The sequence below is a fragment of the Mauremys reevesii genome, linkage group 3 (genome assembly GCF_016161935.1).
Source record: "Mauremys reevesii isolate NIE-2019 linkage group 3, ASM1616193v1, whole genome shotgun sequence".
Taxonomy (NCBI): domain Eukaryota; kingdom Metazoa; phylum Chordata; order Testudines; family Geoemydidae; genus Mauremys; species Mauremys reevesii.
The window spans coordinates 65,041,572-65,152,470 of NC_052625.1; the positions used below are offsets into that span (position 1 = coordinate 65,041,572).

General features: G+C 47.7%; 3 protein-coding genes across 9 annotated transcripts; 2 read left to right on the top strand and 1 right to left on the bottom strand.

The window, feature by feature from the left end:
* The first annotated feature begins 9,580 nt into the window (after nucleotides 1-9,580).
* DLK2 (delta like non-canonical Notch ligand 2) lies at nucleotides 9,581-31,451 on the top strand. Of its 3 annotated transcripts, none has more exons than XM_039532061.1 (6): nucleotides 9,581-9,700; nucleotides 17,636-17,737; nucleotides 19,935-19,998; nucleotides 25,554-25,684; nucleotides 26,869-27,013; nucleotides 28,008-31,451. In XM_039532061.1, the coding sequence occupies exons 1-6, from the start codon at nucleotides 9,619-9,621 to the stop codon at nucleotides 28,783-28,785; spliced, it is 1,302 nt and encodes a 433-aa protein (XP_039387995.1). In that variant the 5' UTR covers nucleotides 9,581-9,618; the 3' UTR covers nucleotides 28,786-31,451. The 3 variants fall into 3 exon arrangements, with proteins under 3 accessions (XP_039387995.1, XP_039387994.1, XP_039387996.1); XM_039532060.1 differs by lacking the exon at nucleotides 9,581-9,700 and adding an exon at nucleotides 13,373-13,494; XM_039532062.1 differs by lacking the exon at nucleotides 9,581-9,700 and adding an exon at nucleotides 14,336-14,485 and having other exon boundaries at nucleotides 25,554-25,741.
* Nucleotides 31,452-31,652: 201 nt separating this feature from the next.
* Nucleotides 31,653-55,129, bottom strand: ABCC10 (ATP binding cassette subfamily C member 10). The gene is made up of 22 exons (XM_039532059.1): nucleotides 54,954-55,129; nucleotides 50,770-50,966; nucleotides 46,788-48,168; nucleotides 45,733-45,960; nucleotides 45,200-45,356; nucleotides 44,203-44,342; nucleotides 44,027-44,106; nucleotides 43,691-43,862; nucleotides 42,562-42,660; nucleotides 42,115-42,304; nucleotides 41,576-41,653; nucleotides 40,647-40,838; nucleotides 39,958-40,093; nucleotides 39,287-39,482; nucleotides 38,427-38,770; nucleotides 38,080-38,249; nucleotides 36,970-37,130; nucleotides 36,272-36,525; nucleotides 35,758-35,903; nucleotides 35,160-35,257; nucleotides 34,772-34,884; nucleotides 31,653-32,158 (listed from the first exon to the last, which is right to left on the bottom strand). The coding sequence occupies exons 2-22, from the start codon at nucleotides 50,928-50,930 to the stop codon at nucleotides 32,023-32,025; spliced, it is 4,632 nt and encodes a 1,543-aa protein (XP_039387993.1). The 5' UTR covers nucleotides 50,931-50,966; nucleotides 54,954-55,129; the 3' UTR covers nucleotides 31,653-32,022.
* A 125-nt stretch (nucleotides 55,130-55,254) lies between these two features.
* ZNF318 (zinc finger protein 318) lies at nucleotides 55,255-95,896 on the top strand. 5 transcript variants are annotated; one of them, XM_039532056.1, is made up of 12 exons: nucleotides 55,255-55,557; nucleotides 60,155-60,215; nucleotides 60,556-60,718; nucleotides 69,099-69,250; nucleotides 77,329-77,956; nucleotides 79,851-81,263; nucleotides 84,902-85,001; nucleotides 86,200-86,486; nucleotides 88,875-89,075; nucleotides 89,519-89,618; nucleotides 90,755-90,873; nucleotides 91,333-95,896. In XM_039532056.1, the coding sequence occupies exons 3-12, from the start codon at nucleotides 60,587-60,589 to the stop codon at nucleotides 94,888-94,890; spliced, it is 6,690 nt and encodes a 2,229-aa protein (XP_039387990.1). In that variant the 5' UTR covers nucleotides 55,255-55,557; nucleotides 60,155-60,215; nucleotides 60,556-60,586; the 3' UTR covers nucleotides 94,891-95,896. The 5 variants fall into 5 exon arrangements, with proteins under 5 accessions (XP_039387990.1, XP_039387989.1, XP_039387992.1 ...); XM_039532055.1 differs by lacking the exon at nucleotides 55,255-55,557 and adding an exon at nucleotides 59,942-60,071; XM_039532058.1 differs by lacking the exons at nucleotides 55,255-55,557; nucleotides 60,556-60,718 and having other exon boundaries at nucleotides 60,076-60,215.
* The last annotated feature ends 15,003 nt before the right edge of the window (nucleotides 95,897-110,899 follow it).

A 110,899-nucleotide genomic window follows, 5' to 3' on the forward strand; every position in this document is an offset into this window, starting at 1 on the left:
GAATGCCTCTGTAAATAATCAATTATAAATGACTGCTACAGGCAGAGACACAAGCTGACTTGAATCATTTTACTAAAAGAGGGGTTTCCATTTGTGCTTGATTGCTTCTGCGTGTACAAGTAGGGAAGGATATCTGGGTACAGTGGTGTAAAAAAGTAATAATTGGAGCAACGTAAGGGGTATTGAGCAAAAATGTTTACAAGAAATACAGATACACTTGTGTAATTATGCAAAGTTTTAAATTCCTTGCTTGTCAAACCCTGTTTTGTACATGTTAAATGAATGGGCTTTTAAAAGATTTCACTACAAATCCCTTTGAATCTTTCATTCAAAGTTGCAAAACGGACACTTATCACCAAACACAGGTAGCTGGTGTTATTTGGCTTTGTTATTTAGCATTTAACCCTTTGGGTACCTCAGTGCTTTTATAAAGTTCAAGCTCTTTCTAAATAAGGACTAGAGGACATGGTCATGACTGTGGCACAGGTGGCCAGAACCAGAATAGCGGGGAGAGACCCTGATCCATTTTCAGTAATAAAACATCAGCTAAAATACCTGCAGGAAAAGAATGAAAAATCATAGGACACGGTGCACTTCGAGCAGCGGGGTGGGGGTGGCACAAGAGAAGCAATGTTAGGAACACTGAGTCTTAAGGAGGCTCTGAGTAATCAGACAGTTACTTTGATAGAGGTAACTCTGTAAGAACACAACCCACAGTTCCACTTCATATGAAAAGTGATATGGCTAATATGACTTTATGGCAAATAAAGGATGGGGGTCAAAATATGGAAGGAATGTGCCTTCCTACAGAATATGCTGCATATACCGGAAAAGGTGTAAAAGAAATGTAAATATGACACGTTATTTAATTAAAATAATATAAAAGCTCCAAAGGGGAGCCAGAGTCTGTTGTGTTTTCTTTTTCAGAGGGCTGTATGCTTTGACAGCAGAAACCAAGGAACATCAGTGGAACATCGGTGAATATAAGAAATTGAGCTTAACCATTAAAAATCCTATCCTATCCAGTTTTTTTTCATCTGTGATGTAAAGTAAATGTTATGAATGGAGTGAAAAACATGTGTGGTGGTGTTTTGTGAATGGAAAAAGAATAATTGTATTAAAACAAAAAAATAATATTTTTGGTCAATTGTATTAGAAAATGTAAAAAGAGAAATGTCCTAGATTGGAAACAGGTCCGAATAATGTCTTAGGGTTAAATCTATTAAAGAAATATCATATAAAAATGTTCAGTTTATTAATGTAGCAGTGTTATTGAAGTTCACTAATTTGCATTCACTGGAGTTTGGTCAAAAATGGTTTAAAAACTATTAAAAGGACTTTTAAAATTAATAAACCTGCCAAGGTGGGCAGCAATGAAACCAGAGGGGACTTAATAGAAATGCATGGAAGCTGAACTGTTTGGGACTGGTCTGTTGCTCTGAACCCAAGCTGACATATAGAGGCACTGTGGGAACATGACCAAGCATTTTAACAGAAACTAACAGCAGAAGTACTGGATTTATTACATAAGCAAGTGTTTTAGCAAGAATTAGCATCTAGAGAATTGCATTGCATTTTTAAAAATCAACAAAGCAAAGCACTGATTGAGAAAGAGATTAAGTGTTTTATATGCATGATATTGTAAATGATTTTTTTTAAAATGTGTCAGATAAAATTAATTTGCTATCATGAAAGGTAAAAAGCAAAAGTACTGTAATGACACATCTAGTATATGGTACATATATGCTGTGAAATCAGCCTTAAGTGTCAGAGAAAAGTTAAAAATTTGGTACAAGGGAATACTAATTGGTACAGGGTAAGAAATTAACACGCCTTGGTCAGAGCGTTACCAGTGAAATACTGGAAAGTGCTGCAACCCATATGGTGTAGAAGGAATTTGTTTTCCTTTCTCACATACTGTTGCAGACAATGACAAGGTCTGGACAGCCCCAGACTTGTACCGCTGTTTGCACCTGGGGGGCACTTACACGTGCAAGTGTAATGTCTTACAAACAGAGTTGCCAGCATGTAGGTTCGCTATCAGGGAACACTCTCCAAATTCCACAGTATGGTTGAGACACTGGGAAGCTGATGAAGTAAGAACTCCCTATGCTGGGAATTAAAGAGACAAGGGGGTGAGGTAATATCTGGGACTATGCTTGGAGAATGGCAAATAATGTGTGATGACTGGAAACGACCACTTCCTGTATGGAACCAGAGAACATTATTTTAATTGGCCTAAGTTCTGTTTCACACCTGAACTTCCCATGGCAATAAATGGAAATCAAATATTTTGTACTAGTTTTTCATAATGTAATTGAAATAAAAGCAAAGTTAAAATTGCTGAAAGGTGCTTTAAAGGCAGAGCAATCTTATAATGTGGGATTATATCCATGGTGAAGATTATCGTGGGGAATGTAGGAATATAGGCCCCCATTAGGTTTGGGTGAACTATAGTTTTAAATTGAGTGGATATTAGCTTGCAAAATAGGCCCAAATCATGGAGCCAGAAAGAATGAAATCATGAGAAAGAAGAGTTGTTGTGTTAAACTTTTAGTAACCCTTCAGCATACCAGTATTTTCTTATTTAAGGTTTGGGCTAAAGTAATAAAAATCAAACACAGTTAATTGAGTATAAGGTGCAGTAAATAATTGGCTATATAAGAAATTACTTCATCTGGCCTTAGCTAAAATCCGATAATTGGCAATGGCGTCACTTGTTTGTTAAAGGGTATAAAAAGGTAAACTCTTAACAAGTGCATTGCTAATACTAGCCTGACCAAGCTGGAGCTGACCAATCTAGGTCTGAACATCCCTGGCTTTAAACTATTTGTAAGTATCTTGATCAAATGTTTTGTTACTGTTTGGATGTAATAAATTGCTTATTATTTAGACTTTTTAGGCATGTTTAGAGCACTTATCTAAATAGCATTTAGCCTTTGGATTGAATAAAGGAACTTATGGATAACAGTGTGGTGGTGATTCCCTGCATAAATAATCTCTGCAAGAGAGTGAGTGCAAAACCTTATCAGATCCAAAGAGTTGCCTTTTACACCTATTCTGCGCTGGTGTGCATCACTCCACAAGGTGTGGGGTAACAGAAAACAAGGCCTTTGGTAACCATGTGAGCTGGTTACCATCCCCCTCATCCTACCTCCCCCACTCCCTTTGCTTGCTGGTTACACTCACTTGTTCTATCTTGCCTTTAATGAGGCTGGGATCTTGCAATGAGTTCTGCATAGTTGGACCCCTCCACCTCCACAGATCTCCCTTGGAGACAATAGGACACAGTGGTCTACCCCCAGAAGTCCAGTTGCAGTACTTGTTAGTTCTTCAGTGAAGGGATTGTGTCTTACTATATGTTTGTACAGTCCCAGCACAACAGGGCTCTGATTTCAGATGGGGTTCTGGGTGCTACTACAATACAAACAGTAAACATTAAAATAAGAACTATATGTGGCAACCTGCCACTGAATAAAGAACACAGGGCACTGACAAATGGTTCCAGGGTATTAAACTTCAACTACAGGGTGAAGCCCTGTCCTGGGCAGAGGCTGGAGGGATTGTGTCTGCCTCAGACAGAGCCTCCAGGGGTTCTGAATCTGTAACTTTTTGTGAAAACTTGTTTTGCTTGTCCTGCTAATAAAGTGTTTAAATGAGTTCAAAGTACACAGGGGTTCTCCTGGGGTTGCCAACCCATCAGGACTGTCCTGCAGTCTTTGGGAATTAAATATTAGTCTTTAATTAACAGTCATGTGATGAAATCTCCAGGAATACATCCAACCAAAATCGGCAACCCTAGTTCTCACCTGTGTGTACAGGGAGGTGGCTGAGGTCTAGGTATGATGATGGGACTTGCCTGTCTGCATACCCAAAGGGGGCTTCACCTATAGATGGGGCAGAGCAGTCACTGTGGGTGTGCAAAGGTAGGGGAGGCTGTCTCCTGTGTATGTTTGTGTAGAAGGGGGATGTCTCACCTAGCTGTGTGAATGGGGAACAGAGGCAGCCTCACCTGTGTGTGCAGGAAGACTGGGTGCTTTCCCTGAATGTACAGGGAGAGGGAGGTCTTGTGTGTGGTGGGAGGAGTGCTGTTTACCTTTTGTAATTTTTATTCTGTAATGTGGGCCATCCATACCCTCAGCCCTGCACAGACTCAGGGGTTGCCCTGATCCTTGTCTGTTAGACAAGGGTATCTGGCTACTGAGGCTCTTGAGCAGGGGTTCTCAAACTGGGGGTTGGGACCCCTCAAGGGGTTGTGAGCTGTCACCCTCCACCTCAAACCCTGCTTTGTCTCCAGCATTTATAATGGTGTTAAATACATAAAAATATTTTTAATTTATAAGGGGGGTTGCACTCAGAGGCTTGCTATGTGAAAGGGGTCACCAGTATGAAAGTTTGAGAGCCACTGCTCTTGAGGAACCAGCGCTTGTGTGAATTTTTCTCCATGCCCAGCTCACTCGCTCCTCCAGCTTGGAAGAGATGTTTCTTATGAAATCTGTAATGCTGCTTTCCCTGTGGAGCCCTGGTTGTTTATAGGGACAGGTCCAGGCAGGCCAAGAAGGAATTACCTTTCCTTAGGACACACTTGGCGTGTGGCTGAGTGTGCTGCTTCCCTATTCCTCAAGAGTTCTTGAGGCTAAGGAGCCAGTCAGTCTGGAATCAGCTTCCTGCCTTACCATCCTGCCCCCAGAGGCCTGGGCACCCCTAGAGCTTTGGCTGGAAATGATGGGCTCCTCCTTATTGCTCACAGTGTCTGTTCTGAGCCCTTCTAAGGAGAGACTGCAGTTGGAGGAAGAGAGCTTGTCAGCTAACAAATGTAAATGGAGATATACCTATCTCATAGAACTGGAAGGGATCCTTTTGTCCAGCCCCCTGCCTTCACTAGTAGGATCAAGTACTGATTTTGTCCCAGATCCCTAAGTGGCCCCCTTAAAGCTTGAACTCACAACCCTGGGTTTAGCAGGTCAATGCTCAAACCACTGAGCTATCCCTCTCCCCCCAAAAAAATTAAAAGGAAGCATACCAGTATCTTGTGCTCTTTAGAATATCAGGGTTGGAAGGTACCATCTAGTCCAACCCCCTGCTCAAAGCAGGATCAATCCCCAGACAGATTTTTGACCCAGATCCCTAAATGGGCCCCCTCAAGGATTAAGCTCACAACCCAATGCTCAAACCACTGAGCTATCCTTCCCCCTGACACTACGGGGGGTGGGGGGGGAGGTGCACTTAGGGTAGCCAGGTGCCTGTTTTTTTGACTGGAAAATCTACTGACCAGACAGCAAAATTCTGGTTCCTGTGGGCAGGGGAGGCACCAGGTCATCACTCATACCAGCCTCTACTTAGTCAGGGCTGCCTCCTACCTCTATCAGCTGCAGCTCCCAGCCCCTGCTCCACAGATGAGTCCCTCCTGAGCCAGGCAGTGGGGTGGGGAAGAGGAGCAAATGGGGGCAGGGCCTTGGGGGAAAGGGGCGGGCGATCAGAGGAAAAAGGCAAGGTGGGGTGTGGGAGGTTCTGGCACTCCTACTGGAGTGTGTGTTTTTTAAATATTACAAAGTTGGCAACCCTAGGTACACCAGCCCTTGTAGAAGATAGCTGGAAGCATACTCTGTGTACCACAAGCTCAGACGCCATAAACACTAGACTTGGAGGAGGATTAATTGCTAGGGCCTCTGGCAGGAAGAAGAGTGTGCAAATACCCTGGGTACCAGCCTAGAAATTACAATAAATGTGAGACTCCTCCTTCCTGGCATGACCTGAGTAGTCCATCCCTTGAGGGCAGCTAACCCCTCTCCCTAGTGGTGTCAGTAGGGCTTCTTACACACTGTTGCCCACCCACAGTGATTGCCTCCTGTCTCCTGCTGGCGGGCTGCTCCCTACTGCTACCAACTCTCCTGAGTTCAACCTGAGTAACACAATGTAGGGCCCTTGCTGGAGCCAACCTTACCAGGTGAAAGCCCCCTCCGGTCAGTCAGCTGTCTTCTCCACTTGACCCTCTCCTGGGGAAGAGCAGCAGGTCAGGGCTGCTGCAGGAAGCAAGCAAAACTCTACCCCAGCAAGGCGGGAGCAGAAATAGCCCAGCAGTTCAGGGGGGCTCCGCTCCCTCCTCCTTCCCAGGCCTGGCATTGCTGAGGTGGAGAGGGGAGCATCAGACTGACCCTTTATTCACAGGATGGAGAATGAAGAGCCCACAGTGCTGTCCCCTGCCCCAGGCATGAGAATGGGGAGTGGGGACCAGGAGAGGCAGGGCTGCCCAGAGGATTCAGGGGGCTGGGGCAAAGCGGGGGAGCTGCGGCGCTTGTACTCAGCCAGCAGCAGTCCGGGTCTTCGGCAGCATTTTGGCAGCGGGGGCCCTTCAGTCGCTCCGTGTCTTCGGCAGCACTGAAGGGCTCCCTGCTGCCAAAATGCTGCTAAAGACCCGGCACAACTGAAGGGGGCCCCCTGCCACTGAAATGCCACCAAAGACCTGGACCACTGCCGGGCCAGGGCTCACAGGGCTCCTGTGGAGGCTGAGGCAAATTGCCCCACTTACCCCCCCCCCGCCCCCTCTGGGCAGCCCTGGAGAAAGGGGAGGAAGAGCCCTGGAGCTACAGGAGGAGCCAAGGTGGGACTGGGGGGATAAACTTTGGGCTGGGGAATGGGCAGAAGTGGGGTGAGGGAAATGTTGGGGTTTGGGGGGAAGCTGGAAGCCCTGCACCACCAGGCAGCCTGCAGCCAGGGCCCAAATCACCATAGTCTGTATCTTTGGGAGAGTGGCAACATGAACCGTGTCTCTCACACACAGTGGGGGTGGGCAGGGGAAGCTCAGAAATCAAAAGACAGAGTAAAAACCCACAGTATAATCTTTAGAACAATTTCATGATTTTTTGCAGTTGGATTTGTGATTTTTGAACATTTGGGGTGAGCAATACCACTTCCCTTCCCAGTAAGCTCCCAGGCTGCTGCCTATAAACCTCTGCCTTGCACCTGGAGCCTAAGCCTCTGGGCCCACAAGATTCCCTTTTTTTTTTTTTTTTTTGTTCACTCTTCCCCCTCCTGGCTAGAGTGGATCTGGGGCCCTGTCCCTCCCCAAATGACCTATGACCCAATCCTTTCACTCCAGCTCATTCTAGCAAGGGTTGAGGCTACCCAGTATTGAGCACACAAGTTTGTTCATAGGAACTGCCATCTCGGGCCCAGTTAGTTGTCACCCTAGAGCCCCTTGTGCCAGCCAAGCTACAGCATGGAGTCCAGAGAGCAGACATAACCCCCCAGAAAGAATAACCCCAGTACAGGAGACCCCTATGTCTGGTGCAGGGCTGTCAAGAGGCAGGGTACAGTTAGGTCAAAGGAGGGAGGATTGGCTACAGCTTGAACAGATCTTCACTTTTGGTGATTCTACACCCCTGCAAAGCCCTGTGGGGTGCAACTTACTCACCATTGGCCCAAACAATTTCTGAATATAGGAATTGCATGTTGCCTCCCCTCCATTCAGATGCTGGCACCTATGTAACTGCATGGATTGATTTGCCCAAGTCCAGCATCCTGTCTCTGACTGTAGCCAGTACCTCATGTTTCCAGGGAAGGTACAAGAATCCCCCATGAAAGATTATGGAATAACTTGCTGTAACAGGGTTCACAACCCACCCCTCTGCCTGGGACCTGCTAGCTGCCCCCTATAGGGCTCAGAGGCACTTCAGAGTTGTGCAACACCCATCTATCTCTCTATCTCATCATTAATCTCCCCAGGGCAGCTCCAGTCCCTTCCCTGATTGATCAATTTCTCCCTAGCTGCCCCCCAGTGCCTGCTGGCTCCCTCCCAGCCTTTATAGCCCTTGGCTTGTCAGGCCAGCAGGTGTTGCCAATACTCAGGCCAGCATCAGGCCTTTTCCATCAGCCCCAGTCTGTTTCCCCCAATTGGAGCTGACTGGGCAGGGGGGGTAATTAGGTCCTTTTTGCACCAGCACCTTGCTACTCCTGCCTATATAGACTGCTTCTTCCTAATGACTCTGAGCTAGAGAGTGGCCTAAGAGCCCAGGAGCTGGAGGGTTTGTATCCCTCCTGGAACTATTTTTTTAAATTCTTATTACTCCAGTTGTTCTCATTATCCATGTAAATGTCCAATCCTTTTCTGAGTTCCACTGAGCTTATTGTCTTGATATCTTGTGGCAGTGAGTTCCAGGGGTTATAGACTCATAAGCTTTGCGGCCATAAGGGACCATCATGATCATCTAGTCTGACTTACGGCACGTTGGAGGCTACAGAACTTCACCCACTCACTCTTGTAATAGACCCCAATAGGTTATTTATGTTCTGTGTGAAAAAGGGTTAGCTAAGCTTTTATTAATGTTAAATGTACTGCCTTTCCATTTAATTGGAATGTCCCCGCCCTTGTTCTTGTATGGCACAAGAGAGTAAATAGAAGTGCCATTTGGCAGGGCCAAAAGTGATGTGAAGTCCCATGAACTAATGAGTCTGGTGCTGAGTCTAGGCAGTGGCAACAGGGACTTCAAGGTCAGAGAGAATCTGGCACTGGGTTTGAACAACATCCCCAAGGACTTTGGGATACAGAAAATGTAGCATTAGGTGGCCCGGGGGTGTTAGCACAGCAGAGAATGCAGAGCTAAGCCAGGGGGTGTCCCAGCCCAGTTCCTCTTATGCCAGTGTGCATCCCACAAACCCACCAGTGCTAATGGCATTAGTTGCCTCTTTGCTTGTCCTCAGTGGCAGCCTCAGCAGAGAGACCAAAGGACTGACAGGGCTTTGGAGACTGAACTCCATTTGTACCGACGGAGGACGACCACCAGAGCAGGCTGAGGAAGTGTGGGCAGCATGAGGGAGTTTAGGCCTTTCCCATTCTTCCTCTTCCCAGGATCTGCTCCAGGTCCCAACCACATTTGTCCAGTGTGTGCATAGTTGTATTTCAACACAGCCACTCTCCACAGGGTGACAGATCATTGAAATGGTGAAAATTACCCAGGAAGAGCCAGAAGCTGTTTCACCTTTGCCCTTAACCCTCTCTCTGCCACCCCCACCTCCCCGATACACACACACACACACGCACATATCCCTGCTGCCCATGGAAGCTATTTCTAAGCAATCCCGGGCATCTGGGGAATGAGGCTCTGAACAAATATTGGAGCGTGCGCGTGCACGCACACACACAGACACAGACACGTGCTGCTGCCGCTGCAGAGTCAAATATAGACCTTGGGGAAGGGGGAACAATGGCAGGGGGTTGAGTTACATTGCCGCAGGGCCAACAGGCTGCGGGTGTTTGTTGTGGGCCAGGGTGGAATGGGAAAAGCGAGGGGGAGGGAGAGAACATTTGTTTTAATATATAACCCCCCTCCCGGTGCTGTGCTATGCTGTGCAGCATGTGTGTGTGTGAGTGACCTGGAGTGAGAGCCAAGCTATGGGATGTTAAATTGAGTTGGCAGCTCAGTGGCTTTTACGGTCTCTCTCCAGCTGGTTTCCGCTGCTCCCCTGTCTCCTGGCCTGGAGGGATTAGAGGGGGCAGGAAGGGGTGATTTTCACTTGGCTTCTGCACAGAAAAGTGTTTCTCTCTTTGCTTTGGGGAAGGTTTCCCCAGTGGAGGGGAAGCCGCAGCATCACCTGTTCCCTCAGCCCAGCTTCCGCCTCATGCCCCTGATGTCCAGCTGCCTCCAAGGAACAGGCTCCAGACAGCAAAAGAAAGGGAAGCAGGTCCAGCTGGTTTTGACAGGTAATTTTTCTGGCTGTATGTGAGTGGTGACAGCACTTTGGAAAAGTGGCCTGGGAGGGGCTGTGTAGCTGGCGCGCACCCAGGAAGTGAAGCACAAATGCTTCACTTGGGGACAGGTCACCCCATTCCAACCCCAGGTTCCCACTTTGTGGGATTTCCTTGAACAGGGGAAAATCTCTGATCAGATTCTTATGTCTAGAAAAAAATCCTTCCTAATTCTGACCCAGCAGCTGTTCAACACGAGAAGCTGCTGGGGATGGTGTAGCAGTGATCAGAGGAGAGCAGAACAGGATCTAAGCCTGCAGTAGGGGGCAGGAATCCCAATTTCCAATCTCAGGGGCTGCAGAAAGAGTTGTCTTTCCTGATGAGGTCTCAAAGAGCTGGACATTGTTATAGCAAGTCCTAGACCTAGAATTCATCAGGGGCAGGTTGAGAGCCCTCCACTCCTAGGGAAGGTTCATTCTGAGCCCCTAGTGCTAGACAAGAAGCTGCAGGTGTTTCCCCACTCCTTTTCCCCCTCTGTCTCCTTCCCCCACTTTCTTTACCTCCCTTCTCCCCATCTCTTACTCTCTGTAAGAATCACATAAGGACCATGGTTAAAAAGTGAAAGGAAAAGTCACATTTGTTTAAATTCACCCATTTTGTCCTCTCTCAGATATTGAAATGATCTGTTCCCTACCCTACTGCTCATGAGTTTATATCTCCAGTGACCAAGTGTTACCTCATGTACTCAGGTGGCACTCACTCAGTGCCACAGCTCTCACCCTTGAGAGGAACAGAATGGAAAACCCTGGGTCCTGTGCTACTTACCTCAATCTAACCCCATCTCCCGCTCTTAAAACCCTGGTGAGTTGTATGTACATGCACACACTGATCTTAACATGGAGTGCTTCTCATTATAAGGGTACACACACATTCACTCTGTCACAGCAGACATACACAATAACTCCACCACGGCTACACAAATACACGGCACATACACTCAATCCACCAGCACACACAATGGCACCGGCACTCAGTGGTCCTTATCACTCAAACTAAGAAAAATACAGTATAATTGTATGGGACCCTGTTCCCTTAGCAGCCTTGCTATGCCCAGCAGTTAGTTCAAGGGCAATATCACAATAAGAACGTGTGAGAGCAGGTGAGGATGGGGAACAGGGAGAGATGTGAAGAGTGAGTAATAGCAAGCACCTGCTACATCAGGGGAGCGTCCGAGGAAGCTGGTTCAGGCAATACCGTTTGAAGGATGAGGAGTGAGGGAGGTGAGCAGCCTAAGCCCCATAACAAAGGTGCTAACAGTGCAAGGTGCTGCCTGGCTTGGCAGAGCAGAGGGAGCAAGTGGGGATATTGGGCAATGGTCAAAGAAGACTGGACACCAGGGGAGTTCTTCCTGTTCTTTTAGCAGCGCCAGCAAGGGAGGGGGAGCTCTCCTTCTGCTTTTAGCAGAGGAAGGGAAGATGTGCTCTCCTCCTCATTGCTCCCCTTTACTGTAACGCCTGGTATCAAGAGAGGTAGAGTCATAGTTGTAGACTGAGTCGGGACACGAAGGGCCTTGAAGAACAGTGCCTCCCGTGACTAGGTCTCCTACGCATTATGATAATACGACTACTACTACAAAGATGAGGCTAGTGACTTTGTAGAAGATGGAAAACCAGTGAAGGTCTCCCAGGATGGAGCTGGAGCAGTTCTGTTCCATGCACATCTGAGCAGAAGGCTGAAGCATCCTAAAGAGACTGAGGTTTGGATCTGAGGGGCCTCTGGAGACCATGGAAATGGGTGCTCATACACCTGACTTGTGAAGGGAGTGATTCAGCAAAGAAGGTCTAGAAGATAGACTGAGGTGCAAAGGTTTGCTCAGAGACTAGGGGAACTTAGGGCCAAGAGGAGAAAAGAGACTTGTGAAAAGGAAGGTGGTTGAATTGCGGCTACAGCTGAGAGTCCTTCTCCATCCAAGAGGGAGGGTGTCTGTCTTGTTGATGTTTGAGTGGAGCAAGTTAAGAGCCAGGGGTCACTGTGTGACAAAAGGGGAGGGAGGTGCAATAGTTGAGATAAGTGAAATGATATGCTCAAATTGGAAGGGGTGGACAGACACATGAGGCACAGTTATAGAGACAGGCAAGATCCCAGGTACGGAGGGAGCAGAGACACAAGCCTGAAGCCCAAGGGGGATGTGTAGCCCATGTCAAATGCTACACTGAGGTCAAGTGTGAGGGAGCCCTAGACGGCAGAGGGGAGGAGGAGAGTGCCTGAGGAGAGTGCTTTCAGTGCTCTGGAGTTCAAATTTAAATGGACCAAGGATGCTGTGGGCAGTGAGGGTGTTGCAGAGATGATTTTCGACAGTATTTTGCTTTGAAGAGTACATTTGATCTGGGGCCACCTTTGACAGCACTGGGGTCAAAAGTTAATTTCTTGAGGAGAGCTGCAGCTATGAGTGTTGTAGGGATAGAGCTGCCAAGAAATTAATGGATGATCATAGTGGGCAGGTGGTGGAGCAGACTGGTAATGCTGAAGAGTGAAACTTGCCAGGGCCTTTGGATGTTACCCAGTGATAGACAGGGAGGTGCCTTCCTGGGTGGGAGAGAAGCCTTGCAGAGGACTAACTGTTCTGTCTAGGTCTGGTCAGGGCCGCCCAGAGGATTCAGGGGGCCTGGGGCAAAGAGGGGGAACTGCAGCGCTTGTACTCACCCGGCGGCGGTCCAGGTCTTTGGCGGCATTTCGGTGGCAGGGGGCCCTTCAGTCGCTCTGCGTCTTCGGCAGCACTGAAGGGCCCCCAGCTGACGAAATGCCGCCGAAGATCCGGACCGCCACCGGGCCAGGGCTTGTGGGGCCCCTGTGGGGCCTGGGGCAAATTGCCCCCCCTCGGGCGGCCCTGGGTCTGGTGAAGACAGCTTTGGGGCACCATCACCACTCCAGGTGACCTCTTAAGGGCTTAGAGCTTATCCATGTAATGGAAGGTTCTGGAGGAGCAAGGAAACAGAGTTTTTAAAGAGGCAAGTTGGTTTGGAGATGCAGACAGAACAATCAGATGCTCCCCAGGGGTCCTTGTCACACATAAAGATCCTTGTTATACACGCACACACAGACACAAGCAATCAGCTGACTGAAGATGGGGCTGATGCACCAGTAAGCTTCCTGGAGATCCTTGCAGTCTTGAGTGGGCGGGGAAGAAGAAGGTGGTTACTGGAGATCAATCAGTGGCTTGTGGATGGTATGAAGAGGAGGGCTGGGATTCACAGAACATTCAGATTTCTTTTCTGATGGGAGGTGACTGTCAGAATTACTCCATCTATACTTTAAGCAATGGGCTATCCCTTGGGGTGAAAACTGGCAGAGCTTGTAGGGCGGCCTTTAAACTAGACAGGAAGGGGTTGAAGGAGGAGCTTTCACTTAACTCAGATAATTTAGTATGTACTTCCAATATAAACATCACAATAAAAATGGAGACATTTTTCAAGAGATAATTAATAATGGAAGGAATAAGCACTGATGTATGAAAATGTATGTAGAAAAAAGCAGCAAATGTGAGCAATAAGAATTGATCAAGGCAGGCCTAGATAATGCAGTGATTAAAATGTAGCATCTTTGTGTGATTGGTTCACACAAGGACTCCCAATGTTCCTCCCATTGCTGGAGCCACACTGGTGCTAGTGCCACTGGGAGAAGTTGGAGAGAAATGCTAGAGAAGCCAAGTCTCTGCTGTGTTATGGGAGTCTCTCGACCCATTCTCCATGTGGATCTGAAGCCACTTGCAGTCATTGGTTTTCATCCTCCATTCTCAGCAGGAAGCCTGGGTTGGTGTCTCTGCTGGTCAGAGTCTCCATGAAGCAGATTGAGGCTGGCTGCCAAGCAATATATGGGTAGTTAAAATCTCCATGACTACTGACCAGCATCCTGTAACATGGGGTAACCCAAGAGTTGGCCTAGGAGTTTCTCCTTGTTTCACATCTGTTTCTCCAGCCCTTGGAGCTGGTTCCTGGCACCCAGTGGTTTCTCCTTCCTTGGCTTTTCATTCCTTGTATCCTTCCCCACCAGATGTCATTCACCCGCTTGCTCTCCTCACTTCTTATGGGTCTGTAGCACCCCATCAGTGGGAAGGGGTTGTCTGTTCAACCCCCTACCCCCTTTCAGTGTTCCCTGGGCAGACCCTAGGGGGCTGCAGTGCCATTCCACATCACAGGGGGATCCTCCCCCCTGGATTGGGACAGAGCGAGAGGGCTCTGGCTCTGTAACAGGGCACTCTCCTTCCTCCTCCTCTCCCTTGCTCCTGCTTTGCAGGGGTGTGTAGCTGCCCCCCACCCCCTAGGTGAGCAAGCACAGGGACAAAAACCTTGGGGCAGATTCTGCGGGGGAGGCCGGAGGGGGAAGATCTCCTGGGAGGGGGCAGGGAGGCGTCAACCCAGCTCTCGGCTCAGGCAGAGGCGGCTTCCCCGCTGCCATCTGGGCTGGAGCAGGTGAGAGGTGAGTGGGGCAGGGCAGGGCAGGGGGCTGCCTGCGGCTGGGGGCTCTGGGTTTCCTGGCTCCCGCTCGCCGTCGGGCTGCGGGAGGCGGCATGTCCCGGCCCGGGGAGGGCGCAGGGATGTGCAGCCACACGCAGCCCCTGGCAGCCGGCCTGAGCGCACGGCAGCGGCGGGAGGAGCAGCCGGAGCGGGGAGCCTCGCAGCAGCTCCGCAGCCCTGCGCCTCCCGAACCCCCCGCAGCCGGGCCGGGCCGGGCATGGCAGCCCCCTTCCGCCGCTCTCCGCGTTAGACCCCGGGAGCCAAAGGAGCCGCTGCGATCGCCGAGGTGAGGAGGCGGGAGGCGGGCAGGACCGGCGGGGGGAGCTCAGGGGGCGGCCTGCGGGCTGGGGACGGAGTCGGGGGCGCTGGGCTGGGGGTGGCGCTGGGCTGGGGGGGGGGCGCGAGGGGAGGGAGGATCCGGCTGCCTGCGGGGGGCAGGAGCCGGCAGAGGTGCTGCCCCACCGCACAGCTGGAGTCCAGGCTCTCGGTGCCCAGCGGCCTTTGCTGGGGGGAGGCGCCCCCGGCAGGGCCGGGCGCCTGGGGAGGGGGATGTGGCTGAGGTGAGGCGGGGGCAGCACGTGTCTGCACTAAGCGAGCCCCCTGCGGCTGGCCCGGGGGCAGGAATGGAGCGGTCCCAGAGACCTGGCCCCCCAAGTTCCTATCTTCTCGGTCCCAACCCGCGGGGCAGGGCTGTTCTGGGCTGGGGGTCAGGCTGGATGCAGAGATCCCACGTGAGTGCACAGGAGTCAGGGCTGGCAGTGCCCCCCCCCCGAACACTGAACCTCGAGGGGTGCACCCCAAGAGACAGCACCCCCTGCACACACCATCCTGACAGGTGGAGATCGGGCTCTGGCCTCAAGGAGCCAGAATGTGGAGCTAGAACAGGGGTTCTCAGACTTTTGAACTGGTGACCCCTTTCACATAGCAAGCCTCTTATACATTACAAATACTTTTTGTATATATTTAACACTATTATAAATGCTGGAGGCAAAGCGGGGTTTAGGCTGGAGGCTGACAGCTAGTGACCTCCTGAGGGGTCATGACCCCCAGTTTGAGAACCCCTGAGCTAGAACAATATCAGGGTGTGCCAGAGAGGGATTCAGGGGCATCCCCTCCAACAGCATCTGGGGGCAGAGGATAATCCTCCCACTTTGCTCTGAGGTGGTTGCTTTTCTCAGCTGATCCACTTTGTACTCTGTCTTCATTTACAGCTAGTTTAGTTTAACTCCCTCTCCCAAAAAAGAGAGAGATGTAGGGAGTCATCGCCTCCCCCTCGTGTGACACTCACTTTGAGGGCAAACTGGTGTGTCCGTGAAGTCAATGCTAAGGAAGCAGAGAGGTCAGGAGGGCAGCTCTAGGTGAGGAGCAGAACTTAGAGGTGTGAACCATAGCACCTGGAAACCCTAGCCGTGGAGCTGTGATCCAGTAACCCTCAGCCACCAATTCACCCAGCACCCACTGATCTGGTAGCCCACAGAATCCCTACTCAGCAAGCCTAATCAATACATGAGTATTGAAAGGAGAAAGTGCCCTCAGTTCATGAGAGTGACCCAGGGCTTGAAATAAAGACCTAGCCCCAGTAAAAATACTGCTCATAGCACCTATGCATTGTCAGAACGCTTTATGTTTATTTAGAGCCTTTAATCCCAAAGGATCCCACAGTCTTTCCTGCTGCTTCCCCACTAGTGCTGGAAGGTGCTGCCTGAGTTGCAGGTACAGTGTTGGGAATAATGTCCACGATTTGATGGCATTATGTCTGAGGTGATGCGTCAAACTGGGAGACTTCATGAGAAATCTAAGGGAAAATGACCTTTTCAATGACATGTGGTATGAAGCTCAGCTCCTAACGGCCCCAGAGGAGCATGCTGCCAACTGTTCAACCATAATCCCTAAATTATTTTATAAGATTCACAGGAATCACTTCACCCTCGCCTGAAATGCAGCAGCTGTTCAACAGCTCACACCAACACTACACAGCACTTTAGGACAGGAAGTGAAGGAGAATCCTGTGCCCAAATGTAACTGCAGGGGGAATTCAGGGAGGTAGAATGTAATTATCTGTGGTGGAATTTGGTCAGGCTAATCAGAAGTGCCATGGGACTTGTAATGACCACAGGTGGTTAGAATCTTGGTTCTGCAACTCATTTGAATGATGCTTCTAGCAGCATCGTACCTCTAAGACAACAGGACAGGCCAGACTCAGACCAATCCCCTTCTGAGGTACCAGTGTCACTTCCTGAAGAGTCTGTCTGCTGCCTGAATCCTAGGAAGTCTCCCATCCAAGTGTTAGCTAAGCCCAGCACTGCATTGCTTGCAAGCCACCCTTAAGGTAGAACAGCCCCTGTCCTTCCCATCCACACGTTTGGGTAGAATCCCTCCCTATGCTTATCATTCTCCTAGGAAAATTGCCTGACTCTTCTGATCTGGTTATATTTCTGTCCCTATTGTGTCCCTACATTTGCCTGTCCATAACAGTCCCAATTTGCCCCAGAAAGCTATGAAGGAATAAGGCCTTTTTGGGAAGTAGTAGTGCTGCTCCAGGAAGGCAAGCAGTGGATGGAAAATAAATGGACTCAGAAACATTGGGGTTACCAGTGACTCCACAGGAAGGCAGGAGAAACAGGAAAGAAAGAATTATGGTTAATTAAGAAGGGAATCTTTGCTTTTGCTTCTTTAAGATTTAACCCCAAATCTAGGAGCCTTTACCCCACTCCCATGTCCTGCAGATGTTGCTTCTGGCAGTACTGATCACCTGCCAGAGTTGGAGGGATTTATTTTCCTCCCTCCCACTTTTGAGTCTGACAGAGACAGAAGCAATTTCCCCGCTTAGCCATCAGCTTTATTAGGTTTGCTAGCTGCAGCTCAGAGCCTAGTGAGAGGACATAAAGTCACCAGCTCTACATCTGAGTGCAATTGGCTGCACTGATTACAGAGGCAATGAGGACTGAGAAGCAACCTCTTCAGCACAGCCTGAGCTGCACCTCAGAGAGTGTCACCCATCCATTCAGACTGCAGTTAAGATGCATTGGTAGAGTCATGTGGGTGATCTCAGTATTGAATAAAAATGGAGATGGTTCCCCTATGCTGGGGAAGTGGGGTTGCTTGTGGGGAAGGCTGAGATATATGGATGGGCTCCAGTTTAATATCCTTAGTCATTATATACAGTACTCCAATATAATTCTGCTTTATACATTTAAAGGAGGCTGTTTGGACCATGGAGCTCTGGTTGTCCCTAGGAGAGGAGGGAGCCCAGAAGGACCTGGTGGAGAGATGTAGTGAGAATGTGACAAGTGGACAATCCTTCTAAAAATGCATGTGAACTCAGAACTCACAGAAATAGGACGATGGGGAGAAAGGGATGTGTGAAGCAAACCCAACAAGGCTGCAGGAGGGTGGGTGTAGGGTTTTTCTGACTGTGCTCTTTATGTCTCTGTAGGTGTTCATCTCGGTGGGGCCACATTGACCATGCTTAGAAGTTTCTGTCTTCAGCTCATGTCCTTGGTTTGGATTCTCTTGGCCCATCACCATCTTGCCCAAGGTGAGACTCAGTAGACATGTGTCTTTCTCCTGTGTCCATCCTTCCAAACCCACCTTGGTGCTGCTAAGTCTCCTCACATCACTGCTATCCAGCAAAAGGAAGCTGATCTGACAGATGAGGGCAGAGGTTCTGCTTAGCCAGTAGGCATACTGTGCATGACTGGCTGCAGCCAGAAAGGCTCATTGCTCTGCTTTCCAAGAGTGTCATATCAGTGCAGTGCTAGGCAATACCCAAGGGGACAGAGGGTAGGACTCCCTTGGGCTGCATATGGAGCTCACTCACTTTCTGTAAAAATGGCTGGATTATAGTAATGGACACAACAGTTCCAAGAGGCAGGGAAAGGCAGGAGGAGTGCAGAAGGCCAGCTTGGATCCTGAATTTGCCCCAGTTAAGTGGTGAAGCCACAAAGCACCCACCATTGCAGAGTGCTTATAGACATGAAATGAGATAGTACTCAGCCACAGGCTGAACTGGCCCCGCATGCTGCTCCAGATTAGCCATGGCACGTTATGGGAGTTTCTAGTCCCGGTCTGGGCCAGAGGGAGTCAGCCTCCCACTTGCAGTGAAGGCCGTTAAGATGCAGTGAGGAGAACACGCCATCCCCTGTGACTTCTCGTGTTCCGTGTGCTGTAGCTCAGAGAAAGTCTCTTTTGCTGGCAGCCTGATATAAGATCTGCTGATGGGATTCGAGATCCAGCACCGGCCAAGGGGAGATGGACTCAATCAGCTACCGGTCCTCAATCTCCAAGACAGGGCTGAAGGAGGCTCAGTCCCTGAGATAAAGAGGTCCAATTTCCTAACGTTTGCTTCTGCTCTCCCATTCCTACCCCATGCGGGTCTCTCCTCCTGCTCTTTGTCTGACTCCAGTCCATGTTTCAGGTGTGCAGTGACACCTGCTGGACAGGGGGCAGGATGAGAAGCTGTTTGCTTTGTTCGTGTCCCTGGCTCTCAAAGTCTAAGAGTAACCATGATGGGGAGTGGAGCTCCCCCAGCTTGTTCCAGCCCCAAAACGATGTGGGACTAAGAGCTCTGGACTCAGTCTAATGGCCACTCCTAAGCCCTGCAAAGCCACCATGTCTCAGTGATAATCAGTAAACAGGAAAGAGAGAGCAGGTGGCCCGAGGCAGAGAGCAAGGAACAGGAGGGAAGAGGGCTGGAGATGAGACACCTGACTGAAGAAAGGAGGCCAGTGGTGGGGAGGAGGAGCAGCAGGGCCAGGCCATAGCTCAGTTACAGCCTTTGGGGCCATTAAATAAATAAACAGAACTTGATACCTGTCAGGTTATAATGCGGCCCCATGCTCGCCTTCCTCTCTGCAGCAGAATGAGGGATTGTCACTTACAACTTGGCCTTGGCAGAGCCTCGCAGCATAGCACTCTGAAAGCATCTGCAACCCTAGGGATAGAGGCCAACTTCTTGGGGAAACTTGGCTTTTCCCGCACACAAATGTTTAGAATCTTTAGAATATAAGGAATCCTTCTCAAGGCCCTTAAGCCCCTCAGATTTCTGCTCGGAAGCTAGTCCTAGACTTTACTATCATTATTATTTATTTTATTATAGTATAGTAGCACCCAGAGGCCCCAATAGGATTGGGCCCTATTGGGCTGGGTGCTGTAAACCAACAAGTAATACACATTCCCTCCAGAATAGTCACAGTCTTAGGAAAGTGCCACAGGCAGAGTGAAGGACATGATCCCAATACATAATTTTCTAGCATATTGTTAGTTTTCTAAACAAAGACGCAGTGTCTCAGCCACCTGCCCTCGGTGTCTTGTCACAGCCCTAGATTGTGAGCTCTCTGGGGCAGGGATTGTCTTGTTTATACAGCCCCTGATTCTTGACTGGGGTCTCAAAATGCTGTTGTCATACAAGTACTAACTGTTTCTGTGCACCTGCTCCTCACTGTCTGATCCTTCCCTGTGCAGATGGTCTCTTGTAAAGCCCTCACACCCAGTGGGGTAGCTGTGACATAATGAGGGGCAGTCAGAGATAAATGGAGGAGGAGAAGTGAGCATTTGCAAGATAAAAGGGGTCTATGGCCCCAGGGCCCTCACTGTGGATAGATCTGACCTAATAGGGGCCCTTGGTATGAGCAGTTCTGGAACCCTGGGGCTTGCATGCACTGGTTTATGTTAGCAAGTGCTTGCTTTTCTGACCTCCTTGTGCACTAACTCCCACTCTCTGCCCTGTCCTGCAGGTGATGACTGCAGTGAGCGCTGTAACTTGGCCCACGGCTCCTGTGACCAGGATGGCAAGTGCAGGTATGGTGGTTGGAATTCTGGTGTGGGTGCATTTAAACTTTAACCATTCCTGGGACAGCTGATCTCTTGCTCCACGCACTGTTTCCCTGGGACACCCAAACCTACACCAGTCTTCTTCAGGTATAGTGAGGAGTTTTGGAATATCATACAACATCCCAAATAAACTGCTGTGTTCCTTGAGCCGCATGAAACGTTCATCAACTGACTGTATTGCACAATCTAGCACCTGGTTAAATAATTGAACTTTGAATTGTTGTTTGGGGTCTCTTATGGGATTATCCCGTGCCTCATAATCAAAATGTCTTCTTCTTCAGTGACTCTTGTATTCTTGAATGGGTGGGAAAATAGCTTCAGTGTGAAGTGCCTCTGCCAACTTCTGTGCACGCTTCAGAACGTTTTGAAATCCCTCATCTTACCAGTCTTACCTGTCCAGTTGTTCCATTGCTCCAGGTATATCAAGGTCAACACCTTGAAGTCTCTTGCTTACAACATTTATTTCAAACAGTATGTCATGCCACAATACTAAGCCACACAGAAATGTGAAATTATGTATGTTTCTGGTGATTCCATTTCCTTCTGCCACTGTTTTCCCACTAACAGCCCCTGTCATAGCATTATCCTCCATAATGGCAACTATGGCATCATCTATCTTCCCAATTCAGTGTTTGATAGGCTTTATCGCTTCCACTCAGGGCCGCCCAGAGGACTCAGGGGGCCTGGGGTCTTCGGCGGCGGGGGGCCCCTGCTTTGGCGGTAATTCGGCGACGGGGGGTCCTTCTGCTCCGGGATCCGCCACCGAAGTTCCCCGAAGACCCGCGGCAGGATCCCCCGCTGCCAAATTACCACCGAAGTGGGACCCACCGCCGAAGTGCAGACGGGTCTTCAGTGGTAATTCGGCGGCGGGGGATTCCTGCCGCGGGTCTTCGGGGCACTTTGGCGGCGGGTCCTGGAGCAGAAGGACCCCCCATCGCCGAATTACCACCAAAGACCTGGCTGCACTTCGGCGACGGGTCCCGCTTCAGCGGCGGGGGGTCCTTCCACCCTGGAGTGGAAGGACCCCCCGCTGCCGAAGACCCGGACTGGAAGAAGCTCCCGGGACCCAGGCCCTGTGAGAGTTTCCAGGGCCCTCAGAGTGAGTGAAGGACCCTGCTCCAGGGGCCCCGAAAAACTCTCGTGGGGGCCCCTGCGGGGCCTGGGGCAAATTGCCCCACTTGCCCCCCCCTCTGGGCGGCCCTGCCTCCACTTGACTTTCCCATTGTGTGGCATTCAGTGGATTCAGTGTCAGAGAGGATGTTCCCAGATGTTGCTTCAAAATTTTCCATTGATGAGTTGATGCAGAGAAAAATACATAGATGCTTTGAATTCCATTAAAAAATTCAGCAGCCTCACTAGAAGGTGATGCTGCATTACTGACCACCAAGTTCAATGAATGAGAACTGCATGGGACAAAAAAAGCTCGAGGGTTTAACTCTCGGATCCATGTCTGCACTCCTCTGTTCTTTCCTCTCATGTTGGCACCATTATCGTAGCCCTGACCTCTCATGTCAGCTTTCGCAATTCCCGTATCTTCCAGCTTTTTAAGAAGCACATTTGTCATACTAGCTCCTATAATATCATCAATGTCTATTCTAGAAAATGCTCTCTGACAGTCACCATTGCAGGGACATTTTCACTAGGTTCTGCTGTTGTTACAAAACACGCCATTAAAGTCATTTGTTCCATATGGCTGATGTCAGGTGTGCAGTCCAGAATAACAGAGTAATATCTTGCTGACTTCAGATCTGCCACAATCTTTTGTTTGACTTTTGTTGCCAGTAACTGTATGATCTCATTTTGAATTGTTTTTCCAAGGTAGTGGTGTGTGTACATTTTTTGGGTGGTGACTCTTCTTAGATGCTCCTGAAGTACAGCATCAAACTCAGCCATCAGCTCCACAATTTTAAGGAAGTTTCCATTGTTTGGCACATACAGCTGATCTGAAGTGCCACGCAGTGCTAGATTTTGGGTAGCAAGCATTCTCTCAATGGCAATTTCAGAACATTTTGCCAGTAAAGAGGCTCTGATGCAATCTTCTCTTGATGCTGATCATCTATGGTGGCCTTTAACCTTAGTCTCATCTCAAGCTCTTTCCAGCTATGGGATGCTCTCTGGTGATTTGCTGCTTCTCATGGCATGCCAGATTTCTAGCCAGATTTTTCCAGTCCTTTGTTCCTGTAGAACCCAATGTGGCTGGATCATTAAACTGGAAGAGTTTGCAACAAAAACAGTATGCAGCATTCTGGGTTTTTGAGTACATAAGCCATGGCCTCTCCACTTTGTCACCATTGGGGATTTCATGCCAGTAATGTGTTGGATGGAAATGTCTATTTTCATTGTCTTTGGGGAACATGAAGTTTTTCATTTGCTGTGGCCCATGCAGTACAGGGAAGTCTCTCAGGCTACTGCTCAACTCATCCAAATCTCAGTCCCCAGGCTCCAAGAGTCACATACTCCAGCCAGTTGGATGGACCACCCTCCTGGTGGGAAAGTGTGGTCCCCCTGTCCTTTCTCTGTTGTGGACTTTGCTTCAGTGCCTTTAGATCCCACCTGAAGCCAACAAACTTGCACAGTTCTGCAGAGGCAAAGTGGTCCCTATAATCTCAACAGCAGTCTGATAGGCAGTACAACAATGTGTGAGACACTAGGGATCCTCAGGGCTTAGATATTATGGTGATTGGTATCCTAGACAGAGAGAATAATAGCCACCCAGACAGCAGGAAAAGTTAACTGTAAGCTGCTTTAGACTCTGAGCTCTTTGGGGCAGGGACTGTCTTCCTGTGTATGTGCAATTTGGGTACTTGCAGAACACATAACTTACACGATAACAAAAGGCCACAGTAGCTTTGACACCCACAACAGAAAGAGCACCGTTGGCTAGAATCCTGGCATAGGGTTCAGTTATAACAGTGTCATCAGAGCCGTACTCTGTCTGGGCAATGAAAGTCCAGACAGTGATGTGGCTAGTTCGGGGTGCAAGGGGTGGCAAGGTCAAGTCAAGGGTCCTATGCTAGTCAGGATGGTGGTCTTGCTGCCTGTTATTGAGGTAGATACAGAGGTGTTAGCTACTGCTTCCCTTTTCAGGTCATCACTTGTTCTCTGAACCCTCCTGCAGCTTGGCAGTCTCTTCTCCCCATCATCTGGTCTCAGGGAGACTCTCTGGCTAGCCTGTGCTTCTCTGTCTGGACTTTCATTGCCCAGATGCGGAGAATCTCAGAGCTCCTGCCATCTTGCTGGAGTCTATTGGGATTGTAGGCGCTGCATTGAGTTTGTGAGGTTTAATTCTGTGATACATTTTGAGTCCGATTCGTATATCTTCCCTGCTCTGTCACCTCAGCTCAGTTCTACTTTCATCCAGTGCTCTCTTTGTCGGACACATAATCTCTTCTTTCCCCGCTGGGGAGTCGGGCACTGTCCAATCAGGGAACACTTACAATTAGTGTCCACTGTCCTGTTAGGTCTAGAATGCTGCTGTGTACTGCAGTGACTGGTTTCTCCATCACACTCTTATGGTGAGCTTGTAGAATAAGGTGATACTATACATGGAGCCCATCTGGAATACTGTGCATGGCTTCACATCTGGATTATTGTGCAGTGCTTTGAGTCCCACAATTCAGGAAGCGTGATGGGCTGTTCATCCCACATGTGCTGGGCAAGGGTTAATATGGGCCTGAGAGCCCAATTAACCTGCCTGCTCAGACCTGGAGGGTAGGCCGGGCCTAGTTAGCGATAAAGCCCAGCTTGAGGAAGAGCAGGGCTTGTTTCTATAAAGAGCTGGGTGAACCCAGTCAGGGAGGAGAGACCCCGAGGAGAGGAGGTAGAAAGTTTCCACTCTAGGAAACAGTTTGATAGGAGGCTGAGGAGCAGGGCAGGCAGGCTGGCTGGCTACTGCAGGAGGGAGCTGGAAGCCTGACTGGAGACAGGGACCCTGAGGAGTTATAGCCTTCCTGGACCCCTGAGGGAGGGAAGGAACATGCTGCCCACTGGACAGTGGGTTGTCCAAGGCACAGGAGCCTGACAAGGTATGGAGACAGTCTGTAGGTGATGAAGCACACTTGTGAGGAAGAGGCAGTCAGCTGAGGGCTGAAGATTTGGTTTTGTTGATCTTTCTTTTGTCCTTTGGGAAAGGACTCTCTGGCCCTGGGAAGGGCAGAAATTTGCAAATTGGTCTGGCCAGAGGGAAAGGACAATTTTATGGCTGGAGTAGGCCAAAGGACAGTAGGGGGAAACTGAGGCAAAGGTTGCTGCAGCACCAGAGCCAGAAAGGCGGGGGGGTGTTGAGCTGGCAGCTTTGTTGCAGGAAGGATATGGACAAATTAGATTAGTACAAAGAAGGCAACAAAATGTACAAAGCTACGAGGCCCTGGGGGGAATTCTGTGTCCCTGACGGTGCCTGCTACCTGCCCTGTAGCTTGGCTGAAAGGGTACAGGCATTTTCTTTCTGTCTAATTTGATACTTGGATACAGAGCAGATTACTGGGAGGAGGACAATGTGGACTAGCAATTGAAATTAAGGCTGTTAGTAAATGTCTGGGTTCTGTTACCCACTTTGCCACCCTATGTAGCCTTGTAGGGTAAATCCCTTTTCTTCTCTGACTCAATTCCCACATCTGTAAAGTGCAGATAATATTTATCTCCATCCCTTGGGAGGAATAAGGCATTAAATGTTGGGAAAGGGCTTTGATGCTGAAGAATGTGAAAGCGTGTGCTGAATGCTGCTATTCCAGCTTTATGGGAGAAGCTTTATGCAGTAGCAGCATTTGACGTGTACATACAAAATGCTACTGCAGCCATGTTACCAGACCAGGCATATGTTTACGCCACAGTCATGGGTGTGATTGCAGCTCAGTAGACATACTAGAGCTAGCTTGAGTCCTGGAGGAGAGTCGCTGCGGCATCATGGGCTAGCTGCAGAGGAATTACCCATGGTTCCAGGAATACTTATACTGCCTGCACAGCCCCAGCTTCACTGCTTCTGGTACCCAAGCTGGCTACAATAAAGCTTGCTTGGGTACCTCTACACCAGCTGCAGTTACACCTCATGATAGAGTGTGGACTATCAGGTTCTGTCATCTTTGCCTCCTCCCTTGGCCTTGATGCAGGGCCGGCTCTGGGCCGATTCCCCCAAATCAGGCCCTGTGCCTCAGAGGGCCCTTCACTCGCTCCGGGTCTTTGGTGGCGGGTCCTTCAGTGCCACTGAAGACCCGGAGAGAGTGAAGGACCCGCCGCCGAAGACTCAAAATGCCGCCCGGTTAGTACAAGCCCCACATCTTCGAATCGGGCCCCGCACTTCCTAAAGCCAGCCCTGCCTTGATGGGCTCCCCAGAAGCAGCAATTTTCTGCCTCCTGGGGCGCTTTGAGAGAAGACTTTCCAAGCACCACACACACTTATAGCAAGCGCAGGACGGTGTGTGAAGATAGGCTTATGTAAGCCATTACATAATCCAGTTCTTGTCTATATTGTGCTGCCATTGGGGAGGCTGCTGTGCTCGGACTGACCTTCCTGTATCCTCTTGCAGGTGTGACCCAGGCTGGGAAGGAAAGTACTGCGAGCAGTGTGTGCTGATGCCGGGCTGTCTCCATGGTACATGCCATCAGCCTTGGCAATGCATCTGTCACAATGGCTGGGCTGGCAAGTTCTGTGACAAAGGTAGGTTTCACCAGCTGGACAGGAATCAGTTTGCTTCAGCAAAGGGTTCAGTGACAGGTAACTTGTTTACAATAAAGATCTCCGGGTTGGGAAAATGTGGTGTGGGGAGGGTCCAACTGCCCTGCAAAGAGAGGGAGGGGAATGTGGAGGGCACAGGGATTAGAGGCATCAGGTGTCAATCCAGCTGCCTGAGTGTGTATCCCCATGAGATTGAATTTTTCACTCTTTCATGATTAGGGCAGCAGCCCAGCACGCATCCCCTAAATTAAAGGATGATGCAGCTGTTTAGGTGACCAGCTGTTTCTCATTATGATGCTTGCATTGGGGGCTGGGGTTTTCTTTCTATCAGAGATTTGGCCCATCCCTTTTCCTTTCTACAGAAGGTGGTCAGGCTGCTGGGCTCTGATCCCTGTTTGCAGGGCCTGTGATGCTGTGATATCGATGGGCCTGAGGCAGTGGCATTAGTGATATTCACTGGCTTTCCCTCACTGTTGGGACTGCTGACAATGCTTTCTATTTCCCTCTGCACTTTTTGCCTTTGGCAACCAGCTGGGTGGGATCCACTCACTCTGTCAACTTCAAATGGAAGTGAGTGACGAAGCAGCTTCATGGCATAGCTAATCTGCCCTCCAGCGAGGGGTCTCGGAGGTCTGCTTTTCAGGCTGGAGGGTGTTCAGAATGCAGCATGTGGTTATTCTATGGCACTCAGAGCCACAGGGCAGCTAAGGGCCTTCCCTTCTCTGCAGCTTGCTTTCCCTGCCATATAGAACAATGTAAAAGTGCTTTGAGAGCTGCAGCTGAAGAGTTCTAGACTTTAAGGCCAGATGGGACCACCAGCTCATCTAAACTGACTGATCCCTCTATAGCACAGGCCATTAAACCCTACTCAGCCACTCCCACTCCAAGCCCATCCATCAGAACTAGACCAAAGTTTTACAGCCCTCAGAAGGCTAAACTACTGTGTGCCACAGGCAGAGAAGAGGAGGGACCGAGGTGCTCCAAAGCCTGAGGCAATGGCAGGGAACTGATTGAGTTGTACCCCAGTGAGTTCTGTGTAAAAGCCATGCTGCTGGGGCTGAGGGAAGCTGCAGCTCATGATTCATCTTTTCCCTTTGGGGTGGGGTTGACAGTTCTTGCTGGCACCAGCTCAGCTCACCAAATGCCTCCTCTTTCTCTCTCCTCAGATGTACACATCTGTGAACATGAGCTCCCCTGCCAGAACGGGGCCGAGTGTGTCTACGACGGGGACGGGGAGTATTCCTGCCTGTGTCCTGAGGGCTTCCACGGGAAGGACTGTGAGCGGAAGACAGGGCCATGTGAGAAGGCAGGGTGAGAGTGAGCGGCAGGGCAGACAGAGATTACATAAGGCATTAGCTCAACTCCTACTCTACCAATCAATAGCCCAGCTTGGATCATTAGCTGTGGATTTCCATGTTTATGGCATCAAGCCAAAACCTTCCTAGTCTTTAGGGGAACTTTGGTTTAGCTGACTGTAATGGCAGCTCCCTCGGCAGATGGAGTCTGAGCTGTAATCAGAGCAGATTCTAGTCACTCATGGTTAACGCAGTGATCCTGCCTCTGCTTTGCACTCAGGGAAACTTACTGGGAGTCAACCTTCCTCTTTGTAAGGTTTGGCTTTAGGCTTTTCCTGATGTGGGATTGGCCCGTGACTCAGCCACACTCTCTAGAAGGGTGGGAGGCAGGGGCGGCTCTAGACCCCAGCGCGCCAAGCAGGCGCGTGGGGCGGCCGTTTCCCGGGGGGGCCGCATTTGGCTCCGGTGGAGCTCCCGCCGACATGCCTGCGGCAGGTCCACCGGAGCCCGGGATGAGCGGACCTGCCGCAGGCAAGACTGCAGCGGGTCCCCTCTTCCCGCGGCTCCGGTTGAGCTCCCGCAGGCATGACTGCGGCAGGTCCGCTCGTCCCGGGCTCCGGTGGACCTGCCGCAGGAGCTCAACCTGAGCCGCGGGAAGAGGGGACCCGCCGCGGGACCGGGGAAAGGCGGCGCAGCGCTCCGCGCTGCTTGGGGCAGCCTACTTTCTAGAGCCGCCCCTGGTGGGAGGTAGCTGTGCTCCAGGTGTGTCTGTGCATGTCCATAGGGACAACTTTGGGGGCCTTTCTCCCCTCTGTGCAGCAGGGACCCAAACACCTGCTCTGTCCTCTCCCCTGCTTGTGGGTGGAATTCCCCCTTGTGCAGAGAGCAAGCACAGGGCCTATGCACCACTTAAGCCCATGAGTGCATTTCACCCTGAGAATGCAAGTCTATCTGTGCCCAGAGCCATGTCCTATCCAGGCCTGTGATCAGTCCCTGCTTTCTGCCTGCAGGTTTCCATGCAGGAATGGTGGCCAGTGCCAGGACGAGAATGGCTTTGCTAGGAACTTCACCTGCAGGTGCCTGGCTGGCTTTGTTGGTGCCCTCTGTGAGAATGATGTAGATGACTGCCTGATGCGTCCCTGTGCCAACGGTGCCACCTGCCATGATGGTATCAACCGCTTTTCCTGCCAGTGCCAGGTGGGCTTCGAAGGCCGTTTCTGCACCATCAACATTGACGACTGTGCCAGCCGCCCGTGCAAAAATGGGGCAAAGTGTTATGATCGCATCAATGATTTTGACTGCTTGTGTCCCGACGGTTTTACTGGCAAAATGTGTGAGGTCTCCACTCCGGAACCGACCTGGGTCACCTTCTACCTTCCTGCTAACAGGGAGAACAACGGTGCTGTGAAAAGCACAACCAGCGAGAATCTCCGGGTTACGCAGCCCGAGCCAGTCAGGACTGTGGTTACTGGGAGGCGAGTTGCCAACCACAGTGAGAAAGCCAGTGGGGGAGGGCTATTGAAAATTTCTGTGAAAGAGGTGGTGACCCAGCGGGACGCTGGGCTGAGTGAGTCCCAGCTGGTGACCGTGCTGGTGTTTGGGATACTCACAGCTGCGCTGGTCCTGGTGACCATACTGTTAATGCTGCGGAACCGGCAGAGAGGGCGTCGGAGGTCAAACTGGTGCCAAAGCCCCTCACAGGCTGCAAGGAAGCTCCAGGAACAAGAATGTCAAGTGGGCATGTTAAATACAGTCATGGTAGAGCCCAGGAAGACAACAGAACTGTGAGGACTCTGGCACTCTCAGAGTGGGGCCCTGCCAGGCAGTCATGCCAATGAACCCTTCAAACTGTGCCCTGGGAGTCATTCTGGTTGGGTATCTCGAAAGTACTAAAGGTCTTTGGTGCAACCTGGTCTGTGATTCAGTGGGGAGGGGGTTTCCACAGGGCAGCGAATTCGTATTTGAAAACAGAACTCTCAAACAGGGTGTGACCAGCCTGTCCTGGATCTAATCCATCTCCATCAACCAGGTGTACCTAGGAGTCCAAAGCAAGGGCTGAGTCAGAACAGCTCACTACTGGAAGTGGCAGCACACTGACTTTTTCAGCTAGCACCAGAAGACATTGGTATCATCTTGTACTAAGCCATGCTAGATCGTGCCAGAGCAGAAGAGGGCACAACCCTCTGAGAAACTCAAACTTTGCCCGGCCCCTGGATGCTGGGTAATTCCTAGTGCTGCCACTAATGCCATCTTTGGCCTGTTGTTCACACTGGGGCTAGGGCTGCTGGAGCTGTTGTGCTGTGGGGTTCCCAGCTCTCTCTGGTGGCTATGGTTTGTCTGTTTCAAACTGCACAGCCGCAAGGAGTGAGCAAACAGGCTCCCTCCGTAGCCTTGTGGTGCTGTGAGCGGTTGGGAGAGACTCCAGAAGTGGCTCAAGAGCCCATCTTGCCCTTTTCTACCTGATATCATGTCCCTTCTTCTTGTGAGAATGTTTTGTACCTTGCTGCTGCTGATCCATGTGTCTTTTCCCCCTTTACCAAACCATTTGAGCTGGTTTGGGTGTGTTCTAATAGTCATTCAAAAAGCTCCTTCCCCACCCCAGCACATGCTTCCACTTCCCCGCTCGCTGTGGGGGACAGCCAGAGCCAGATGTGTTATAAACACAAAGCCAGCTCCCCTCCAGTGTTGTGGAGGACTGGGCTGGCCCCTACCACAGCCCCCTGCAGGTGGAATTGAATATGGAGGAGGCTGGAAGTGAGCTCTGGTTGGTTTGGTAGTAGTCCAGGTCCCAGTTCCTGACTGCCTCCCCCAGGCACAGAGCTGGGAGTAACCTAAAACCAGCCACTGTAGCACTTTTCAGTACAAAATGGGGGCGAAGCTCTCTCTAGGTCTAGGGGATGCAGGGGCAGATTAAAGTTTCGGATAGCCCTGGGGAACAGAAAGGTGGCCCTACCTGCTCAGCAGCCATGGTGCACCTTTCAGTAGCAAACACACCCATCCTCATCCCTAAGACACAGTAGAGGGAATGGGACATTTAACCATGAATCTAGGTCATCTCCTGGCTGGTCCAGTCCAATCACTGTTGACAGAGCATTCACCCCCTCCCGGCCAGGGACAGCACAGGGCTAGACACCATGCCACTAACAAGGGTGAGAAAGTTTCCCTCTTTCTCACCACTGCCCCACAGCCTTGCTATGTTGTATTCAGGCAGGGTCTGCAGAGGCCATGCCACAGCCAAGGTAAAGGAGCTAGAGCCCCAGGTGCAAGGGAGGGCTCCTGCCTGGGAATGAGGCAGAACAGGCAAAGGGGCTGGAGGGAGAGGAGATTAGGGCTTTACCAGGAAGATTATTTTTTTTAATACACTGATGGATGATGTAACTTTATCAAATAAAATACCAGAACCAGCATGGAGCCTAACAAGCCCACGAGCAGAGCCCTTTGCCGGTGGTGGTCTTTCTTCTGCCCTGGTCCAAGTCCACCCTAAATCTTTGCCAGAGGAGCTGCCCCATAACCCCTCTAATACCTGATTCTCGTGCTGTACCCCAGAGAGACCTCTAACCCATGGGGCCTGCTAGGGGCTCCTCAATCCTATCACCCCAAAGACAAAAAGGCAGTGTTACAATTTGGGCTACAGCTCAGTGAGCAGAGAGCGACCAGGGCACCCTGCAGGGATGCAGCTGGGTCCTGCAGCATCAGCCTGCCTGTGTCTCAGGTCAGCCTGGAGGAGGGTTTGCTTCTGCTACAGGCATCCTCAGTGCTAGAGAGAGGGGCTGGGCTGTGTGGTAATGGCAGAGTCCCCAAACTGCACACTAGGAGGGAGCGAGATGGGTCATGAATGTGTCTAGCCTGACTGTAGGCAGTGGGCGGGGAAATGGGGAGAGATCCTAAGCCAAAGGATGGAGGAAAACCCCTACCCATGGGGAGGTAGGAAGGGGAGGTTCAGCTTAAATAGGCCAATGTGATGGTGTGGGAGACATGGATTCAAAACCCAGCTCTGCTGCTCCCTCATTCCATGCCCCAGATCCCCAGGCTGGCAGGCTCCACCCTGCAATGTGAGATACCCAGGCTTCAGGCTTCATTACAGGGGCCTCTCTCTATGGCCAAGCTGGAATCAGAGCAGTGCTGAGGAGCTCTGAGGAAAAGATTTCTCCAGCCTCCTGAACCAGAAGGTTGTGAAACTGAGGGAGGAGGGATGAGCTCTCCTTTGGAATAGTGCCACCTAGATTAACTTCGGAGGCCTTTAAACACCTGAAGGATGTATTGTCCCCCAGCAGCCATAACAAGTAGAACATGCAACACTGACACCATCTCTGGGCACTAGCGTATTTGTACATACAAGGGGCCAGATCCTGTCCCTAACCCAATGCCCACTATTCAGTCCAGTGAGGCTGTGCCATAAGGAAACCACAGCTCAAGGGAAGCGGTATCTGCAACCTGTGCTGGGCTCCCAGCATGCAGACGGGCTTATTCCAGCAGGAGATGTAGTGACAGAGAAACCATGACGTGTGTGTGTCAGAGAGAGAGAGAGAAAGTCTTCTGACTGGGAGAGGGTCTGTGAGGAGGCCTGATTCTGGGGAAAGGGGAGCAGTGATGAGGGCCAGGGCCAGAGGAGAAACAGAGCTTAACAAGGACATTTGCTCTTTATTTTAAATTACAAGTCCTTGAATGGGAGTCACCTGACAGTAGAGAATAAACCCTCATTACACCAAAGGGGATGCTGCCCCAAGCCAGGAGCATGTTTCTTCATTCTAGGACTCTTGATCCAGACCTATAAGTTTTGGTCCAACCCCATCATGGCTCAGGGGACTGCACCTGAAACAAGGTCCAGGCTGAGCAGGACCCAAACCAAGAACCAGTGTCACCCTTTTGTCCTTTGTGCAGGCTAGTGCATCCCCTATGGCAGCTCCTGGCCCAGCAGGAAGTAGGTGCCTGCACCCTCGAGCTGTTGGGGTCCAGTGGAGATGGGGATTGCAGGTGTGCAGCCAGGAGGTGCTCGTCACTGGTCTCAGTCTCTTAGCAGGGAAGTCATTGCTGCCCACTGGTCAAGAGTCGCTGAAACAAGGAGTCTTCCCTCTTGCTGAGGACAGCAGGTGAATCCAGCTCTGCCACTTTCCCTGCATGCATCACTAGCACACGGTCTGAGTCCAGGATGGTGTTCAGCCTGGTGAGAGCAAACACAGCAACATGTATATGTGTGTGTGGGGGGGGGGTATGTGTCTTGGTCTGTGCAGGGAGAGAGACACCAAATATCACTCCCCCATTCATTAGCATAGAAGCCTGAGACGCCCCCATAGGCACCAATTTCTACAGAGCCCTTCATCACAGTTGCTGGGGGAGCACTTATATCCACAGGGATCACTCCTTCAGCACTAAAATGCAGCCATCTCTGGGGAGGAATCTGGGAGCTGTTTAACAGGAACGCTACACAACAACTTTCAAGACAGAGTGAGAACCCAGGAAGACAGCATTTCTAATAGGTGAGAGCAAGGAGGCTGGGAGTCAGAACACCTGGGTCACCTGACTGGCTTTTCCACCAACTAGCTTTGTGAACTTGGGTGAGTTATTTTGCCAGTCTGAGCCTCAGTTTCCCTATTTGTAAAATGGAGATAATGATACCCATTGCCTCCCGGGGGGCTGGGAGCCTAAATTCATTCCTGTCTAAAGCACACAGAGATACAGTGGGAGGATGTAGTATTATTAATGGTATTATAATAAACTGCATGGGACTGTGTGATGTCACTGCACTGGAATTGGATCAGAACTGACATTAATAACCCAACTCTTACAGAAAGTACTAGTGGATCTTCATATGGACCCCAGGTGGTCAGGATCTCGGTTTCCCATCTCCCCCAAAAGACAGAACCAGAGCAGCCCATGGTGCCAGGCTGGGGCACAAGAGTCAGTCCTGATGGAGTGAAAAGTACCAACTACCGATTCTCTTGCAGAACCTGGATTTCCCTAAAGGTCTCCCATCCAAGTAATGACTCAACCACATAAATAAGAACAAACATACTTGGCCAGAGCAATGGTCCATCTAGCCCAAAATCCTGCCCTCAAATAGTGATCAATGTCAGGTACTTCAGAGGGAATGTCCAGAACAGGGCAATTATCAAGTGATCCATCCCGTCGTCCACTCCCAGCTTCTGGCAGTCAGAGGTTTAGGAACACCCAGAGAATGGGGATGCATCTCTGACCATCTTGGCTAATAGCCACTGATGGACCTATCATCCATGAACTTCCCTAATTCTTTTTTGAACGCAGTTATAATTTTGGCCTTCACAATATCCCCTGGCAAGGAGTTCCACAAGCTTGACTGTGCCTTGTGTGAGGAAGTACTTCCTTTTATTTGTTTTAAACCTGCTGCCTATTAATTTCATTGGGTGACGCCTGACTCTTGTGTTACGTGAAGGGGTTAAATAACGCTTCCTTATTCACTTTCTCCACCCCATTCCTGATTTTATGAACTTCTGTCATAACCCCCCCTTGTTGTCTCTTTTCCAAGTTGAACAGTCCCCATCTTTTTTAATCTCTCCTCAGATGGAAGCTGCTTAATACCCTTAATTATTTTTGTTGCCCTTTTCAGTACCTGTTCCAATTCTAATGTATCTTTTCTGAGATGAGATGACCAGAACTGAACACAGTATTCAAGATGATATTAGTCTACAGCCTGAGGTGGCCTGGCTGGAGGATGCTCTTCCTATCCACCAGTCGCTTCTTTCCCTTGGAGCTTTTTAACCTCGTGGTACTGGCCCACATCAGGGGAGCGAGGGCATCCCTGGCCAGAGGTGGCAGTGCAGTCTCTCATCCTCTGGCTGTCCTGCAGTGCCCTCTACTGGGCAAGACCAGCTGTATTTCATGTTCCGCACCCTCTCCACTTCTCCATGATGGCAGGGAGCTTTCAGGCTCTCAGTTTTCTATATTCTCAACCCCTTTTCACCCTCTCAGGCTGCAATACCCCTGTTCCACTTGGCAGGAAAGTCAGGGGCTCCCTAAGTCCCTATCAGACAGCTTCTGATACATAGAATGTGCTGGGTTTCCACCTGGCACCTACCAAAGAGAAGACTTTGCTATTGGGCAGTATCTGGATGCTCCTGGAGACTGGCAGCAGTCAGGTGGACTAGGGCCCAGGGGCAGGGGCTGAAGGGGGATGGTAAATACCTGCTTCACTCCAGAGCAACAAAAGGAAACAGACAAGTTTGCACTTGAAAAATCTTGTCATGCTGATTTCACGGCTCAACTCACATATGGGGCTGAATATCAAGGTGGGGGCAAACACGATGCTGAGACTGTGGGCGTGGCGAGTGGGTAATGATGGCACTGTGGGCGTGGCCAGTGAGTAATGCTGGGGCTGTATGTGTGGCTAGTGGGGGAAGACTGGTGCTGTGGTGAGGTGAGTTTAAGAGCAGAGGTCTGTCCCTTTCTCCATAAGGCTTTTAGAAGGCTCACAGGGTATGTTTACACTGCCTCTGGCAGCCAGCCTCCCAGCCAAGGTCCAGAGACTTGTACTAGCAGGGCTCATGTTAGCGCTCTAAAAATAGCTGTGCAGATGGTGCTTCAATGTTACGGTTTGGGCTGGAGCTCAGGGTCTCACACGACCCCACCTGCCTCCTCCCAGCTCTAAAACCTGAGCTCTAGACCAAGCTGCAACAGCTACACAGCTATTTTGAGAGCACTAGTGTGAGCCCCTCTAGCACAAATCTGTGGACAGGGCTGGAAGGCTCACTCCCCAATGCAGAGGAGACATGCACTTGGTGTGAGAGGAAGCCGGCTGTACCTGTGAGCAATCGTGAGCACAGTTTTGTCAGCAAAGCGCTGGCGGATGGTCTGCTGTAGCAGCTGATCGGTCTTCTGATCCACACTGGCTGTGGCCTCATCGATGCACAGCACCTGCCAGTGACACAGTGACAAAGTAAAGGGTATCCCAACACCATGGGAGGAGATCTCTGTTCCCGGCCCAGAGATACACCTAAGAGGGTAGCATAACTCAGCTCACAGCCCTGATTCCATACACATCAGACTGTCCATTTACTCACTAGGGCTTCCTGACACAGACTCCCTTCCTGCCCTTCCACCCCCACAATCAGGAACAGGCACCCCCTCTCCGAACAAGTAACTTCCCTGCTTTGAGCAGGGAGAATCCAGGTGGAGTTAGCAGCACTCACCTTGGCCTGGGTCAGGAGGGCTCTTGCCAGACACATGAGCTGCCTCTGTCCCACCGACAGACTCTTCCCTCTCTCCCCCAGCTCACAGTCCAGTCCACCTGCAAGGAAGCAAGAACAGCACTCACCCAGCAAGGCTTTGGTTAGAGCCCCTGCACAGCATGCCTGGGCCAGGAGCTTCCAGCTGGTACTCAAGACCTCATCTTTGCTCAGCCCCAGTCCAAAGCCTTGGGATTTTAGACTCGGACAGAAGCAAGATTTGTCACTAACAGTGTGTGTGTGTCCTCTGCTACGATCACAGAGGCTGCTGTGTGAGACTTGTAAGCCCCTATCCCTCCCCCACACTGGATCCCATTGGGGCTTGGCCTCCCTTAGCCAGAGCCTTGCCTACCACCCCCACCAGATACCTCACCTGCTCATGTCCTTCCACTGGACCTTACAGGATTCTGCTTGGGCATCACATGACAATCCCATTGGACCCGACTGGGGTCTTGCCTCCCCATACCAGACCTTGCTGCACCTAGGCCCTTGACTACCACCTCCACCCACTGGCTCTGTCCACTGCCAGAGCCTCCTCATCTCCTGCAGGCATTGGACTCACCCATCTGAGTAATCACCGCCTGTAGGTGGCACTGCTCCAGCACCTGGTACAGGTCAGAGGCTGTATGTCGCCCCAGGGGGTCCAAGTTCTCCCGGATTGTCCCACTGAACAAAAATGGGTCCTGGGGGATTATGGCCAGTTTGGATCTGCAGGGAGAGGAGAGATGAAGGCTTAGCAGGTGGGAACCAGGCTGGCCCTGACTCTCCTTGGCCGGTCTCAGCCATGGGCACTGTAAACAGGGCATGTCTGAGACGCATCAGGGACCAGGCAGGGCTCTTCTCAGCCTGAGAGTCTCAGCACACACAACCAGGGCAGGAGGGGCTCAGGAACATTTCAGCAACTGACAGGAAACTGCCACAAGCAGCCAAAAGTGGCCAGAAAGGATCTCCACTAACCAGCCCCCTCAGTATCTCTTTGCTGACAGCCATTAGAACCAGAGTCTTGTCTCTGGTGTAAGGGCTCTTGGCTGGACCCTAAATGCCATTTGCTCCTCCTTCTGCTCTGCCCACCCTACCTCAGACTCTCCAGGCCCACCGATCGGCTGTCGACATTGTCCAGGAGGATCCGTCCCCCCCTCAGCTCCACCATGCGGAAGAGTGCCAAGAAGATGGTAGATTTGCCAGATCCAGTGCGCCCCACAATCCCCACTTTCTCTCCAGGGTAGATGATGAAGGTCACCCCATCCAGAGCATTGGGCAGTCCTGGCCGATATGTCAGAACCACCTGCTGGAACTCCACGTGGCCCCGGCTCGGCCAGTCAGGGGCAACCTCAAAGGAAGAAGATGATGAGACCAAAGTGTGACCAGGATCAACTACCAGCCCTGCCCCACTTGCCACCTGTCCCTTTACCTGGCTTCTCAGTTCCTGACCATCCCTGACTCTAAGCCTCTTCTGCATCTCTCAATCGCACACCAGCCCTGCTCCACCCACCCTGCCCTTCTCCCTCTGCACGAGAAGACCTTGGGGGTGGGGAAAATGGGGGGCTGGTATTAGGAAAGGGCAATTGCTCTGGGCAGTTCCTGTAGATCAGGCCAGCAGTCCACAGCGCCCACTCATTAGATCGCTGTAATCATCTCCAGCCACTGGCACATCAGGGCCCTGTGGGATACCTGAGCAGATGGGAAGAACACACAGACAGGAGAGACTGTGCAAAGCACAGATCCATGAGATGGGATGCAGGCCAGAACTGGAGAGCTAAGTGAGAAGTTTTACCTGCACCAGCTGCTCCTGGGGCTCTATGGGGATGTCTGTGGAGTACTCCTCTGCTCGCTCCACACTCACCATCATGGTCTCTGTCTGTGTGAAGCTGGAGATGAGGCCTGACAGCAGGTTTGTGACAGACAGGGCATACGAGAGGGCCAGGCCTACAAGACCTGAGATGATAAGAGAGCACAGCAGGCATGTGAAGGAGTGGCAAAAGCTGGGGACGCAGCTCCAGCCAGGGTGGACTGAGGGGGACAAGGAAGGAGCCAAAGCTCCAGGGGAAGGTTATAAGATGGCAACCCAGCTCTGGGGTAGGGAGACTGAGGGGGAGGAGAAGAGGCTGAGGATCTACCTCCTGGGCAGGTGGACGGACCTGCAGCTCTGGGACAGGGAACAGGATGGCCTGAAACCAAGTGTTTTGGGCTCTGTATTGGATCCTGGCTAAGGACTGGCCAGATATGCTGGAAGAATGACTGTGGTGAGAAAACTACTTTGAACAAGAAACTCAAGTTTGTTGAGTTAGGTTTTAGTCTTAGAAGCATATTTTTACTTTTGTTTGTTTGTAACCATTTCTATCCCAATTCCTTCTACTTAGTTTCATACTGGGGGCCATGAATCAGTGTTCATGTCACACTCCCCATCAGTACCCGGCCCGGGCAAGCTAATGATCTGACCTGTGGACCAAATTCGGTGATGAATCCAGGTCACGTGCCACCTGAGGCACGTTGCGCATACACTAGGAAGGCTTAAATACCTGTTCTTTGTTAATAAACCTAATCTTGTTTTATTACACAACCCTTTCAGTGCAGTGTTTCTAACTCACGAGTAAAATCCTCAGTCAACCGAACAGGCTGGTGCTGTCTCTTTAAAGAAGCAGAAAACTCAGTCAGGTTTTGAGAGTGCTACACTGAGAGGGGCTGAGCACTGCAGAGGAGATGGCTTTGGGGAGACTCGGGACTGCAAGGAGTAACCAGGCTGAGGTCACTGTGCTGCGAGCAGGCTGGTGGTATCAGGATTCTGAGCCAAAGCTGCACAGCACAGAAGCACCCAGGGTTACTGGGCAGGCAGTGACACAACCCCTTACTGGTCTGGGTGACCGTCCAAAGTTCCAGAGCACACCTGGATTTCCCAGTTGCCTCTGGTGCTGGATGATGGCGATTCCTGCTATAGCTGTAACCACAGCAACTCCAATCATCTGTAGGCGGATGTCCAGCCACTGCATGGCGGTGTTACTGGCAAAGAGGCAGCGCTGGTTCTGCTCCAGTCGCAGCTGATTCTCTGTCTCAAATCTGGGCCGGGCACAATGCAGTGGTTAATATCAAGATCAGCCCCAGGCCCACTGCCATTCATCTGTCACCCCAGCCAGCCCCAGGGCCAGATTCTCTAGGTAACTTCTCCCTTACAAGAGTGAAAGCCCCAAGTTCTCCAGGTGCTGGCACCCTCCCCATCCGAGGAGCAGCCCTCACCTGTCTGTGGCCCGGGTGGCTCGGATAATGCTCAGCCCTGTCAGGGTCTCTGAGAAGTGGGTGTAGATGGGGGACAGGGTGAGGCTGTAGAGGCGCTTGAGCTCACGGGAGGTGCGCCGGTAATAGCGCTGGATGGAGAAGTAGAGGGCAGCCAGCGGCAGCAAGATCAGGCCAATCCAGGGCAGCCCATAGGTTATCATCACCAGCATGCCCAGCAGCCCAAAAACATTGGCCAGGAAGATGTTGAGGATGAAGGGCAGGCTGTCGTCCACACAGTACAGGTCCGAAGAGAAGCGGTTCAGGATCCGGCCCGTCGGCGTAATGTCAAAAAAGGTCACCGTGGCCTGGCAACATGGGAACCAGAGTGGTAAGAGCCACACTGGGCTGGGACAGCCTTGGAGAGGGAGCAGTGCCCCTGGAGCTATAGCTTGGCTGGCGGGTGGCCCAGCAAGCAGCCATCATTCAGAATGCCTGGAGAGAGGCAGGACTGAACATGGAGCAGGAAGGAATTTCCAGCCTGCAGTGGCCCGGCAGACCCAGACTCCAAATCCCTCTCCTCCCCAGTGTGGAGGTGCTCTGCTGAAATGGGCATCCCCAATCCCCAGCAGCAGCACACATCTCACAAGGCACAGCCAGTCACCTTCACAATGGGGTGGCTTCAAGGTACCTCTGGCTGTGGAGAGTTGAGAGGCAGGCATAATGATTGCAGCCAAGGGGTGGGCAATCTGTTCACCTCCCTGGTTGAGCAGGTCAGCACTCCAGTGAGACGGTTTGTGACTATCTCTGTTCCCCCTGCCCACATTTCTCTCCTCGAGCTGAGCTCCTGGGACCTCTCCCTACCACACCCTTACGACTGTTACCTTCATCACTCTCTGGAGCAGCCGGCTGTGAATGACAGTGGCAGCGCGGATGGTGCCGTAGGCAAAGAGGAAGGCCCGCAGGATGGTGAAGACTGAGTTGGCCCCAGCAATGCCGCCATACACCATCAGGTAGAAGTTCACATCCAGTGTGCTATTGGGATGGACTGGAGCTGTGCCCAACACCTGGACGCGGGAGCTGGGAGAGAGAAGGAGACAGAACGTGTTTCAGCCACAGTGTGCACTATGCCAAGGCTGACACCTAGAGCCCCTGAGAAAGCAAACACAAGGGCCAGGGTGGGGGAGAAGCCAAGGGTCCTTATTCCCGAGATGGGCTACCAGCTTCTTCCTGCTTTTCACCAGCCATGGCAAGCTGTGGCAGACTGATCTCTACAATTCCAAATGCAGGCTCTCTCCACCCTCAAGAGCCTTGTGCCGCCAGGGGGTCTCCCATCTGCCTCAGACAGCAAATCAAGCAGCACCTCTTCACTACCCCTTTTTGTCCCTATCTAGCTCTCACAACCATACTGGTTCTGTGCCATGAGGGCGTTTAGCCAGATTCTATTCACAGCAAGAGGCCTTTGCAAAAGGGGCACTAAGGAGCAACTTTGGAGATCATTGCTCCCCCCACAGCCAGACCACGCCAGCTCCTGAGCCAACCTATACCCACTTACACAAGCCCCGCAAAGGAGAAGAGCAGCAGCTGTGGGGAAGGGACAGAAGCTGACAGGGGCCTCATGGAGATGTTTGCCGTCTGGGGCAGGTTGGAGATCCAGTGTGACAGCCACCAAACTGAGATGTTCCTGGATGCTGCAGAGATACACAAGAGTCAGTGCAGGGTGGGGGTTAGACTCTGCTTCGGCCAACATGGGGGAGAAGAGCAGGAAGTGGAGCTGAGCTGGGGCTGCCCTGAGGAACTGTCCTTACCACCTCACTACCCATCCTAATCTATACCCTGCTGTCAATACATGCGCCACTGTGGTTACTTGAGCAGTAGAGATGACAGACAGCATCCATAGGAGCCAGGTACAGCAGGCCCCTGGGGAAAAAGAGTCTTCTTTGGAGACACCAACCCACACCGCAGTGTCCCCCAGGGTAGCAGGGGAACAAATTAGGACACAATGTTTTGCCCTCACTCTGGCTAAGGGCTCTGGACAAACCCTTCAACTTGACGGACAGGAAAGTGCTGAAGGGGCCCCGGCTGGAAGGTTAGGAGGATTGAGCCTTCCCCCTGCAGGGGCTATGGAGAGAGAGTAAACCCAGTCTGCCACACCCAGGGGACCCTCACATATCCGGGGAGCATAGCAAGGGAGCAAAAATGGAGAATGGCCCAAACAGAGAGTGGAGCGAGCTGCTGCCTTACCTTGCATCAGGAGCAGGGAGAAGAGGATGGACAATGCTAGGCAGCTGCCCACTGCCAGCCAATATGCCCTATACACCTGAAAAGCTACTGCCCCTTCTTTCTTTTCTTCCTCCCGCTGGAGGAGGCAGGTGGCTTGGCCCAGTTCCTCTGCCTCTATCTCCATGTCTTCCTTCTGGCCTTGCTCAGCAGGGACTGGGGGGAAAAGGCACAGGTCAGTGCAGCACCAGTAGGACCAGCTCCTCACTGTAAACAGGGCAGGCCTATGCCAAGGGGAAGGCTTTGCCATATTCTTAGGAGGCTTTCTAAGGTTTGTCCCCTCTTCCTTCCCTGTGCAACAGAGTTCATGCCAGCTGCACCCAGTTCTACAGGCATCTGTCAGGAAGTTCTGCAGCAGGTGGGAGTGCAGATCAGCATACTGCTTCCTGGCCAGTATCCGATGGCCCCATTACCCCAAGCATAGAAAATAGCCCTGGCCCGCTGTGCGAGGTGTGGGAATGGGGCTTTTCCAAGCCCCACAGCTATCAATTTAATTACCCCCATTTCAGCTCATAACTGCAGATGTGATTGCTGCTAAGGAGCCAGGAGGACTCAGAGAAACCTGTGGATTCAGACCTTTCCCACATATATTATATGCTCTATGTCTGCCACGAAAAGGAGGCAAGGCCTAGTCAGCAGATCAAGCACAGGGCTGTGAACCAGGAGTCTACTAATCCCAACTCAGTCTGTGATGTTAGGCAAGTCACTTCCTCTGTCTCCCTCAGTTTCCCTTGGCAGCTTTCCTGCTCGACCCTGTCCCATTAGTGCAGTTTTCTTGAACTCCTGCTTGGAGATCAAATAGTGGCAGTAGGCAGTTCCGCATGGATGTTTATCCTGAGCCACAGTGACCCCACCCACCCTCACCAATGCCCCTCAAACTGCCATATATTGACCTTTATTCTGCCTCCTCTTATTCTTCTCATTGACCTTGGGGGTGGCTTCCACTAGTGGCAGGATTTCAGATGGGGTACCTAGAAAGAGAGAAACCGTGAGTGCTTTATACACTGCAGAGATCCTAGGGACCGTGTGCCAGCTGTGGAAGTTCAGCTAGCTATTTGGTACAAGATGGCCCAATTTACTTCTGCCTCTGCCCTCCTATTCCTTCATTCAGCACCCACAACCCTACAACCACTGCTCCACAGCTTCCTGTCCCTGCATTGTGTCTTACTCCAAGGCCCCTCTCGTCAGAGTCAGTCTGCTTTATCCATACTCCTGTATATTCACCATGTCCCAGTTCTCCCAGCTTATCCAGTGTTCCTCTTCCCCAGGGCTCCCACTAATTTACCCCAGCCTCTTTGCAGCTGTCTTCTTTGATCCTCTATGGCCATTTTCCATCTGAACTCACAGCCCATCTGTCTGTCTGATAAGGCTGGGGCAGAGTTCTTAGCCCTCTGGTACACAGACTGAAACAAAAGCAGGTGTGCCACTGTACCTATCTTGACTATTCTGCCATTGTCCATGAGCAGCAAGGTGTCAGCCTTCTCTAAAAACTCCGTCCTGTGTGTGCAGAGAATCCTGGTCTTGTGTTTGAGAACTCCCAGAATACATTTCTGCATAAGGTGATTGGCTACATCAGCATCAACAGCTGCCAGTGGATCATCAAGAAGATAAATCTCCTTCTCCTGAGGAAGAAGAGACAGTGATACATTTCCCAGTTCCAGCTTTCCCCAGTAGGTGGTGTTGTAGAGAATGGTGCAAGGGCATTGGCTTGGGGCAGCTCCCAGCTCATTTAGCCCCAGCCTGCATGAACAGGAAGAGCTGGAGGATGTGCAGCAGGAGCTCTGGCTGTTGGGTGCTTCCAGCTTCTCTAGCCCAGCCTTGGCTCTTGGACAACGCACCTGCAGCAACTGGCCCTCTGTAGGGTCACTCACCTACTTACCTGATAAACGGCTCTAGCAAGAGCGATTCGAGCCTTCTGTCCCCCACTAAGGGTCACTCCATTCTCACCCACCTCCGTCTGGTCACCTGCTGGTAAGATCTAGAAGTGAAACACACAAGATAATCCATTAAAAAAGTTGCTTCACAGAGGCAGCATAACATAGGGGATGCAGAACCAGGACTCCTGAGTTCTATTCCTGGCTCTGACACTAACTCACTATGAGACTTTGGCCAAGACACAAGTGGCCTGATTTTCAGAAACTCTGAGCACCCACAACTCCCACTAAAATCAAAGGAAGCTGCCAGTGCTCAGCATCATGGAACAAATCAGACCATACGCTTCCTTGAGTTTCTGCTTCCCTGTCTGTGCAATGGAAGGACAATAATCCCTCCCTCCCGGGTATAGTAGGAGGGTTCATCAGCTAATGTGTCTAATGTGCTTCCTGAATGGGATGTGGGGATTACTGACTGGAGAAGGGTGAGGGCTTGAATCAACCTAGATGAGCAATTCTTTCCTTACAGCTCTCTTTAGGGTTGAGGTGTGGAGCATCATCAGACCTGCTGAGAGATTTGTTACTGCCTCCTCTCCCAAAAGGAGTCTGCCCTGCAGTTCCTTGGGACATCTGGGGCTGCTGCCTCGATACTACCAGCAGTTCCACATGGAGGACACAAATTCAGGCCTCTTCTCATCCTGCATGGCCCCACCAGATCCTGGGGAAGGGCTTTCTGCTCCAACAAAGCATTGGCTTCTGATAGTTTCCCTGTAGCCAGAACCTGACTACTTATTAATGGGAGTACTCAGGCAGCCTCGAACAACCTCTCCCTTCCCTGGGATTCAGAGCCTTCTGCTCCTCAGGACAAGTCTTAGAGGAAACAGTACAAAGTGTTGCCAAACCAACCTCACACATGCGCCTCAGCCCAAGGGAAGGGAAGTGACTCAATGACAGGTACCAGTAATGAAAATGAACGAACAGTTAGGTTGCGTGAGACACACGGCACATTTGGCTTAGGAAGGAGGGAGAGGCTGGGGAAATAGGTTCTGTGCCCTGATGGAGAAGTTAAGGTTCAGCCTGAGATTCAGGGCAGGGCACAGGGAAGCTGGTGGGATGTTTTCATCATAGGGCACTCACATTCAGATCGTCGGAAAGTGCACAGGCCTCAAGCACCTCCTGGTAGAGCCTGGCTTCGTAGTCCCTCCCAAAGAGGATATTCTCACGGACAGTGGTAAACTGGATCCAAGGCTCCTGGGTGGCCAGGCCGAATCCTCGCTCCAGATCCCAGACATACACTTGCCCACCAAGTCTGCAAACACCCCAGAGCCAGGTAGGGGAGAGAGGCAGAAAAGGAAAGGAGAAGAAATAACATGGGGAGAGTGTGCCTGGTAAATGGGTCTAGCCCATGGAAAATCCCTGGTAGCAGAGATGCTGGGAGGTGGGACAAGGGGAGAGGTGTCTTTGGCTATTTACCTGTTGAGTTCTCCAGTGATTGCTGCAAGCAGAGAGCTCTTCCCACAGCCAACCTTCCCAACAACTCCCACCAGCGCCCCCTGCAGAGGGAAACAAGCAGCAGCAGATTCATTGCATTAACACTTGGCCCCTCTGGTGACGGCTCCCTCTTCCATATTCCCTGCACCCCCACTCACCTTGGCCACTGCCAGGTCCTGAATGAAGATCTGCAGAGTCCCTCCAGACAGGTGCTGCCTGGTGCTCTCCTCCCTGGGCGGTGACCAGGAGAAGGTGGAGTGATGCATTTCCAGTGCAGAGGATGGGTCTGTGGGGCCATCTGGCAAAAGAAAAGCAGCACAGCCACTGCATTAATCCTCAAGGGTCAGAAAGTGCAGGGGAGACACTAAGCTGTGCTCAGCCACTCCTGCAGTAGGTTTCCGAGAGAAGACAGCCCAGACAATCTCAGATGCTGGTAGCACCATCAGCTCCACTCCCAAACAGAGTAGGCAAGGATAAGAAACAGTTCTGACACACTCCCCACAGCTGTACAAGGCCACTGTGTGACACTGAGACACTTCCCTGTTGTAACCTCACCTTAAAATCCTTCCTTCTTTCTCTCTTCCACCTGTCTCTGAATCCCTGTAGAAAGCAAGTGGAGACCCATGGAGTCATTCCAAGAACAAACTGGACTCCCTATGTCTGAAGGTGGAAGGAACAGCAGGGAGCTGGCAACAGGGATGGGGGGAAGAAGGGAAATATGGAGAAGAGAGTGCAGAGGTTTCACCCAGTTTGCCAACCAAAGCCAACGGGGCTGATGGCTTCAGTGTCAAGGGAGATTTTGGAGAAATCAGCAGGCATAGGCATGGTCTGTTTGGTGCTGGTGGAGAGTAATGCTATTGCCGTGTTCTCTACTGGTGACATTTCCACAGGTCCATGGTGTGCGCTCACCTCAGACTGACTGAAGGGGAGCACAGCTCACTGCCCAGCATCCTAGGGAGTTCAGAGGAGGTGAAGCAGTTACCTAACTGAACTAGGGCCAGTGGGCCCATTTCCTATAGACTTGTTCCCTGTGCACCCCAAGCACCTTCTGTGTTCAGACTTCTCCGTTCTTCTCTTCCCATCCCACACATGGAAATTTCACCCAAAAGCCTACAGCACCCATTCCTGCTTGTGTCCCATCTCCTGTCTCCATACCAGTGGTGTAATAAGCATGCAGGTCCTGGTCAGAGAGCTCAAGGAAACGCTGGATGCGATCCAGGGACACTTTGGCATCCAAGATTCCATTCAACACCCAGGGGAAGTTATTGAGGGGAAGAATCAGCATCCCAACAAGCGCCAAGGCTGTAAATACCTGTGCCAGAGAGGGAGACAACAAAGAATTGGGGGATAGTGACCCTTTGGCACCCCCCCACACACACACAGAAGAGTTTCACAGATTAGAGACCATCATGGGGAGGGGGAAGACAGAATGGACAGATGTCCTTGCATCTGAGGGAAGGTCATGGCTCACAGAAGGGTACTGAGCTCTATTCTCAGGGTGGCTACAGCTGCACTCAGCATGGTGGGCTGAGCTCTGTCCCCAGGGGAGATTCCAGAGGAATGCAACCCCGTGCAGGAGAGGTGTCCCACTGTCATTCTGCTTAGGATGGTTCTGAAAACTCTCTTCCCACCTCACACATCAGTCTGAGCAGAGCAATGGGGTTGCACAGGTCTCCCCTGTCATTCACCTTGGTGGCAGTGAGTTGGTGCCCCAGCAGGACATAGGTAATGAAGATGACAATGGAGACGACTACTGGCAGTGCTGCCCACAGGTACACGCACACAGCATCCAGGTACTTGATGGCTCGCAGCTTCTGCAGCTCCTTGGCTCGGCAGGCATTTATCCGGGCACCGAAGTGCCTCTCCCAGGTGTAAAACTTGATCACTCGCATGCCACACAGGAACTCTGTCATTAACTGTGGGCAGAGAGGCAAGCAGAACAGAACAGTCCCAGAGCCATATCACACTAGACGCTAGCCACACAGATCTGACAGAGAGGAGACAAATGATGGAGAAACAAGGGGCCAGGACTAGGACATGTCTACATGTGGCAGGGGCAGCAGTCAGGAGCTCTGACCCCTCTTCCCTGATGCTACGCCTTCCCATTTGAGCTCTGTGGTGTTCAGTAAAAAACTAAACACTCAGTATTTAATGTCTGAACAAAACAATTGGCTCCCCACAGAAGAGTCATCCCGCAAAACAGTCCTGACTTATCTAGAGAAGACCACTGGGCATACTGGGGGAAATATACAATTAGATACAACTTCCTTCAGGAACATATTGTAAAAGCTCCTACAGATTTGCTGTGTGTCTGGGAGTGAGACTTAAGTTTCTATGCTTCCAAAATATGGGTTGAGAGTTGCCAAAAGGATTGGAGGGGCTGGAGAGAGCTCTGTCACCAGAGATGGTAAGTTAAAACATTACCATAAAATCCTATCACACTGGAGCCCAGGACACTTTGATAGTAATCCCCCGAGGGAAGAGACAGTGCTGGAGATGCTCACATGGCAGAAGTGAGAAAGTGGATGACACTGACTCTGAGCGTGCCAAATCAGAAAGGCACAAAACCACCATACAAAGGTGGATGCATGCACTTTGAACCAGCAGTGGGCAGGGGTCTGAGGATTAAAAGGCATCAGCAGGAAGATGTGATGGGAGTGTCTCAAGGGAACAGACCATGGGTTTCACAATTCTAAGAATGATCAGGAAGAAAATGCAGCAATGAACCCAAAGGCTGCCTCACCTTAACTCGTGTGTCTTTGTGCTTCAGCATCTCCTTGTTGTTCTCCATGATACGGTTTGCTATGACCTTGTTGACAGGCACAAGCAGCAGGGCCAGGGCCAGGCCTCCCAGGAAGGCCACCCCCACCTGCTGGTAGAGGAGGTAGAGGGTGATGGCAAACTGGAAAGGGAGACTCCACACCTCATGGAAGCTGACGCAGAAGTTGACCAGCCGATCGGTGTCTGTGCTCATGAAGTTGACAATCTCGCCCATGGTGAAGCCAGCCAGACTGCTGCCACTAACCCGCAGGGCCTTGCGATAGATGGCAGAGATGACTGCCGCACGCACCGTCAGCATCACCTTGTTCACCTCATAGCTGAACTGGTTCCGCAAGAGAGCACCCAGGAAGGAGCCAGCAAAGAGGCCGAGGGCATACAGCACCCCATGGCTCAGAGGCTCCTGGTGTGACTCCATGAAGCTAACCAGCAGGTTCAGGAGCAGGGGACCTGAGAAGCCCAACAGGCTGCCAGCCAGTCTGAGGAGCCCTAGGGAGTAGTAGCGGAGTCCAAAGGCTGCATGCAGCACTGCGAGGAGTTGCACAGCCTTCTGGGCATCACAGGGGCTCCCTGTAGATGAGGAGGCATCTCCACTCCCATCACTTTTGGTGACAATTGGGCTAGTGGAAGACATTGTATCTTCCTCCTCTTGGCTGAGAGCTGCCTTTTCCTGCCAGCAGGAGTAGAAATGATCACGGACCCTGGCAGCCTGGAGCCGTCGAGGTAGCAGATAGACGTCCTGTGGCCGATTCAGCATCCACTGATAGCCACGCTTCATAAGAGGGTTCATCCAAGCATAAGAGAAGCGTGAGAGCCAGCTTTCACCATCCTCTGCCACTCCCTGCCAGTTAGGCACTGGGATCCCTGGCTCCGTGATGAGAGGTTCACGCTGCCAGGAGTCATTGATGGAGCAAAAAACTTGCCTGCTGGCAACAGGAGTAATATACCCAATCACATAGATAAGTAGAGAGGCCAACTGCAGGCAGAGGATGGAGAGTCTGAAGATGTGAGCAGAGTGGAGGTGGGGCCTGGCCACCCCCTTCTGGCAGTACCATACCAGTGTGATGATAAGGGCAGGGACAGGGAAGAGGGCTAGGAGCACCATGGCTGCAGGGCCACGGGAGGAGCCGTACGTGGACCTGTAAAGCATGAGGAGTGCCAGGCTATGAGTGAGCCATGCCAGCAGGGCAATGCCACTTGCCAGCACTACCAGATACAAAGTACCCAACTCCTGCTGAGTGATGGCTGCTGAGATTATATCAAGGATGGAGAGGCCAGTGAGTATGAAGGAGGCAGCAATTCTGCATTTCCAGCCAGGTCTGTGGGAAGCCCCTGGGACAGGAGATCTAGTGGAGAGAAAAGTGGTGAAAGCTTCAGAGTGGAGCCAGCTACGATTCCATCACCTGTGACTCACTCCTCCCCTTCCTCCCACTTCTCTTCCCACCACTACCCAGTCACGCCTAGTTCTCACTCATATAGAGGATGACAGGCTCTGTGTCCCATTAAGAGCTTTTTCGGAAGATAAAAATTACCACACCTGATCAGATCATGTGTCAATATACTCTAGTATCTTGTCTCTGACAGGGGCCAATAGCACATACCTCAAAGAAAGATGCAAGAAATCCCACAGTTGACAATTATGGAATAATCTTCCCATGAGGAAATTTCTTTGTAACCTGTGATACTTGGTGGTTGAATTAGGTCCTGAACCAGGACTGTTTAAATCCCTGCTAAAAATATATTTTTATCCTCTCTAATATAACTCTGGATGTTCATATTCTTCATATGAATGTCTGATTCTTTTTTGATTCCTCCTAAACTTTTGACCTTAGTGATGTCTTGTGGCAAAGAGTTCCACTGGCTAATTACCCAATGCATAACAATTTCCTTATCGGTAATATATTTATGGCCTGTCAATTTCATTGACCATTCTCTTGTTTGTGAATTATGAGAAGGAGTAAATAGGAAACCCTGATATAATTTCTGTACACCATTTATTACTTTGTATATTCTCTCAATGCCACCTTGTATTTATATCCTCTCTAACCGAAATAATTTCAATCTTTTCAATCTCTTTTCATACAGAAGTTTTTTTAGGTCTCTAATCATTCTGATCACTAGTCTCTGAACTCCCTTTCTACTAAATCTTTTTTGAGATATAGCGACCCCAGCTATATACAGTACTTCCAGGTGAGGAAACTGATTGGTGTAATGACATTATAATATTTTTCTCTACTCAGTCCCTTATATAGAACTAAGTATGTGTTTAACTATCTGTCACTGCAAATTGAGCAGATGTTTTTACTGAGCTGTCCACAATGATTAACAGGTCTTTCTCGAGAGGTTACAGTTAATTTAGAACCCAGCAGCATGTAGGACTTTTCTTGTTTTAAAAAAGAATACCACCCAAAGGGCTGGAGGGAGGGAGATACAGAGAATATATGTTCTTGGCTAAGAAATGATTCAGGAGGGATATGATAATCACCTTCAATTATGAAAGGAGCATGAGGAATTGTTTAGGGTGGTACGTAAGGTATAACTACTAGGAGGAAGGAGAAACGAAGTACAATAGGCTAGCTATGGTGTATAATATAACAAAACACAACCACGGGATAAATATAACTTTTTCAAAAGGGAATATGTCAGCTGAATATCAGGAAATATTAGGGACGATTAGGCTTGGGCATCATCTCCCCAAGGGAAATGGTGGTCTCCATTGGTTGGAATATCTGAAACTGAGCTGGACAAAACCCTGGGGAATAAACTATAGGCTAGATTCTACACTGGACCTGGGGGATAGGGATGGACTAAACCAGGGATCTCAAACTCAAATCACCACAAGGGCCACATGAGGACTAGTACATTGGCCAGAGGCCTGCATCACTGAAATCTTTTCATACAACAATACAAAAGTATAGTCAAAAATGAAAAAAATGAAGAGTAAAATAGTATGCTATTAAATGTCAATGTATTAACTTTTTAAAAACTCTAATGCAAAGCGGGGTTTTAATAAAATATAAACACCTGTAACTATTCCTTATGTGGTCAGTAACACTGATGATGATCTACACCAGGGGTCTCAAACACGCAGCCCACGGGCCATTTCCTGCGGCCCGCCATAGGTGCCAACTCTCTCCTGCACTGTGTAACCCTTTCCATCCCCCCCCGGTCACTGTGCAAATTCGAGAGGGAAACTGAGGCTCACCTAGGAATTATAAAAATGTTACAGAAAATTTCCACTTTGTCACAGACACTGTCCAGTATCCCAACAGAGAGACCCCTGGGCAATGGGGGACGACGACCTCTAGGTGCCCAGCACCCCTAACAGAGAGACCCCGGGCGATGAGGGATGGTGCCCAGTGCCCCTAACAAGTCTATCACAGGGGTTTCAAACATGGGGCCCCGCCCCTACCTTGCCTCTTCCCATCCCTTCTCGCCCCCATTCCAACCCCTTCCCCAAAGTCACCGCCCCAACTCCATCCCCCTGCCCCTATTCCAACCCCTTCCCCAAATCCCCTCCTCTGCCCCACCTCTTCTCTGCCTCCTCTCCTGAGCGTGCGGCTTCCCCACTCCCTTCTGGAAAGTCCTAAGCGCTGGGAGTCCTAAGGTGGGAAGCACTGGGAGGTGGAGGAGTGGGGACGCAGCACGCTGGAGGTGGGGGGTAAAGGGGAGCTTGGCTGCCAGCGAAGTCAGCACCTATGGCAGGCCGCAGGACTAACTCAGCCCGCAGGCCACGTGTTTGAGACCCCTGGACTAAACAGGACCTAATAGTGCTTTTCACTCTGCATATGCTCCAGCACGCCTCCCAAAAGGGAGTAAACACGAGACTGTGAATGTTTCCTGCAGGCAGCTGCTATGTGGCACAGAGAGAAATGATTTCCACCATTCAGGAGCCTTTTCCCACATTCTTCTTTACAATGAAGAGGAGACACAGATGGCTACCGTACCTTGGAGTGCCGAGGTAGCAGGCGCTTACTAATGCAAGGATTGTGTGAGGGACAACATTCAAAATCAGCTGGTTGAAGCAGTGACCAACACTACCATGGACCCACACAGGAAGTGGGTCTTCCGGACTGGTACCACACAGATCAGCCAGGATCTCTTCCATCTTCTCTTAGAAGCCAAGAGTAACAGCCAGGAGTTCCTAGGGAAGAAAACAGGAAAGAGAATGAGTTTGGTGTACAACTAAATCAAATACAGCTTGAGATAGGAAAGGAAGATTCCTCCTTTATTAATAATAAACTCCTTGCCACACTGCAGGTCTCTTGTTATCAGGATCTCAAACAATTTTACAACATTTATTACACTTTTCTGCCTTCCCCTTATCCCCGTGAAGTAGGTAAGCTACCCACAGGATTAACTCCAACCATGACTATAGCCAGATGAAATTTTTCATGTGAAACTTTTTTTTGCTGAAAATTGTGGATTCAGGTTGATGGAAATCTAGGGAGGTGGTGGAATCTCCATCCTTAGACGTTGTTAAGGCCCAGCTTGACAAAGCCCTGGCTGGGATGATTTAGTTGGGGTTGGTCTTGCTTTGAGCTGGGGGTTGGACTAGATGACCTCCTGAGGTCTCTTCCAACTCTATCTTCTATGATTCTTTGAAATATCTAATGAATTTGTGTCAAATTCTTTTGGTTGAAATCCTCCCCCTGCCAAATCCACAAAAGATCAAAACATTGTTGATGTTTTTTAAATAAAACATTTTGATGTTTCAATTCAAAACAACTTTTTGTTTCTAAATTCACTTCAATTTTATAAAAAATATTGAAAACAAAACATTTTGTTTGACCCGAAATGACATTTTTTCCCAACTTTTTGGTTCACTAAAAATTAGATGTTTTTGTTTTGGGTCAACCCACAACAATTCCCTCTCCTCTCGATTTTTTGGAACAGCCAATGAACTGAAAAGTCAGTTATTTGTACAACTCTCCCAATGACCGCTATGTGACTGTCTCTGGAGTGGAAAACAGCAGTTCTTTAACAGTGCACAGCAATATTATACAATACTTTAGAACTGGAAGCAGAAGAGAATCCTATTCCAATTGAAACTGCCAAGGGAATTTAAAGATTACTACAAAGGAAAAAAAGATTGAACTTGTGCTCGTTTTTTGCCTCTTAATGATATGTACAGGGGCCTGGAAATGTTTCATTATGAAAAGGGTTCTTTTACATTAGCAATTCAGGTCCTGTCCATCATGATACAGTTTACAACCCGAGAACTAGTGAAACACGACAACATGACATTACAACAGTTAAAACAGTGAAAGCTGCAGTAATTGAGAGGGAAAGGGCATTTTAGTCACTGTTTTAAACATTGGGTTTTTTGTTAGCGCCTATTTAAAAAGGTATGGATTGGATGAATGGACTGTGAGATGGATAGAAAGCTAGCTAGATTGTCAGTCTCAATGGGTAGTGATCAACAGCCCAATGTCTAGTTGGCAGCCAGTATCAAGTGGAGTGCCCCAGGGGTTGGTCCTGGGGCCAGTTTTGTTCAACATCTTTATTAATGATCTGGATCAGGAGTGGGCAAACTTTTTGGCCTGAGGGCCACATCAGGGTTTCGAAACTGTATGGAGGGCTGGGTAGGGAAGCCTGTGCCTCCCCAAACAGCCTGGCCCCTGCCCCCTATCTGCCCCCTCCCAATTCCCACCTCCTGACTGCCCCCTCAGAATCCCTGTCTCATCCAAACCCCCTGCTCCTTATCCTCAACTGCCCCATCCTGGGACACCCCGCCCCTAACTCCCCCCTCCCCCGGGACCCCATCCCCATCTCCCAGTCCCCTGACTGCCCCAACCCTATCTACAACCCCGTCCCCTAACAGGCCCCCTGGGACTCCCACGCCTATGCAACCCCCCCTGTTCCCCGTCCCCTGACTGCCGCCCCTAGAACCTCTGCCCCATCCAACCGCCCCCTGCTCCCTGACTGCTGCCCAGGACCCACTGCGCCTTATCCAACCACCCTGCTCCCCACCCCCTTACCAGGACTGGTGGACGCGCTGTCTGGCCGCAGCCAGCCACACCGCCGTGCTGCCTGGCAGGATCTCACAGGTCCGCCACCCAGAGCACTGGCGGTGCAGCAAGGTGAGGCTGCACGGGAGTGGGGACAGCAGGGGAGGGCCTGGGGGCTAGCCTCCCCGGCTGGGAGCTCAGGGGCCAGACAGGATGGTCCTGTGAGCCGTAGTTTGCTCACCTCTGATCTGGATGATGGGATGGATTGCACCCTCAGCAAGTTCGCAGATGACACTAAGCTGCGGGGGAGAGGTAGATACGCTGGAGGGTAGGGATATGGTCCATAGTGACCTAGACAAACTGGGAGATTGGGCCAAAAGAAATCTGATGTGGTTCAACAAGGATAAGTGCAGAGTCCTGCACCTAGGATGGAAAAATCCCACGCAACGCTACAGGCTGGGGAACAACTGCAGAAAAGGACCTGAGGATTATAGTGGATGAGAAGCTGGATATGAGTCAGCAGTGTGCCCTTATTGTCAAGAAGGCTTATGGGCATATTGGGCTGCATTAGTAGGAACATTGCCAGCAGATCAAGGGAAGTGATTATTCCCCTTTATCTGGCACTGGTGAGGCCACACCTGGAGTACTGCATCCAGTTTTGGCCCCCCCCACTATGGAAAGGATGTAGGCAAATTGGAGAGAGTCCAGCGGAGGGCAATGAAAATGATCAGGGGGCTGGGGCACATTACTTATGAGGAGATGCTGAGGGAACTGGGCTTATTTAGTCTGCAAAAGAGAAGAGTGAGGGGGAATTTGATAGAAGCCTTGAAATACCTGAAGGGGGGTTCCAAAGAGGATGGAGTTCGGCTGTTCTCAGTGATGGCAAATGACAGAACAAGGAGCAATGGTCTCAATTTGCAGTGGGGGAGGTCTAAGTTGGATATTAGGAAACACTGTTTCACTAGGAGAGTAGTGAAAGCACTGGAATGGGTTACCTAGGGAAATGGTGGAATCTCCATCCTTAGAGGTTTTTAAGGCCCGGCTTGACAAAGCCCTGGCTGGGATAATTTAGTTGGTGATTGGTCCTGCTTTGAGTTGGGGAGTTGGACTGGATGACCTCCTGAGGTCTCTTCCAACCCTAATGATCTATGATTCTATGATTTAACATCAATGACTAATTAAAATTTTGTAGACTTTGAGCCCTCCCCAGCAAACAAGGGAAAGCTAGACTAAGGTTATGTCTACACGACAGCCTAAGTCGGCAAAACTTTTGTCGCTCAGGGGTGTGAATATTCCATCCCCGAGTGACATAGGTTTTGCCGACATAGGCTGTATGTAGTGTGCACAGCGCTATGTCGTAGGGAGAGAAGCTCTCCTGATAACATAGTTTCTGCCACTTTTGGAGGTGGGGTTTTTATGCCACTAGGAGAGCTCTCTCTTGTTGGTATAGAGCAGGGGTCAGCAACCTTTCAGAAGTGGTGTGCCGAGTCTTCATTTATTCACTCTCATTTAAGGTTTCGCGTGCCAGTAATACACTTTAACGTTTTTAGAAGGTCTCTATCGATAATATATAACTAAACTATTGTTGTATGTAAAGGAAATAAGGTTTTTAAAATGTTTAAGAAGCTTCATTTAAAATTAAATTAAAATGCAGAGGCCCCTGGACCTGAGTGCCACTGAAAATCAGCTCGCGTGCCGCCTTTGGCATGCGTGCCATAGGTTGCCTACCCCAGTATAGAGCATCTTCACTACATGTACTGCCAGCTGCGCCACTGCAGCGCTGTAAGTGTAGACATGCCCTTAATGTGCCTGAAGATATGTCTGCACTACAAGCGCTGCAGTGGCAAAATAAGTGCTGCAGTAGTGTAAACACTTGCTATAGCGACAGAAAGGGTTTTTCCATTGTTGTAGTCAATTTGTCCCCTCGAGAGGCAGCAACTAGGCTGACAGAAGATTTCTTTCAGCAACCTAGTAGTGTCTACACCAAAACTTAGGCTGTCTTAACCACATCTCTCAGGGGTGTGAATTGTCTTATCCTATCTTCCCACACTTGCCAGTGCCCGATGCTTCAGAGGGAATGAAAAGAACAGGGCAATTACTGAGTGATCCATCCCCTGTTGTCCAGTCCCACTTTCTGGCAGCCAGAGGTTTCGGGACAGCTGGAGCACAGCGTTACATACCTGACCACTGGCTAACAGTCACTGGCGGCTCTAATCTAGTTATACTTTTGGCCTTCACAACACCCCCTGGCTGTTTGGGGCGGATGTGGCCAAGGCAGCGGGCCCAGCCCGGCTCTGGGAGCGGCCAAAGGGGGCCCGCGGCCCAGCGCCCGGCGGCGCCTCACACGGCCGCCCGGCCCGATGCCTGGAGAGAGCAGGGTCCCCCGACCCACCCGCCAGGGGCAGGCAGTGACGACAAGGCCGGGGCCGCCCACGCCACCCGCCAGGGCCTCGGGTGATGTCATTGGCTGCCTCCCCCTGAGCGGGCGGCCTTTGACCCCTGCCCCCGCGGTACCTGAGCGCGTCCTCGTCTCCGCTCCTTCACTGGGCTCGCGAGGACGAGCCCGCACCCATTTCCTCGTGGCCGCGCTCCCTGCCGCCGGGAGGCCGCACTGCTGCCGAGCCGGCCTGGCGACGGCGAGCCAAGAAGGACAAACCCGGGCCTGGGCTCAGCGTCAGCGTCAATCCCAAGCCGCTCTGGTGCCAGCCCTGCTTTACTCGGCCCGGAGCGCGCCTACCCGGGCTGGGCGGTGGCTCCGCCAGGAAACGGCCTGAAGGCTCCCAAGTGAGATGTTGTGACGGGGCCGGCCCGGGGGCCTCTGGGCTGAGCGAGCGGCAGCCCCGCGGCGGAGCGGGCAGGAGGGGAAAGCGCCCGTCCATGGGCCCTGCACAGGGGAATGTCAGACACCCCCCTTCCCTCCCCCGTCTCCGAGGGTGGGCAGGTGCCGATCACTGATCGTACAGCGGGGCTTGTCTCTCCTGGTTGCATGTGGGTGACCTTTTAAACCCCATGTTTTTTGTCAGCTCCTGTTTAAGTAAATGATAGAAGAGAAAAGGTCTAAATTGTTATGGGCAGGAGGGGAGAGGGTTAATGGTCATTTTCGAATTAGTCCTTTTTGAGACCAGGACGAACCTCGGCCCCAGCCCTGCAGTGAGATGGGTCAAGCAGATCCCTATGCTGGTGCAGAGACCTCTGGAGTTCAGCTGGTCTTTGTGCAGGTGTAAGGGTCCACCCACAGGGATCTGATTTCCCAATGGGTACCATAGCCAAGGGTGCCATTCAGAAGATAAACCTCCAGCATTGCAAAGTAATTGTGTATGTTATTCATCAGTTAAGTAAATCTATGCCTGCTACCATAAAGTTGATGGAGAGACACTACAGAGACAGTCAAATCAATAAGGCAAATAATGAACAATACAAAATAGAGAGTAATAGAATTTGGGACTCTTGACGCACAAAACAATAACCCCAAGGAATATACAGTTTGCAGATGACAGTAGAATGGAAGGAGTTGCAAACACTAGGTTAGAGAAATATAACACAGCAGGGGGAACAGAGATAAAAGAGAGGTAGAAAATACTTAAATAAATTGAGTTTTAAAACATGTAGCTAGTACATCGGGGAAGGGTAACACATGGGAATGAGAAACCTGGAAAGTAGGAATGGCTGAAAGAGATGTATGGGTGACTGAACAACAAATTAGGCAGGGCCTTGCAAAGTGACATAGCAACTAAGCAGTTTTGGGCTGCATGCAGAGTGTGGTATCCTGGAATAGAGAGTTCACAATCTTGCTCTAATTAGCTCCATTGCAACTGCTTCTGGAATATTGTGTGCCATTTTGGGTACCTCATTACCAGAAAAAAGACAAATTGGAGGGAGATCAGAGAAATGCAACAAAACACATTGTGGGCCGAGTTATGAGGAAAGAGTAAAATATGGGCAGCTTAATGAATCTGAATTCTTTAAATATGTGCCTAACTAGTACACTAAGTACATGTACAAATACTATGCAGCCTTCCTTCCCCTCCCACCCCCTAGAAAAAAACACCTAGAAATCAGACCAGTGTCCAGGAAGAACAATATTTTTTCCCAAATCCCATTAGTTCCCTCACAGGTTTCCCAGACATCCCTCCTGCTCCCCTCATCTTGGTTCTCAACATCTGGCTCTACAGGGTCATGTTCATACACAGTCACCTGTTGTCAGATTTGTAGATTTTAAGGCCAGAAGAGACCATGAGGATAATCTAATCTAACTAGGCCAGATAATTTATATCAATCACCACTATATTGAGCCCAGGGCCTAAATTCTCAGAAATTATTTCCTGGAGCCCCCCATACCCCTCCCCCCATTCGGGGCTCTGGATTTTAGCTGTAGGGTGGGGTTCTTGGGGCTTTAGCCCTGCTTAGGGGGGCACTGGGGCTTGGGGCTTCTTCCCTGCGGGATGCACTGGGGCTTGGGGCTTCCACTGTGTGGGATGCATTGGGGCTCAAGGCTTCAGCCCTGCGGGAGGTGCCCCAGGGCTTGGGGCTTCTGCACCATGGGGAAAAACAGGGCTCAGGCTTTCAGCCCTGCAGGAGGTGCTTGTATCACTTGTATTTGACTAAAGCATGTATAATGTGAGGCAACCAACATCATGAAATACAAGGTCACCCCCACAGTATGAGAACTCTGGCTGGTGGAGAAGAAGGGAACTGTGGTTTGCAGAACTGAAGTCACGAGCACACCCCTTTACCAAGGTCTCTCTGACCCCTGACTCTGCCAGAGTTAACTTCAGGGCCAGACAGGCTACCCCTTCCAATTCTGTTCAAAGTGGTAATTCTATCATCAGATGCAAGCAGCTCCTTGTAGATAGCAAGTGTCTTTTCAACTCCCAGCCAGTACAGACACACACAGTGAAGAGTCCTCTGTGCTTGTGAGAATAAGTCTCAATGTTATCAGTGGGGTACTGGGGAAACAAAATGCCAGCAGCATTCCTGTCTGGGAAAACAAAACAATCAGGCTGAGGGAGTGTGAGATAGAAGAGGCAGAAGTAAAAGCTGTGAGGCCAAAGCACCTTATCTTAGACTCCTTGAAAGAGAGAGGGGGAGAGAAAGGAGAGTCGAAGCAGCTGGCACTCACCAAAGGTCTTTTGCAGGCTTTAGGGGGATGGGGAATGACTGAAGCCCCAGGATGGCTACTGAGTGCCCCCAGATAGTCTGTGCTCACTGCCAAGACTCCTACTTGAGCCCGTTTGGTATTTGGAGTCCTTTCACTTTGCACTTTGTTCCTCTCTTATCTTGTTTTTGCCATGCTGTGCAAGATGAGAAGAAAATGTGTATAGGATCAAGGTTTCTCTATTAAGTTTCCATTAGGTACTCCTGCTGTCCCCTTCTCCAGAAGAGGTAGTACCTCTTACCCACCATTGGCGTCTTGTGTTATTCTCTTCATATCAGAACACTGGCTTTCAGCTGGAGTTACTGGTAGATTGAGTGAACTGGGTCCTGCCCTTCCTCAGACAGAGAGACCCAAAGGGCATGAATACTGTACTGTAAATAGGGACAAAGGGAAAGAACTGGCTCTGTGTAGGCCATGACTGTGAGCCTCTATTGCACTCACTAGCCCTCTATCAATGTTAAGTATTATTACTAAGGGGCAAGAAAAAGGTTTATTTGCTATTCCATTCTGGTCCGCCTGATTGCATAAAGCAATTATTGGTATATCTATATGCTTGTCCCATTCTTCTGCCCATGTATCCTGGCTCCTCCCAGTCCTAAATGTAAAACTTACCTGCATGTAGGAGTCAGAAGGTACCTGTATCATCCATGTATTGCCAGCCATTGATTCTCTACACAGTGTGTGTGTGTTTGGTGGGTTCTTTCTTGCCTCTACCATACTGTTTACAAGGCTATGAAGAAAGATTATCTTAACTTTAATAAGTAAGCCAGCTTCCATGTAGAAGACATGATGGGATTTCTGCTGTTGATTTATGTGCTCTATCATCAAGGTAGGTACAACTGAGGAAATGTTGTGATACAAAAGGTATCTCAAGCATACAAATATGAAACATCTGAGCTTGGATCTTCCCATGAATAAAACATTAGAGCTCTTCATTGTGCTGAAATCTTACTTAAGTTCAAATGCAGAAGCTTCTCATAGCTTTATAAGGCAACAAGAGAAGGTCTTAGATATCCAGAACAAAGCATGCCTTTATATTCCTCAAACTACTCTCCCCAGATTTTTTCAAACAGACCTTATAGCATCTCTTGTCTCCTTCTACTGCCCCTGTAATGCCCTTCATTCTGCCTACTCTTCTCTCCTGATCTCTCCTTTTGGACCTGCTTCCTCAGGAGTGAATAAGAAGCAGTTTTCAGGGACCACTGATCCTTCTTTATTCCAGCCAGTGTTGTCTACCCACTCACATGATATATATATATATATATATAAACTAACAAAGCAAACCAGGAAAAGAACCAAAAAAACACCAGAGTCCAACATAACTGATCTGAATGTATTGGTGTCCCAAGTCTGTACCCTCTGAAGTCAATGGCAAAACTCACATTGACTTAAATGGGAGCAGGGTCTCATTACTAAATAATGCTTTTTTTCCATCTGCTGGTAATATTATCATGGCTTGCTTTCATTTTCTGTTATGTTTCTGTCTGATTTAGGCTCTGAGCAACTTGGAGCAGGGGCTTATGCCATATTCACCTATAAAAAAACATGCACACCATTTATAAATAACACACCCTACATTTATCATAGAATCCTAATACTAGAAATGGAGAAAAAATTAGGACTAGTTTCTCCCCCACAGGGCTTAACGCAAGATTGTTCCCAACCGTCTATTCTCCAGGGCTTTGACCAATCAAGATTAAAATGTCCCAAATGATGACACTTCTCCTATTTTTGTTGAGAATTTATTTTTGGACTGATTACAGAGTGCCCACAGCAGGGCTTGTGCACTGGGAGGTGACAGATAGGTATTGAATTCGAACAGGAGGAGGCAGACCCAGATAAGGCTCAAACCCAGAAATATCAGCATTTTCACCATCATCCACAAATACTCTTACAATAACTATTTGGCTGCAGTTTTGTTCTCCCAGCTGAGGCTTTACTATCAGTTGAACTGTCCTAGAATTCTGTGATGTCACAATTGGGGGAGGTTTGAACATTCCCTCGCTGTCTCAGTCTGGAATATTTTCTTGACCTGTTTACTTCTGGATCTGAAGATACAGAATATACATTTCTCTCTGCTCTCCATGGAAAAAAATAATGCCAAATTTTGGAGACGGGATAACCTCAAACACACCTCATATGGGTGAATGCACACACAGCTGCAAACATTCAACTCTGCCTAGGAAGAAAGAAAAGAAATCACATTTGCTCTTATTAATATTCCAGGGATTAGAGATACTGGGGCCTGCTGTGTGCTGGACTCTTGTATTTTCTCAGACTTATGAAGGTAAAACAAATTTAAAAATAAAGATTTTACATGTTTCCTAGTCTTTATGCTTGTCACTTAACAGCTTCTCAGCCAAACCCTATTCCTGATGCCTGTTCTTATTTACTTTTTAAATTCTCTCTAATTTCTGCTAGCTAATTCCCTTTCATGTTACTCTCTCCCCTCCTCTTTCCTAAAAGTGCTTTCTTCTGCCACTTTCTCCCTTCTGTTTCTTCGTTCGAGGCTTCTTGTATCAGGCCCTGGGCATCTGGCTACGGTCTGGGAGAAATAAGAGTGAAAAGACCCCTTATTTCCAAACACTTCCATCTACATCTGATTGGTTAAAATCTCTTTCTTCAAGCATCAGCTAGTTGGAAGTTCCTCAGCCCAAAATGAGCCTCAGGGTTCCAAAGGACAGTTTCAAGTCCCAACTATTAGTACAGAAGACTGAGTGGCAGCCCTTTTGTCCTGTGAAAGCCTGGAGCATCAATGATGGGACTTGTTCAAAAACCTCTGCAAAGCAGGTAAGGAACTTGGTTGAATATTTCAGTCATATGACAAATTAGGGCCTTATCCTGTGAAGTGCTGAACATCCACATTTTGCTCTGCACCCAAAAGGACTGAACCCTGATGGCCTTATTTTTAGAACTGCTGAGCACCCACAAATCCCATTGAAGTTAAAGGATGTTCAGCTCCTTTGGAAAAAGGGTCAGTTGTGTGTGTTCTAGAGATGGAAATATAGTGCAGTACAGAATGAGTTTCTTAACTGAAAATGTAAAGAGCTGCCCAGTAGGATAATAGGACACTATAACATTAGATTGTAATGCTTCTTTAAGATGATTTTTTTTTTACTCTAGATTGTTTCAGACCCATGTAATCTCTAGTATCTGCATCATTTTTATTTGCCTTTGAGCAGTTCTGTCATCTGAACAAAGAAAGAAGTTTTTATCTTTATTCTTATTTTTCATTTGTATTTTTTTAACATATTTATTATTTTTATTATCATTATGTTGAGGAGCCCATGGATCAGGTCACTATTATGCAAGGCATTGTATACACACTAAACAAAAACATAATAGCAATGGCACCTGGATAGCTTCTGCTTCCAGGTGTCACTTACTACAAAATAGGAAATCACCAGGACTCGCTCTTCTGTCTAGAGGAACAGAGAGAGAAAACATTTTGGTGTTCTCTGTTTCTGTGCAGCATTTATAAGCCACAGTAATGAACGTTATTTAAAAGCCTGAGAGAGAAGGCTTTCCTAGGTTTTTTATATTGGTTGCTTTAATGTGACTATCTTAAGGGTAAAATGACTACAGGAAAAAAGAAACAAATTTGTCTTTTTTAAACCAAAGATTCGGGGATGGTCTGAGGAAAGCAAGGGGATGGAACAAATATTCAAGGAAGCTGGAAACCAAAAAGAAATTTTTCTCCATCACTGGAGTCTGTTTTTGAAGTTTGTGGCTCACATCTTTCCTTGATTTTCAGACATGAAAATGTTTTTCATTAAAATTAATAAATAAAGTATATTTGTACCTGTTACATTGTCCTGGTTGCATATGTTAAGTGCTGTAGCGGTTTCATAGTATTGTCGCAGAGCAGTACTCAGTGCATTGCTGAGTTTGAAAGATTCTGAGCTCTACAGAAATAATTAGTTAGAAATGATTTACCTGGTCATTTTCCTTATTAATTAGTTCTATTGTGTTGTATACTTAATTTCAGTTAGGATCAGAGTCCTGTTATGTTGGGCACTGTACAAATACATGCAATTTAATCAAAGAAAAGTCACAAGTGAATGGTAATAAACTTTGAGAGAGAAGTGGCTAGGGTGGAGAAGGGTAACAGAAATAAATTCACATGATTATTCAGGCTGCTGTGTGTTGGGCATGCTTTGATGGTTTATACATTTAAGCGTACTTCCTGAATTAGTATAGCAGTGCACTCATTCAGAAACAGTTTAAAGGTGTGGCAAGTTGGATGTAGTGTGCTATATTAAGACTCAGTTTACCCCCTCTGCACATGTGCCTTGTTAAGGTGCTAGGGGACCAATAAGCCTGAAAACCTTTCTACAGCTACTGTTGTCTGATTCAAGTGTGCTCTGGGGCATGCAATCCCAGAAGTGGGCAAAATTTGAGCTGAGCTTGTAAATACCTACAACCCTGCAAATCTGCAGATCATGTCTGCAGAGCAGATGTGAATACAAATTTTGTATCCACACAGGGCTCTACAAATACCATCCCTCAGAGCCCAACCTGTTAATAACCAAAGACTAAACCTATCTGAACTCCTAATCAACAAAGAAGGGCATGGATTTAGAAAGTGGGGATTTCCACTGCAACATTAACTTGTCTGCTTTGACACAGGAAAATATTATTTGTCACACTAGATCACGACAGCAGTCCCTCAGTCCAATGTCCTGTCTCTGAGAGTGACCAGTTTTTACCACATGCTTCCAAAGAAGCTGCAAAAAAGCCTGGACACGTATGGAATAATCTCCTCATAAAGGGAGTTTCTTCCTGACTCGGCTGTATAGTGATTGGCTTACACTTTGAGACAGGAGACTTGATATGCTTTCCAAAGATTTACAAAACTCTCTCTAAGGTAGCGGCCGGGAAGCATTCCCAATCCCCAACTAGCTTTGTTTGAATCCCGTTAATCTCTTGGCCTCAAAGCTAATGGGCCCGGCATTCCACGGGTTAATTACATGTCAACATATTTGCTTCCAGCACGTCTACATTTGCGGTCCTCCCCGGTTCTTGGCACGTGCCTCTGTTCCTGTAGCACGAGGGGGAGACGGAGCCAGCCGCCTCCTCTCGACTGGTCGTTGTTAGGGAAGCCAGCGGTCGCCTCTCTGCACGGGAGCTCCCCGGCCGGGCGCTGTTCGAGGAGGGGCAGCTCCAGCCCTCGCCCCGCTCTGTCCCGATTTCACTCCAACCGGCCCGCTGCCCCCGAGCCCCCTGTCCCGGCCGGCTGGCAGCCGCTGCCGCGCACGTGGGATTGCAGCTCCCGCGCGCAGGCCTGCAGGGGGCGCTGCAGGGCAGGATGCCGCCATTCCCGGCGGAGGCGCTACAAGCTGGGGTCACTCCCGGAGCGGGGAGACGCTCCGGCGGCTCCCGCCTGCATGAGGTCATGTGACCGGGGCTCTGCCGGCGCCATTTTGTTCGGGCGTCTGAGCGCGCCCCCTCTCTCCGCGTGACGGCGGTGGTGTCGGGAACGCGCACGCAAGGGGCCCAGGCGGGCCGAGGAGGAGGACAGCGCCGGGAAACTGAACTGCGAGGCCCCCCGCCCGGCCACCTGCACCGCCGCCGCCATGTACCGCTCGAGCAGCGGCCGCTCCGGCCCGCCGCCCTCCTCCCACCGCTCCAAGGAGAGCAGCTCGTCGGGGTCCCGCAGCTCCCGCTCGGGTACCTCGGGGTCCGGGCCGGGCCCAGGCCGCGGCCGCCCCCCCTCCTCAGCTTCGCCGCCTCCCCCGTCCCGCCGCCACCGCTCCCCGTCCGGCCACCGCGCAGCCTCTCGCCGCTCCCCGTCCCCGCACCGCAGCAAGAGGCTGCCCTCCCCGCCCGGGGGAGCGGGGCCCGGGAGGAGCCGGGGCCGACGCGGGGGCGAGCATGGAGACAGCAGCAGTAGCCGGGTAATTAGCCCCCAGGACACCCTCGGCCAGGCCCCGGGTAATTACCCGCTCCGACCCCTCCCCAGGCTGGGCGATTGCCCTGCGGATCGGACAGTCTGTGCTGTCCTAGCTCTGCCTGCCTCACGCTATGTATTTGTCCCCGCTCCTTGGCCATCACACCACTGCACCCTTCCCTCCTACTGGCGCAAGGACACCCCGTCCTGTATGTTTCTTACCTGTCCCACCGTGCAGAGACAGCCGCAGCCAAGAAACTACTCCGGAATGCCCCGTGTCCCTCATCTGATTTCTCCCAAATGATCCCGTTTGATTTCCCCTCAGCAATACTGATTGTTCTGCTCCCCTGAAGTCTTTCTGATTCTTCCATGAAATAATCCGTTCAGAATCTGATACCTCTTTCCACAGAACAATATTTTTCCTGACTGATGGAGTGTAAGAAAATATACCATGGGGATCAATCCTGTGTTTTTAGAGAAGTGGACAGGATGGTCTAGTCAGTGAGTTGGGACACTGGAATGGGTGTAGAGAACTGGCTCTTGTTTCAGATTCTGCCACTGACCCATAGTGTTACCATTGGCAAATCATGTAATTTCCTTGAGCCTCAGGTACTCCATCTGTATGTAGAGTAAGGATAATCAATCTTACCTACTTTTGAGAGCTACAAATGAAAAGCAGTTTGTGTTTTTTACTAGGGGTCTTTCATTTCTAATGTCTAATGATTTCTGCTTTCATCATTTATCCCTATCCCAAGTAATGCCCCTTTGATTTAGTCCCTTCAGGCTTTTATTCCTCTTCAGAGTTATAGCAGGCCAGAAACATTAGCCATTTCAGCTAAGAATCAAAGATCAACTGATCCTTTAGCTAAGCAAAGCCTTCTATGGGTAAAATAGAATATTTTACTAATGGGATTAGTTTGACCATTTAACAGAATCTTGTGCTTATAGATAATTTATATGTGCAGAATGCAGAGACCTTTCTAAATCAAATGTCTAATAAACATTAAGTTTAAATTCTTCATGTTGATATAGAGAGCCAGTTACAGATTCATCAGATTCATTCTCTGACAGTTGTTTAATATGTTTTTAAAACTTCTCATTTCAGCCTAAGCAAAATATTCAGATTTGTGCATGTAAAACCCTGTTTTTAAAATTCTATTTCAGATGTGACTATCTTTACTGTTTGGTACTGTGACTCTATAAGGAGTATTCTATATAGTAAATACTAGATTATCTGTGAATATTCGTTGTAGTAAGAAAGAGGTTTTGCCTTGAACTGTCTGAGAGTTTCTCAACATGGAGAATTATTCTAGAATAGCTATTCCTGATTAACTCCATGTGTGGATGCCCTTATTTGGGAATAAGTGCCTTTTTCCATATTAACTTTATCCACTGGATTGGACAGCAGTCCAGTGGATTAAGATAACTTGGAAAAAAGCACTGTTATTCCAAAATAAGAGCATCCACACATGTAGTTAATCAAGAATACTTAATCCATTTTAAATTCATACCCTACCTTACTCCAGATTTTCTTGTGTAGACAAGCACTTAGTTAATAATATACTTGCAGAAGAGATTCCCAAATGATTGTAGCCTAGCACCAGCTCTGCTAGTAAAGTTAATAATTGCTTTTGTTGTTCTGAGTGCTTTAAAATCCACATGCTTACTCAGTTTGTCTTTACACTTGCTATGTGGCATGAGGGTGCTGGGTAGTGTTAATGCTCCAATTTGGGGGTCATTAAGGGGTTCATGAGGTATAGCCTTCTCCCAACTGATCTTAGTTGCTCAGCATTTTGCTCATAGCGCCCACTGCCCTTTTGGAGAAACAATACTGAAAAAAGGTATTGACCTTAGATTTTTGGATCTAGAGATTGGCAAACTGCAAAACCAAAGGAATTGAAATGTGCATTTGCAGCTAGACTAGGGTTCTGTTGAAGTAAGAGGATTTCTAGGCAAGCTATTGCCACAGTAACTGAGTGGCTTAAGACAATATGCTGTGGTTACTGACCCAGAGCTACACCTGTGCACTGAGTTTGAGCCCTACGCTTGATAGTTTTCATAGAATTGTGCACATTCCTTGCTCTCTGCCTGCATTCTGCAGAGGATCATTTTGGAAGTTTTGCGTGAGACCAAAACTTCTGGTTTAAGAGTGATATTTTTTCAAAGTGCTCTAAAATTCACATGCATGCTCTCATTTAAATTTAGGAGTGTTCTCAAGAAAATTAGCATTGTTCAAACAGAGAAAAGATGAAAGACAGGATAATGTGATCATGCTTCCTGAACAATGGAACTTTGAGTGTGATCAGAGGAACGCAAGTCACTGGGTCATTTGGTCAAGGCTTTTTCCTAATACAGAGCCCCCCTAACATGAGCTGCTCATAAAGTTTTCAGATCCTTATAACTTGTTGGTGCAGACCAAGGAAATAAGGGGGGATTATAGCATTGAGGGGGAATGTGGGGAGGTTGTTGGAGCAGTGCGGGAATGTAGAGATTGAGAGGAGGTGTTAGGAGGGAGATGTGAGGATGGGTGAGAGGGGCTTGTGGCTGCAATGAGGAGAGGCTGGGTTATGGGGAGGGGGATAAATGGCGAAGGGAGAGGGGTTGGGGAGGCTGAGAGGGGAGCATTGGGATGAGTGGCAAGTGGAATTGGGGGATTAGGATAATGGAGCAGTTTGAGCCATTCTTCCTGTCTCCTCCCTTATCCCCCCCCATGTGTAAGCCAAGATCGGGGGCCCTTCCCCTTTGGGGGGTAAACCCCTCTCCCGCCCTCATGTGAGCTGCGATCTGGGGGCCTTCCCCTTGGGGGGTGGATCTGAGCCCCTCTCCCCTCTGTGAGCCTAAAGGCTGAGGAAGACAGGATGGGTAGTGATCGATCTATCGGGGATTGATTTATCATGTCCAGTGTAGATGCGATGAATCGGTCCCCGATTGCTCTGCCGTTGACTCCAGAACTCTGCCACTGCCAAGAGGCGGAAGCGGAGTCAATGGGGGAGCGGCTGCAGTCGACCCCATGCTGTGAGGATGCGAGGGAAGTCGATCTAAGATACGTCGACTTCAGCTACGCTATTCTTGTAGCTGAAGTTGCGTATCTCGGCTCGATCTCCCCCCCCCCCCCCGCATGTAGACCAGGGCTAAGTCTATTCCATACACCGCCCCCCTCCCCCCCCGCTTGCTAAATGTTGTCCCCCATCAACCTTGCCCTGAGGATTCCTCAGACATTGCCTTCGCTTACCCCTCGTTAAGCCCTGGAGACCACTATCATCTATGCTACCAGACCATTGAGAATCCCCATGCGTAGAAGATGCCCTTGTACATGTTTACTGACACCCTACAAAACTCATTGCTGAAATCAGGTGTGTTTCATCCTTCCAAGTATACAGCCACCTCTCATTGTATCACAGTAACAGCTCTGCTACACTGCTCCAACAAATCTCTCCATCATTCAGTACAACTACACATAATGCAGTGAAGGCAGTTGGAGTGCATGCATAAATGCTGGAATTCAAATGTGTGCTACATAACGGAAACAGTGGCATATTCTCTTAGAACTTCCTCGTATCTGCTTATTATGGCATCTCCCTTGAATGGTTCAATTCCCAGTGGGTGTTGCCAGCTCTCAGGGTCAGAGTTAAGGTAGTGTTGTGCAGATGGCATATGTCCTGATTTTCTGATGTTTAAGTTTAGTCATCACTCTCCATCTTCTGGAATGCCTCACTGGGCAGCCTTAACTCTGTGTTAATTAAGTTATTGGGTATTTAGTATTCTAGGGGGAAGTCTACAAAGATAGCTCACTCAGACCGTGTCTACTTAAATACACTGAGATTTTGATTTTTTTTTTTTTTTTAACTCTAGCACAACTGTCCTAGTGGTAACAATGTGGGGAATGCTAATGTACACGGGGCAGGTGTGGCCATTGGCACTTTTAACACTGTCGTGTTTATACCTGCTCTAAGTAGGGTTAGACAACAAGGAAGGTGTTGAAAATGCCAGTAGATAAAGAAGCTTTGTTTTCACTAAGGTTCACATTGGTACTGCTCTGATAGAGCTGCACTAGCAACATGTGGAAATTTCTGCTGAGAAACCTTACTGCAGGAGCTGCTCAGCCATGGGGATAGGAAGGTGGTTGTGCCCTTCAATAGCAATCCTTCAGCCATTCAATTTGTTGATGGGCTTTGGAAGATCTTCCTGCCCGCTCTTCAGATAGAATAGTGATTGCAATCCAGGGCTTTGTTTGGAATGTGGTCTTCAAGGCTCCATCAAAATAATAGGTGGCTTGTTGTGGAGATGGAAATAGTATTGTTTCTTACAAAACGATACAGAACGGGTACAGCGTTTGTGTCTGATTTCAGCCCCGGGCAGCAGAGCTCGGGCTTCAGTTTGAGCCGTGGACAGTGGGGCTTGGGCTTCAGCATGTCTCTTAGCTTTGCGGGGCCCCTGCTTGCTTCCCACTAATGCCGGCCCAGCACTTGTGACTCCGTAAACCCATCCTGTGACACACCCCTCCCCGGGGGGTTCCCACTCCTAGGTTGAGAAACACTGATATAGTATATAGAACAGTGTAAACAGGTCATTTTCTGTATGAAATTTTAAGTTTGTACTGACTTCACTAGTGCTTTTTATGTAGTCTGCTGTAAAGCTAGGCAAATATCTAGATGAGCTGATGTACCTCCAGGGGAATGCGTACCCCTGGTTGAGAAATACTGATGTAGCTCATTCATTTACTACTGAGTCAAATAGCAGAGCCCTTTTTGGAACACTTTCTAGTTTTGGTAATGGGCTTTGTCACTGTCATTGACCCAGGCTCTCGTTATGCCAAGAGGACCTGCCCAGTAAGTATATTGGCTATAGGTGCACAAAAATTCCTTGGCACTGCTGGGTACACAATTCATGCAGTTGGCTGTCCCCAACAAAGAGGGGAGCACAACAGCAACTTTGGGATTTCTTGAACAACTTCTTTTTCCTCTTCTTCCTCTCTGTTGTTCTACCTCCAGAAGTGCAGTTCTTTAAAGGTATTTTCAATTTTAAAAGTTCCTGTGGAGCTAGTGTAAATACAGAGTGCTTGTTAGTTGCATGTCGGATGAGAAGGAACTACACTCAGTCCCTTTCTTTTTTTTTTAAGTTGCATAGCAATTTTATATAAATGGAGAAGAGGTATGATTAATTTATTTCTTACGATCCCCGCCCCCAAGTCTAATATGATGAGGTGGACAGACTTAGCTGCCTGTCTTGTGGTTACGGGGACAGTCCTGTGCTGGGCTTTCATTCTCTCTTCAATTGCAGAGACGTTCTCCGAGCCTCCGTTCCGAGTCTTCACTGGAGCAGAGTTTGCGGATCACTGTTGGTAATGACCGGTATTGCATTGACACACCAGAGCGAAGGAGGCTGCCTGATCGACTGGGCTCACCAGTTGATAACCTCAGTGACATGGACAGGTATGGTTCTCTGCAGACTGGGATCCCATAGAGTGAGACAGTGGTTTGGCTCTAGTTTAAACCAAGACTTCTAAGGCTTAGCTCCCCAGGTTCTTTAAGCAATTTTTGTTGAATGCTCTACTTGCTTGAGCCATAGAAAGGCCCATATAACAGCCCTAGAGTAAAGTGGGTGTTCTATCTGGGGAAAAGCTGTTGCAGTGACTGGAAGCTGTATGGCGTGGGCATCAAGATGTAAAAGCAGCCTTTAGGAATTGGGCAAGAGGCCATGTTTTGTTGCTAGGACATTGAGAAGGAGAGTGTCTCACACAGGACAAAAATTCAGTGAAGTGCTAGGATTCCAAAAGTCCCACTGATGGGACTTGGAGACAAGTACACTTAGTTAAGAGGTTTCCTGGGTGTGACAGATACTACTGTGAGGATCATGGTATAAATGTAGATAGACATCTATAAAAAGTGTCTATTACAGAAAAGCAAGTGAAACTGGTTAGTGGAAATAAAGAACTAATATTCAAAGCTTGAATCCTCTTTTCCCCACTGAAATTGTTATCCGCTTTGACATAGGAACACAGTAGTCAGAGATGGGAAAAGACTTTATATAGAGTCTGTGTCCCTCATAATCATCATCACTGCAGCCAGTTGTGTCTTCAGGTGAGGGGTTAAGCAGCAGGTCCAGAGGAGGCACTGAAACATACTGTTTTCATGCAGATACCCCAACAGTAGTAGCCCAAAGGAGGGGAACTGAGCAGAATTATTTCATTATGTTTCCTATCTCTAGAAGCATATCAGCTCTTTAAGGTTAACTTCCAGCAGCTGCAGTAAATCAAATTAGGGTTTAGTTGGTAATACTACCACTTTTAAGCCTTCTGCTCAATGTTCTTGTAATCAGTGTTTCATCTGTAAATCCCCTTTGCAGGGTACTAGTTTTCCAGCCCAAACTGGTGCACATACACAGGGGATAGCAGCATGTACTGGAGGTGGAGGAAAATGATACAAAAGAGAATTATGAGCATAGCCCACAACTTTAAGGCTTGTCTTTATTTGTCTGTTGGGGATTCCCCACTGCTTCCTTTTCTCCAGTAGGTGTATATATATCATGTTTTGTGGTCATGCTGTAAGGTTAGAAGTGGCCTAGTTTATTTTAATGTAAAAGTGAAAATGCCCTGCTGGGAGGGACCGTTACCTCCCTCAGACAAATTAACAGCTTTCACTTTGACTCCCTGATAAAGCTTTGTTACTCATTTGAAATGGTAAAAAAAGTAATGAGGAACATGGGGCTAAAAAAGTATGAAAAGCAACAGCTAAACCAGACTCAGAAGAGTAGGAGAAAGGGAGATAATATAAACTTACATTCTTATTTGAATGCTTGCCCATATCTATCCACTATTGGCGTACATGCACCTCATGTACTCCAGTTCAGATTCTTTTGGTCAGCAGTCTCTGGGCTGCATCTGTGCCCTGAGGGTCCTCATGCCTCCCACATCCCAGCTGAGGGCATAAAGGGCACAGTGATCCCAGCTGTATCATAGATATCCTCCCCCCAGCTACGATTCAGTGTCAGAACTTGTAGTGTCCAAATTTCTTGGTTACTGTGTGGTCTACACATTGCATTGTAAATAGTTTGGTACTTAGCAGTTAGTTACTTGAATTAGCTTTAGGAGAAAATAAAGTCAGTAAAAGATACCATTATTCAAGACCTATTCATTAAGTGGGGTCATCCATAGACCTCTTTGCCACTAACGGAAAACAAGAAGTGCAACAAGATCTGCTCCAGAGATGGGCAGAGGCAGAGTCGGAGTCTGATGCATTCCTGATCCCTTGGCCCTCGGGCTTAATTAATGTTTACTCTAATATTTAATTGACTCCAAGAACTCTCAGAGAAACTCAGGCAGGACTCACACGTTGATCATGATAGCATCAGCATGGCTGAGGCAGCTCTGGCTCTCAGACATGATGAATCTCTCCATTCAACCTCCAGTCCAGTTGAACCTGATGTGATATCCCAAAGATGAGGATAGATTCTTCATCCAGATGCACCTTCCTGAATGCTGGCTGGTTAACATGAGTGGAAAGGATCTGTATCTCTTAAGTACAAAACATCCTTATCCATAGTAGAAAGGACTCCGACACTTACTTACACAGCCAAGTGGAAAAGATTCACTGTATGCTGAGCAGCATCAGTTGACTCCGTTTAGCACCTGCCATACTGGAATACCTTCCGTGCTTAAAGAACTCTGGGCTATCTGAGTTCTCTGAGGGGCCGGGCCACCTGGCAGCTATCTCAGCTTTCCACCATCCAATTCAGGGATAATTCCATATTTTTACATCCTACAGTAGCAAGGTTCCTGAAAGACCTTGTGGAAGTATATCTTCTAGTCTGAAAGCTTTCCCCTTGTTGGGATTTCAACATTGTACAGATAGGTTTAAAGGTTCACTTTCTGAACATTCTGCCTACATGTTCTGTGTTCAATTTATCCATCAAAACAGCCTTTTTGATATTAGTAACATCTGCCAGAAGTGTAGCGGAAATACAAGCTTTTATGGCAAAACCAAAATACATCTTTTTTTTCATAAAGACGGTAATTTTGAGACCTCACCCAAAATTCTTGCCAAAGGTACTCTGTAAATTCCATGTCAACCACATAATACATCTGCCTGTTTTCTTTTCAAAGCCAATTCCAGCAAAGGGAATGCTAAACTTTACACCCTAGATATTTGTAGAGCACTTTCCTATTGGAATAGAACTCAGAGCTGTGAAATTAACCTGCAGAGGAGTGGGTGGGAAGAGAGGGACAAAGAGAATCTGGGGCAGTTGGACCACACTCCCCGAGGGTGAGAAGCCCCGGGTGTCTTCTCCCGGGGAGGCAAGAGACGGGGGCAACACGCCAGGAGCCTGTGGGGCAGCTGAGCTCCCGGCAGGGAGCTGCTAGTGAAGCTGAGAGACCAGCTCCCAACAATGCCCCTCTTAGGTCAGTGGAGGCGCTCCTGGTGAGAGGACACACCACCAACCTAAGGAGGCTAGTGTGGACATGCACCACTGCAGTAATTACTGCGGTGGCTATAAGTCGACCTAATATAGGTCTACTTAAGTTTCTAGAGTAGACATACCCTAAATCATTTAGGGAATCCCCTTACCCTCAGATTATTTGTAGTTTAGGGAGATAGAGTAAAAGATCAGACCATATCCATACAGAGACTTTCTAGCTGGATTTCTTCAATCGTTAAGTTGTGCTATGAAGTAACCAACTTAGATCCACCATTGAGTGTTACAGCCCACTCCACTAGAGCTCAGGTAGCTTCTTTAGCTTCTTTGAGAAATGTTCAGTACAAGAGATACATAGGGGAGCTACCTGGGGTTCACCATTACTCTGTGGTAGAAGCATCAAGATCTGATCCCCATTTTGGTAGGGTTGTCTTATAATCATTGTTTAGGTAGGCTCCTAGCACCCACCTACTGTAATCTAGGTCAGGGGTTCTCAACCTTTTTCTTTCTGAGGCCCCCCAACATGCTATAAAAACTCCGCATCTGTGCCACGACAACTGTTTTCTGCATATAAAAGCCAGGGCCATCATTAGGGGGTAGCAAGCCGGGCAATTGCCTGAGGCCCCATGCCACAGGGGCCCCTGTGAAGCTCAGTTGCTTAGGCTTCTGCTTGTCAGACCCCCTGAAACCTGCTCACGGCCCCCCAGGGGGCCCCAGTCTCCTGGTTGAAAACCACAGATCTAGGTCACTGTTAGTGAGTCACCAACAGTGGACTATATATGGATAAACACTCAAACATAAGAATGGCCATACTGGGTCGGACCAATGGTCCATTTAGCCTAGTATCCTGTCTTCTGATAGTGGTTGGTGCCAGGTACTTCAAAGGGAATTAACAGAACAGGATAGTTATCGAATGATCCACCCCCTGTTGTCCAGTCCCAGCTTCTGGTGTCCCAGAAGCATGGGATTGTGTCTCTGACCATCTTGGCTAATAGCCATAGAGGAACCTAATTCTTTTTTGAAACCAGTTATACTTTTGACCTTCACAACATCCCCTGGTAATGAGTTCCACAGGTTGACTGTGCATTGTGTAAAGAAGTACTTCCTTACGTTTGTTTTAAAGGTGTTGCCTATTAATTTAATTGCATGACCCTTAGTTTTTGTGGTATGTGAAGGGATAAATAACACTTATTCACTTTTGTCACACTATTCATGATTTTATAGAAGCTGTTCCATACCCCTAGTCATTGTTGCCCTTCTCTGGACTTTTTCCACTTCTAATATATTTTTTTTTGAGATGGGTTGACCAGAGTTCCATACCGTACTCATAGTATGAGCATACCATAGATTTATATTGTGGCATTAAGATATTTTCTGTCTTATTATCTATCCGTTTCCTAATGGTTCCTAACTTTCTGTTAGCTTTTTTGACTACCATTGCACATTGAGCAGATGTTCTTGGAGAACTGTTCACAATGACTCCAAGATCTCTTTCATGAATGGTAACATCTAATTTAGACTCCATCACTTTATTTGTATCGTTGAGATTGTTTTCCAGCGTGCATTACTTCACATTTATCAACATTGATGTTCATCTGCAATTTTGGTTGCTGAGTCACCCAGTTTTTTTAGATCCCTTTGTAACTTTTCACATTCAGCTTTGAATTTAACTATCTTGAGTAATTTTGTATTGTTGGCAAACTTTTCCATTTAATTGTGAACCCCTTTTTCCAGATCATGTATGAATATGTTGAACAGCACAGGTCCCTAGGGTGCATTGCTATTTACCTATCTCCACTGTGAAAATTGACCATTTATTTCTGCCCTTTGTTTCCTATCTTTAAGCCAGTTACCAGTCCACGAGAAGACCTTTCCTTTTATCCCATGACTGCTTGCTTTGCTTAAGAACCTTTGGTGAGGGACCCTGTCAAAGACAAAGAAACTGTTACTTATCTTACAGTAGCTGTGGCTATTTGAGATGCATTGTCCACAAATATTCCATGAGCCGTCGTCGTCCTCACTATTGGGGAATCCTGTAATCCCTGGATTCTCTATTGGTGAAGGAACAGAGAGATGGTTGGGGTTGTCTCACCCTTTATGCCCTCCTGGTGAGAAGCTTGCGGACACTCAGGGCACAGGTGCAGTCCCAATGGAAACTGCTGGCCAAGTGTGTGGGGTGCAGGCACACCCACAATGGAATGTATATGGACAGCATATTTTGAAGAACCACAGTTACTGTAGGATAAGCAATCGTTTCATATGTCCCCAGCCCCTGTACACTGGTGTGTTATATCCTTTGCTGTCCCGTGTGACTGTCTTTTAAATCCATGTTTCTTTGCTGTCCAGAATGTGTTTTTGGTGCCTTTTCTGGTTATACTCATAACACAATTTCAACTCCTTCCCCTCTGAGATATCATTAAATGTTCCCCTTAAGTTGGCTGCTATAATCAGAGTTCATAAGGATTGTTGATTGCCACTTGGCTAGTGAGAGTGATATAGTTAATTGCAGAAAAAAATCAGCAGAAGGTGTTTGGTAATGCGCATCAGTTACTCCCCATGACGTTTTCATGCATTTTTTCTGGGTGTAGTCAGATCTCAGGAATAGGAGGGGGTGGTACTGAAAAGGTGTTTCCTGAAAGTGAAGGATTAGTTAGTCAGCTGTGCCCTGTAGTGGTGAAAGTACCAGCTTTTATGTGTGTGCAAGTTATTTTCAGTTACTGTGGTATAAATATTTTTGGTGCTTATTTTGTGTGTGTTGCCAGAAGCCAAAGCTAGAAACATCTGATCATGTAGTCACCTTGGGTGCTTTTTACTTTAGGATACAGTAGAACCTTGTTAATTCCTACTTCCACCTTAACTCTGATCCAAAGAAAGCACTAATGAACTTTTTCGGTATATATCCATCACTAAATTTGTATGTCTCTGACTATGTAAAGCATCCAATCAGTGACATATGAAGTGTGTTGAGAATTGTCTTGTGGCTCAGAGTTGAATTACTGGCATGAGGAAGACGAATTTTCACATATCAGTATTGTTATTAACAATGTATAAACTGTAAAAGGAACAGCATACTTATGCAGACTACATTATGTCATCATTTCCAGTCATTTTAATGCTTAGGATTTTTAATGGTAATTATTTGTTTGATATCTTTAGAGATGGGAATATATTTACTGCAATTCTGATTCTTTGAGGATGTCTTTTGGCAAGAATCACATGCATTCACCAATCCTTTCTCAGATTTCTGGAGTTTTTTAAATAGGAGATGATATGCTTGGGGTTTCATCCTCTAGACAATCATATATCCATTGTCCATCTCTTATGTGGCATGTTGATTATTTGAGGGATATTTTTCCCTATTCTTTTTGTTTCATTAGAGGCTTACAGGGCACTTTTGTTTCCTGCTGTTGAAAGGAACTAGCTAGAATGTTTGGGTACCTGAGGTTGAACCATGCTCAGTATGGCAGACCCCTCAAGCTACCCTACATGTGCTTCAGAGGGTCGAAAGTATTGAGAGACAGGGGAATTTCCCATGACTTCAGTGCATGTAATGTATGAGAATCCTACAAGATGAATTCTTCAGAGAAGCAAAATTACAGGGTAAGTAAATTCCCAAATAAGTTAGTTGCCTTTTAATATTTTTATTTAAAAACTACCCAATACATGAGACTTTTAGAGCTACCTCTCCTGAAAGTTTGAACTGTTAAGTCTTTTATAGGAGAGGGATCCAAAGCAGTTAGACACCAACCCTAAATTTCTCGGTAAGGGGTCACATATAAGACTTGCATAAAAAAAGTACTCTAGAACTTAGCCTAACATCAGTATTTGTTTTCATGCTCAAAAGGGATTAAAATAACAATTGAAACCTGAACACAACCTTAATGCCACTGAAGAAATAGTTTACTACTGACCCCTCCATATTATAGAAGACTATTCTTACATGCAGTTCTTGTGAGGAAGTTCTGGATTACCCAAACCCTTGTTCCAGTTTCATTTTGCTTCCAGCGTTCTTGCCAAAATATCATAATTTCACTGTGTCAAATACTGATCTATAAAGTAAGCTGTAATTAGCAGTGTTTTACAAGAAGTCTAGTACAGGCATCAGTTTTATGTACTGTGAAAATGTGCCATCTTCCCAGTAAGAAGAAAATGGGGAAATCAGGGGAAAGCTTAACAGGTACTTACTAGATGGAAGAGATGGAGATACATCCAGCAGTTGCTGGTTGCAAAATGGCCACTTCAGGACTGCAGCTGCTTGGCTCTGTTAAAGGCTGATCCCAGAATGGCATACTGGGGGAAAAACATTCTTAAAGAGGGCATCCCTGCACTGGGGAGTGTTAGTAGGGAGCAGTCACCAAAGAAGGTGCTGATTTGGTGTTGTACTAACCATCAGCATATCATACATAATATAGACTCTTTCCATCTAAACTGAGGCTAGAACAAAGGAGTGATTTTCTTACATGTACAGACTTCACTGCTTTGGTGTCCTCTTGAAGTTTGAAGAGGTTCCAAAGCATCTTTTCTGGTACACTAGAAATGTGTTCACTGATAACTCATGCACAAAAACTGGCTGGAATTCATGGCTCTCAGATCCTCTGCTAGTGTAAATCTGCCTAGCTGATTTTAAACCAGTTGAAGATCTGGCCACGTGTGCAATGCAAAGCTAAATAATCCTGAATAATTGCTATGTAACACAACCAGAGTACCTAGTAGAGCAGAGGGAGGAGTCTTTTGTGGCCTGAAACTTAGTAGTAATGCAATTGAGAAACCATGTATGTAGGCTTTGTCCCCCACAAATCTGAAGTATTCTATTGATCAGTTCCCTATATTAAATCTTGGCTGTCCTCCTGCAGTTTGTTTGTGTTTGTTTGGACTTCTGTATTTGAGAGTGATCCCATAGGAGGGGGTGAAGTACCATATGTATATAATACTGATGGACCTCTTCCCTGCTTCTGAGGTGCTGCTTTTCACTTATGCCATGAGTTCAATGCTGCCGTTTGAAAACAATATGAAGTCTTGCTACTGTAGAGTAAGAGATTGAAAAACTTTTCCTCTGACTCACTGACCTAGATTTAACTCCATGTGCCTCTCCTACCAGGGATGACATGGCTGATGGTCCAATATTTACCAGAGGCCTCCCTTGCCCTCGAGGCCTTGAACGATATCCCTCTCATGAAGATCCATCTTCCAGTCCCTATATAATGAGGCATGATGAGGACTACCGCAACAGAGATGTATTCCTCCACCGGTCAGACTACAGTCCACACTATGGTCATCGTGAAGAACTGCCAAGGGGGCCTGACAGAGATAGTGATAAACTCAGGAAATCCTCCTATCCACCAAGGCCAGAGGAGAGAGGGCGAGAAGCAAAGCGCCCTCGGTATGACAAGGATGAGAAGATACATGGCATGAGTGGGGATCATCATGGTTTCACATTAGGAACACGGAATTATCGCAGACGGAGCCGTGGCCGAAGCCAAAGCCCATCATATCTGGGTGAAGAGTTCCGGGAGCTTGATCGTGCCAGGAGGAAAAGAGAAGAGGAAGAACGGAGCAGAAACTTGAACCATGATCTGTCTGGCAGTGGATACATGATCCCTGGCTTGACTAGCACACTGCAGTCTTCTGAGACTCGGTACTTATACAGACCTGATGAAGCGCCATCTATGCCCAAAAAATCTATCCTGAAGAAACGAGTGGAGGTGGAAATGGAGTCCCCGATGCAGGTTTGACCCTAAACTATTTCTCTACTTCTCAGAACAGTCACTTTGCACTCCACTGTATTAATTTGATCTCTTGCTGCCTTTTCCTTTCTCTGATAGAACAAGTTCCTTAATTCAGTCTGTCCTATTGGTGCGTCTCTTGCAAGTTGCCCTCCCTGTCCTGGAGTTTGATCCAGTACAGTTAATTACAGAAGCTGCAATTGCTCTCTGTACCTTAGGACTACTTGTGGCCACTTCCCCTAGTTTCTTATGTCTCAGGGCATCAGACCTCTGTGTCCTCCTTTTAAACATCTTCATTTATGTGCAGGGTGGAACTCTACCAAGGATTTTCCAGAGAAGTGAGAGCTATGTGGGGAAATCTTGTGCTTTAGTGCCATCTAGTGGAGTCACTGTCATAGCCTGCATAGGTCCAGAATTAAGATATACTCCCTCCCCTACCCCTTAAACACGCACACATGAGCTGAAATTCTAAACAAGGTCCCCACAATTAAATAAGTGTTAAGTCAGGAGATGCGAAAGGCCAAGTAGTGGTAACATTAACTCAGCCAAGATGCATATATTATATATTTTATGGTACAGTATACATGTAATAACTTAAACAAATATACTAAACCTGTATATTTAGAGAGGAAAAGGAGGAATTAAAGATGGTACATGTGTTTAATGTGACTAGGTTAATGTGTCGGAACCTGAATCTTTGCATTGCCTGTTTTTTTGTGTGTTGAATTTTGCATTATGTTAAAGCTATGATAGCTGGGTGAATGGGTATACAATCAGGAATAAATGGTGCATCCGCATCTGGGTTGGAGGGTGAAACTTTGCAGATATTCAGCAGTTCATGGTAGTGCCACACAATAGTTAGGGCAGTTAAGAAGACTCTTGCACGCAAGTAGAATTTAGGGAGGCAGAATGAAATGCTCTGGCTGCAATTTAGCCAGGGCACTGGGATCAGTGCAAAGTTTTACAGAAAGTGCTATAGTATCTTTAGTAACAAAAGCAAGTCAGTATATTGGTTGAGTGGCACCTCCAGCTACAATGCCTAGAACTCTTCACTAAGTCATTTCCAATCAAACATTTTGACATGGATTGTTAGATTAGATTAGAAATGGCTCAGTGAAGAGAGCCACCTACTGAGTGTCAGTATTACTTTTTACAAAATCTTGCATTTTTAATTGGTCTCCCATTCAAGTACTGATCAGGCTCAACCATGTTTGTTATGAGAAATAAGATGACGTAGTTCAGTCACCAATTAAGGCTAGCAATACAAGCTCATTGGTATGCATTTAGCATTATTGTGATAAAAGGGACATTTGGCATTGCCTCAGGTTTCAGTACATCACTTCAATCAAAATCTCATATTGATCTGCTTTGGTTTTGTAGTGGTGGTGTTTGTAGTAGAGGATACTCTGAAAGTGAAGGGTCTCTGCTAGATATATTAGAGGAAGCCTTATTCAAGGGAGAATGAGTTACATGCATACCCTGTATATAAGTGATTGAAAATAGCCCCAATCCACACAGTCTTACCTGTATTTGAGATTGATCTATTTAGATACATGATTAAAACCTGTGGCATAGCTCTCTATCTCATAGAAGTTCACAGAAGAAAACTGCAATTTGTGAGGCTGCTGAGAACTTGTGATAAAATGCTAGAATGTGTGTTCTCTTAAGCACCCATGAAAACATTTTTGTGACTTCCCAAGTAACTACATGTTCTGTTTTATAATACTTTCTTTCTTTCCTTTGTTCCCTTTCCATGGTTTGTTGCTCTCATGTGTTGTATTTTCTAAACTTTTGATTGTAAACTCTTCAGGTGAAATGACCATGTCTTTTTTATTTGTACTTTGAGATGCTTATCCCCCTTTTGGGGTGCTGTAATAAACATTCTTTTCTTTTTCAGCTTGAGGGCTTTCCAAGCAGCTCTCCATCCAGCAAAGATCTCCCTCTTCTTTCAAGTCATTCATCTTTGTCCCAGAGCAGCAGCAGCACTCCTTTTGCCTCTGAAGTGGAGAACTTTCTCAAACGGTTTAACACAGACTCTGTGGAGTCGGTAAACAAGGAGTTACATGATGGTGTATATGAGTGGAGTTCACTTCCTGGGCTTCCCAATGACAACTTTACATTTGAAAAGAAGTTTGGAAACTTCTTAAGTCACAAGGAGAAGTTGGAACCAAAATCAGAGCCTGCAGACCGTCATACTGACTTCCTGCTCCCTCATGAGAGGGCCAGTCAGGATGGCAGTGGCTTCTCCCGCATTCTAGGCATGATGGCTGATTCTGCTAGTGCTCAAGAAAAGAGAAGGCGCAGCTTTCCTGACATTGAGGATGAAGAAAAATTTCTTTATGGTGATGAGGATGAAGACTCCAAAACAGAATCGTCCTCTGTTCAAAAGCCCACAGTGAGTTGTGGGAGTGAAGTTACAAACCAGAAAGTCAGTCCCCCTCCTTCTCCTGCTGTAAAACTAGATTCTCTGGAAGAGTCCAACACAGAATATGCAAAGATTCATGACTTGCTCAAAACCATTGGGCTTGACATTGGGGTGGCTGAAATCGGCAAACTGGCTGTCCGCACACAGGAACGCCTCCATGGCAAAAAGCTGGCATCTCATTCTCCTGATCGTCGCTCTTCAGATGCCCGCAGACTGGAATCCTGGGAGTTGCGCCGTAGCCGGAGTGACACTCGTTCTCCAGAGTCAAGCCAGCAGCGCTCTGCGTCACCTCCTGGCTCTTTCCAGCCATCCAAAGAGACATCCTCTCTCCAGAAATCAGAATACTCTCAGAGCAAAGCTGTGGGTCAGGAGATACCTGCTTGCCCACCAGAACAGTCTGTTCCTTCTGTGTCTCTAATCCCTTCTGCGCCGCCTGCTCCTGCCAGTTTGCCCCCTACCTCTGTTTCCCAATACCGGATTCCAAACTATCCACAATTCACTGCAGCTCAGATGCCGCAAAACTATCCACCTCCCACAATGGCCCCTCATGGCTATGATGCATATGGGCACTATATGGCTTATGCAGCCTCTGGCTGGCCCATGTATGCCCCTCCCCAGCAGCCTAACCCTACACTGGCAGAGGCTCATGGGCTTCTCACAATGGGAGTGCCAGCAAATCCCACACGCCCAAACCTACGGGTGATTGAGACAGTTTCCATGGGCAAAGATTCCCCGAATATCAAGAGAGGTGACTCTGTGCTCATGCAAATCCCCATCACCACTACCACTTACTCCAAAATGCCCCTTCGACTTGCCACACGCCCACTCAAAAGTACCACGGAAAAGATCTCTGATGAAAAAAATCGGGCAGCTCAAAAGCAGAAGGTGAGTGTATTATTTGGAATTATAAATATTTGGCTAAACCACTCAAATTTAGAATCATAACTTGTATCTGTGTGTGTTTTTCAATCCCTTTTGACGCAGCAAGGTTTCTTGGTTTGATTGCTAGTTGCTGCTGATGCTCTGATGAAATAATTGGCTTTTCATCTTCAGAGGCATGTTTTTCTGTGTGCTTGCAGTTTAATAATATTTACACTGAATTCACTTAAGCTGCAACAAGTCATATGCTCTTGGGCTGTTGCTGAGCAGTTTGGGAGGGAGATGCAAAGCTGATCATCTGCAGCCAGCTAAGAAATGGCTGAGGAATACATAAAGACCACTGTGTTATGCTTAAAACATTACAGGAGCTTGGAGTATTGACAGTAGTAGGTGGGTTTTTTTTTTTTTTTTAAAAACAGGTGAGTTTTTTATGTATCAGCAGGAAAGATAGTTGTTAGAGAGAAGACTTTTCTGGTGAGATAGGGAACTGTTGAGCCTTTGAAGGTAAACAAGCTTTTCTGATTGTATTTAAAAAAAATAAAATAAAAAATGTAGTGATACCACATGCTGGATCCATTAGAAATTCTTAAATAGGTATTAAAGGACCAGATTGAACATCACATTTTCAAAAAATTTTTTTTGCTACATTTGTTTCAAGTACACCTCTACCCCACTATAACGCGGTTGTGGGGAGCCAGAAATCCCTCCCACGTTGTAGCTGAAACCTCGTTATATCGGGGTAGGGGCGGCAGGGCTCAGGTGGTGATTTAAAGAGCTCTGGGCTCCAGCCGCTGTGGGGAGCCCCAGGCCCTTTAAATCGCCGGTGGAGCCCCGCTGTTGCAGCCCAGGATTTAAAGGGCCCAGGGCTCACCGCAGCAGCCGGAGCCCCGGACCCTTTAAAGTGCTGCCGGAGCCCCGCTGCTACCGCACTGTACACGAACCCGTGTTATATCGGGCCGCGTTATAGCGGGGTAGAGGTGTAACTCCAAAGGTTCTAAGAAGTAGAGGAGATTATAGGAAAAAATACTGTTCTTCACTTTTTAAATTTACTTAGTGCATTTGACAGCATTTTTTATGTAGTTAATTTCACAATATCTTTTCTATAGTCAGATTGCCTGTTTGTGTGGGCCTTTCACATAGGATCAAGGATTGAAATATGTTTTTAAAATAGCCGTACAATCATATTTTCCTGTGTTTATGCTATAGACTTCTGCCAGCATAGTTATATAGTGTAAAGAGGTGTGATCCCTGGCTGACATAGCTGTACTGGCAGAAGCCCCTATGTTGATGCAGTTATTGTGGCAAAACTATGCTTTTACCAGCTTGTTGGGACAGGGTCTTAGTGTACTGGAATAAAGCACAGCTTTGGTGGTATGGCTGCATCCACAGTAGGAGTTCTTTGCCGGCATAAAGTACCAATATTCCTACTGATAAAGCACTCCTAGAATAAAAGTAGCATACAACTTTGATTGTTAGAGGGACCTGAAAATACTTCACTCTTAAAATTTGACTGGTTCTCAAACTGATGATAACCTTTCAGCACTTTGTGGTTGCAACAAGGTTAAGACTTCTTAATGTTAACTTGTATCCCATTTTGTTTTTGTATGGGAGGGACCAGTGATGAACTCTTGGAGAGTCCTTGGATGCTGCCAGATTCTCCTAGGTAACAAAACCTAGTGGGTCTGTTAAAAAAACAAAGCTGGAGGGGATGAGGGGAAGCTGAAACAAAACTTACAATTTCATTGTAAATGTTTTCCATAGAGCAGGAACATTGGAAATAGGTTTCCATTTAGAAAACATTGAAAATAGGTGCTATGAATTCCCCAGTCCCCATCTCTAGCTGTGTTATACAAGAAGCTGACAGCATCCAGGAACTCAACAGATGGGGGTTGTGCTTCAAAACACAGAGCATTACAAACTGGTAGCACTGAAACAAAAACTAAATTGTTAAAGTCAAGGAGGGTGTAAGTCAGGGGTCTCAAACTCAAATGACCACGAGGGCCACATGAGGATTAGTACATTGGCCTGAGGGCAGCATTACTGACACCTCCCCCCCCGCTGCCCTCGGCCCTGCCCCCCACTCCACCCCTTCCTTGCCCCCATTCCAACCCCTTCCCCAAAATCCCCACCCCAACTCTGCCCCCTCCATGCCCCCAGGGGGTGCAGGAGGGGTGTGGCAGGGGCTCAGGGCAGGGAGTTGGGGTGTGGCAGGGTATTGGTGTGCAGGAGCGGTGCGTTGGGGTTCAGGGCAGTGGGTTGGGATGTGGGGTGCAGGAGGGGTGAGGGGTGCAACAGGGGGCTCAGGGCAGTGGGTTGGGGTGCAGGGGGGGTGCGGCAGGGGGTCAGGTGCAGGATGCGGTAGGTGGCTCAGGGAAGGGGGTCAGGGTGCAGCAGGGGTCTCAGGGAAGGGGGTCAGGATGCAGGGTATGGCGGGGTTGGAGTGTGGCGGGGGCTTAGGGCAGTGGGTTGGGGTGCAGGAGGGGTGTGGCAGGGGGTCGGGGTGCAGGGTGCGGCAAGGGGCTCAGGGCAGGGGGTTTGAAAGCAGGAGGAGTTCGAGGGGCAGGCTCTGGCCTGGCGTGCACTGGGGGCAGGGCAAGCGCCCTGCCCCCGTGCCGCTCCGGGAAGCGGCTGAAATGTGGGGGAGCAAGGGCACAGAGGGGTGTGTGTGTTGCTGTTGCTTCAGTCACTGCCCCCAGCATCTCCCATTGGCCAGCCAGGAACAGGGAACTGCGACCAATGGGAGCTTCTGGGGGTGGTGCCTTTAGCAACATCAACACACACCCCTGTGCCTCTCCTTCCCCAGGTTCTGTCTGCTTCCCGGAGCGGTGCGGGGGTAGGGCAGGTAGGCAGGGAGCCTGCCCTGCCACTGGGTGTCAGGCCGGAGCCTAGGTAAATGCTGAGGGAGGGCGGGGAGGCTGAGGAGCTCGCGGGCTGCAGAAAATAACCACGCGAGCCGCGTGTTTGAGACCCCTGGTGTATGGTGAAAGCTAGACATAGGGCTAGGTAGTCAGTTTTTCATTTGTTTTCATTGAAGTGTGCATGCTGTGAAGATATAGTGTAGGATTTTCAAACGGGCTCTAACTTGGACTAACTGCACTCAGTGAAATCAGCAGACCAACACCTGAGTGCTTTTGAAAATCCCGGTCATACTGTAAAAAGAGTTTGTAAACTAATGGATTTGGTTTATTCTCTGCCAAAAGGCCATATTCTACAAATGGATGTCATTGGCTTGCAGTGGATTAGCATGAGCCTTGTACTCTCTCCCATAACTTACTGGTGATTGAATTATTTAAAAAGTTAAACTAGATTTTCTGAGAGTAACTGCATTTACCAGTGCAGTAGCAGCAACAAGAGTTAATGCATTTCAAGTCTAGATACAGTGGTGACTTTTTTTCCCCTTGGGTTTTCGTTGGATTGAAAAATTGACACAGATACAAAAAGTAACCTAAAAATGCTAAAAAAGGAGTGGATTTGTTTATTATATTAAAATGTTAACAACAAAAGATTTTGAGAACAGTGATTAGAATAAGTGACTGACATCCAATGAACTGCACAGGGGTCCTAGTAATCACTTTTGCAGTATTGTTTTATCTGTGCTGGAAGGAGATGGGAGTTTCATGCCCTTCTCTTCCCAATCTTTTTAGGTCATACAAGAGAGAGAGAAACTGAAGAATGACAGAGAAGCAAGGCAGAAGAAGCTCTATTATCTCAAGACTGAATTAGATAGGCTACGTAAACAACAAGGTATATAATCCTTCTTCTCTTCCTTCCCTTTTCTCCCAGGATGTGCTCCAAAGGCCCTATGTCGTAGTACAACTCAGAATAAGTACAGATCAAAAATAATAGTCTAGAATATGAGTACAGATCAGAATAATAGTCTAGAATTTGATTTAATTTTTTCCCACTCCAGGCACCCCAGAATTTTTTAGAAAGCAGTGACTGTAACTGCATTACCATCATGCGTGTAGGAAAATGAAGCAGCCATTCTGTAACCAGCAGTTGCTTACACTGCCTTTGGAAGTGGAATCTTTGTACTGACCCAAAGTGTGTAGGCCAGGACTTGTGACCAACTGTCTGAAATGTGCCACTGAGCAACTTGACAAATTAAGTTTACTTCACTCTGTACGTTGCAGTGTGTTAATGTAGCAGAAATGGGGCCTGTCAATTTGCCCTTCACTTACTTGTTTTTAGTAAATCTAATCTGGAGAGAGGATAAATTCCTCTTTGGGGAGGCAAGATAGTTGAGGTAGTATCTTTTATTGGACCGGTTTCTGCTGGTGGAAGGTACAAGTTTTTGGCTACACAGAGCTCTTCTTCAGGTCTGGGGAAGGAAATCAGAGTCTGAGCTAAATACAATTACAATCTATCCTTACCTGTATTTAGTGCAGACACTCTGATTTCCTTCCTCAGAACTGAAGAAGAGTTCTGTGTAGCTTGAAAGTTAGTACCTTCCACCAATAGAAGTTGGTCCAGTAAAGATACTACCTTTCTATCTTGTCTCTCCCATATCCTGGGACCAACATGGATACAACAACAGTGCAAGCAATCTTTTAACAGAGTCAAACATATTTTGGGGTAATTTCAAACTTTTGTTTAACCAACAAAAGTTTGAATTGTTTCTTCACCCCAGGAAAAAGGGTCCTTCCGGATAGAGTTTGAGATCCATTTGTGGAGCAATGCAAGGAAAGCCAAGGACTGCTTGTTTGGTCACACAGTAAGAGGGAAATTTAAGTTTCTCTCTTGGGGTGTGAGCTATCTCCATTGTGCCGATTTCCCAAGAGCAGAGCTTCATCCTTCTTTCCTTTCTGGTCAAAAACTCTAACGTAGATATTTCCTAGGTATTTTATAAATTTAACAGTTAATTATCTGACTGGAATAATTGCACATGTTTTAACATGATTTTCCTCTTGCGCTTCCTACTCTACCTCCTCGTTTGGCTCAGGGGAGATGCTGCGGAAGAAAAGGCGGGAGAAGGATGGGCACAAAGACCCTTTATTAGCAGAGGTGAACCGGCTGCAAGAAAACATTATGAAGGAGATTTCTGAGCTGCACAAGGAGTCTGATGCAGCAGAGAAGAAGCAGTCTGAGCTTGACAAGGTAGCTCAGATCCTGGGGATAAACATTTTTGAAAAACCCCGGAAACCATCCATGGAAACTAAAGAATCCGCCGAAAAAAACAGCAAGTCAGAGAATGCAAAAGGTCTGGAGAAAACGCCCTTCTCCAATAAGGTAAAATCTTAGACTTGGGTGATAAATGATTTCCTCTCTTTGAGAAGAGGGCTCTGGGGAGGCGTCTGTTCCCAGCCACTCACTAGGAGATCAGGGCAAGACTTATTAAGCTAACATTTGTATATGACATTATCAGTGCACACATACATACATACCTGTTCATTTTCGGGGAATGCCACCACTCTTCATATGGGCTTTCTACATTTAAAGGGGTAACAGTAACCCCAGAATAGATTACATACATTCCAGGGTACAGTCCTAAAACTTTTATGTAGGTCACATGTACAGTAGCCTCTGAAGGGGGGGTATATATGTTTGGGAGATGTATGAACCTACTTTCTGAATGGGTAACTTATATATTTGGAGGGAGATAGTATTCACCATACATTTTTTGTTTTGTTTTGTTTTTTGTTTTGTAGGTGTGACCATACTGTGTATTTTGCAAAGGGGTTGGTGGGGGTGCGACAGTTCACACTATGGAGCGTTCCACTCTTATTGCTTTGTCTTATGTTGTTTGTACTCTGTATACTCATAGTCAACTGATTTCCTTTTAATGGTTGCTCATTCTAACTTGGAAAATTCTACACCCTCACCAGGAACAGCTGGTATAGTCTTAAAGGCACATGGAATACTGGGGTTAATCTCTTAGATTCACCTAGGCGTTCCGATTGGTAACTTTTTAATAAAAAGAAAAAGAGAAACATTGGTTGTGGCCTTTTCTAATATGACATGAAGATTCTGAACATTTTTCTTGGCCTTGGGCAGGGCTGAAACAAACTCTCCATGGCATGAGTGTATCTGTCTCTGTGGCAATACTTTACAATCCATCTGTCTGCTGAGACTGGATAGTCAGTGTGTGGTGGTACAAACTCTCTTCAAATATGGAAGGTGAAGCACCAATTTTGCAGTATTGCCTGTTAAACAAGAGGCCCTAATAAGGCGGTTCTCCTGCATGAGCTTTTTTCATTTACGGTTTCTGTTGGTATTGAAGAGAGATCCTGTGATCTGCATGCTGCTCACTTTCTGTTACAGCGAAGAAGCATAAAAGGAGGTGAGAAGTGACGGCCATCTGTCATTGGGTCAATATGATCATTCCAAAGGGATGTGACTTATTGGGGTCTTTCCCTGCCATACACACAATGCTGTATTGGACCACAAATATGAGAGTGTATATAAAATGAACAGCATAAGCAATCCCACTTCTTAGCTATCATGGATACACTTTCTTGCTCTTTTGACAGATCATGTGGTGGCCTCTACATTCTCCAGATGAGAGAATGCTATGTTCACTCTGTTCCTGAGCAGTCAGTAGTTACGGAAGTAGCCACTGGGTGTGTAGATCTCTTCCGGCTCCATTATCAAAGAACTTCAAGTAGGGATCACTAATGAGAAAATATGGAGTGGTCATATAGTTGGATTTGTTTGGCACTGGGAACTGAATAACTTGGAGATGGTGCAACAGATCCATGCTTTGTGCCAGCTCAATTACCTTAAAATGTTAATTTTTGAGGCAGTTGCACAGATTAGAAATGGTCATATGATGCTGTTTCACCCAAATTCTGTATTTACCAAATGACAGTATCTACAGGTCTTTGTCTAAGCCAACAAGGCTGACTCAATCTTATGTCCCTCTTTGGTATTGTTTGATTTTTTTTTTTTCACTCTCAGATTTTCACCTGTACCTCAGATTCCTGATTTAAGATACTAATTTTGTTTTCTTTTAAAAATGGTGGGGTTCTGCTGTATGACTTAGGCCTTTACAAGTCAGCGTCCATCAGCATAGACTTCAAGTGCATAAAGCGCTAGCGTCTGTTCCAGGATGTATCGAAGCACGAGACACACGTTGTATCACATAAACTTGGGTAAAAGAGGCTTCTTTCTGGCTCCTTAAAAACCATGAGCCTGTTGGAAAATACAAGGCACTTGTTTAGCTTTGCAGGGTGTTATTCTTTGCCTGTTAAATAGTTTTGGGTTAACTGATTCAGGTTATTTTTACAATAACCACAGTATGGCAGTAGAGAGTTTTTTAGATATTCCTGGCAATGTTTAGCTGGTTCTCTAACTGGCACCACTCAGGTACATACACTTACCCCATGAAGTGGGGAGGATGCTTGCCCTGGGGATATTTGCTCATTTGGTTCCTTGATTACATACCTACTATCTAGCCATTACATCTGGGAATCTTATTGGAAGCTCTTCATTGGCCACACAGCACCTGAGTCTGCAGTGCCAGCTCACTGAAACGGTGGACTTAGCCTGAGCGTTGACTAGCAGGTGATATATATATTTTTTGTGTGTGTATGGTCTCTGCTGGAGGCAGGTTTTGAGTTCCAACACACCATGTGTCCTTCTGTGTCTTAAGGAAATGTTTCCTTGTGTTCCATTTAGGAGTCAAAAACAACAAATGAAAAGTCCAGAGGTAAAAGTCCCAAGTCTACAGAATCCTCTTCTCAGTCCAAGCATCCTTTCCAGTTGGCCAATATTTATGAATATTATGATGCAGGGAACCACTGGTGCAAAGACTGCAATACCATCTGTGGGACCATGTTTGATTTTTTTACACATATGCACAATAAGAAACACAGACAGGTATGTGTCTAGCCTCCTTCATTAAGTAGATTTCATGTTATAAGGAATTACCCTTTGCAAGAGAGCCTGAAGTGATATTGAACTGAAGAGCAATTGCCTAATGTAATTTGCTTAATGTAAAGCTTCAGTAGTTTGTGTAATTTTTTATTAGCGTAAATGGGGCTTTTGTATCTAGTTCACTAGGGCACAAGTTTTTAAAATTTGCATTTCAAACACCACCTACTTGATCTGATTTATCTGTTACCTTTTCACAGGTTATTTTCTTTATAACAAGTCACAAAGAGGGAAGGGAAAAGGAAATAGAACATAGTTCTTGTACATATTTGTATTCTGATTTTGGTTCTCACTGTATTAAAGTGATGTAAAAGGAAAAAACAAGAGAGGTGTATTTGACTTGTTAGTGTGATGAATGAGTTTGTGTGCCTCTGTCACTATGCAAATAGACCCTGGATCCTTACAACAGACCTTGGGCTTCGAAGACCCAGAGTGAGACCAAACAAGACTTCGTAAAACGCATCGATAAGATAACGGTTCCCGCCAAAGGTAACATTACTTCCTTTTCTCCTACATATGATCTTGATCTGCCCTCCAGCAGGTTCCAGCTGCTCTGGGAGAGGAAGTCCAAAGGTTTTGATTGTGGTTCTAGATTGTGTGTAAAACCTTGCAGTGTATAGGAGGAGTATGATAACCGTTCCAAGTTAGGTGGGAATGTTTAATTCCCCGATTATTCAAGTTTAGAAGAGCATGGAGTGAGAGTGTAGGGAAACATAAGCTGTTTTTAACATTTGACTTTTGTGGTGGTTGCTTCTTCAAAGCGTTAGGTGGTTTGTTTCCTTCTCCCCGGATATTCTGAGATGATCTGCTGCTGAAGCATTGGGAGTAAGAAAAAGGTTGCAAAATTTAGTGTTTTGGAGGACTTTAGTATTTCAGCTGCTCTGAAGCCTGTAACTTTCCTTTATATATTTGCTTTGGTCCTGGGAAGTGCCCCTTAGAGGCCTTGGATGTAAACTTGTTGGGTTTGACAGAGAACAGGAAAGGATTTATGGTGAATTGGGAAGGTATAATGTTTGGATAAAAAAATCCTACTGCACACAAGTGATGTACATAACAGTCCTGTTAGGAATTGATTTACTATCTTGTATATAATCTTCTCAATCTGGTGTTTTGGAAAATGGCACTGGAGGAAGGATCTGTATGTTAGGTTACAGTAGGTCATTTCCTGTGAGCACAAAGACTCAATTAAGCTTTATTGAGAAAGTTGCCTTTTTTCCCAGGCATGCATTGTGGATTTTGAGTGTTTTCCTTTAGAAGGCGTTAAAGTTTTAGGTGGTGGTTAGTATTTGAATGGACTTCGTGTTGGAGACGAGAAAGCAGATAAAAAGCTCAAGCACTAGCAATTTGATATTTTAAGAAATAGTAGTGGATGAAGGAAAGAATTGAAAATCATTCTCCCAGCCATGATGCTGAAGATAGGGTGTGTTAAATCTAAGGAGTATTCCTGGTAGTGCAAGTTCCCATACTGGAAGTGTAAAGAATAGTTTGTCCAATTCCAAGAGCATGAATAGGAACGTTGCTGGAGGTTCTACATCACCGGTACCTGTCATGGATTATTTTGTGGCTTTTATTAAGGTTAGGCATTTTCTTCTGTTTTATTTCTCTATTTTCTTTTGCCTTTTCAGGCTCAGAGTTTCTGATTCCCATCACTGGATATTATTGTCAGCTCTGTCATGAATTTTTCGGAGATCAAATCTCAGGAGAGCAACATGTGAAAAGTCATCCCCACAATGAGAAATACAAGGTTGGTACCTGGTGTGCCAACAGTGAGCCATTCATTGGTTAGCCTCTGATTCTCTCTCTTTTCCTTCCCTTTGCCTCAGTTCCTTCTCTTTGAAATACTTGCCTCGTGGTTGAGTAGTGTGACCATTTACTACTTAACAAATTAAACACACTCAGAGCAAGAAATAGAATTTACGAGCTTATATAGAGACTCGTTCTTCTGTGTGGTATTGAAGTCAGGCTTTAATCCCAGTGCTGACTTTCAAACAGTTTAGTAGAATATAGGATTTAATTTTAATGTTTTCTTAGCATCGAGTTGCAGAATTCCGGGTGTGAAACCCTTATTTCCTGTTTCTTGGCAGGAAGATCTTTATTCTCCTAATAGTGTTGAATTGGCAAATCTAACAAGTCAGAACTGTTCTAGAGCAAAGTTTTATTTCTTTAGTAACAGCTGCTGAGATTGTGCCATTTCTTTTCACAGAAACATGTGGATGAGAATCCACTCTATGAAGAGAGGAGAAACCTGGACCGTCAGGCTGGGTTGGCTGTGGTCCTGGAAACAGAGCGCAGGCGGCAGAATGAGATGAAACGGAAACTGGGAGAAAAGCAAAAAGAGGAGAAAGATGAGAAGAAGGCAAAAGTGGCAAAAAAAGAGGAAACGAAGAGCACTCCAGAGCTGGGAGAAGGGGTTAGTGAAACCGGTAGTACTCAGGCCAAAATGGATACTGCTGGGCGGAAACTTGGTATTAAGCTTAAATTGAAGAAGGAAGAGAAGAAGGAAGACTCAAAGAAGGAAGAGAAGAAGGAAGACTCAAAGAAGGAAGAGAAGAAGGAAGACTCAAAGAAGGAAGAGAAGAAGGAAGACTCAAAGAAGGAATCACCAACTCAATCTTCCTTTGGAAAGTTCAGCTGGAAAAAGAATGAGCGAGAGGATAAAAATCAAGGAGCAGTTGCAGCTCCCCCAAAGGAGGAGAGTGTTGAAGGAAGTAAAGATAAGGAGGAGGGCAAGTCTCAATCTGGGAAACCCCATGCCAAGCCCATTGAAATTAAACTCTCTGGGAAGACCGTTATACCACACACTAGCCCCTGGACTCCAGTCGCTTCCACTTCAACACAAGCAAAAATTCGACCCAATCTGCCGGTCCCTACCATGATTTTCAGGAAGTCTGCAACTGCAACAGTGAGCAAGCCAGCACCTTTGAACACTTTTTTGTCTATAAAATCCTCTGGTGCTACCACCAAACCACTACCTGTGGTGAAAGAATCCAATGCAGATGTTCTGCTGCCTCCAGATATAATCTCAAAAGCATTTGGGGGAGAGGAGGTAATTTTGAAAGGGACACAGGAGGATATGAAAGTTCCAGAGAAGAATGAATCATCTGAGAAGCCACCTCCCCCTCCACCTTCAATTCCACCCCCAGCTAAACAGACAGCAGTCATCCCAGCAGATGAAGTGGCACCAGGGGTATCTGAGAGTGACCAGGAAATGCTGGCAATGCCAGTGCGCCCCCCTCCACCACCACCTTCTACTGTTTTTACTGACCAGGCTAAAAAAATAGAGAAACGGAACTCTTGTCTAGCCACAGCAAATGCTAAAGACCTCTATGATATCTTCTACAGTAGTGGTGGAAAGAATTCATCTGATAGCAAACTTGCAAGTTCCCCAGTTCCAAATGGAGAAAACTTTAACGTAGCAAAAACAGAGAGAAGCACAGATATGCCAGCAAACTCTAAACCAAGTAGCAGTCCATCTTCCATGAAAGAAACTTTCCAAAATATAGCTACTTACTCAGAAGTTAGTCAGGTCCACTCAGATGAGGGGGCCTCAGAACCTGAGAAAATAGAAGTCCAGGAGACTTCAACACCCTATACAGAAAAGAGAACTGAAATCCCAAACAGGGTTCGGGGGGAGGTGAGCTATGAATCCCAAAATATTCTTGGATTAGACTTTCAAGCTAAATCCAAAGAGGAGGAAATCACACAGTCTAAAGATCAAGCTTCAGTTCCCTGGGAGACTGAGGTAGAAATGGAAACTATTGATCAGGCAGAAATTAGTAAGAAAACACCAGAGCCTCAGATACCAGAAGTGTCAGTCACACAATTGTCAGAAATTAAAACTGTCACTCATGTCAAGAAATCTATAGAAATGAGAGAGATGGGTAGAACAAGTGGAGAACAAGAGGTCTGCAAGGAATCCCAAGATCCACAAATAATTGAGGTCCAAGGGAACGGAGAGGAGAAGAGACACATTATTGTGGATACCAAAACAGATGTATCTAATACTTCTGAAAAAGATATCGAGATGGAAGACTCAGAGTTAACAGGAACTCAGTTTGAACTTAGTCTCAGACACCCAGCGAGCCAGTTACGTGAAAGACACAATAAAATCCACAAGGTGGGAGATCCCAGTTTAACAGAGAAAAAATTAAGTAGTGACAGCTGTAAAACTAATACAGAAATTGACAGCCCAGACTTGCCATATGTTCAGGGTGAATTGGTTCCTGAACGACTAGACACATCAAGTAAAGTCAGTGAGGAAAAAGTTTCAGTAGCGATAGTGATAGAACATGATGCATCCTTACGATGTGTAAAACTGGAAAATGTAGACTTGCAAAGGTCTCAGTCAGCTGTCGTTGATGAAGCCCTCCAGATTTCAGAGATCCAAAGTAGGGTTTCAGAATTGACAGCAAAATGCCCAAGTGAATTGGACTCCTCCCAAACTAGTAATAAAAACGAACAGGTCATCTTGGTTAGTTCTCAGTCACAAAGTAGTCAGGGACTACCGTGTACTCAAACGGTAGATAATTCAGAAACAAACAATGGTTCTAATGAAGTCAACGTCCCTGTTACTTGTCTCACCAACATAGAAATGAAAAATAGCATATTAGTGGTACAAGAAGAACTCAGGCATGAACGTTCAAGCTGTGTGACATTAGACAGCCACCACCAGGAGCAGGGTGTCACAGAGCTAGTCAGCGCCTGCACTGCAAACACTGTTGACCCCAATTCCAGCCTAGAATTAATGTATGATGTTGAAAATAATACATTGAGAGGCCCTGAATCAGATATAAAGTTAGGGAATTTTACTGCAGAGAAAGATGCATTAGAAATAGGTGGTGTTGACTTTTCTAGTACTCAGTCTGATATGGGTCAAGAGCCACTAGATGCTCTACCAGCAGACTTCAGTATGGGTCGTCTTGGAGGAGGGACCCTTACCCACACAGAAATAAACCAAGAGGTCTTAAGTACCTCAGCAGCTAATGACTTTGACCTTAACACCACTTACTCAGAATTTAGCTTTGAACAATCAGAAACTCTCACTCTAAATTTTAATATGGAAAATGAGAAAGATTCCTTAAAGCCAGAAGATGTGAAACCTAGTGACACTCCCATCCTGAAAGCAGAGTTGGAGTTAGAAAGCATTGATTTCAGTTTGGGGGACATTGAAGTGGAACGTGAACATCTTGGTATCCTAACAGCAGGAATTCTAAATGAGGATACTGAAGATCTCCCCAAATTAGAAACCATTGCATCCATTGGGCTGGAGCCCAGCAAAACCAGTGAACTGAGCATTGAGCAACCAGTGGATGAACCAGAAATTATTGATTTTGTTGCATTAACTTCTGGTGATCAAGAAGACAAATTTTGCACCCTGATCTCTGAATCAGCTGTCCCACACCTTGAGTCACGCTTATCAAATAGTGACACTACAGAAGTGGGCATGCCGGTTCTAGAAATACAGGGCATTCCTCCAATCTCTGAGATCCTTCTGCAAGTGGAGGAGAGCAAAGATAGCACAGCAGACATTGCCGAAATGCCATCATTGAGCTGTGATGGAGACAGTGTGGAAAACCAGGCTGCTGGATGCATTGAAACTGTCCTCCCAGAGCTCAAGGAAACACCTGCAAAGGAGGGTGACTCAGGGGACAATGGATTGTGCATTGTTCAGAGCAAGACAAAAACTGCTGACAGTAGTTTGGAAACTAACAAGCTAGCTTCAGTAACTGCTGAAAGCTCAGCAGAGAGCCCAGTGGGTTGAAATGGACCCAGCCAGTCTCAATATTTGAGGAGCCAGTGCTGGGATTTTGTTATGTATATTCTTTGTTTCAGTTTAATATGGGAGTATTTTGCATCCTACAGTAGATACTGACTAAAGCTTACACTTGTTTTACCAAAAACCAGACACACACTTTATTCTGTACATACCGGATTGTGCAAAGTGTTTTTCTTGTGAAATTTCACCAGTTTCTTTTCTGTACTCTGCCATTAAAATAGAATCTCATAATGTGTGATTTGGTTGTTTTTGTTTATTTTTTGTCTTTTATTCTTTACCATTTTTGGATGGTTTCCAGTTCACACGTTTCCATCAGTAACATTCCATGACTAGCCTGTGAGACAAGCTCAAGAAAACCCATTCAGAACTTAAGGAAACGGACACTCTTGCAGAAGAATTGAAACTAAAAGTTTATTTAAAATGTAATGCATGATTTTGATTGCGTCCATTGTTTGAAATACAGAAAGTGTGAATAGAGTTGACTTTGTTTCATGTCCTGTGGTTTGTAATTACTGTTGTATTACACCTGTAATTAAATGGTCTCATACTGTATTGTATAAACACATGCGGATACCACCTCACTAAGCAAGGGAGAAAATCTGTCAACTCACTTTTGAAGAAGAAGACTAATCGGTAAGGCTCTGTGGCCTGACACCTGGACCAGACATTTTGAGGTCACTTACATGATTTGAAATGGCCTTTCTTTCATTGTATTGTGATCCAGTAACTATTTGTGTTAAATCATTTAGCAGCTGCCCTGCTCTGAAGAACCAGAAGATCTGAACCCTGGTCTCAGGAATTGGACTCGCTCGGTGTGTCACAGCCGCATACATGCCCACCCTGAATTGTCCCTGAGCTATTAAACCTGTAGTGTGATGGTTTTCATTTGTACAGTTTGTCAAAGATTAAAGCGTTAAAATGTTTGCTTGCATAAATCTAACATTTTTTATTTGTTAAATCATTTAAAATAAACTTACGGTGATCAAAAATATATTTTTCTAAATTGTCATTATTTTATTTCAAATGAGTATTTCATTTTAGCCAGCTTTGAAATTCTGCACAGATAAGAGAGACAGATATGACAGCTGTAGAGAAGTAAGTTCTTCGAGTGATTGCTCATGTGTATTCTACAATAGGTGTGTGTGCTCACCATGTGCACTGGTGCTTGAAATTTTTGCCCTAGCAGTACCTGTAGGGGAGTGCCCTAGCGACCCCTGGAGTGGTGCCTCCACGGCGCGATATAAGGGGCGCTGTGCTCTCCCCCCACCCTCAGTTCCTTGCCACCAGTGAAAGTGCTTTGGAACTGCTCTGCTCAAGCTTTCCTGTAGCTCGTCCCCAAAACTTCTTGTTTGTTCAGTGTATGGTACCTGGAGTTAGTTACTTGTTCAGTTAGTTTAGTTTAGCTAGGGCATGCCCCGGGTTTTAAGTCATGCGACACTTGTAGGCAACCTATGCCAGTGAGTGATCTGCACATGGACTGTTTACGCTGTTGGGGAAAACCCATCTCAGTGATCGCTGCAAGATTTGCAAGTCGTTTAAGCCTTGGACCAAGAGAGAATGGGACATCAGGCTCCAGGCTATTCTGATGGAGTCGGCACTGACCTCGGCTCCAGCGCACCGCTCTGAGTCGGCACCAGACACCCCAGTGTCGGTACATGGCGACCCTTCAGCTCCATTGACTAGTCAGCACCGCTCCCCGGCCGCGGGGGACGCCAAGAAGGGTAGGAAGAGGCCTTCTTCGCTGCGACACTGGAGTAAACCCAGGACAGAGGCTAGACCCAGGTTGGGCAGTCCTTGATCCCCACTGGCCTCTAGGTCTCGGACTCAAGTTGAGCAGAGTAGCCCGGCCCATTTGGAGCAGGCCTCCCCGGATGTATGGATGCCCTACACACTGGAGGCCCTGAAGGAGTCCTCTCTCCAGACCTCCAAGGAAGGAGTTGGTGGGACGTACGTCCTCGGCACCGTTCCCGGAGACCAACCAGGTGGTGGACCCTCTGGTGCCGGTGGACACACAAAGTACCGCGCCGGCCTCCTCACCCTCCCCAGATGAGGCAATTATGGCCCCTCCTCCCTCCGTCCCACAGGAGGACGTTAGGGCCCACCGAGAGCTCTTAAAAAGGGTGGCATCAAGTCTCCACCTCCAAACAGAGGAGATGGAGGAGCCCTCGGACTCCCTGTTTAATGTACTGTCCTCCTTGGCATCAGGCAGGGTGGCCTTGCCTCTCCATGCAAGGGGTGGCGAAAATTCCCTCATTGGCCCCCATCTCTAAGAGAGAGGAATGCAAGTATTTTGTACCCGCCAAGGGGCATGAATACTTATACACCCACCCTGCTCCTAACTACCTAGTGGTTGAGTTGGTCAACGACAGGGAATGGCAGGGCCAGCCAACCAGCCCCTACCCCGAAAAATAAAGATTCAAGGAGGCTGCACTCATTTGGAAGAAAAATTCATCCTCGAGCTTCCAGTTACAGGTGGTGAACCACCAGGCTCTCCTGGGCTAGTATGAGTTCAATCTGTGGGGCTCCCTGCTCAACTTTGAGGACTCCCTCCAGGAGCACGACACGAAGGAGTTCAAAGCGCTGGTGGAGGAGGGCACAGCGGCTGCCAGGGCAACCCTGCAGGCAGCTTCGGATGCAGCAGACACAGCCATGCGGTCCATGGCCTCCGCGGTGTCCATGAGAAGGGCATCATGGCTCCTCCTCTCTGGGCTGTCCAGCGAGGCCCAGACCTCCTTGCAGGACCTCCCGTTTGACAGCAAAACTCTGTTTGCAGAACAAACGGATACAAAGCTGCACGGTCTGAAAGACTCTCACACGACTCTCCAGACTCTGGGTCTCTATGTTCAGGCTCCGGCTAAACTTAAGTTCAAGCCGCAGCAGACTCCCGCTCAGGCCATCCAGTCAAAATACAAGACTGCTTATAAGAAGTCGTGGGACTATAAGAGGTGCCCACAGAGGCCGTCTCGGCCTGCCCCCCAGCCTGGGTCCTCCAAGGGCAAGCAAGCAGGGAAAAGGCGGTTTTGATGGGACGCCCAGGAGTGCCCTGCCAGTTCTCATCAGGGATCCATCCTCAATAAAGCTTCCCTTCTCCAATTGGTTGTGCACTTTCCTCCTGGAGTGGTTGCGGCTGACCTTAGACCAATGGGTCCTCCACACCATCTCCCAGGCCTACACTCTCCAGTTTACTTCCTCCCTGCCCAACCACCTCCCGCCCCTGTCCCTCCTCAGGGATCCCTCGCATGAGGTTCTGCTCGAGCAGGAGATGGGGCGGCTCATGGGCCTAGGAGCAGTGCAAGCGGTACTGGGGGAGTTCAAAGGCAAGGGGTACTACTCCCACTATTTCCTTATCCCAAAGGCCAAAGGGAGACTCAGGCCCATCTTGGACCTTCAAGGCCTGAACAAGTACATGGTGAAGCTCAAGTTCTGCATGGTCTTCCTGGCCTCCATCATCCCCTCCCTGTATCTGCAGGACGCGTACTTCCACATTCATATATTTGAGGGGCACAAACGCTTCCTCCGTTTCACGGTGGGGCAGAAACACTACCAATATATGGTCCTCCCGTTTGGCTTGTCCACTACCCCCAGAGTATTCACGAAGTATATGTCAGTGATAGTGGCCTACCTCAGGGACTGGGGGGTGGGATCCAGATCTTCCCGTATTTGGACGGCTGGTTGGTCAAGGGCAGCTCCTGGTCGCAGGTGCGGGATCATGTGGTGCTCCTTCTGTCCACGTGCACCACTTTGGGCCTATTGGTAAACACCACCAAGTCCACATTAGTCCCGGCATAGAGTTTATTGGGGTGGTCCTGGATGCCTCGTCGGCCAGAGCCTCCTTCCCACTGGACAGGTTCGAGACCCTGAAGGGGCTCATCAACACAGTCACAAGGTTTCCGGTGACAACAGCCAGAGTGTGCCTCCAGTTCTTGGGTCACATGTTGGCGTGCACGTATGTGGTCCATCACGCCAGACTCAGGATGAAGCTCCTCCAGCTCTGATTGGCCTCAGAGTTCTCCCAGGCCAGGAACAGGATGCACAAAGTCCTCACGGTGCCCGAGCCAGTGATCACCTTCCTACAGTGGTGGTCCTCCCCGAGAAACATGCTCCAAGGGGGCCCATTCAGGGGCAGGGCCCTGTCACTGGAACTGGTATTCGACGCGTCAGACCTGGGATGGGGGGCTCATGTGGAGAACGTTCAGACCCAAGGTCTGTGGTCGGCTCAGGAGCTGACCCTCATAAACGTCAAGGAGCTCAGGGCGGTATGGCTGGCGTGCATGGCCTTCCGCTCGCACCTGGAGGGCTGGGTAGTCAGGGGCCTCACAGACAACACGGCCTGAATGTTTTACATCAACAGGCAAGGTGGGACCCAATCCTCTGCCACGAAGCCCTCAGGCTATGGGGTTTTTGTATAGCCCATGACATCTGCCTATAGGCCTTCCATCTGCCGGGCGCCCAGAACGCGCGGGCGGATTGCTTGAGCAGGGACTTCTCTCAGCATGAGTGGTCTCTCCACCCAGAGGTGGTGCACAGACTTTTCCAAGTGTGGGGAACTCCCCAGGTGGACGTGTTCATGACTCGGCAGAATCGTCGCGGTCCCCGGTTCTGCTCCGTCCGGGGGAGGGGGGCTGGGATGGGGCACTATCTCCTGTACCTTCCTCCTGTCCTGGTCAAGCCAGTTTCTCTATGCCTTTCCCCTATTCCTGCTGATTGGCAAAGTCTTGGAAAACATAAAGACGGACAAGGCCCAGGTCCTTCTGATTGCCCCGGCCTGGCCCAGGCAGCACTGGTATGGGACCCTCACGGGCCTGGCAGTCGCCCCACCATGGCTGTTGCTGTCCCGCACGGACTTGCTCTCCCAGGACCAGGGCCGCCACCTCCACCCCAACCTAGCAGCACTCCACCTCATGGCGTAGCTGCTCAATTGTTAGGAGGAAACGATGTGCTCGGAAGGGGTCCAGCACTTTCTCCTAGAAAGCAGGCGGCCCTCCACACGCCAAGCCTACTTGGCAAAGTGGTCTCGGTTTTCCAGATGAGCAGACGAGCGGGGCGTTTCCCCAGTGGCTGCCCTGGTCCAGTTTATTCTGGACTACGTCCTTCACCTTAGAGCCCAGGGCCTGGGGCCATCATCAGTCAAGGTGCACCTGGCGGCCTTATCAGCCTTCCATCCACCGATGCAGGGCCACACGGTATTCTCCCATGCTATGACTGGCCGATTCCTTAAGGGTTAGATTGTCTCTTCCCGTATGTTAGGCCCCAGTCCCACAGTGGGACCTAAATCTGGTGTTGGCCTGTCTCACGGGGCCCCCGTTTGAGCTGGTAGCCACGTGCTCCTGGTCACACCTCTCGTGGAAGGTGGCTTTCCTGATTGCGATCACGTCGGCTAGGTGGGTCTTGGAACTCAGGGCCCTGACCTCCAAGCCCCAGTACACGGTGTTTCATAAAGATAAGGTCCAGCTCCACCCACATCCTTCGTTCCTTCTGAAGGTGGTGTCTGCCTTTCACGTGGGTCAGGACATTTTTCTGCAGGTCCTCTGCCCCAAGTCCCATGCGTCCAGTGAGGCGCGCCGCCTCTACATGCTGGGTATACGACGGGCTCTGGCTTTTTACCTGGAGTGAACTAAGCTGTTCAGAAAGTCCTTGCAACTGTTCATCGCCTCGGCCAAGTGCACGAAAGGTTGGCCGATCTCCACTTAGTGGTTCTCCAACTGGATCACCTCGTGCATCCGTACCTGTTATGACCTGGCAGAAATCCCTCTGCCACCAATTGTGAAGATGCACTCGACTAGGGTGCAGGCCTCGTCAGCTGCCTTTTTGGTCCATGTCCCCATTCAGGACATTTGTAGGGGTGCCACGTGGTCTTCAGTTCACACGTTCACCTCGCATTATGCGATTGTCTCGCAGACCAGGGAGGACGCCGGGTTCGGCAGGGCCATTCTCCGTCCCGAGAGTTTGTGAACTCCTTCCCACCTCCAACAGATATAGCTTGGAATCTATTGTGGAATACACATGAGCAATCGCTCAAAGAAGAAAAGACACCTTTTCTGTAACTGATGTTCTTCAAGATGTGTTGCTCATGTCTGTTCCACATCCTGCCCTCCTTCCCCTCTGTTGGAGTTGTCTGGCAAGAAGGAACTGAGGGTGAGGGGAGCGCGCAGCGTCCCTTATACCGCACCATGGAAGTGCCATTCCAGGGGTCGCTAGGGCACTTCCCTATAGGTACTGCTAGGGGAAAACCTTCCAGCACCGGTGCACGTGGCTTGCACACACACCTGTTGTGGAATAGACATGAGCAACACATCTTGAAGAACACCAATTATGGAAAAGGTAACTGTCTTATCTCCACCACTTAGCCTGACCAGTAAAGGCCTGATCTAATTCCTATTGAAATCAGCAGAAAGACTCCAGTTGACTTCAGTGGGATATTGATCAAGTTCTGAATTATGCAAGGTTAGCAGGAAGGAGCAGCGACTTACTATTTCATATTTCTTGTTTTACTCCACACCAACCTGTAACTCTTTATTCCTAAAAGTGGACTTACAAAGTTAAAAATGAACTGGTGCCCATTTTGCTTTTTTAAAAAATGCATGTAGAAGTGTGAAATTGTTTCAAAAGTTTTTGCTTTATTTTTTATGAGAGAAATTTAGGTCCCATCTAGGCTGAAAAACTGGAGAGCTAGTATAAATGGTGACATCATAAGAAGCAGTAAGATAGTGAAAATTAAGCTGTTAGGGGAAAGGATTTTTAGTCAGACTTACTAAAACTATTTTTTATTGGCACTTAAGCATTTACCATTTTGAATACAGGAAGCCTTTGTTAGAGTCATCACCCTCTCCTCCTCAATTAAAATGTTATATCTGTTGTAATTGCTCATCTTCCACTTCCCAAAATGCCTCCCAACACAAAACCAAAGACGACAATATTATGCATTCCTGCTATTAACAACACATAAGCTGGGGCAGAGGGAGAGAGACTTTTTCAAGTTGTTTTCATACATCATAGAGGAGATACCCTTTCAGAGTTCTGTTTGAGTTCTGTGCTTTTGTCTTGGGATTCAGTCTCCCTTCTGTATTAGCTACTGATCCTCCACTGATACATCCTCTGAATTTAACTGATTGCAAATGTCAGTAGATGTTATTTTTCCTCCTTTCTTTGTACCAGTTTCTTCAGAGAAGTATCCTATTCCCTGGTATATTTTTTTTAAATCTCCAGTGGGAAGGAGAAATCTATTTTCTTGCCAGCTTTGTATGGAGTTCAGAGTTTGTCTGCGGTACTGGGGGTAGGGTGGGGTGAGGATTAGCTTCAGAATATTAATGGTGACTTTGAACATAATGAGGGTGAAGTTTACTTTCCACTTTTCTGGGGGCTTAGCCTTCGCTCTTCTGGGTCAAAAACACTCCATTGGAGTTCAGTGGCACTTTTTGGTTACTGCCCTAGTCCAGAGGTTTTCGAAGTCTGTCGTCATATGGATCACTAAAGTATGAGAATTTAATGAACAATTTCCCACTCCATACATCCCCGTTCCGCACCACAATATCCCTGTTGCAAGTAGTGTACTTGATGAATTAGTAAATGCCAAACTACATTTTTTTAGAAGTAATTTGAATCCTGTCTTCCTTTTTCTTTTCATTTCCTTTCTCCCCAGCTGCTTCTACAAGCATCGGTGTTCTGTAGTGAGGAGCCTGTTTGCCTGTAGAAGACACTGTAAATAAGCAGCTAGCACAAGCTGAAAGCAAGAACCCTTTGTAAGCCATAATTTGAGAACTGCTGCCACAATATTTTTCTCCAGAAGTTGAAACCTGATTTAAACTACATGTGAAATGAATTTTTTTTCTTACTATACTCCCTAGCAAATATTAATCCCAGAGCATGGCACAACTGACTCTTTGTTCAGTGTGCCTGGATTGGAATAGCAGGGTGTTAGGATTGAGGTGAACTGACAGAGACATTGGGATAAGTAGCAGTGGGAGAGCAGGAGGTGTTTAAAAGTAGAATGAGGGTATGTTGGTGGATGTGTGTGGGGCGGCAGGGAGTTTGTATGGGTCCCTTCACTTTTGTGAAATGGCATAAGTTTTTGTTTTTTTGCTGTGGTTTACAGATAAATACATGTTATGGGTTACCTACTGTACTGGTCTCTGCTTGTAGGGCTCTAGTGCTCCGACTTGGAAGTCCTAGGCTGACTTTGGATTCTTGACTCTAGAATTTCAGGAGTAGGGTTTAGCTTGAGAGGGGTTTTGTTTGTGGTGACTGAGTGGTGCCATACTCGATTACCTCTCTTCCCTGAGATGACTGTCTGAACATTTTATATGAAGTAGGAAGTTGCCTTTCATTTCATCTTAGAAAGTTGTTGGTTCTATTAATCTGCTGATAAGGTGGAATAAGTAAAGCTCTCTGGAGTGAATAATATTGAATACACAAGCTTCTTGTAAACTCAAAGAGCAATGTTTGAATGATACAAGAAACTGCATGTTTTGTTGTGCTATACTGGAGTGTAGCAGAAATGAAGAACTCTTATTGCAGTGAATTTAGATCAAGTTTACTGCAAGATCGATGGGGCCTTACTAAGCTGCAATGTAACAAGGGAATTCCATGTGAAACCTGCTGGCTTTATTCCTAGCGCTTATCAATGAGCCTAGTATTGGACATCTATAACATCTAGCAATGCATGTGGGAAGAGGTAACCCTTTTCAAATAATCTGAAATGACTTGGATTATATAGTTAAATTAAGTTTGACTTTCTTGATATAACACAATACAAGAGGACAAACCACTATATCTCTTCTAAGGACAAATCTTGTGTCTAACCTCTTGCAGTTCTTTGAAAGGGTTAACTAAATAATGACAATTATTTAAACTTTTAAAAAGCTATTGAAAAAATGCCTGTTAACCATCTTCAGACGTGAATTCTTCCTGACCACATTTGTGTTTAAGGGATAAAGGTAGGTAGCAGAGAGCTGAGACATAAGGTTTTGGTATAGATTAAAAAATAGTTAGGGGTTAAGCAAAAAGAGGGAATAGTTGTCTGGTTTTCAGCATGGAAAGGGCTTAAAGGAAACCTCACAGATAAGTTCTAGGACTGGTGTTGAGGTGGCAAAATACGCCAGTGAGGTACTAGTTAGGTTCCTCAAGCCTAAGGAGTGTTGAGGAACTTCAGAAGTACCAATCAAAGCCAGATAATCTGGCAACCCATGAAATGCCATGTAGACCAGTGCAACATAAGGCATGTTAAAAGAAAAAAATTAAACTTCTCATATACAGAGTTCTGAATTAATGATAACCTCACCAAAAAAACTAGGTGTATTTTAGCAAATATGTATACTTAGCAAATCATAAATAATTTAGTGTTTTGCCCTGGGGAGAGAAAAGGCAAAAGAAAGAAGCATGGAATAGGAACTAGTCCAGCACTTACTGCACTGCTGCAATGGTGTCCAATGTTTTCATCTTGAGGGCCAAACATGTTTCAAAAAGGTGAAGGCTAAAACCAGTACTCTGAGGCAGAATCTTTGTCATGTGCCACCCTCTTTGCACTACTCAGATAGCACAAAGGCAGCAGAAACCACCCATGAGAACCCAGCAGCCCGAGAGATGACATAGCTCCCTTCTGGGCCTCATGTTGAATTCCAGCTATCTCCATTGTGGCTCGTAGCTGGCGCAAGTTAGAGCAGCCCTCAAGCTGCTGTAACCTGCACTAGAGCTGCAGCACAGAATCCAGAAGCCATATTTGGTGGCTGGTTCAGTCCCCACCCACCCATCTCTCCTCAGCTGCCCTGGTGCTTTTGTGGGAGATGGGTGCTGACCTGTGCTAGGCACTCCCTTAGACTCAGATAGAGCTACTCAAGCTCCTCTACTGCTCTTGGAAGTCCCGTAATCATCAGGGAAACAGGTAATGGAGCAGCCAGATTTGTTTTCTTCCTCTGGGATGCAGCAGGTAGCTAATGGGGAGCCGCTGAGTAGCGGTAGCAAGGAAAACATGCATCAGAGCTGCTTCAGGGGAAGTGATGGGAAGTAGTCACCCTAACCTACTCCCTTTAGTGATGGGCTGATTCAAGACACTTCAGATTGAAAGTTGCACATCGTAGCTCAGAGAACACATTTTTAAATGCAAATTTTCTCCTTAAAGCAGCTCCCTTTGAGAGCCATGGAGTAGACACAGTGCACTGGAAGTCACTTAGATACTATGATGAGTGTGGTATAAAAACCTGAACAGAACAAAATACACAGTCATGCAGTAATAGAATAAGATGTTAGGCTCTATTATGAGATAGAGATAATGGCAAAACCGTATTGCAGCTGTTACATAAATAGATGGTGCTGATGTCATCTTGATATCTCTGTTGGTTCTGGTTATCTAAACTCAAATGGGGAAGAGCAGAAATTGAAAGGCAAAGTGATTGGAGAGGATTCCCATGGGAGGAGAGCTGAGGAATAGGTGACTAGGACTGTTTAATTTGGAGAATAAAAGAAGATAGATACTCTCCAGCCAATTCATTTATACTTGTGTTCTTATTGCCATTTTCCACTATACAAGAACTGTTGCCCTTAAGTAATTGAATAGCAACATTTAAAATTGATTTTAATATTTATACATTGTATAATTAACCTGTGGAGCTTGCTGCCACAGAGTATTATTTTATCAAATGTCTTTGCAAATGCCAAACAAATGTGTTCTTGATTGCATCCGTAGTCAGATCATCTAGGAGAAAATTACAAAGGTCAGTCTGTATGCTTCGTGACATAAACTGGTCCACTGAGGTCAGGAAGGAATCCCACACCCCATCTGCTATAGTATGTTATAGTTTGGTGTGTTATGTGGGGATTACATCTTCCTTGGAAGCATCACACATTGGCCACTTGGAAACAGGATACAGGACTAGACAAATGGTCTATTCTAATATAACAATTCTTTATAAGAGCTAGATGTTGTTATTGTGTTCTTAGGTACAAAATGACCCCCTACAGCTCCTGTCGCTGCTGATCCCCATTCCAGATCCCCGGAAGGACACAAGGGACTATATCCTGTCTCAGGTTTGTAAAGTGACCCGAAGGTTAGCATTCCAGATTAAGTAGCATAAGGGACGAGTCCAGAGATTCTTATTTTCCCTAGTGACACTTATCCCAGTGGTCACCCAGTTGCCTGTTTACTGACGTTAGCACAATCCATGATTGTGTCTAGATCAATTTGTTTGGCTGTTTTCATTCTGCCCTGAGCCCACCTGCCTTTTTCCAAATGGCATCAAGAGAACTGTATGCCAGATGGTTTTGATGTGGCTGGGAAGAAAAGTAAAGGGTGCCACAGGGTTGTGACTGGTATAGACTTAAGTACTCAGCACGCAGGTCTGGGATGACAACCCAGTTTGCACTTCTCTGGCTTTTCCCCTTTCCCCTTCCGAGCTTTTGGTTAATTTCCACAGGAGTGATACAAATGTTATCTGGAGCTGTTTGACTGCTGGAATCCTACTCTGAGAAGGTGGGTATAGAATTGCATGCTTTATACAGTTCCTTTTCTGATTTTCCCTTTCTCTCTGATGAGAGTGCACATTGGGGCACAAGGTCTCAGGCTGGCTTAAAGCATTGCTGTAAAAACGGAGCCTATTAATCAGCACTGAGGCTTTTACCCCCAAGTCTTCAGATGTGCTGTCCATGACCTACTTGTGTGTATGTTTGTTCTTTTGATGGCACCCTAGAATGGTGTGTATATGTGGACACTGCTCTTTCCGCTATTAAGTAATATATTAAACAGTTAATGTGAAATGACTCTGGACCTTGTGTGCTGTTTATTAAATCCTATTTTCAGTGAAGGGGTTTTTAATTTTTTTTTATTTCATGCAGGTTATTTTATAGGAATATTAAAAACTGGCTGTTTTAGGGACTGGAGGATGCAAAAGCTGCCTCATTCCTATTGCTTCCCAGCACCTTTGCTTGCGTGCTGAACAGAATTTGACAATGGTGTGTGTGTATTCTGTGGAATGACTGGTGGTGGCAGGGGGCAGAGTATTTTAAATTCTTACCTTTCCGCACTTCTTGGGTATTTTCCATGCAGCATGAAACTGACAACTACTCTTTAAATGCCTTTGTAAGTTGCCTCTTTTATGTGCTCAAAGCACTTGCAAGAGGTTATTACTTCACCTGCTTCTGAGGGGGATGCTGCTGCTTTCCACCAAGAAAAATGTCTTGTAATGAAAGCATCATAATCTGTGGCTGGCAAGCACATAAAAGAACAGAAACAAACCCAGGGAGAGGAGTTTATTATTAAGTAGATTTATCATATGTGTTAATTATCCCAGAAAATATTGCATAGGAGCTTGCCCTATATCATGTGTATATATAATGCAAGTTCGGCTAGTCCTGCTGAGAGAAGAAATAGCTGATCTCACTTGCCTTTGCTGCATGGGAGAAATTATACATCTTATTAACAGTCCCAACTCCCCTGCAAACTGACAATCTGAGTTTATATTACTACAAGAAGGAATAGTGTTGTAGGGCAATGGATGTTACTTAAGAGGGTAAGAGCTGTAGGACAAAAACCAAATTGTAGTTGTAAACCACCAGGCAGATACTGTAGAAATAACCGTGGCTAATCCCATACCAATGCTATAGGCTCAAAGGACAGATTAGAAATAGTATCTGTGCTGCCGCATCCTTGTGCTCATAGACTGAAACAGCATACTGCTACCACCCAGTCATCAAAACAATTGAACAGCAGTAACCAAAGAAATCTCAAAGCAGACACCCAAATTAGTATTTGGACTATAGGGGTCAGCTCAGTTCTTGGAGATGTTTTGCTGGCACCAATTAGACCAATAGAGAGACTTTCTATCAGTTCACTAACCTTGGATCCTTTATAGAAGCCAAACCTTCCTTCTCCAGGCCAAACAGATACGTGAACTAAATGATTATACGTTTGGGTGTGTTTAAACTTGTGTAAATGGTGAGTGTAGTGTAGCAGGAAAAGGAACTCCCAACAGTAAGAACTGAAAAAGCAGCAAAGAATCCTGTGGCACCTTATAGACTAACAGACGTTTTGCAGCATGAGCTTTCGTGGGTGAATACCCACTTCGTCGGATGCAAGTAGTGGAAATTTCCAGGGGCAGGTATATATATGCAAGCAAGAAGCAAGCTAGAGATAAGAGCTTGCTTCTTGCTTGCATATATATACCTGCCCCTGGAAATTTCCACTACTTGCATCCGACGAAGTGAGTATTCACCCACGAAAGCTCATGCTGCAAAACGTCTGTTAGTCTATAAGGTGCCACAGGATTCTTTGCTGCTTTTACAGATCCAGACTAACACGGCTACCCCTCTGATACTTGACAGTAAGAACTGACTCTCCCCTACTTTTTCATATTCACTCTTAATTGCTTTTCCTACTGCAGTACCTCCTGTCTCCTCAACATATGAGTTACCCCTATTTCCAGCTGTGTACATTACATCCCCTTTGTCTTTATTCTACATACTGTATAGGGCTGAACCTCAATTCTCAGACATGAAGTGTCCCAATCCAGCGCGAGTAAGGGAATTTGATGTTTTACTGGTAAAGGGAAATGTGTTATACTGACAGGGAGTACCACCTCTCACTGGTACAGGGCTTATGGCTAAAGATTATTTCCAGATCCCTGTGTTTCAAAGGCCATCCGGTCATGTTCAGATGCCTCTCTCCATCCATAGGCCTATCCTACAGTTTTCATATAACTTTAAACTGCTTTAGAAACAAATATAGTTAAATTGGTACAACCTCCTATTGTGAACACAGCTATAACAGTGCTTGTATTGGTATAGGTCAGTGTTTCTCAGCTGGTGGGTTTCAAAAGGCAATCGGGGATTGTGAGGCACTGAAAATTTTATTACAAATCTAAAGCAAAGAAAATAACTGGGATTACAAAAGCCTTCAAAGTGTGTGAGATCAAATATAGTAGTTTGTATTATAGAGAGATATCATTATCAATGATACATTTATTACCATTACTTTTACAGTACATATAGGGAGATCAAAAAAAAGTTGAGTTTGAATAATGGGCCATCAACCTAAAAAAGCTGAGAAACACAGGCAAAGCTTATTTCCCTAGGAATGCAACTGCATTGAAATAAGCCCTAAATTTCTGTTCTTTACTGTTATAAGACCAAATTCTGACCCTACTGAAATCAATGGCAATACTCCCATTGACTCCAGTGGGACAAGGCTTTGGTGAAGGTGAAGCAGTCATTGAAAAATGTTGATCCTTGGGCCTGACAAACCATTGTCGACCTCAGCTGTCCAAAACTCACTGAAGTGTAAGGGCATGTCCAAATGAAGATGTAGTGCCTGGCAAGCCAAGGTGTAAATCTACAGCATGCTAGTCCAACATGCACTAACAGACCGTGTGGACCATGCACTAGAACAGAGGTGGGTAAACTATGGCCCATGGGCCACATCCAGCCCGGCCCCTGAGCTCCTGGCCCAGGAGACTAGCTCCCGGCCCCTCCCCTATTGTTCCCCCTCCCCCGCAGCCTCAGCTTGCTCCGCCGCCGGCGCAGTGCTCTGGGCAGCGGGGCTTCAAGCTCCTGGGTCAGCGCAGCTGCAGAGCCCAGCCTGACCCAGTGCTCTGTGCTGCACGGTGGCGTGGCTGGCGCTAGCTGGACAGCGCGTCTGTAGTGCTACCAGCCACCGGTGCTCTAGGAAGCACGGTAAGGGGGCAGGGAGCGGGAGGCAGAGGAGGTTGGATAGAGTGCAGGGGAGTTTGGGGGGGATGGTCAGGGAGCAGGGGTGTGGATAGGGGTGGTCAGAGGATGGGGAACGGGTTGAATGGGGGCAGGGGTCCCCAGAAGGCAGTCAGGAATGAGAGGAGGGGTTAGATGGGGGGGCAGTCAGGGGCTGGGGTTCTGGAGGCAGACCGGGAGAAGGGGTGGTTGTATGGGGCAGGGGTCCCTGGGGGGCAGTCAGGAAGGAGAAGGGGTTGGATGGGGTGGCGGGGGGCAGTCGGGACAGGGAGAAGGGATAGTTGGATGGGGCAGGGGTCCTGGGGGGGCCGTCAGGAATGAGAGATGGGGTTGGATGGAATGAGGGGGGCAGGGGTTCCGGGAGCGGTCAGGGGATGGGGGGGTGGATGGGGCAGGAGTCCCGGGGGAGGGCACCAGGGAACACGGGGGGTTGGATGGGGCAGGAGTCCTGGGAAGGGGAGGCAGTCCACGACCCCCTCCCCTAACTGGCCCTCCATACAATTTCCAAAACCTGATGTGGCCCGCAAGCCAAAAAGTTTGCCCGCCCCTGCACTAGAAGTTCTGAAGTGTGCTTTCACATACAAACAGCAATATGTCAAAGTGTGTACTACAAAACTTTTAGTGCACGGTAGCTGGATCCACATGGCTAGTTAATGCACATCAGGCTAGTGTGCTGTAAGTCTCCATGTTGCCAAGCCCAGAATCTAAGAGGCAGGACTGTGGCTACTGAGCCTACCACAACAGAGGCAAAGTACTTAGGCCCAGATCTGCAAAGGTATTTGGGCTCCTAACTTAGAGAACACAATGCAAGAACTCTATTAACCAAATATATGCTTTCCAATTCTGTTTCTATAAGGAGCCTGGCCAAGTGCCCTGCCCCACAGTTAATTACTCTATAGGTACCTCACTTGTGTGTTTCCAAATCTGTCCTTTTCGGGTATGTCGTGTGTGTATGTATATATATATATATATATAATATATATATTTTGAGTAGTTAAGCTTGGGATGTGAAATGTCCTTTAGGCATGGAAAAATAGCAGCAGGTAAACTTGGGGACTTGCACATCTACACTGAAAAATTACAGTTAAAACAATGCCCTGCAAATGATCATTCCTATAATCAGCCAATCAGCTCTTGAGAAAGGGAGGCACAGCGTCCTCACAACACATCCACAACCCCAAATAGCTGGCTACACCACAGTTCAGGGTTATTTAGCTCTTCAGTAACCTAAGCTCTAAGTGAATTCTCATCTGCTTAGCTTAGTTCCACAGAAGACAAAGCTTTCTTTCCTGCTTCCCTCTTTAGT

Bases quoted from the DNA above. Each gene is read 5' to 3' on its own strand.
- DLK2 (XM_039532060.1), top strand. From the start codon at position 13,377: ATGCTAGAGAAGCCAAGTCTCTGCTGTGTTATGGGAGTCTCTCGACCC. The intron at 13,495-17,635 runs GTTGGTGTCTCT...ATGTCTCTGTAG, and splicing joins ATTCTCAGCAGGAAGCCTGG to GTGTTCATCTCGGTGGGGCC. The intron at 17,738-19,934 runs GTGAGACTCAGT...CCTGTCCTGCAG, and splicing joins CCATCACCATCTTGCCCAAG to GTGATGACTGCAGTGAGCGC.
- ABCC10 (XM_039532059.1), bottom strand. From the start codon at position 50,930: ATGGAAGAGATCCTGGCTGATCTGTGTGGTACCAGTCCGGAAGACCCA. The intron at 37,131-38,079 runs GTGTGCTCTGGA...TTATCATCTCAG, and splicing joins GAGGCAACTGGGAAATCCAG to GTCTTGTAGGCCTGGCCCTC. The intron at 35,904-36,271 runs GTAGGGTGGGCA...CTCTCCCTGCAG, and splicing joins GTGGGCCTGGAGAGTCTGAG to ATCCAAACTGGCCATAATCC.
- ZNF318 (XM_039532054.1), top strand. From the start codon at position 63,505: ATGTACCGCTCGAGCAGCGGCCGCTCCGGCCCGCCGCCCTCCTCCCAC. The intron at 81,264-84,901 runs GTGAGTGTATTA...CAATCTTTTTAG, and splicing joins GGGCAGCTCAAAAGCAGAAG to GTCATACAAGAGAGAGAGAA. The intron at 85,002-86,199 runs GTATATAATCCT...CGTTTGGCTCAG, and splicing joins TAGGCTACGTAAACAACAAG to GGGAGATGCTGCGGAAGAAA.